This window comes from Sorex araneus, chromosome 4 (assembly GCF_027595985.1).
Source record: "Sorex araneus isolate mSorAra2 chromosome 4, mSorAra2.pri, whole genome shotgun sequence".
NCBI classification, from domain to species: Eukaryota; Metazoa; Chordata; class Mammalia; order Eulipotyphla; family Soricidae; genus Sorex; species Sorex araneus.
In genome coordinates this window covers 85183902-85328080 of record NC_073305.1, presented here as the reverse complement: position 1 = coordinate 85328080, position 144179 = coordinate 85183902, and the positions used below count along the sequence as shown (strand labels likewise).

At 40.1% G+C, this 144179-nt stretch overlaps 1 protein-coding gene across 2 annotated transcripts; it reads right to left on the bottom strand.

Moving 5' to 3' along the window:
• Window positions 1-31497: 31497 nt before the first annotated feature.
• TFAP2D (transcription factor AP-2 delta) lies at window positions 31498-98859 on the bottom strand. 2 transcript variants are annotated; one of them, XM_004605850.2, is made up of 8 exons: window positions 98664-98859; window positions 97074-97571; window positions 93507-93567; window positions 82131-82296; window positions 81855-81973; window positions 62190-62331; window positions 51470-51583; window positions 31498-34198 (listed from the first exon to the last, which is right to left on the bottom strand). In XM_004605850.2, the coding sequence occupies exons 1-8, from the start codon at window positions 98700-98702 to the stop codon at window positions 33979-33981; spliced, it is 1359 nt and encodes a 452-aa protein (XP_004605907.1). In that variant the 5' UTR covers window positions 98703-98859; the 3' UTR covers window positions 31498-33978. The 2 variants fall into 2 exon arrangements, with proteins under 2 accessions (XP_004605907.1, XP_054991902.1); XM_055135927.1 differs by lacking the exon at window positions 98664-98859 and having other exon boundaries at window positions 97074-97629.
• Window positions 98860-144179: the final 45320 nt, after the last annotated feature.

Here is a 144179-nt window from a genome sequence, read left to right as displayed (position 1 = left end):
GGACTCCATTTTCCAGCAGAGGGCAGTAGAATACACTCTCTAACTTACCAAAGTCTTGGAAACCACCGCTGTTATTTTGTAAGGAAGCGCTGGATATGTTTGATGAAGGAGTTAAGTGAGAGTTTTTGGTGAAAACATTTAGAAGAAAGCTGGGAGAAGCATAAATTTTTCTCGTAAATCAGAAAAGAATATTTTTGTTCTGGGAAATTAGTAATTGATAAGTTACTCAAAAGAATTATTCACCACAAGCTCTGTAGTTTCCAACTATCTCCTTAATTATCCCTATATTTAAACAACATTCCATGTGTAGTTTATTTATTTGTGAAATAACATGTAAGAAATGTGTATCTGCCCTTATAGTTGCTAGTTTGTTTGGTAAAGTAAACATGTTCCTTATAGTTAGTAAAACATTTAGTAAGCAGATTAATTCATACCTTATAATTATCAGTCTGTTTATTACTCAAGAAGTAGTTAAAAATAGCATTAAAAAGTTTTAATGGCAGGGCTGGAGCGATAGCACAGCAGGTAGGGCATTTGCCTTGCGGCCCACCCGGGTTCAATTCCCAGCATCCTATATGGTCCCCTGAGCACTGCCAGGAGTGATTCCTCAGTGCAGAGCCAGGAGTAACCCTTGAGCATGGCCGGGTGTGACCCAAAAAGAAAAAAAAAATTTAATGGCAGAGATCTTTTTCAGAGTTTCACCTGTATGGACAATGTTTTTCCAAACCTTGATTGCTCATGCCTTATCTACAAATTTGTTAGAACATGCAGGCAGTTTTCTTAGTCCTCACCCTTTGGTTTTATTTGCAAGCACAGTTACTCATAGTACTGGTCTCTATCATTCACAAACATCCACACCACCTTTATCTCTCTATTGTGATTATCACAGTCTTTGCCAAATTTCAGTTAGGAAGACGAAGAATGAAGACAAGAAAACCCAAAATTCCTAATCACAGCTCCTTAAAGTATGTTGGTTCTTCAGTTAGGATAAAGGTGGCAGTAAAATGGGAAGAAACAGTAATTATGGAAGAAGAATGGGTCAGATAAAGAAAGAAAGAGGGATTTTCTGTGCAAAGTTATATACACAGGTATGTATGTGTGTATGTGTGTGTTTTGTGTGTGTGTTTGCATGTGTGTGTTTGTGTGTGGTATGCTGGAACTTGAACCCAGGCTCCCATGTACTCTAACACTGAGTTACATTCCCAGCCCAAACTTTGAGGTTGTCAATAGTAAACCCGGATAAGATTTAAAGACATAGGCTGGAGAGAGAGTACAGGGATAAGACATATGCCTTGTGTGTGGTCAGTGCTACTTCAGTCCTGGGCACAGCATATGGTCCCCTGAGAACCCCAAGGAGTGATTCCTGAGCACAGAAAGAGGAGCAAGCCCTGAGCACTGTTAGACATGGCCTCTAAACCAAAATAAAATTTAAAAGACTCTATTGTCTCAAGTAGTATATTAATTCACTATTTTATATGATTAAAAGACTAGGTTCTTTCCCATCAATCGTTCAATCCAAGTCCAAGTTCCTAAATAGAGATTGCTTGTCTGAGTGGTTGGATGTAATAGCTTGATCAACAACTCTTTCTGTTATCTCTGGCATGGTCAACAGAGATAAGATTGATGAGGCCTTTGATCTCATGGGTTTTATAGTCCAGTAAGCAGGACTCCTAAATGATTAGAGAAATATAACAAGGAATTATATTGTTCTGCCATTTAGACTTTGTTTATTTGTTTGACTAAAATTTATAGATAACAAATCTGTCAAGTATCCGACTACTACAGAAAGATGAATGAATTAGTAAACAAATAAACGGTAAGTTTCAGGCTGTTGTGTTATAAAAAAAAAAAGCAAACAGCAATTCAATGCAGAGTGGGAAAAGGAATGCTCTGATGCTATATAACCTTGATAATGTGGAAACTGAGACCCAAAGGAGAAGTGAAGAGAACTGATGGGTGGAGAGCATTTCAGAATGTGAAGACTATGACTTGTCCCTTCAGGTTGCTGAAATCTTACTCAGAATCTTCCCAGGAACTCGGTGAGTGTGATGGACAGTGAAGTGATGACGACTGGCAGGAAAAAAATGACTAAAGCCTATCTTTTATTGTTATCAGACTACCACAAGAGTGCATGTGTTTACTAGAGAAACTAATGCTCATTTATATGGAATCATATAATAATGTCAGAAACAGTTTTGTTTTTAAAATAAGATTCTTGTACTAAAAAAAAGATTGTTTTTTCTTTTTGGGTCACACCCAGCGATGCTCAGGAGTTACTCAACGATGCTCAGGGGTTATATGGGATGCTGGGAATCGAACTCAGGTTGGCCAAGTGCAAGGCAAATGCCCTACCCACTGCACTATCGCTCCAGCCCCCAAAAGATGTGTTTTTAAAAATCACTTTTTGATATTTATTTCTTTATTTGGGGTTGGGTATCACACTCAGTGGTGCTTAGGTTTATTCCTGGCTCTGTTGGGGGTGAGGGGGTGGGAGTGGGGAATTACTCTTGGTCCTGCTCTCAGGATCTTATGAAGAATCATGAATTCAAGCACCTAAATTCTAGTACTATTGTCCTCACTATCAAAGAACTGTTTTAATTCTACCCATTTGTTTAACAATACTTTTAAGTCAGCATATTAGGTCATGGTTTTAGGTGATGGGGATACATCAGTGAACAAAGCAGATGAAATTTACCCAAGTACGAAGGTTAATGTGAAGGCATAATTTAGAAAAGAACTGATTAAAAATCATTTTGTTAAGTACAATGAAGGCATAGGCTGGAGTGATCCGAGCAGTGGTTAGAGGGTTTGCTTTGCACCCAGCCGACTCGGGTTCAATTTCTCTGCCCCTCTCAAAGAGCCCGGCAAGCTACCGAGAGTATCTCACCCACTTGGCAGAGCCTGGCAAGCTACCCATGTTGTATTCAATATGCCAAAAACAGTAACAACAAGTCTCACACTGTAGACATTACTGGTTCCCGCTCAAGCAAATTGATGAGCAATGGGATGACAGTGACAGTGACAATGAAGGCATCAGAGTTTCACTGAATTTGCAAGCTAATACATTAGTCTGTTATAGGTTTATACAAGCTGGAAGAACACAGGGAAATCCTAGGACAGAGGCAAAGGTACTTATTACTTAGGGTAATGGAGTGAAATTGTTATCAGTTCCCACAGGACAATATGGAAAGGGTGTATTTAATACCTATATGTGCAGCGGGTTAGGTTAGAAAAGAAGAAAACTGAGTTTATGGAACAGAAACTTTTCAGAACGGGCAATAAATAGAAGCCTGATGCTTTAGAGTAAGTTATTTCTACCTACCTAGATCTCCTTACAATACAGACAACCTTAAAGTGATAGTTTAGCTTGCCTTTAGCTCTCCTTGTTATTATGGTTGTGATGTCCAGGTCATACACTTGGATGCATTATTTGCACACTTGGTCATGCAAATGTGCAAATCTCTGGTTGAGCCAGAGATTTGTGCATTTGTGTGGCTCCATTCATCACAATGGCAGCTCCTCTGGAGATCATACTCACCAATGTTGAGTAGGACCACATTTTTTTCTTTTAGTGGAGGAAAATTATGGGACTTCATCCCCCTAGACCTTGCCTCCCCCCCCAAAAGAAGCCCAAAGGATATTCCCTTAGTTGAGAGAATTTAGGTATTCAGAATGCGAAGAGTTTGCAAAAACGCACCCAGGAAAGATTAATAAAGCAGGAAAGAATAGAACAGATGACAAATATCTGCAGGCTGCAAAATGTGTCAGTCAAGTATAGAATATGACTGTTTAGAAGTATAAAAAAAAGTATAAAATTTACTTCAAAACACACGACTATAGAATAAGAGTCTTTTATATGTAGGGACTAGATGGGCAAAGATTGAATAGGAAGCTATCAGGCCTTTATTTTAAGGGTGCTTTATGATAGGTATTTAAGATACCCAGTCTCTGGTCTCCACCTACCTATTGAATTTGACGTGCTTTCTAACTGCCCTAATGTCTCTGTCAACAATGGCTCATTGTTGGGGACAATGATGGCGGGGAGAAAGATTGTATTAAATAAATGGCCGGCCATGGGACCACTCATGGCTGCCCAGCAGACCTAAAGCTAGAGCAGTTGGTGTGCTTGTCTCATTCTCTGCAACCAGCCTCTGAGAGATGGGTGTTGAAGGTGCCAATTTGATTGACTTTAGACAGAAAATGGTTTTTATGGACAAAAATTTAGTAAGATGTAGGGGAGAAAAAGAGAGTTCTGAATTCAAGAGAGAATAAGGGCTTCTCTCGAGGGTATTAAAGGCTGGCCTCATTTTTTTAGCAGATAGTTAACATTGGCAAACTTTTTTGGTAAATATTTGCCCAAATTTTTAAATGACTTTCAATCATAGAATGTTAAACATTATTTTTTAGATTTTAATGAAAGTATTTCAATGAACTCCAGAAGTCAAATGTGAAATTTGTTGTTTAAACATTTGACACTTTTTTTGAGATAACATGGTTTACACAAGTATTAATACATTTTAGTCACACAATGTAATTGCTCCACACCCACCACCAAAGAACCAATATACTTCCATCACTGTTTTCAGTTTCCTTCTTATCAGTCTCACCCACATAGGTTTTCCCACCCTCACTTACATCCCTTTACTTGGTTAACTAAGTTCTATTGACGGTCTTAGGACTTTTCATTGGCCATTGACTAGAACCTTGCTTTGTTTCTTTATAGTCCATATAAGTGAAGTAATCTGCCATTTGTCTTTCTCCTGCTGACTAACTTCACTTTAAATGACACCCTCTAGTTATTTCTAAGATGTAGTGAGATACAATACCTAGGCAGTATTTCATTATATATATATACATACATATATATATATATATATATATATATATATACCACAATTTCTTTATCCATTCACCTGTTGCTGATTATTTCTAGATAATGGCTATTGTAAATAGTGCTATAATGAACATAGGTGTGCACACATTTTGAATAATGTTTTTGTAAGGGATGGAGAGATAGTAAAGAGATTAAGGAGCTTGCCTTGCATGCAGCCAACTCTAATTGTATCCCTGACACTACCAGAACGGATCCCTGAGCAAGAGTGAGGAGGAGGAGGCCCCGAGGAACACTGGGAGTGGTGCCCAAACTCAAAATAAATAAATGAAATGAATGAATTAATTAATTGTTGTATACTTGGAATAGATGCCAAGAAGTAGAAATACTGGATTGCTTGGTAGTTCTTCAGTTTTCTGAGAAGCCTTCTCCCTGTCATTTTCCAAGAAAGTTGAGCCAGATTACGTTTCCACCTCAGGGTGAATAAGGACTTCCTTTTCACCACATCTCTGCCAGTATTGATTATTTCCAGATTTTTAACTACATCCATTCTCACTGGTTTGAGGTGATATTTCATCGTCACTTTAACTTGAACTACCCTAGCAATGGTGATTATGAACTCGTTTCCATATGCTTTTTGCCATTTCTATGTCTTCTTCGATGAAGTGGATTTTCAGCACTTGTCTGTTTCTTGATGGTGTTGTTTGGCCTTTTGTTCTTTCTTTTTCTTTTTTTTTTTGGATCACACCCTGTGATGCTCAGGGGTTACTCCTGTCTCTGCACTCAGGAGTTACTCCTGGCAGTGCTCAGGGGGACCATATGGGATGCTGGGAATCAAACCCAGGTGGGACACAGGGCATACTCCTAAGCACTGCGCTCAAGGGTCATTCCCAGCAGTGTTCAAAAAACCACATGACATAAGGTAAATGCTCTAACCCATGTCCTATCTTTTTTGTCAGGGAGAGGAGTGAGGAGAGATTAAGCCCAGCTGTGCTCAAGGCTTACTAGTGGCTCTATACTCAAAGATCATTCCTGGTGGGCTCAGGGGATCATATAGGGTTTTGGGGATTGAACCTGGGTCACCTGCATGCAAGACAGGTGCCTTGCCCAGTGTACTATCTGTCTGGCTTAACCCTTTTACTCTTTGTCCAGTCCTTAACACCACTTGGTAAGGAGGCTTTGCTTCCTCCATTTTATGCCTTTGGCTCTTTTGTCATAAATTAACTGTAGATGTGTCTGAGGTTTACTTATGGTTTACAATTCTATTTCATTGGTCAGAGATTCTGCTTCAGTCTAGTATCACATGTTTTTAATCACTATAGTTTCATATTAGAATCTAAAGCCAGGGAATGCATGTCTCCTATATTCTTTTTTTTTTCCTCAAAAGTGTCTTGACTGAGGAATTGTGTGGTTCCATACCACAAATTTTTGTAATATTTGTTCTATTTCTAGGTTCTTGAAGAATGCCATGGGAATTTTGTTAGGGATTAAATTGGGGATGTGTATGTGTGAGTGTGTGTGTGTATATATATATACACATATATAATGTATAATAGTATATATATGTACAATACATATATAGTGTATATATGTATATATACATAATATTACACACATATATAGTATCTTATACCTTCAATTTTTTCTCTTTCTTTAATAGTGGTTTATAATTTTCAATAAACAAGTTTTTCACCTTTGTTAAGTTGATTCCTAGGCTCATACTTTTTTTGGACACAATTATAAATGAAATTTTAAAAACTTTCTCTTCTATATCACTATATATTAAAACACAACAGACTTTCGTGTATTGATTTTGCAGCTGCCACTTTACTGTAAATATAGTTTCTAGGAGGATTACTTACAATGCCATTTGTAAGTAATGATTGGCATCTTTTCTTATTGTAACACATGATTTATTTTCATTACCCATTGCTGTGGTTAGGACACCCAATAATACTTTTAAAATAATAGTGGTGAGAGTAGATCTCCTTTTCTTCTGGCCTTAGAGGAAATCTTTCACTACTTCACCATTGAATATGCTATTATTATAATTTTATCATAAATAGCCTTTACTATATTGATTTTTATATCATGAATGCACTTCAAATCTATTCAAAGGCTTTGTCTACCTCTGTTGATAACAGCACTGTAGCACTGTTGTCCTACTGTTCATCAGTTTGCTTGAGTGGGCACCAGTAACGCCTCCATTGTGAGACTTGTTATGTGATTTCAATTTTTTCTTTATTTATTTGGCTTTTGGGCCACACCAGGCAGTGCTCAGGGGTTACTCCTTGCTCTGCACTCAGGAATCACTTCTGACAGCGCTTGGGGAACCACTGGGGATGCTGGGGATTGAACCCAAGTTGGCTGTATGCAAGGCAAGCATCTTACTTACTGTACTACCTCTCTGGCCCTCTTTGCTTTTATTGATATGTTACATTAATTTATTTGCATAGAATAAATTATCCTTATGGTGTATGATATTATTAATGTATTGCTAAATTGGATTAAGAACCATTCCTGAAAGTTCTCAGGGGATCACATGAAATGGCAGGAACTGAATCAGGGTTGACAGCATTGTAAATTAACTCTTGTAATCTCTCTGCCCCAATGGTCAATAGTATGTTTTTTTAAGTTTCCAAACTTGTCCCAATTTTTTTTTTAATGGTTTATTTCCACCTCCATAGTAATCTGAAAGAGACGTGACATGAATGCTATCTCTATGATTTTATAGACACTTGCTTTGTGTCCCAGTAAGAAGTTTCTCCTGGAGAATGTCCTATGTAAACTGAAGGAGAACTTGCACTTATTTGTGGTGGGTTGGAGACCTGAGTGGTGAGTGGAGAGCCCTTTACATAGCTGTCACTGTCACTGTCATCCCATCGCTCATCGATTTGCTCGAGCAGGCACCAGTAATATCTCCATTGTAAGACTTTTTTTTTTTTGGCATAATGAATATGCCAGGGGTAGCTTGCCAGGCTCTGCTGTGTGGCCAGGATACTCTCGGTAGCTTGCTGGGCTCTCCGAGAGGGGCGAAGGAATTGAACCCAGGTCAGCCGCGTGCAAAGCAAATGCCCTACCGCTGTGCTATCGCTCCAGCCCCTTTACATAGCTAATAATCTCAACTCTTTTATTTCTTCATTTAAGGGTTTTGCTGTGGCAGTAGCATCCTGAATAATCAAAGCATGCTATACCTCAGAGTTCACACTGCATGCCTGGGAGTGGAATTAACATCCATATCTAATAGTGTTAGGTAATGAAACAAGCAGCAAAAGTCTTGGGTTTATAGTCAGGCATGCTGTAACACCAAGCAAGGCTGTTATCTATTATGATATTTGAGTTTTCCAGGACCTGACAATCTGTACTGCCAGTCTCAGGTTGCCGGGGAGCACCCTGTGGTCTAACCATAAATTGGAGCAGGCATGGACTCCAGCCAAATCTTCAGGTTTTCAAACAAAGGCTAAAATGTGGGCCTTGCAGGCAATATAAGATCTGTTGTCTTTAATCTCTGCAAAGTCTTTTCAGACTAGCTATCCATTCCTTTCCTTGAACCATTTAAATGTAGATTGGGAAGGTGTGGTTTTGTTTAGATCAGCAATCAGTTTTTTGCCACTGTTTTACCCTGGGCCTTGAAAGGTGGAATTTGCCTTCAGGTTGCTAATGCTTCAGCAAAGGTTCTGGGGACTGGAGAGACAGTACCTGGGTAAGGTGCTTGCCTTGATCCCTGTTCAAAGCTGTGCCTCATCTGGTTTCCTGAGCATCTCCATGTGTGACCCCTGAGCACTGACCAAAAGTAAGCTCTGAGCTTCCCTGGATGTGCTCTTACAACCACAAAAAAATGAACTATTGGCTGACTCCGTGGCAACTAGCAATGGATTTACTCCTGGCTCTGAGCTCAGGGATCACTCCTAGAGAGACCCAATGGACCACTTGGTACTCAAGGAACCGCAGGGGTGCTGGAGATGGAACCTGGGTCAGATGCATGCAAGGCAAACATCTTGCTAGCTTAACTCTCCTGCCTCTCTGGTTGAATTTTGTAAGTTTTTTTTTATATCTTGGATATTAGCCATTTGTCAGATATTTGTGTGCAAACATTTTTTTCTCATCAGTAAGATATCTTTTTTGTTTTAATGACATTTCCTTTCAGTTGTGCAGAAACTTCTTAGCTTAGTAAGTTCCATTTGTTTTTTCCTCATTTCCCTTGACATTGAGGTTGAATCTCTTAAGACATTCCAGAAACCAATACCATGGAGTGATTTGTCTATGTTTTCTTCAATTTTGTTGTTCATCTTTGGAATAAATTTAGTGGTTGTTTGGGTGATACTTCCTATGAGGTTTACTGGATCATATAGTATCAGGGATTGAATCTGAGCAATCCCTCATGCAAAATATGCATGCTATCTTTCGAACCATCTCTCATATCCTCTTCAATGTATTTTTATTTGGTTTTAAAAAGAATTACTTTTCCCCTTTGATTAAAATGTTTTATTTTTTAAATTTAATTACTATCAAATTACAAAGTTATTCACAACTGGGTTTCAGGCTTACAATGTTTCAATACAAATCCCCTAGCTTCTGTCACCAATCCCTCCTTTCCCTCCCCCGCCACAGACACACATTTGCTCCCAGTCTGCTTCCAGAGAGTTGCTTTTTCTTTTTTCTTTTTTTTCCCCTGCTTTTTGGGTCACACCTGGCGATGCTCAGGGGTTACTCCTGGCTCATGCACTCAGAAATTACTCCTGGTAGTGCTGGGGGACCATATGGGATGCTGGGAATTGAACCCAGGTCGGCCACGTGTAAGGCAAACACCCTACCTGCTGTACTATTGCTCCAGCCCCCTATTTAAGTTTTGGTACTGTGGTTTGTAAAACAGTTGCTAATAGAGATTCAAGCAGAACCAGAAAGAATTTTAACCAAAAATTTCCAATCTAAACTTTAAATCTTTAATTCATAATGAATTAACTTTCAAGCATGGTGTGAGATAGTAATCCAGTTTTATTCTTTTACATTTGGTTATCTGACATTTGCTTATCCAGTTCTTCTGACATAATTTATTCATTGTAGAGACTTGATTTTATGCTCTTAGCTTCTTTTTCACAAATTAAATTTCCATATGTGTGAGGAATTAATTCTGGGCTCTCAATTCTATTCCATTGATCTATGTGTCAATTTTTATTTAAATTCCATAAGGAAGAAATGTTTAATTTTGGAGCTGTGGGGATAAAATTATTTTTTTCAACAATATGGGAAATAAGACAGTTAGACAGGCATAAGTTCTAGAAAAAAAAATCACACTTCAAAGATTAAGTTTGTTTAAAAACCCCTGATACATTCTAAGCAAATACATTGATTTCTTTTTTCTTTTTTGTGTTTGTGATGTTAGTGGACCCCATGGATGGCTTATGTGAAGCAGGGAGGAGAAATATAGTCACTTTTTCCCCATCCGCCTCTGCCATCCGGGACCCAGGGTTGCTGAGTTCTTTCTTGTCTCACCTCGCAGAAAAGAATTTCAGGAGTAGACAAGCATTAAAGTAAAACAGATTTTATTTGGAGATTTTGAAGGGAAGGAGGAAAAGAAAGTGGGAGACAGGGGAGAGTCACGTGCTCAAGAGAGAACTCGGGCTTCTCCAAGGGCAGAAAGAGCGCCTACAGAACATCCCAGCATTAATCGTGAAAGTACACATCTCAAGAAGAGAGATGCAGACAACACACATGCTCAGGCACCGCATGTGCTAGGCCATATGGGGCAAGCAGCACATGGGCTCAGGCAGCATATGCATGCCCTTTCTTTTTTCAAGGTGGCTTTTATAGGGATTTTCCAAACTGCCTCAACATGGGGCTAGGTAATAATAGCCTCTTGCTAAAAGGTTACCAAGAAGGAGCGGTGATGGTCCTCTTTGAAATTCCTTTGTTTCTGCTGGAGCTTCTCTGGGTCTGTTGCTGGTAGGTGAGGGTCTTAGCAGGTCTTAGTTCCTGTTTTCTGCAAGGTTGCCTTTTGCAACCAACTTCAGGGCTATTACTTCCCAGGAAATTTACTGTCATTGCCTTGGGAGGGAACCTTCCATATCTGCCAGCCTGCCCTACTTCATTTGGACCTCATCAGGCAGTGCTCCGGGCTTACTCCAGTCTCTGCACTTGGTGTCCTTGGGAACATATGGCGTGACAGGAATTTCACCTGTGTCAGCCACATGCAAGGCAAACACACTACCTGCTTTACTATCACGCCAACTCTGCAAACACATTGAGTCTTATTCAAATGCTGAGGTCTTTCTTTTTTCCCTTTCTGGTTAAACAATGGTGATGAATTGCTTTCATCATCTGATTTACAGATGATGTTTATTAATGGTAATGGATCCAGATCACTTTACCTGAAAGATTTAAATGAGAACAGCTTTTTCATTTTTCTTTTAAAGATACATGGTCTCAAGGGCCAGGAATACTGCTCCATCGTTGGAAGCCTGACTCTTGAGCTGGGGGAAAAAGGCAGCTGGAATAGAGAAGGGATCACTAAGTCAATGATGGTTGGAGGAATCATTAGGGATGGGAGATGTGTGCTGAAAGTAGATAAAGAACCAAACGTGATGACCTCTCAGTGTCTGTATTGCAAACCATAATGCCTAAACGTAGAGAGAGAGAGTATGGGGGACATTGTATGCCACAGAGGCAGGGGGAGAGTTGGAAATGGGGGGTGTATGCTGGGGTTGGTGGTGAAGAATGTGCACTAGTGGAGGGATGGGTCATTGTATATGACTGAAACTCAAACACGAAAGCTTTGTATCTCATGGTGATTCAATAATAAATATATAAATAAACAAATAAAAGATACATGGTCTGAGATGATAACTCAGGGACAGGGCACTTGCATTGAGTATGTGAGATCTTGAGTTTGACCCTTGGCATCAAATATCAATTGTCAAAAAAGATAAAGTTTGCATTTATTTTTCATACTGATAACATCAATGTTCTTATTTCTTGGCATCATAGGAATAGTTGTCCCTTTAAAATGAATGCATCAGGGACAGGAGTTCCATTGGTTAATTGAGCTTTACTGCTTACTCGGAGTTTCAATTTTAGTAACACATGTACCCAGGTGATAATTTTTTTCTTAGTATTAATTTTTATTTTTTTGGAATCACCGTGAGATAGACCATTGCAAAACTGTTCATGATTCCTGTGATAATGTTTCATTTTGTACAGAACAACCCTGCATTTTGGGAATAGCAATCAGCAAAGAAACTGTTTCTTCCTAAGACTCAGCTCAGATTCAGATGCTGCCTTGCTGACCTACAACCAATGCCAGACATGCACCCTCCAAATTCCTTTCCTAGTCTCAGAAATAACTAGTTGAACTCCTTCTACCCACCGATTAATCTGAACAAAACACTCGATTTGGCAAACTTTAATCAAGCCTCTCTCTTTCTCCTAAACCTCTGAACTTTGACTCATTTTGATCCTGGGCCAGTCTGCAATCCCTCTGAGGAGAAATAGCTGACCAAAGGAAAGCCATTTCTGGATCAACTGTCCCCTCCGGACACGCCCACTGCCCTCCCCAGGCCCCTTACCGGATTCCTTCTAGGTTTGTTCTCTCTTCAGGAGAAAAAAAGCTTTGGGGGCTTGATCTTTGAGACATTGCAGCTCTTATAGATGGAGTACTCTCTCTTGTTAGACCCCCTTCCATTGCAATGATTCTTTTAAATGAAGTTTCTCTTTAACTGAATTAAATTTTATTTAACACATATTGAGCCTCTAGTAATGTGCTTTTGCCACTACCCCATGAGGAAATTATGAACCTTGTTTATATGGGAAATTGAATTCATTGAACAGACATGTTCTAAACACTTGACTATGTGGCTAATAGGTGCTTACTAGATTTATTGCGATGCTGATTGTTATGCAAAGTGTACAAATATTCCATTAGATTGTATACCTGAAACAAATATAATGTTATGTTTCAATTGCAGCTCAATAAAAACAACTTTAAAATGCCTGACTATTGTTTACGTACATGCTTGCAAGGCATCTCAAATGTCAATTCACTTTCTAGGGGTCCACACTGAAGTGAAAGTATCACATAGTTAATGTCTGTGGATTGGCTGGTTGTCAGACCCTCCATCAACATTCCTTTTCTGGTACATTAAGGAGAGGCTCCGTGATGACCTTTGTTTGGTGACTACATAGAGGCTTATAGCAGCCCTGGAGTTTGAAACTGAGGATTATCTTGCTCAGATCTGTGTGTGACTCAGGGCTGGCATTAAGGGATCAACATGTAATTAATAAATAAAGCCTCCTCCTGGGAACTCAACAATGCTTCTTGTCTACCTCGTCCCTCTCTATTGCACACATTCCTAGAAAAGCTTTTAAAATATTTTCCTGGGGCTGTAGTGATAGTAAAATGGTGGGGTGTTTGCCTTGCACACTACCCACCCAGGTTCCATCCTCCATCCCTGAGCCTGCCAGGAGTGATCCCTGAGCACAGAGCCAGAAGTAAACTCTCAGTACTGCCAGCTGTGGCCAAAACAAACAAAAAATAAATAAACAAAGGAAGTCACACAGGTAAGTCCAGAGTTGGTTCAATGAAAGGCTTCAGGTATCTGGAGGTGAAATAGGACCATTTGTGCAAAATAAATAAATAAATAAATAAAGTAACATACGATTCTATTTACATAAAAGGAATGAATCTAGGTAACTGCAGCCCTTTATCTACCCTTGTTCAATGAAGAGGAATACTTTTCTTTTTTTGTTTTGTTTTGTTTTGTTTTGGGAAAACATCCAGCAGTACCTAGGAGTTACTCTTGACTGAGCTCAGGAATTATTCCTGATGGTGCAGTGGGGACCATACAGATGTCAGGCATCAAATCTGCATCAGCCACATGCAAGGCAAGCTCCCTTTGTGTTGTACTAGACTCCAGCTTGAGAAGAATCGTTGGTTTTTTTTTTTTTGTAACATTCTGACTAACAATTATCAATTCCTCTAAATATAACCCAAGATTAATTCAACTCAATGGATCGTGGACTGAATCATTATTCTGACCAGAAGTGTCCTTGTTTTAATGAACTGTTTTGATATAATGGTGTTTGTGAAAGAACTAGTCTATCTCTTTTCAGATCTACTGCCTTGGTTCTTAATGGATAGAGTTTAGAGAGGTGGGATTTAGGGCCCGAGGGGACAGTTAGCATTAACTGGAGACTTTTTTTCCCCCTTAGAGAATGGAGAGGGAGGCTCCTGTCAACCAGAGGCCAGGAATTGTTGGTAAATGCCCTATTATGCATAGGACACTCCCCACAGTAGAGAATTATACAGCTAAAATGTCAAAGTGCAGAGGTTAAGCATCTCTAATCTGATTAAAGAATGTTGTTCACATGTTTCTTTTTCCAGGATTCTTTGAAAACTTTTGCTTCCTCAATATAAGTGCCAGAAAGCTGTATTTCTATTGAGTAATTGTTTTGGCTTAGTTTTAAAGCACAGTGAATTAAATGAACAATCAATTTTGTAATGGGTATTAGCTCAGAGCCTAACTTTTAATTACCTATTACAAGGGCTATTTTTTAATAGCCTTATTTCCGATTCTACTTTGAATCTACCATTATTCGCTGTTTTCTTTATCTAAAGGCTATTTCTAATTTAAACTATTTTATTATTTGTATAAGTCTCTAAAGACTATACTAAAAACCATATTAAATTATTTTTAAAGTCTCCAAGAGCCTAAGTAATCGTATAAAATAAAATGTTTCTCATTTCTACAACTCACTTTTAAAAAAATCACATAATAAGAATTGCTATTTATAGCCAGTGGGAGTGTGAATGAGCACTCAGATCTAGGACTCAATTTATTTAAATCTTAACAGGACTGGAGCAATAGCACAGAGGGTAGGGCGTTTGCCTTGCATACGGCTGAGCGGATTCTATTTCTCCTTCCCTCTCCGAGAGCCCAGCAAGCTACCAAGAGTATTCTGCCCACTCGGCAGAGCCTGGCAAGCTCCCCATGGCATATTCGATATGCCAAAAATAGTAACAATAAGTCTCACATGGAGACGTTACTGGTGCTCGCTTGAGCAAATCAATGAACAATGGGATGACAGTGCTTAATTGTACATGGACAATTTCATTAGAATTTCATTGCATCTTAATGATGCAAATGCTAGAATTATTATTTTACAGTGTGAAATAAAATAATCTAGAGAAAAGATATTTAAAAGATTAAAGATGTAATATTTGACATGAAGTTGGTAAATAATGCCATGAGAGTACAAAGGTGAAAAGAGAAACTGGTTTAGGAAACTAGAAAAGGACGATCACCTCTGAGGTAGGCAGAATTCCAAATGTGAATTTTCAACATTTTCTGCCTTAAAGAATCTCACTGTGAATATAGTGTCACATCACATTCATAATTCTGTTACCTTAGTAAATAAAAAAAATGGAGACTGGAGTGATAGTACAGCGGGTAAGTCACTTGGTTTGCATACATTCCAGAGGGTTTGATCCCTGCCTCCCATGTGGTCTTCTGAGCACTGCCAGGAGTGATTCCTGAGCACAGAGCCAGGAGTAACCCTGGATCATGACTGGGTGTGACCACAAACAAACATATGTTAAAAAAAAAACCAAATACAAATAAAAGCAAGCATATATAAAAACCAAATCCAAACCTATCTGAAATTAAAACAAACATAAAAACCCAAACATATATTTAAAAATAAATAAATACATTTTGCTATGTAACGATTGCTACCACTTAACCAACTGAGTTAATCAAAAGGGAGATGCCATGGGCTCAATCTAATTTTGTGAATCTTTTAAAATAAAAATTCTTCCAACTGGCAGCAGAGAGGACAATCAGAGATACTTGCCAATTCCGTGCACTTGTTACTTTTCAAAAGGTGTATTTTAAAATTTGTATTAAAATACATGACTTTTTTTTTTGCTTTTTTGGGTCACACCCGGAGATGCTCAGGGGTTACTCCTGGCTCTGCACTCAAGAATTACTCCTGGTGGTGCTCAGGGGACCATATGGGATGCTGGGAATTGAACCTGGGTCGGCCACGTGCAAGGCAAATGCCCTACCCGCTGTGCTATCACTCCAGCCCCAACGTGACTATTTTTTTAAGAGTACAGTTTCATGCCACTTCAAAAAATATATTACCACGCGAGAACCGCTACCAAAGACCCAGAACATTCCTCTGCCAAGTCCACTGGGCCTTCTTTCCCCTTGACTTCCCCTGCTCCCTCTGGTAACTGCAGCTCTTCAGCCTGAGTCCAATCTGCTGGTTTTATCCACTATGTTGGTCTGTTTCTGTATTTTGCTTTTCTATATAATGCATAGTGTGAGAATGGCCTACATAAAAAATTCCAGAAACAAGGGCTGGCAGGGTGTGGAGAAGAACGTTCCTTCACACACTACTTCTGGGAACAAAAATTGGTCCAACTTCTATGAGAAATGGTATGGGCAACTCTCAAAATATTAAAAATCTGAGTCAGCAATGCCACTACTAAGAGTCTAACTGAAGATTAAAAGCACTAATTCAAGGACTGTGGAGGTTAATAGAACTGGTAGTTAGAACTCATAGAACTGACTTGATATTTTATCTTTGTAAGGACCTGTATTCAATCTATCTCTGCATGCCCTCCATCACTGTCTCTACATCTGTCCCTGAACCAACAGGTGTAACCCTTGTGGCCTCTTAGAACCATTGAGTCTGAGTATGAACAGTCAGGCTATGGGTTGAATATCCCCGAGACTGTCCTCCAATCTCCAATCACAACTTGGAGGTCCCCACCTTTCAAAAGCAAAACAAAACAAAATCACCATCACTCTCATCCCGTTGCTCATTGATTTGCTCGAGCGGGCACCAGTAATGTCTCCATTGTGAGACTTGTTACTGTTTTTGGCCTATTGAATATGCTACTGGTAGCTTGCCAGGCTCTGCCATGCGGGTGAGATACTCTCCGTAGCTTGCTGGGATCTCTGGCTCTCTGAGAGGGGTGAAGGAATCAAAGCTGGGTTGGCTTCATGCAAAGCAAACGCCCTACCTGCTGTGTTATTGCTCCAGGCCCAAAACAAAATAGAAAGCATGAAACCAAAAGATATTTGTAAGCCTGTGTTCCTTGCAACATTACTTACTATAGCTAAGGTACATTATTGCCTCTGAATATGAGGAGCATCACATTATAAAGATCTGAGAGTAGGTAGACCTTGGGAGTTCTGAGGAATTTCTGGTTGGCAATTAAGGAAACAGGACCAGAATTGTTCAGACTTGATGCAATAAACATCACTACTCTCCTAAATGAGGTATTTTCTCTCCTAGACTCTTTGAGAGTCTAGACTGGGTTCAAGCTATATGCAAGTCTGAACTGAAACTTTTATTTTTTTGGCTTTTTGGGTCACACCCGGCAATGCTCAAGGCTGACTCCTGGCTCTGCACTCAGGAATCACTCCTTGCGGTCCTTGGGGGACCATATGGGATACTGGGAATCAAACCCGGGTTGACCGCATGCCCTACCCACTGTACTATCACTCCAGCCCCTAAACAGAAACTTTTGACCTATCAAAAGATGCTAATTTAAGCCTCTAAGTTTGCTGCAATATGTAATATAGTACAGAAAATTCACTTGTTGTGACCTTTAAGCGGATTTGTAGAGGAAAAGTGGAGGTAGTTTGATGAAAGAGCTTAGGAAGAACATGATGTTCCAAGTTAAAGGACTAGGTAGGCAAAGTTGAGTTTTGTGTTCAGAGAAGGGACTTGGCAAAGGACTCACTGGCCTAAGCTGTTTGACTGGCAAGTGCAAGATCAGAAGTTCAAATCCTCGTACTGACATAGATGCTGAGGTGATCAGATCAGTTCTGCTGTTTGTGATTCCTCGTGAGAAGGGTCTAGAAGATGACTTAGTGACTTAAAGCACTTGCCTGGAAACCAGGTTCTAACCCTGATGTTACTCTCACAAGCTGAGGTCAACTTGATAGCTCTGCTGTTAGTGAATTCCCAAAGATCCCCAAAGTTGGCTCAGTGGCTTAGAAGCACCCAGGACAAGTGTAAGGTCCTGAGCACATTTATTGTTCAGAATGATTCTCAGCAGGGTGTTGAGTAGGACAGCAGGTCTGGAGGCAGGAAGGCCTAGAAGGAGTTTCAGTAATGCACTTATGAGTTGCTGATTCCAGGGTCTCTATTGAGGGAAATGGTTATTTCCTACATTCAAAAAATTAGGCGATATAATGCACAAGTCAATTTATTTATTTTTTTTAAATTAATAGTTTATTTTTAATTAGTGAGTCAATGTGAGGGTACAGTTACAGATTTATACATTTCTGTGCTCATGTTTCTCCCTTACAAAGTTCGATAACCCATCCCTTCACCAGTGCCCATTCTCCACCACCAGTAAACCCAACATCCCTTCCCCCCGCCCAGTCCCGTCTCCCCCCACCCCACCCTGCCACTATGGCAGGGAATTCCCTTTTGTTCTCTCTCTCTGATTAGGTGTTGTGGTTTGCAATAAAGGTGTTGAGTGGCCATTGTGTTCAGTCTCTAGTCTATATTCGGCCCGCATCATCTTTCCCCCACATGACCTCCAGCACAAGTCAATTTATTATGATAGTTTGATGTCAATCTGTTAGACCAAGTTCAACTATGGGAAAGGGCAGAGAGAAAAACCCCTCAGATGACTATCAGATTTCTGTTGTTGACAATTCAACAAAAATATCAATAAAAGAAACAAAATTCAGGAAAGAAAAAAAGGGTTGATTTGTGGAGAGGACTGATCAGAAATCCAAATGTTTATGTCTGTGCATTTGAAAATGTTTTTGATGAGGAAATATCAACTGGATGCTTCTTATGTGGGTCAGAAGTGCTGGAGGGTAGTGTGGGATGTAAGTATGTCAGCATGGTATTAGGGTAAGTTAAAACAACAGGAACAAATGGCCTCTCTGCCTGCCTCCCTGATGACACACAACATAACAAATACTTAGGAATAAAGTATACGACTTTTCCATGTGGTCATCCACGGACCTAGTTATTCATATGTGGTATTTCTGGCATATATAGGTCTATAACTTTTGTCCTCATGAAGTAGTTTGCAAAGTTTGGACACAAATTTGGTTGTCACAATTATGAAGGAAGCCACTGGCAGCTAGTATGTAGAAGTCAAAGTCTGCTAAAAATTCTACAACACACAGGGCAGGCCCTGATAATAAAGAATTATGTAGCACAAAATTTCAACAGTGCCAGGATTGAGAATCCTTGCCTCAAGCCTTTTAATTTCATGCAGCTGGTAGAAAACATAGTTGTTTTTATTGGTAAAATCTAGAAGCAGCAAATATCACTTCCTCTCCCCTACTATAGAGGACTTAATCACATAGCTACAAGCAGCAAGAAATGCTGAGAACTTTCGTCTGGATCAGGGGTCAACAACTAGAGCCCTAAGGAAAGGACAAATTCAGGCCAGTGCCTACCTTTGTAAAGAAATATTTATTGGAGCAGGACTGGGATAGAGCACAGGGGTCAAAGTGCATTATTTTCATGCTCAAAGACTGTATTGACCCAGAATATCTCATGACCCCTGAACACTGTTGGGTTTATTCCTGGAGGGCCCCTGGTCTCAAGCAGTACGGGGGTGGCCCTCCCTATGTGTGGTACCACAGAGCTCAAGTACCACCTCCTCTTAGACCCTTATGTTTAACTGTTTAGGTTAATTGGTGGAATATGTTGGGACGTGGTCTCTGGACCTTCTAAACACTGCTTAAGAGAACCTCATTCCAAAGAAAGATTTATTGAAACAGTATTACCCATTGGTTGATTTACTCCTATGGCATTTTTTTCCCCTACAATGACAGAGTTGAGGAGTTGTGACAGAGATCATATTGTCTGATACAGTCTCAAACATTTACCCACTATTCTGTTGCAGAAAAATTTTGCCCCTCTCTGGTATAAGTATACCCAGAAAAAAAGACAAAATGAACTTTGTTAGATAGCTATTGGAGAGTTTTACAAGAAAAGACATGATGACTAAAAATACAAATGAAAATATTGTTTAGGGTGAATGTATTTGAAGAATGGATATAAGATGATAAGATTCTTAGTCCTTCCTATCTGTACATTCTATAGTTACAGATTCAATTATGTACTATGTAGTTAAGTCTATTGATGGCTATGTCTGTACTGAACATGTAAAGACCTTTGTGTCATTATTCCATAAACTTTACAGTATAGTAACTATTCACATAGAATGTATGCAATAATTGACATAAGCAATCTAGAGCTTTTAAAAGATGTTTAAAATTTACAGGAGAATATGTGTAGATATTTCCAAGTAATAATGTTTATAAGAGAAACTTGGGCATCATCAGATTTTTATATTCCTCATAGATTCTGAAGCCAATCAGCCATGTGTACTGGGGTATACTTTTATTTATACACTGACAACTTTTATGGTTTGTAAGAAACATCACTGGACATGGAAGTAATAATAAATATAAACCTAATTAGTTTCATATCACTCTCTCCAACTAGCTCTTGACACGAAAGAAATAATTGATGAATTACAAAGTTAAAGGAAGACTAGCTTAGAAAACTTATATTAGACTTAGATTAGCAATTACTACGTTCATGTTTAGTTATTTTTATTCTATTCTGCCTTTTATGGAGGAGTATTGAGTGATTTTAGCTTTTTTTACAATTTCATTTAATCACCATGATATAGTTACAAGCTTTCATGTTTGGGTTACAATCACACAATGATCAAACACTCATCCCTGCACCAGAGCACATTCTCCACCACTAATATCCCCAGTATTACCCCCACTTTCCCACCCTTCCCCTGCCTCCATGGCAGACAATATTCCCCATACTCTCTCTCAACTTTTAGGCATTATGGCTTGCAACACAGACACTGAGAGGTCATCATGTTTGGTCCCTTATCTACTCTTGACAGACAACTCCCATCTCAACCAATTCCTCCAGCCATCATTTTCTTAGTGATCCCTTCTCTATTCCATCTGTCTTCTCCCTCCATTCATGAAGCAGGCTTCAAGCTATGGGGTAATACTCCTGGCCCTTGTATCTACTGTCCTTGGGTGTCAGCCTGATGTGACGTTATTCTATACTCCACAAATGAGTGCAGTCCATCTATGTCTGTCCCTCTCTTTCTGACTCATTTCACTTAGCATGATACTCTCCATGTCTATCCATTTATAAGCAAATTTCATGACTTCATCTCTCCTAATAGCTGCATAGTATTCCATTGTGTACACGTACTAAAGTTTATTTAACCAGTCATCTGTTTTAGGGCACTTGGGTTGATTTCAGATTTTGACTATTATGAACAGTGCTGCAATGAATATATAGGTATGGATGTAATTTCTAATGTGCTTTTTTGCATCCTCGGGATATATTCCCAAAAGTGGTATTGTGGGGTCATATGGAAGCTCAATTTACAGTTTCTTGAGGTCTGTCCATATTGTTTTCCAGAAAGGCTGGACCCTTCGGCATTCCCACCAATAGTGAAAGAGTGTCCTTTTCTCCCCACATCCTTTCCAACAGTGGCTGCTTTTGTTCTTTTGAATGTGTACCAGTCTCTGTGGTGTGAGATGATATCTCATTGTTGTTTTGATTTGCATCTCCCTGATGACTAGCGATGTGGAGCATTTTTTCATGTGCCTTTTGGCCATTTGTATTTTTTTTTTTTTTTTTTTGCTTTTTGGGTCACACCCAGCGATGCTCAGGGGTTACTCCTGGCTTTGCACTCAAGAATTACTCCTGGCGGTGCTTGGGGGACCATATGGGATGCCGGGGATCGAACCTGGGTCGGCCGTGTGCAAGGCAAACGTCCTACCCGCTGTGCTATCGCTCCGGCCCCTGTATTTCTTTTTTTTGAGGAAATTTCTGTTCATTTCTTCTCCCCATTTTTTGATGGGGTTAGAGGTTTTTTTCTTTTCTTTTCTTTTCTTTTTTTTTAATTTTGGGTCACACCCGGCAGTGCTCAGGGATTACTCCTGGTTCATTCACTCAGGAATTACTCCTGGCAGTGCTCTGGGGACCATATGGGATGTTAGGGTAGGCCGCGTGCAAGACAAATGCCCTACCCGCAGTGCTATCGCTCCAGCCCCTGGAGTTTTTTTCCTTGTATAATTCTACTAGTGTCTTATATATATCCTGAATATTAATCCCTTATCAGATGGATATTGGGTAAATATTCTTTCCCATTCTGTATTTTTTTCACTGTTTCTTTTGAAGTGCAGAAGCTTCTTAGTTTGATGTAGTCCCATTTGTTTATGTTTGCTTCCACTTGCATGGTCAGTGCTGTTTTATCCTTAAAACGTTTAGCTTCAATGTCATGGAGAGTTCTGCCTACATTTACCTCTATGTACCTTATAGATTCAAGTCTGATATTGAGGTCTTTAATCCACTTTGATCTGACATTTGTGCCTGGCATTAGACAGAGGTCAGAGTTCATTTTTTTGCAGGTAGCTATCCAGTTTTCCCAGCACCACTTGTTGAAGAGGCTTTCCTTGTTCCACTTCACATTTCTTGCTTCTTTGTCAAAGATTAAGTGGCCATATATTTGGGGGTCTGTGACAGAAAATTCAACTCTGTTCCATTGGTCTGCATGTCTGTTTCTAGCCCAATACCATGCTGTTTTAATTACTACTGCTTTGTAGTAGAGATTGAAGTTGGGAAAGTTGATGCCACCCATCTTCTTTTTCCCAAGGATTTCTTTAGCTATTCATGGGGATTTATTGTTCCATATGAATTTCAGGAGTGTTTTTTCTATTTCTTTGAAAAATGTCATGGGTATCCTGATAGAGGCCACATTAAATTTGTATAGTGCTTTGGGCAGTATTGCCATTTTGATAATGTTAATTCTCCCTATCCATGAGCAGGGGATGTGTCTCCATTTCCTAAAATCCTCTTTTATTTTTTGAAGTAGTGTTTTGTGATTTTCCTTGTATAGGTCCTTCACCTCTTCGGTTAAGCTGATTCCAAGGTACTTGATTTTCTGAGGTACTATTTTGAACGGGATTGCTTTTTTGATGTGTCTTTCTTCTCTTTCATTATTTGTATATAAGCAAGCCATGGACTTTTGGGTGTTGATTTTGTAGCCTGCCACTTTACTATATTGACCGCTTTATCACCTCTTCATAAGTCACCCAGACTCAAACTTAGCAAGGACATACTTCATCTGAGGAAAGAAATGGAAAAAAGGGACTTAGTCGATATATACAGGACACTTCATCCTCAAAAAGATGAATACATTCTTCTCAAGTGTGCATGGAACATTCTCTAAGATAGACCCATGCTAAGCCACAAAACACAACTCCATAAAATTAAGAAGATAGAGATTGTATCAACAATCTTCTCAGACCACAATGCGCGTAAATTAGAAATAAATTACACACACAAACAGAAAACGAAATGAAACACTTGGAAATTAAACAGCTCACTATTGGACAATGAATGACTTAGAAAGGAAATCAAAAAGGAAATCAAAAGATTCCTGGAAACAAATGAAAATGAGGACACGAGTTACCAAAACTTATGGGACACAGCAAAAGCTGTGTTAAGAGGAAAGTTTATAGCTTTGCAAGCATTCCTCAGGAAGGAGGAGAGAGACCACATAAATAACCTAACCAGCAGCTTAAGAGCTTGAAGAATGACCAACAAAAGGAGCCTAATCCAAACAGGAGGAAAGGAAATAATAAAACTCAGAGCAGAAATTAACGAGATGGAAACCCGGAAAAAAAAAAAAACGAAAGATCAATGAAACCAAGAGTTGGGTCTTTGAGAAAATAAAGAAGATCGATAAACCTCAAGCAAGACTCACAAAAAGAAAAAAGGGAGAGAGGAAACCCTAATAAACCAAATCAGAAATGAAAAGGAGGACATTAAAACAAACTACAGAAATTCAAAGGATCCTCAGAGATTACTTTGAGAATCTTTATGCCACAAAACACGAAAACCTCAAGGAAATGGATAAATTCCTAGATTCCTATAGCCTCCCAAGGCTGAACCAAGAAGACCTGGAATACCTGAACAGACCTATCACCATCAAGGAAATTGAAATGGTAATAAAAAGTCTCCCCAAGCACAAAAGTCCCGGCCCAGATGAATTCACTAGTGAATTCCTCCAAATCTTTAAAGAGGACTTACTCCCAATCCTCTTTAAGCTTTTCCAGGAAATTGAAGTATCAAAAACACTTCCAAACAGTTTCTATGAAGCAAATATCACCCTAATACCAAAAGCAGACAGAGATACCACAAAGAAAGTGAAGATCTTTCAGACCCATATACCTAATGAACACAGATGCAAAGATTCTCAACAAAATATTAGCAAATTGAATCCAATGACTCATCGAGACGATCATACACCATTGTAGGATGACATTACTTTGTCCTCTCCCCCCCATGCCATGAGTAGCTTGTCCCGTTTTTTCCCGGAGTTTAGGCTTACCCCAGTCTCACCCATCAAGGTGTTCCCCAATCTCTCCCATCCCTTTGTTTAGCTGTAATCACTTCTCTATGCTCTCTTCCCCAAAAAGAGTTAATCAGCTTCTCCCTCTAATCTGACTCTGCTAATTTGTAAGGTCAGACCTTCCTAGGATACTGAATTTATATTATAAGTTAATATTGCCTTTCTCCTTCCCTTATGCCTTTTGAATGATTTACTTTAAAGCAATGTCCTTTTTGTATAGACACGAGAAGACAATATTATGCTTTTGTAACTTGGGACTTAATTGGCTTTGAATATTATTCATTCCCAGGCAACTGCTTTCTCCACTTAAGCCTCAGTTTCTCTCAGTTCCTAGCACCCCAAAAGCAGGGTCCCCACGGGGGTGGAGCAATAGCACAGTGGGTAGGGCGTTTGCCTTGCACGCGGCTGATCCGGGTTCGATTCCCAGCATCCCATATGGTCCCCTGAGTACTGCCAGGAGTAATTCCTGAGTGCAGAGCCAGGAGTAACCCCTGTGCATTGCCGGGTGTGACCCCCCCCCAAAAAAAAGCAAAAAAAAAAAAGCAGTATCCCGACAAGGGATGGATCCAGGGCAAGCGGTGAGTTATGTGCTACCCTGGCATCGAGATGGGCCTGGCCAAAGTGCCTAATTCTTAACTATAAGTTAAGAGCTTGATCATAGACAAATGCTGTCATGATCCAAAAGTAATGACGAGACTAGGACTCTGCTAGGGATAGGAAAGACTGATCCGGCCTGAGCACTGTAGTCTGAGATCGAGATGGCCCCAGGAGAGCAATTCTATAAGCTTTAATGCATTTCTTATTGTGTCCATACAAAATGATTAATATTATGAATTCTTATATGTTTTCTGGATGAGGAGAGGAGAAACACACTCATGGGACTCCACCCTTGGGTGGATCCTCCTGCTGAAAGAGAGTCAATCCTAGGAGAAGCATCCCCTGAGGGAAAGGAACCTTACCCTATTGATTGTGACCACACCTCTGTGTATGCCCCAAATCCCTCATGCTGGGGGTATTTAACTAGGCTGTAAGATGGGTTGGGGGGCCAGATCCAGAGATCCCTAGAGAGATCCAGAGCAGGGAGAGAAGCAGAGAGAGAGAATGAAATAAACTGATCGAGCAACCAGTTTGGCCTTCTTCCTTCCGTTGCCTGCCCTTGATGGACAGCACACACAGCGGTTCCAGGGCACTGAACGCAGGCGGTGAGATAGAGCCACCCGGAGAGCCCACGAGTGCACACGCCCGTCGGCGTGCCTTAGTTTTTCACTCACCATGATCAAGTAGGACTCATCCCAGGGAAACAAGGATGGTTTAACATTCGCAAATCAATGAACATAATTCATCATATCAATAAAAGAAATAATAAAAACTGTATGATCATGTCGATAGATGCAGAGAAAGCATTTGGGAAGATTTAGCACCCGCTTATGATGAAAACTCAGAAAAATGGGCATTGAAGGAACTTTCCTCAATATAGTCAAAGCCATCTACCACAAGCCCATGGCAAGTATCATTCTCAATAGGGAAAAACTAAAAGTCTTCCCACTAAGATTGGGCACAAAACAAGGTAGCCTGCTTTCACCACTCCTATTCAATAAAGCATTAGAAGTCCTTGCCATAGCAGTTAGACAAGAAAGAGATATCAAGGGCAAACTTTGTTCTTTTAAAACTCTCTATGATGCAGGTGAAAATGCAGTTTCTGATATGCAGTTTGAGTTATAATTTTCTTAGGGGAGGGAAGTTTTGGGGACCATACTTTGCAGTGTTTAGAAATAATTTCTGACTTTCCTTTCAGACTCAGGCATCCCACATACAAGCATATACTCCAACCCTTTCTCAAACATAGTAGATATGAATATTAGCAAACTTGGATATGTGAAAAATGTCACTATTTTTTATGGGAAGTCATTATTTCTATATTTGAGCTTTCATATTAAACATGGCAGGAATCTCAGCTCTTTCAGGGTCTTCTTGGGTTGCATCTTTGCCCAGGTGGGTAGTGCTTATGGAACACTTAATTTGAGAGAAAATATATGATTTGGTTTTGCAAAGAGCTGTGCACTCCTCTTTCTTATAACGCCGAGCCTAGAATTCTGCTATTTATATCAGAGCCCTTTGCCAACAAACATCTCAACCCAAACATTGGGTTTCAAAAAGGGGAGATACATGGAGGTATTTAAAGGAAGGAGAAAGGAATATTCCATAAAATTCCAGTTCTTGTCACAAGAAGAAAATTAGAAATTAAATCTTCAATTTATTTGCTACTTTGAGAATATTCTAGCCTTCAGGGGTACCACCAGTATTAATCTCTGAGGTTCAAACATGGTTGGGAAGATGAGTAACCTCCCTGGCCTCTCAGACTCAGGTAGCTTTATCTCTTTCCTTTGGGTTTGTTGGTTGATAGCCATGCTTACAAATGAACTAATATTTGGAGCAGGAGTGTTAGTACAGTGGAGAGGGCACTTAACCTTGCTTGGGGCCAACTTGGGTTCAATCTCTGGCATACTGTATGGTCTCCTGGACTCTACCAGGAGTGATCCTTGATTGTAGAGCCAGGAATCAGCCCTGGACATTGGTGGGTGTGTCCAAAAAAAAAAAAGAAACCCATCCAAATCATACATAATCTTAAATTTGGGTAGCTCAACCCCTAATTTTTTCTTTTTTATCTTTCTCACATCTGGTTAACTATTCTCTTGCTCAAGCTCTCTCATTGGAACCCCTCGAGGGAATTTCTATTGCATTGATCTCTAATTAATCAGCCTATGCTTGAATTCCACCCGGTCTTTGATGAGCAGCTCTCTCAGATTTCTCCAATGTGCCCATTCTGCAAAGACGTGTACTTGCCAGTTGCCTGGGTGACTCCCGGGTGAAACTAAAATAGCCTTTTGTTTCTGCATGTTGCAGGAATTGCTGCTTTATTTTCTGCCTTCACCCACATCATCCTGGCCTGACCATGCTATGTGGAAAGAAATTCCTTGGGAGAAACCTGTGAGGCTTGGAACCTTCTGCTAGACAGATGGCATAGACAGCTCTTCAGTTTCTGCCTTTGCTGGGAATTCTTCTCCACTCCCACCTCAGCCTCACCTCCAGGACATCTCCATCAGAGATGGGATCATAGTTCCAATAAGACTTATTTAAAAAAGAAAGTTGGAGGGGGGGCTGGAGCAACAGCACAGTGGGTAGAGCATCTGCCTTGTATGCGGCCGACCTGGGTTTGATTCCCAGCATCCCACATGGTCCCCTGGGCACCCCAGTAGTAACCCCTGTGCAACGTCGGGTGTGACCCAAAAAAAAAAAAGCTGGAGGTGGGGTGGCACATCTGGCAGTGTTCAGGGCTTTCTCCTGACTCTGCACTCAGAAATTACTCCTGGCAGTGCACAGGGATGCCAGGAATCAAACCCAGGTCAGCCATGTGCAAGTCACACACCCTACCTGCTGTACTATTGCTCTGACCCACCCCTCAATAAGTCCTTTAAAGTCAGAAGCATAGTTGAAAAGGCTAGAGTGCAAATCTGATATGTGAGGTGGCAGGGGCAGGTTCCCCATGCCACATAATCCTTCAACACTATCACCCAGATGAGCAGTACTGGGCTGACCCCACAACTCTCTGAGCACTGCTTGGGAGATATCTCTAGCTCCCCACCCACCTTCCTGGCATGGCCCCACAAAAGATCTTTTTTGTTTTTTTTTTCTTTTTTGGGTCATACCTGGTGTTGTGTAGGGGTTACTTTTGGCTCATGCACTCAGGAATTACTCCTGGCAGTGTTCGGGGGACCATTTTTTTTCTCTCTCTTTCCAACTTGGGCAATTTTTTGTAGTTTCCTGGGGTGTGTGTGTGTGTGTGTGTGTGTGTGTGTGTGTGTGTGTGTGTGTGTGTGTTGGTTGGCTAGTGGGTGGGGGGCAGGAGGGTGCAGAAGGGAAGGACAAATTTGATATGCCTTTAAACCTCCAATCTTAGGGCCTAGGGTTTAGGAACTGAAAATTAAACAGAAATACTAAGTATGTTTATTAATTTTCAAAACGGTATCATGCCTTCAAATGTTTGATTTCCACAGAGACATTCTTCCCATTACTCACCTTTCCCTGATCTCACAAGCTCTTCCTTCATCTATCACCCTTCTGCGGTGCTTTACCTTCCATCTGGCAATTCCTTGAGTCCTGGTTTAGTCTTGTACTGAGTCAAACTTTTATACATTTTCATCATGTCTTCCAATGACTGTGATCTTTATGGGAGACTGATTAACTTGCAAGAGACTTGATTCTTACAGAGATTCTTTAAGTAAGTATCTCTAATTATTCTCTCTTTGCAGATAATGTGATGAAGACACATGGAGTGTCAGTCATCTGCCAAAGGTCATACTTTAGCAATTGTGGGAGGGAAACTTTGGTGGTAGTATATATTCACTGGTGAAGGGACCTGTGTTGGAGCATGATATGACTGAAACCCAATCTTGAACAATGTTGTAATTGTGAATCTCACTGTGATTCAACAACAACAAAATAAATTTTAAAAAAGACAAAAACTAGTAATTGAAAGAACCGTGATTTGAATCCCAGTAGACTGACTTTAGAGTTTATGCTTTTAGTTACTACGACAAAGCATCTCCTGAATATCCCTTGGGTTTTTGTAAAGAGGTGGTACACTGTTGTGTAAAGGATTTTGATACGTTAAAAAAAATTGAACCCATTTCTTGTAGGAGGTCTTAATGGTCCCTGTTGGAATAGAACAATCTTCACACTCTTTCCTCTAAGAATATTTTTTTTGTAGCATCTTCAGTGTTTTTTCATAACAAACAATACAAAATACATTTTTTGGGTTCTGTTTTGGGACAGGAATTAGGGTTTGGGATGAAAACATCTGAAATATGGTGGTGGGAAGGTGTAATGGCAGTGGGATTGGTGTTTGAATATTAAATGTAATAGAATATTGTGAATTACCTTATAAAACTAAAAAAATAAAAAAAATTGAATGGATCAAAGAAATAAGAAATAATAAAACAATTAAAGGCACTTGCCCTCCCCACTCCACCAACTGGGCTCCCGGGACCAAAGCCAGAGGTAAGCCCTGAAAACCACCAATGTGACCCCAAAACTGAAAAAAATTAAATTAGTTGAAAATATTTCCAAAGAAGGGTAGGAAGAAAATACAGGAGAATACAATTACAGTGTTCAATTCTTTATAATCAAGGTAACCTAGTCACTCAATATCTATTGAGGAGGGGGATTGGGCCATATCTAGAGGTGCTCAGTGACTATTCCTGGCTTGGTACTCAGGGTGATCCTTGGTGGTGCTCTGGGGGACCGTATCTGGTGCTGGGGAGTTGAACTGGGGTTGCTGGAATGCAAGGCAAATGCCTTAACCCCAGCTTCACTATCTCTCCAGACCTATGACAGAATATCCTTGAAGTGTCATGACAGAGGTGAAATTCTTGTCTTACAGTCTTATCACCAACACGTGGTCAGGATGTTCAGTACTCTGTCCCTGGACATTGAAGAGAACACCTACAACCCTCTCCCACCAACTTCACCCCGACCCCTCCACATATAGCAAGGGAAAGTGAAAAAGGAACTGCAAAGTTAGGAAGAACTATCCTGCTTTAAAACTTCTGAAAAGAACAGAGCAGAAGGGCAACAAATGTTGATCAGTGGTCAAGGGCCTGCCTTACAGCATTTCAATCCATAGAAATACAATCAAGAGTGTGTTTAACCTAGTCTTGCAACATCAAAGAAACCTCTGGGGGGAGGAAAAATTCTGCCTTAAAGAATAAATTAAAAATATGGGTCCAGAGATAGAGTAAAGGGTATGCCTTGCATGAAGTTCGCTCTGATTAGATGCCTAGCACCAAGTGGGTTGACCCATGTAATCCCTGGCCACGCATGATCAGAGCAACACCTTGTGGTTGGGATTAGCACTGTACCCCCTGCACAGTTGACAGGGGCTAGCTGACTATCCTCAGTTGATTGAGAAGGCCACAGGGCCTACTGACACCATTTGTGAGACCACCTCCCCTAAGAGAGCAGAATGGACTATTACTTTTCTGGTGCTTGGAACTTTCAAGAGAAGAAAATAAACATAATTCACCTTTTGTCTAATTCCTTATTATTCTAGAACTACCAAATTTAAATTTGACAATAACTCTTGATGAAGTGTCCATTAAGTCATCCAATAACTTAAATTGGTCATTGAAATAGCCCTAAACATTTCTATTTGTAAGATTTTTGACTCAGTATTTCTTTTTCTTTCTTTCTTTCTTTCTTTCTTTCTTTCTTTCTTTCTTTCTTTCTTTCTTTCTTTCTTTCTTTCTTTCTTTCTTTCTTTCTTTCTTTCTTTCTTTCTTTCTTTCTTTCTTTCTTTCCGGGTCACACCCGGTGATACACAGGGGTTACTCCTAGCTCTGCACTCAGGAATTACTACTCCTGGTGCTCAGGGGGCTATATGGGATGCTAAGAATCGGACCCGGGTCAGCCTAGTGCAAGGCAAATGCCCTACCCGTTGTGCTATCGCTCCAGCCCCTCAGTATTTCTTAAGTATAAAACTATGTTAATAGTTAATGTCACATAAGACTGAGAGATTACAGTAGAGAATCTGCAGTGCTGTTTGGTCGTTTTACCACTTAAACACTGAAAAATCAGAATTTTGTGCGCTGCCCACTGTTACTATGATTTATTACTGATTATAACTTCAACTTTATTGACATTCTGAGGCCTAAGGCTAGAGAAATAGCACAGAGGCTAAGGTACATGCCTTGTATACAACCAACCAAGCTCAAACTTCAATCTATGCACCACATGGCCCCTATAGCACTGCTGGCTTGGCCAAGAAGTCCCTGGCATCTTAGGATCTGAGCAGCAATGCATCCTTAGGTCTTCACATTGAACCACTGACCTGGATGGTCAAGACTCACTGGGAGGAGGTTCCAGGACCCCCTGAAGACCACAGGGAGACACCTAACCTCATAAAGAGAAGTTCTGGGACCTACCTAGTTTTCTTTATTATTCCATAGTGAATATATGTACTTGTAAATTGATATGCAATGGTGAAAATAGTTCACCATTGAACCATTGAAAATAGTTCCTTATTCAAAGAAAAATAATTATTCACAAATTACCATGGAAGAAGCAAATCTTATTGAATCATTGAGTACTGAAAAAGATCAAAAGTTAAAGGTCCTTTGGCCCATTTTGGACAAAGAACACACACACATTTATTTACTCATTTATTTAAAAAGTGTTGAGTATCTATTATATACAAGGCAAAAGTTGGTATGTTAACAATGTCTATTAGAATATGGTAATAAATAATGACTTTAAACATGACCAGCCCATCAAATCATTTATGTCCTATGACTGGTTAAGTTAAATGAAGGGTGCTGTCCATTTGAAGTTTTTAAAACACCCTAAATCTTGGTAATTAATACGCATTGCAATTAGAGTGATACTTTTTGTTCCCAAGGTTAATAAATAACAATACCCCATTGAAGTGTAAGAACCCCAACTGGTCACAACCATGGGTAGAAAAGTAAGCTGGAACAATAAATCAGATCTAATTTTTTATCTGATTAATGGTGAATATTTCACATGGTATGTAACTACATTAAGTACCTTGTAGATATGTATATCATAAATGTCATATTAAATACATGTGTATTGTTAATAATTAAAGGAAAAAAGAAAGCTAATGTGGAAATTTCATTTAGGAAATATTTGTAGCCCACATTATTTGTATATAGCTTTCCTACTACTTATTAAACTGAAATATTCATATTTTTCAAGTGTATATTTTACAATATGCAAAATTTCATGTAAAATGGAAACTGATTTGTGATGAAATCCAGACCTAAAGCAGAAGCTCAGCTTTTCTATTTATTTTAAAAGATTTTAAAGTCACAAATAATGGTAAAAAATTTTAAGAAGAGCTAGATAAACACATGAAATCACAATTTGTTACTTTTACATTTCTTTATTTTAAACTCTTCTACTGTGTAACTATAAATCCCCTTTATTATAGAGTTCCTTAGTAGTGTCTTCTGTTAAATTTAGCCAGTAATTTTAATTTTCATTGTTTATGGTTCCTATTTTCTGTGCCAAATTGAAGATAAAGGTAAAAAATTGAAGAAATAATGTTGGATAAACATAATTTTGTGATTGTTACATGAGAAACATACTCTCAATTAAGAACAATGTTAATAGCCCCCTTGGAGTTATTCGACTTTTGGAAGTGGTTAAACTGTGTTAATCAGAGAATATTTTCATGAAAACTTAGTTTGGAAATCCATATACATTAAAATTTTTCATAGACAATGACCTATATCTTTATTTGCCTAGAAGTTTGAAATTTGTTGACAGTAGAAAGGTTAGAACAATGTGGTACCAGTCAGGTTTCTTGACACATTCTAGGTTAAATGGACCTAACTTTCCCTTTAATTAGCCCCGGGTCTTTGCGACCATAAGTGGTCTAGTTTTCAGTGTCTTAACTAAAGGAGAACAAAGCTAGGAGTCCAGTATAAAAAAGGGAAGCATCTTAAAAGGAAAAGTCTCTGATCATTCTGTTTTTGTTTTCTTTATTGAACACAGACCTGAATATTTCTGTGCCTCTAAAGGTTTAGAACACAGCTATTGAAAAGGTAGGAGAAGCACAAAGGTAGAAAAAGAACAACTCTCATTTTTAACCATAAAATCATCGGCCACCATGATTCAAGGGGCCTCCACTGACTCCCTGGGTGCTTCTGTCTCTGAGATGCATGCTTTCCTGGAAAGGCCACTGTCCCTAGTCCCCAGTTTTTCCAGGCAAGACAATATCACTGTTTTCCCCTGGGATCCCCAAAGTGGCAAAGATACCCTTCCTGTGTCCACCCTGCCTGTCCCATTCAGGGCAGTTTGTTTCCTTGAAATGCTGGGATATGAGGAGAGTGGATAAAAGAGTTCATCTCTTATCTCTTCCATCTTACGCTGGCTGAGTCTTTTCTTAGCTATTGGGGAAAACAAAATGAACTTAGGATGGGATAAGAATAGCAATATCATAGAAGGGACAGTTTTCTGGATTTTTAAAAATACCACCAAGGCACTGGTAGTTCAGTGGGCCAGGGGTGACCAAAATTTTAGAATTGCTGATGATTCACAGGACAAAGATTTACAACTGCTATTTTTTTCAGTTCCTGAAGCATTGATTGGTGAATAGATGGCCAAATTGATCTACTTATTGAAAGAGGCACTCTTTTCTCTTCTCTTTTCTTTCTTTTTCTTTACAAGGTGTTAAGAAAGACTTGTGCTGTAAGCCCCCATGATGTATTCCAGTTTGGGCATGCTTTCTGATTCCTAACTATACAGCTGGATAAGAAAGTGCATCGGTTAGGTGTGAAAAGCCATGTGCTGACTCTCCCAAGTCCAGAAGTGCTGGAAAACTGTGATGTAGATAATTCAGGACAATAAATTACGTGCACAAAAAGGTTATCATAACATAAAAATTAAAAAGTGACAATTTCATCACATGGTTACACTGCTGTTTTCCTTTTTTTTCTATTTTTTCTGGTTTTGTCTTTTTTATTTAATTTTTCATTTCCATTTTTGCTTTTAATGGAAGATTGGGGGAGGGCAGAGATTGGTCCACTGAAGATTAATCACCCTCAATGACATATATATATTAGAAAAAATATCAGCAGCAAGACTCTCTGGAAATGGATTCTGTTTGATGTAGCTAGTCTGTCTTTTCTGTTTTGCCTTCTTTCACAGCAGCCTCTGAAGTTTTCCGCAGGGGGGCTTTCTCCGAGTTGGCATGTCCTTGGCCAGAATCTGCCGCTCCGCCATTTTTGTGAGTAGTATGTTTTTCCAAGTAGTTCAGCATTTCACTGAGGACTGTTTGGAACGTGCTTAGGGCTGCGCATATTGCTGGAGTCCCAAAGCCATGAGTGATCAAACTGGGAATGAGAAAAGGGAGGGGGAAAAGAAATGAGAAAATAGCAGCATTATTTAAGGCAACAAATGCCCCCTCTTCACTGAGAACAGCTCTATAAGACTTTTTCTGACTCTGTTTCAATTCATTATTATTAATGCTCATGGTGTTCTTCTTAAAACCAAGGACCTGGAAGAAAGATTACGGAAGTTGAAAACTAAAACTAATTTGGGATATTCAGCTAAGAAAAATAACTCCCGGGGCTGGAGCCATAGCACAGCGGGTAGGGTGTTTGCCTTGCACGCGGCCAACCCGGGTTTGAATCCCAGCATCCCATATGGTCCCCTGAGCACCGCCAGGAGTAATTCCTGAGTGCAGAGCCAGGAGTAACTCCTGTGCATCGCTGGGTGTGACCCAAAAAGCAAAAAAAAAAGAAAAAAAGAAAAAATAATAACTCCTTGAGAGAGCAAAAGGGAATGCCCTGCCACAGAGACGGGGGGGGGGGGGGGCGGAGGGGGGGCTGGAGGCTGGGGGGAGAGATGCAGGGACCATTGGTGGTGGAAATGGGGACTGGTGGAGGGATGGATATTCATCATTGTATGACTGAGACGCAAGCACGAATGTTTGGAAGTCTGTAATGGTACCCCAAAGGTGATTCTCTAATAAAAATTCTTTTTTTTTTTTGCTTTTTGGGTCACACCCGGCGATGCACAGGGGTTACTCCTGGCTCTACACTCAGGAATTATCCCTGGCAGTGCTCAGGGGACCATATGGGATGCTGGGAATCGAACCCAGGTCGGCTGCGTGCAAGGCAAACGCCCTACCCGCTGTGCTATCGCTCCAGTCCCTCTAATAAAAAAAAAATTAAAAATAAAGAAAAATAACTCCTTGAAATGCTACATTATAATGTGAAAAACATTATGCAAATTTTATAAATTAATAAATAACTCCACATTAAAAAAATATATCCACAGTCTACCATGTAGGATGATTGCAAAATGAGGGCCTAAATAGTCTCTGTTCTAGCAAAGACTCAATTTTCAGTAAGATTTATGCATGCAAATAATTAACCTAATATCTATTAAAATGACACAGGAAAGGCATAAAATTATAGAATAATTTAAAAAGACTTTCTGAGAACACCGTGCTATTCTGTAAGCTCCAATTGTTCTAGAATAGATATATCTTATTTACAGAGACATGCAAAAAGAGAGAAAAGAGAGAGAGGCATTAATTTAGTCTATAGAAAAGTAAGAAGAAAAAACAGAACTTTAGGAAAACCAGAAATCTAAGACTTTCAATCCTAGATAGAAAATAATAAACTATTATCTTATATGAAATAAAACTTTGAGACAAATCTTCAAAATGGTTGATAATGGTGATTATTTTTGCCTCTAGAAAACATTTTCAGCCTCAGATTTAATACTGAAATTATATTTTACATTTGTATAAATTTTCATCAGCTAAATATCACTCCTCAGATAAACATGCTTTTCATAAGCAAATATTATCTAGGTCAAATGGATATGATGGTTTGAAACTGGTTCAAAATTTAAAAGTTCTTTAAAACTAAAATTCATTCAAAAGTTTATCCTTGGGGGCCAGAGACATAGTATACCAGGTAGGGCATTTGCCTTTCACGTGACCAATGGGGATTGAATTCCCAGCATTCCTTTATGATCCCCAAGCCCTCCGAGAGTGACCGTTGAGCACAGAGCCAAGAGTAAGCTGAGAGTGGGTCTGGTCCCCCAAAATAAAGAAACAAACAAACAGACAAGAAAACCCTTTTATCCTCAAGAAGACAAGCCAAAAGAAAACTAGCAATGTCCTAAATGCATCATTTCTATACCATATTTAAGTTTTTTGCAATTGTTGAACAGTGGCAGAAGATAAAAATGTTATATCAGATGTTGTTTTCCTAGATTCATTCCCTCAATTCCATTTGTGGTTATTTGCTAATCACACACTCTGTTGTATACATAACCAAATTTTTATTGCTTGAATTTTTTTAAGCTCATCTCTGGCTTATCTCTTTTCTGAAGTAGTTATGTACTTCTCATCTCTAAAAGTATGATGGCTATTCTGATTTCCACATTTGCTTGTACTCCCTATTTTTTCATCTAATCTAAATTCTTCTCACCCTTCAAAGCACCTTGAATGATAATAAAACAAACAAGCCAAAGAGTTATTTTCTTAGTTCATCGAGTAGGAAGTATAATTATAAAAATGAGCTTCTGTCAAAAGATAGAACTTGTCAAAGTGATGAGAAAACTTAAGAGTCGTAAGTCAGATAATGTTCAAATCAAGATTGGACTGCATCTATACAGAGTTCCCAACAGAGCTTAAATATATAACAGATTATATTAGATGATAAAAATCCCCTAAAAATAAATTTCTTAGAATGTCCCCCCTGTTGCTTAGTAATGATATATGACCATAGAATTATAGTAAGAAAGGAGCAACATTATTTCATCATCTCCACCAAAAACAAAGGAAATCAACTTGTGAAGTTTGAGCCTGAGAAAAAAACAATGGGAAGAAATTAGTCAGGTAACTGTAAGTTCTCTGTACCTAATAAAAGAAGAAGGGAAGTGAGATGGTCTCAGAGAATAAACTCCATCTTAAGTAACAAAAATATGTTATATTTATCTCCAAAAATTTGTGCTTTGTACTCTTGTTTTTGTTTTTAGCTTTTTGGGTCACACACACCCGGCGATGCTCAGGGTTCACTCTTGGCTCTGCATTCAGGAATCGTCCCTGGTGGTGCTGGGGGACCATATGGAATGCTGGGAATTGAACCCGGGTTGGCCGTGTGCAAGGCAAATGCCCTACCCGCTGTGCCACCACTCCAGCCCTATGCTTTGTACTCATTGTAAATTGGCAGTCAACTTTACAGATTGGTCTTAAAAAGAAAAAAATAAATAATTCTAAAAGCCAATAAAAGTAAACCACAGGTCCACAGCAACAATAACAAAATAAATAGGTCCGGCATGGAACACTACCACCATCACCCTACTCTACTCAATCTTGCCTGCTGTCAGCTGTGGAGTATTACTCACCACCAAGAGGCACCTGGGCAAAGGGGAGAGCATTCCAGTTTGGGTAACTATTAACCTGACAAAAGACTCCTTGATTTTATTTTGGGGGTCTAATGACTAGGCTTGCAGAATTGTCTAAAGTCAGATTCCAAATATGTGGAAGAGAAATAAGCAGAAACAAATATAGGGTTTAGAGATAGGGTGGAGAAAGGAAGGGAAGGGTCTTATGTTAGCATATTAAATCATGTTTAAGACAATCTGATTTCTTCTCGGGCTGGAGCAATAGCACAGCGGGTAGGGCATTTGCCTTGCACTCGGCCAACCTGGGTTTGATTCCTCTGTCCCTCTTGGAGAGCCTGGCAAGCTATTGAGAATATCTCGCCTGCGCAGCAGAGCCTGGCAAGCTACCTGTGGCGTATTGGCTATGCCAAAAACAGTAACAACAAGTCTCACAATGGAGATGTTACTGGTGCCCGCTCGAGCAAATCTATGAACAACAGGACAACAGTGCTACAGTGCTACAGTGATTTCTTCTCAAGAAGTTTAGTCTTTAAAACTGTGAAGGGGGAAGGTGGCTGGAGTGATAGCACAGCGGGTAGGGCCTTTGCCTTGCAAGCTGCTGACCCGGATTTGATTCCCAGCATCCCATATGGTCCCGTGAGCACCGCCAGGAATAATTCCTGAGTGAAGATCCAGGAGTCACCACTGCACATCATTGGATGTGATGCAAAAAGGAAAAAATAAGCTGACTATGACTGAGATTGAGAAAAGGGCTCAAAGGGTGGGAGGGCATGACTGGTAAGCGCTGAGTTTCAGGTTTCATCTCTAGCAATACTGTGTGAAGCCCAGGTGACCCCCAGCACCACTGAAGAGGTCCTAATAATAATAATAACATAGTAATAATAACAACAAATCAAGCTGACAATACCACAATTAATTGAATTGGGACTTTTCTAGTCTAGGCAACTGGTAACTCCTATTTTAGAGAAAAGTACAGGCATTGGGGCATTGGGGAGACAGTACAGAAGACAGGACACTTTCCTTGCATCTGACTGATCCTGTTCCATCCCATATGATCCCTTCAGCATCCCATATGATCATCCCATATGATCCCTTCAGCATCCCATATGATCATCCCATATGATCCCTTCAGGAATGGTGCTGAGCACAGAGGCAGAAGTAAGCCCTGAGTACAACTAGGTGTGGTCCCCAAAACAACCACCACCACAAAACCCTCAGGCATATACACTGAAGTTGCTAGGTAATTTTTAAAAATTTACAAATGATGGGAGAAGACCTAGTAAACAGGACTTCATAATCAAATTCAGTAGGGGATGGGGTACACCTATGGTGCTCAGGGGCTATTCCTAATTTTGTGCTCAGGAGCAACTGCTGGTGCTCTGAGGACCAGATATGGTGCTAGGCATGGAACCAGAGTCTGCCAAAGATGTCACACGCAAAATATGTCTTACCTCCATAGTATCTCACTGGCCCCATAATGCAGTGAGTTGGTTTATTGGTTTGGACCACACCTTGTAGTGCTCAGGACTTATTCCTGATCCTGTGTCCAGGGATCACTTCTGGAATTGCTCAGGGGACTCTATGTGATGGTCAGGGACCAAATGGGGGTGAATAGCATTCAAGGCAGGCCCTTAATCCCTGTACTATTTCTCTAGCCCCTATAACGGAATGTTCCCTTAAAATTAGGCTGCTCAAATTTGAATTTGCATGCAGTAATCATTATCCTTCTTTTACATACAGTTTGTTGTATTTTGAGAAACCTGATACCATTATCCAAAAAGTTTCCTTAATTTCTATTTCAGTCACTTCACTCTCCCCATCTTCAGTTTACCGAAGTAAATACTCTGATTTCTACTTCCATAGCTTTTGCTTCCCTCTCAACAATGTCATCCAAACTGATTTATATCTGCAGAATTTTGTCACTGTCTTTTTTCATTTTATGTACAAATTTTCAAACTTCTCCATTCTGTGTGCTTATTCATTAATCCTTTTAGATTACCACCAGATTCCTTATTTTTTTATTGATGGTATTTCCTTGACTGGATAGGTCTACCTATTATGCAATGGATCATCATAAATTTGAAATGTTAGTAATTCAAAGCTAGAAGTGATCACTGATCACTGAAGTTCTTGCTGCTTGTAGATCAGAAAGGAATCTAATCAAATCACTATCTTCATTCGAATGATGGGTCTCATTCTTCTAACCCTGAAAGAGCCTCCAATGTGGCATCATTGGGAAGGACGAGTAAAGAGAGGCTTCTAAAATTTCAGGGCTAGGACGATTGGAGATGTTACTGAGACCACTCGAGACATTTGAGATCAACGGGATGATGATGATGATGATGATTTTCATTCAAAAAACTTTTAACTGAGCAATGACAATGTAATTTACAACAAAACTTCGCAAGGAAACTGACAAAACTTCTCAAAATTGCCTAGTCATAAATTGGGAAGAAAAGTGAGCTAGATATCAGTAGATTAGAGATGTTAAGAGGGTGCAGAGTTGGTTGAACAAGAAAACCCTAATTTGTGAACTAAAAGACAGTTTGAAGGGTGTCTACATAAGGCTCTTTTAATCCACTCTGCTCAACAAGTTCATTGACAACATGGCTGAATGCATCATGGATTTGTAACTTCATGGCTGAGAGAAAAGTTCGTTTATTTTGTCATTTGGGCCACACCTGCTGGTGCCCAAGGCTTAATCCTGCTCTGTGCTCAGGGATCACTACTGGTGAGGCTTGGCAGACTGTATGGCGTGCAAGGCAAGCGCTCTACCCACTGTACTATTGCTAAGCCCCAAGAGAGGAAAATTCTTACATTGGGTAGAAATATCAAAGTTCTCTTTGCAAAAGAGAGTCTCTTGCCCGCATGTCTGGCTGTCTTCCCCGGGGCCCCTCAGAGGGGATGGGCTCCAGCCTCCCTCCCACCCCAAGCAGAGCTCCCGGTGGCTGAAGACCACCGGAACCTAGCCACAGCCATGCTCAAGGCCCCTCTCCACACGTTCAGACAGGCCTCACACATGAAGGTACCGGCAGAGGAACCCAGGTGTGTATAATCCCATCAACGGCTAACATCCAGAGACTTAAAAGCCCTCTCCCAGAAACGATATCTTGTAGCCTACTTCTCCCTCTGGGAGAAACTGGCAAGCTTCTGAGAGTTTCCTGCCCACATGGGACAGCCTTGCAAGCTCCCCATGGTGTATTCATATGCTAAATCCAGTAACAAGCTGGATCTCATTTCCCTGACCCTGAAAGAGCCTCCAGTGCGGCATCACTGGGAAGGCAGAGTCGAGAGAGACTTCTAAGATCTGAGGGAAAGGACGAATTGAGAGGTTACTGAGCCTGCTCGAGAAATCGATGATTAACGGGATTTCGTGATCGTGATTGTGATCAAAGTTCTGAAATATTTTAAAATCAAAGCTTTGAAACATTAAGAAGAATTAAGAAAAAAAGCCACTTGTACACACACATATGCATACACATGTGTGCATGCACACACTGTTATATGAATGTAAACATATATACACAAACATATAGATCTGATGATGAGCAATTCTTAGGGGAAAGGCTTACCAAATCTGCTTGTCTAAACAAAAAAGATACAGGATCAAAATTTTAAGATGGAATCATAGTTAGTTGGACTTAGAAACTATATTTACCTTAGACTATGCTCTCAATCCTTCTCTAATTATATTCCAGCTCATTGATTTCATTTTCCTATTACTAATTTCACACCGAGGAGCAGGCAGGTTCTAACAATTGAGCAATTTAATCGCCTGCTGAGAAAACCCAGATTGCTATAGTTTATGGTACCTGATGTTAGAGAAAATGTAACTTATACTTAACAGGCATCTTCTTAATTTTATTCATGATTTAAAAACCTCTTATTTTACTAGACCTTTCAATTAACATTCTCTCAAGCATCTTTTAGCAGCATAAACTATCTCTTCAAATTGGCTCATTTCAGGAAGGTAGGAAACAGCTGAATTCAGAGGTGAAGCTCTACTCTTTGCTTTCTAAATCTTAGGGCAAGTTAATGTTTGAACAGTTAGAGAGATACATAGCAATGCTACCTTTTCTAGGGAGATTTTGTGTATGTGTGTGTGTATGCACGCGCACGAGTGCGAGCACTTGTGTACATGCATGAGTGCGCCCATGGATTTAAACTGATTTAGACTTTTTATACAGTATTATCCTAACCTCCTCTTGATCAGTGAACTTGACCTGAATAAGTTCTACTGATATATGCCTTTTAAAATGAAAATACATTGCAAGGTTTCAAACCGGTCCTTTTATCAATGGGGTTACCGATGAAGAAACTGAAGGCTGAAGAGAGAGTTCAAATAGCCAGTGAATTTCACTTGTGGCAGGCCCCCATTTATTCCTGGCAATTCTGATCTCCCCAGTTTAGAGAGTCTGGAGTGATTCCCTGAGCCATAGACAGGTATAGGGCACAAATGCAAAAGAAGAAGAAACTGAGCATAAGAATAATGTTTTTCTTCTTCTCTGTGTAGTTTTGCTAATACAATATTAGTAATAGCATCTTTTTTTCAGACAATATCTAGATGTAAATAATTGACATTAATGATGAGCATCTATCAGGAAATTTCTAAATAATGGAAATTATACAATTTTAAAAATATTTATTTATTTATTTATTTATTTATTGTCACACCCAGTGATGCTTAGGGGTTACTCCTGGTCTGCACTCAAGAATTACTCCTGGCGGTGCTCAGAGGACCATATGGGATGCTGGGGACGGAACCTGGGTCAGCTGCATGCAAGGCTGATGCCCTCTCTGTTGTACTATTGCTCCAGCCCCGGAAAATATACAATTTTTTGGTCACGCTTTATAGTACCTTACTAAGTGCTTTTCCTTGTTGCCAAGGCTGTATATGTTTGTCTTTAAAAATCTCCAAAGCAGAGTGGCATTGCTATATACTCAAAACATAAACACAGCAACCTGACAACATGAGAAAACTGCAAATCCACTAGGTGTGATGTCCCTGTCAAGGTGGCAGCGGAGGCAGGGAAAGGAGTATGGAAACACTGGAGGGAACTGAAACTGGTGATGGATTGCTGTTGAAATATAGGCCCCAAACTCAACGGTCAGCAAATCACAGTTCTTTCATTAAATCAAAATTATACATTTTTAAAAAAATTTTAAAATTCTCCAAATTTTAGACAAATCAATACAGAAACCTATTTTGGGGGCTGGAGCAGTAGCACAGCACGTAGGGCATTTGCCTTGCATGCAGCCGACCTGGGTTCGATTCCTCCGTCCCTCTTGGAGAACCTGGCAAGCTACCGAGAGTATCTGCTCCAGCAAATCGACGAGCAATGGGATGACAGTGATACAGTGATTTTTGGGGCTGGGTTTTTTTTGTTTGGAGGCTCTGTGTTCAGGTATCATTCCTGGCACTGTTTGGGGAACCATATGGGGTTCCGGTCATATAAAAGGTAATCATTATCACTCTGCATTATCACTCTGGCCCAGATATAGGAATCTGAATCTACAACTACCAGAAGAACAAGAGCTATTTTACTTTCCTTTTCTAAGTAAATATGGCTTCCATTTCACTAGGTTTGATGTATACTAAAGAAATATTACAAAACTGGGGCTAGAGCAATGGCACAGCGGGTAGGGCGTTTGCCTTGCACGCGGCTGACCCGGGTTTGATTCCCAGCATCCCATATGGTCCCCTCAGCACCGCCGGGAGTAACTCCTGAGTGCAAAGCCAGGAGGTAACCCCTGTGCATTGTGCATTGCCAGGTGTGACCCAAAAAGCAAAAAAAAAAAAAAAAAAAGAAATATTACAAAACTATTTCAACATTGCTCTAATTATACCTTAGAAATACTTTATCATTTACTTTAATTGATTTCTCTAAATTAATTTAAGTTAAACCACTAAAGCAAGTTTTGAAAACAGTTTAGCAAAGAACATTTATGGAATCTTTCTTTCAATCTTTCACTTGAGATTTCTAAGCAAACTCTGATTAACTATAAATTGAAAACAGAATCCTTACTAGTCTTTGCCACTGAAGATGAGATGTGGAGTGTCTGGTAACAATGGGTGGACTTTTATAGCCTCCTTTTGGTAAAAGGCTGGAAGTAACAAATATTATTACAATACAAGTGGAAAATCAAGAAAAAAAAGTAATTGTCATTTAGGTAATAGAGTAAAGGAAATTTGGTTTGTCAAATTTCAACTGCCTGCCTGAGAAATGCTTGACAATTTAACTTTTATTTCCTCCATTTTTTTAGTGCGTGTGAATTTTGATAGTCCCAGGTATAATACCTTTTACTTTGTTGATTGCACCATCCCCAGGTAAGCTTGCCACCATGTTTCTTTGTCCAATTGCTTAGTAGACCTACACTGTCACTAACAATTCTGCTTTTTTTGACCACAGACAGGCATGAAGAGAGCAAAAGACAAGCCTCCCTTCACTTCTTCCTGGATTACTTTTCTCTTGCAGGCTTAGGTCCAACTGTAGCTCCAGGCTTTTTATTCCCCCAGCACCATTTTAGCTAGCAGCCAGGGGTGGGGGGGAAGCCTTTAAAATTTTTTTTTCAAACACAGAAACAGCTGCCAAGGCTGGAGGTTAGGGAACAGAACACTAGCAAAGAATTGTGCAGCTTCTCTGCAAAACCTTGTCTTCCCTTTTGATGAGAATGAGGAATTTCATCTCTAAAGCAGCAACACTCCTGAGGAAAGAATGAAAGAAATACGAGGGAGAGAGAGAGAGAGAGAGGGAGGGCGGTGGCAGAGAGAGAGAGAGAGAGAGAGAGAGAGAGAGAGAGAGAGAGAGAGAGAAAATTGACCCTAAGTAAAGTAGCTAGGGCTTATAGTTCAAGTCCTAGACTGTATCTACCCCTTGAAGCCTAACAGAAGTAGAGGAAAAGGAGAATTTGATAATATAAGTGTGTATATATATATTTTTTTTCTACATAGATTATTTTATCCCATTGCCCCAAGTGATTTTAAAGTTGGAGCTTAATTAAGGTACATAATTAAGGTATATCATCTACTGGTGGTAAGGAATCATTGAAACCTGCTCATTAGCCAGACCTTGGCAGCACTCACAAATATTGCATGGTTCCTTAGCCATAAATACATATAGGAATCAAGGGGGAGATTATTTAAAAAAAAAGTCTATGTGTGGGTTCCATCCTTGAGATACTGATTCAGTTGGTTTGGGACAGGTCTAAAATGTCAGTGTCTTTAACGCAGTGCCTAGTCCGTTTAAATGTAACTAAGAAGTTGGGTATGTTCCCCTGGGATCAAGAAATAAAGTCTAACCACCATGTCTGTTATTTTTCTTGGAAAAAAGAGATGAACTTTTCAAGCATTTTCCCCAAGAACTTCTGTAGAACCTTTATTCCATGGGATGTGATTAGGTATTCTGAGAAGAAAAATAAAAGTTTCTGTGATCAAATTTTGGAAACATGAAGCTAAGGATTCCTTCCCTTCTTAAAGGGTCCTGGGAACCTTTGATATGCTAATGTTCACCAGCTCACTTGAAGAGAAGTATAATAGGGTTTCTTGAACCAAAAGGCACTTGACCGTCCTTTCAAGGAGCACCTCAGGGGACTAGTAATCTCAGACATTCACCTAGGAGAATTGTGTTTAGGAGCAATTTATTGTTCATTCAAGACCCTAAGGTGACATTCCTCTGGCTCTTCCCTGCCATTGTGAAGTCCCAAAGGGGAGTGGGTCCTTGTGATTCCATTTTACTTGAAGACAGCTCATTAGCAAAAGAGGCTGAGGGTATAATCATTGCATACACATTAGAGGAGACGAAAGTCAGTCACATCCAAATCAATTTTTTGAAATGTAAGACATTTATTTTTGACATCTGTGCCCTAATATTTTTTAATAAATGGGAATAGGGTTTTTAGAGATAAACGAATTATCTTCCTCCTAATGTGTAATCAATATTTTCTATTTAGAATAGAGGCACTAAAATACTAAATTTAGGACTTGTGCATTTTTTAGATAAATTTCCTTCAAACTGGACATTTTTTTTTTTTTTCTTTTTGGGTCACACCTGGCGATGCACAGGGGTCACTCCTGGCTCTGCACTCAGGAATTACCCCTGGCGGTACTCAGGGGACCATATGGGATGCTGGGAATCGAACCCGGGTCGGCCGCGTGCAAGGCAAGCGCCCTACCCGCTGTGCTATCACTCCAGCCCCCAAACTGGACATTTTTGAATGGACAAGTGGTACAGAGAGAAAAATGAAGATCATATAAATTATAAAATAAGAGTAAATTGAAAATGAAGTAAAACATTGTTGATCTAGAAGGAGCCTTGGAGATCATGCTGACTGAGATGTCTTTAATATTTTCTGCCTGCTTTTCACCTGAAAAATGCAACATGAGCTGCCAGAAACACCTCAGATTCATTGCACAGTTGATTTTATATTAATTTTTGGTTGTTGCATGTTCACAAATCTTTCACTTTTGCCAAATTTGGGGGTAGAGTGACATTTAATTTCATGACACCAAGGGGGTTGCATGAAGAATCTATGATCTATGTCAATTTACAGACCATAATGCAGTAAGACCTTACAGGTGAAATGTTGCATTAAAACGATATATCTAACTCATAACCAAGAGGAGATTGAGGTAGGCTCCTCATTACCCATCCCGAGTATCTCCTAAGACTCCCTGAGGATTCTCCCCTAAGCTCAACAAAATTAAAATTATTTAAATGAGGTCAACCAAATTCCTTCCACAACACATGCATTCTCCAGTCAATATTTCATACATGCATTTATTACATCCTTTCAACCTATGGTTTCTGCTCTTTGAATTATGACAGGCTCTTTAGCTAAATGTTATTTCATGACAGTATAGATGAGAAAAAAAGATTCTGGGATCACTGTCTGCATGCAGTTTGCACATTCTCTCCATGTCTGTATGGATTTCCTCCAGATACATCTGTTTTCCTCACATCCCAAAGATTGGCAGATTAAGTTAATAGGCACGTCTCGGTGTTTTAGTTTGGGTAGTTTGGCTATGTGTGTAAATGCATGCTGAGATGGAGAGATGAACTGGCTCTGGTCTTTGTGTCTAGAGCTGTTGGGGTAAACTCTGATTAAAAAATAGATTAGAAAACAAAAATAAACCAAGATTTAGGGTGTTTTGGTTTTTGTTTTGTTTTGTTTTTGGGTCACACCCAGCGATTACACAGGGGTTACTCCTGGCTCATGTACTCAGGAATTACTCCTGGTGGTGCTTGGGGAACCATATGGGATGCTGGGAATCGAACCCTGGTCGGCCGTGTGCAAGGCAAACGCCCTACCTGCTATGCTATCGCTCCAGCCCCAAGATTTAGTTTATAATATAAGGAATGCTTTGAGTCTTTAATAGAATTTAGGGTAACCAGACATATGCCAGAGGAAATTAATTCTTATTTTTAATTATCAATCTAAGATAAAGTTGGTTTTTATTATATGTCCTTTAACTTAATGTTGAAAATTCTAAGAATCAATTGATGACATTAAGTGATGACTTACTATATAAGTTTTGTGCATACTAAATGTAAAATATTTATAAAATGTCTTCAAATGATTTGTACTACACACACATATATATGCATGTATGTATATTAACACCTTCCCAAATATATGCATTATTACATATATGTATATGTCTATATATATCTATATACTCATGAAGTTTTGGTTTTGGTGCAATATAACTTGTGAAGTACAATAAATATTAACAAGTTATTTAGTTCTTTAAATTCCTATTTAATGGTAAAAGGATATAAGTAATTTAATGTAGGTTCAGACAGGAAGTTCATTTATAACATATGCAAACTGTTGCTTATTTTTTAAATCTATACTTTTGCAATTAAAAGTTTTATTTTAAAGGAAACTGTTTTCAACCTTCATGTAAACAGATGTACATTTTTAGATAATTATTAAATAAGACCCGAGAATTTTTAAGTATATTATAAGTATATTAAGTAAGTATATTATAAGTATATTAAGTATAAGTATAATATTCTAGGATGTTTTCGAATGTTACTGAGAGTCCGCAGCCATACATCATCTTAAAAGTTTTATTTTTCAGTTTGGGGGACTCCCAAAGGGTGTTCAAGAGGTTCCAGACCACATTAGTTAGAGATTCATGGCCAACCCTCCTGAAGGTTCCACATAAGAACTGGAGGATGCAGTGCTGCTCAGGCCCTCACTGATGGGGATATGTGGGTCACACAGGCAGTGCTGGGGGCCTCCAAGGCTGCACCTGGTGATGTTCTAGGGACCATGTGACTCTAGAAAACAAAGCTGTGTTGGACCCTATTTATCTTCTTGCCCAATCTTAATTTTTTTAATTGAATCACTGTGAGATTGACCTTTACAAAGCTGTTCATGATTAGGTTTCAGTCATACATTGTTCCAACATCCATCCCTCCACCAGTGTACCTTTCCCACCACCAGACCAGTGTCCCCAGTTTCCTGCCCCCACCTCCCCACCTGCCTGCCTCTATGGCAGGCACTTTTGTTTTCCCTCCCTCTTTCTCTTTCTCTCTCTCCCCCCACCTTCCTTTCACTGGCCCCAGTCTTGAAAGTTTTATTTATTTATTTATTTTATTTATTTTTTTTGCTTTTTTTTTTTAAATTTTATTAGTTCACCATGTGGAAAGTTACAAAGCTTTCAGGTTTAAGTCTCAGTTATACAATGCTCAAACACCCGTCCCTTCACCAGTGCACATATTCCACCACCAAGAATCATAATATACCTCCCCCCTTCACCCCACCTCCCCAGCCCCCCACCCCCCATGTGTAACTGGTAAATTTCACTTTACTTTCACTTTACTTTGATTACATTCAATATTTCAATAAAAAAATTTCACTATTATTGATTTGGAGTTTCTCCCCCCTAAAGTCGATCTGCTGAAAAGAAAGCATTTGGTAATTTGTTTTCCATTGCTGAGAATGAAGAGATATGAGGTCCGGAGGCCGCACTAGCAGCAGCATAGTTTTGGATTTCTGTATTTTAGTAACTAAGTCTAGTGAGATGTCTGCCAGGAATCACAACATTGTAAGCTTGTACCTTTCAGCTACTTTATATTCCACATATGAGTGCAATCTTTCTATGTCTGTCTCTTTCTAGTCTTGAAAGTTTTATAACCAAAATAGAATCTTTCTTTCTTTCTTTCTTTCTTTCTTTCTTCCTTCCTTCCTTCCTTCCTTCCTTCCTTCCTTCCTTCCTTCCTTCCTTTCTTCCTTTCTTTCTTTCTTTCTTTCATTTTCTATTAAGATAGGTGAAGCAATTTATTCTTTATGGTAGCTTTTTCCTCTGGATAATATTATACTAGCTAGCTATCATATTTTGTATGGGAATATAAATAAGATAAAGCCTCTGTAGGCAATGTTAAGCTCAAATTTAGAAATGAAAGTTTTCTCTGAAGAGTTCTATGGCATTAAGTTGGCAACTATCTAGAGAATCAACAAATTAGCAGATTGTGCCTATGATGAGCAAACATATGTTTTGCCTATTTATTTCACACAGTAGCTGATAACCACTTATATCCCTGTGCTATATTATTTTTGAGTCTAGAAAATCTCACTGTCCAATGGAAGCTACACCTGTAACTAGTTTTCTAGTTAGTTTCCCAACGTATTCTAGTGGACATAACAATCTCTGTATTTTAACAGGTTTTTTAGAATAAATGTCTAAGTTAATAAACTTCCTTAAATTCAGAATTGAATTTACATTTAAAAGTTAAGATCTGAAGTGAAGTTTGTAAAAATTAACTCTTTATACGTTAAAAATGTGGGAAGATATATGGATGCAATAGTAAAGGGCATATCATTTATTAAATGCTTACTTTATATTCATAATTTCATTTTAGTTCACCACCACTTAATAATGGAGGAAGCTTGAGAGAATGAGAGAGAGCTAGAAGAAAAGTGCCTGCATAGAGGCGGGCTGAAGGGAGGGGTGCAGGAGGGAACCTGGGGACTTTGGTGGTGAGAAATGAGCACTGGTGAAGGGATGGGTGATGAAATATTGTATGACTTAAAACCAATCAGAAACAACTTAATAACTGTGTACTTCACAGTGATTCAATTAAAAAAAAAGGTTTGAAGTTCACAAAGAAGTAAAAAAATAATGAAGGGGGTTCTGGTTTTTTTTTTTTTTTTGGCTTTTGGGATCCACCCAGTGATGCACAGGGGTTACTCCTGGCAGTGCTCAGGGGACCATATGGGATGCTGAGAATCAGACCTGAGTTGGCTGTGTGAAAGGCAAACACCCTACCTGATGTACTATAACTCCAGCCCCTGGAGGGGTTTCTGATTCTATTTAAAGTCAGTGAAAGAGAGGCTTTGAAACTGTGTAAGTTATAGAAACTACCCAAATCACGTGAAGGGTCTGAATGTGAAGATAGTCTTTTGAATCCTAAGCTTTTTGTTCTTAAATATTTTTCCAGATTTATTAGACTCATCATTGCTCACCCAGTAGAGTACTAAAGTGTAGGATTATTTAGACTATAAACTAAAATGTATAATCTGAATTATAAATGTAGATTAAATGTAGGATTAAAATATAGATTTAAAAAATAAGTACAATTTTTGGTCTTCCTAAATTATATCTATTATGTTTTGAGGAGATTCAACATTATGGAAAATAAAATTTCCTATTAAAAGTTTCTAATATTACTGAAAAAGTTCAACACATTTAAATATCATTAGTTTATGATGTATTATCACCATCAAAAGGTTAAAATTAATGACTTTTTTCTTTAGTATTATTTTATTTATTAACATTTATTTTTGTTTAGGCCATAGCTGGTGATGTTCAGGGGTAATTCCTAGCTCTGCACTCAGGAATTACTCCTATTGGTGTTTGGAGGACCCTATGGGATGCTGGGGATCTAACTCTAGATTGACTGTGTACAAGGCAAGCACCCTACCCACTTTACTATCTCTCCACCCCCTTTTTCTTTAGTATCATTTTAAAACAAAACAATAAGGTATTTTTTACCATCATGCAGGATTCTAGATTTTAAAAAGTAAAACTGAGAGAGAGGAATAGTTCCTGCCATAGAGGCTGGGGCTGGGGGTGGAAGGTGGAAGGAGGGAAACTGAGGACATTGGTGGTGGGAAATGTACACTGGCAAAGGGATGGGTGTTGAAATATCATATGACTGAAATCCACTCATGAACAACTTTCTAACTGCATATCACTGTGATTCAATATAAAAAAATGAAATCAAAATTGAAAAGAAAACAAAGGGTAAAAAATTAAAAAAAAAGTAAAACTGAGCAATTATCATTTTATTTTCTGAGTAATTACTGAATTATTTTCTAAGTTGTGTTCATGGCATATAACCAGAAAAAAGTCTATTGTCTTCCAAACCATTTCAGGCAATAAAAATTTCAATATTCTTTCAACTCTTTCAATATTCTGAGTTTAGTGAAATATTATTTGTATCACTTAACTTCAGAATTATCTGTGGCTTCTAATTGGGTAGAAATTGTTTTCATACTACTGGAAAGTTGGCTTATAAAATCTATTGATTTTAATCATTATTTTTGTGATATTCAACAATTTGCCTCACCAAATTAAAAAACTGTTCAAGGACTTCAGAATACCTCTTTACTCTTACTGGAAACAACAGTGTTCACTTTCTTTTTTTTTCTTTTTTGCTTTTTGGGTCACACCTGGCTTTGCACTCAGGAATTACTCCTGGCGGTGCTTGGGAACCATATGGGATGCTGGGAATCAAACCCTGGTCAGCCGTGTCCAAGGCAAACGCACTAACTGCTGTGTTATCGCTCCAGCCCCTAGTGTTCACTTGTAAGAATTTCTGGGCTGAAGAGACAGTACAGGGTTAAGGCTTTTGTCTTCCATGCAGCTAACCCCAGTTCTTCAGTACTGCAAAAGGTGCGTAAGCCCCTCCAGGAATGATCCCTGAACACAGAGCCAGGAATAAACCCTGAGTACTTCTGAGTGTGGCCACAAACAAAAAAAATCAAAAGTCACAAGTTTCTGATAATTACACAGAACACTTAACTATGATTTAAATCCTTCATGCAATATCTATATTTACAATAATTTTATCTTAGATGCCTGCAATTTTGAAAAATCCAACCAGTCATCACATGAATATATAAATGACATCTCTAAAGGGAAATGTGAAAAGAATACAAAAATATCTTGGTTAGTAAAAGCAGTCAAACAGAAAGCAAAGAGAAAATAGAAACATCAGTCTTACCTGAAATGTGTTAAGTGTCTCTGGATATCAAGGTCGAGAATTGGAGTGGGTCTAGAGGATCCCAGTGGTGATCTATCTTGGCTCAAAAGGTCTTGGAACTCTTTACAAATTTGTCTAAAATATGGGATTAAAAAATTGAAGTTATATTCTATTTCCTTTCTTTCTCTCTTTCTCTCTCTCTTTCTCTTTCTCTCTTTCTTGTTCTACTGAAGTTATATTAAGTTATATTAAGTAGTAGCTGGGTCCTCATTTTGTTTCAGGGCATTTTATTTTACTACATTATGATAACGCATCGGGTAGGGTGTTCAATTCCAAGTTTGATTCCTCCGCCCCTCTCAGAGAGCCCCGCAAGCTACCAAGAGTATCTCGCCCTCAGGGCAGAGTCTGTCAAGCTGTCACTGTCACAGTCATCCCATAGTTCATCGATTTGTTTGAGTGGGCACCAGTAACGTCTCTCATTGAGAAACTTATTGTTACTGTTTTTGGCATATCCAATACACCACGGGTAGCTTGCCAGGCTGTGCCATGCGGGCGAGATACTCCCGGTAGCATGCCAGGCTCTCCGGGAGGGGCAGAGGAATCGAACACGGGTAGGCCATGTGAAAGGTGAACGCCCTACCGCTGTGCTATCACTCCAGCCCCCTGGCAAGCTACCCGTGGCTTATTCGTATGCCAAAAACAGTAACAACAAGTCTCACAATGGAGACATTACCAGTGTCCTCTCGAGCAAATTGATGAGCAATGGGATGACAGTGATACAGTGACAGTGATGTATGTATGTATGTATGTATGTATGTATGTATGTATGGATGGATGTGTTTGTGTTTGGGGTGTGGGTGGGGGCACACTCACGATGCTCAAGAGTTATTCCTGGCTCTGCACTCAGGAATTACTTCTGGCAGTGTTTAGGGAAATTGTATGGAATGTCCAGGATCTAATGTATGCAAGGTAAGTGCCCTATCCACTGTACTATCACTGCAGCCTCACTCCAGATTTTTTTTTTTCTTTTTGGGTCACACCTGGCAATGCACAGGGATTACTCCTGGCTCTTCGATCAGGGATCACCCCTGGTGGTGCTCAGGGGACCATATGAGATGCTGGGAATTGAACCCAGGTCGGCTGCGTGCAAGGCAAACTTTCTACCTGCTGTGCTATTGCTCCAGCCACCCCATTCCAGATTATATAAACAAAAGTTTCTCTCCCTTTGAAACTTCCATCAGACAAAGTTCACAGTGGGAATTTTGCTCTTTAGTTTTATACAACATGGGCAAACTTTTCCAATGAAAAATAGAAACTGTCAAACGCAATGTATGTTTTTTTAGATAAATATTCACAGGTTAGCAGCAAAATAAGAGGAAAGTTACAGAAAAGGATCATAATATTTTTTAAAAAGTTAATTAGATTTTTTGAAGAGGGGCTATCATATTTGTTAAAATTTTTAAAGTATAGGCTTACTCAGAGCCATGATCCCAGTAGAAAATTCTTTATCTCAATATTTTATTATAATCCAAACTCTTATGATTAAATCTGCATTTAAATATTTAAGGTTGTATGTAAAAAATCACAACTTAGCCCCCTACAGTCACAAAAACGGGTCTCATTTATCTTGTGATAGTTTCTTTCAGAATACCTTTAAGAATTTTTTCCTGAGGAAGGCAACCAATTTCAGCAAACAAAATACAAATACAGAAGATTTAACCTGTAACAATCTCTTATACAATGGCTTAGGGGTGCCATTGTGAGATACAACAACAATCTTCACTAACTTTCTTCTAAGAAAATATTTTTTGATCATCCTTTTAGCAAATGACTTATAACAAGCAATATAAAATAAATTATTGAGAGCCTGCTATGGGGTCAGGCTCAAAGGGTGGTGGGAAAATTGGAAGTAATGGTGGAAGGTGCAATGGTGGTGGAATTGTTGATGGAATATTAAATGTCTGTAACTAAACTGATCACTTAATAAAGTTATAAAATTAAAAAAAATTTTTTTTCCAGAGGGCCCATGCAAAAGTACAGAAGAAAGGGTGTTTGCCTTACACCTGGCCAACCCAGGTTTGATCCCTCAGCACCCCATATGGTCCCTGGAGTACCCTTGAGAGCAGAGCCAGGAATAAGCCCGGAACACGCTGGGGTGTGGCCCTCAAAATAAAACAACACCAAAACAAACAAATATTTTTCCCTGAAACTTTTCTTATATTAAATAGCCATGATTTCTGATCACTAGTTTCAATTTTAACAACTGTATTACTGCACATATTAAATAACAGTAAAGCTTTTTTTTTTTCTTTTTGGGTCACACCTGGAGATGCACAGGGGTCACTCCTGGCTCTGCACTAAGGAATTACCCCTGGCAGTGCTCAAGGAACCATATGGGATGTTGGGAATCGAACCCAGATTGGCCGCGTGCAAGGCAAACTTTCTACCTGCTGTACTATTGCTCCAGCCCCAAGTAAAGCTTTTATAATACATTTTACGAGTAGTATAATTTTAAAGAAGTTCACATAAATAAAACAGCTTTGTTTATTTTTATAATTAATTATCTTTTGCTTTCTGGGTTACACCCGGGAATGTTCAGACATTACTCCGGGCTCTGCACTCAAGAATTACTCCTGGCCCCAGCTCCACAAGCCGAAAACCTCCAACAACCCAACTGCCGCCATGCTCAAGGCCCTCCACACATGCTCGGGCCAAGCCTCACGCATGAGTGAAGTCCTACAGAACCCAGGTAATGCAGAACTTTGTGACCTTGGACTCTGGGCTCAATGGGACAGATCCTCTGCCCACTTCCCCCAGTCTCTAGCAACCCAGGGGTCACACCCATAAGCCACCTCCTGTCGGTACCAGATAATCTTGTCATTGGCCACCATCCAGATAACACAGCTACTTCTCCTGGAAGGGAGCATAACATGAGGTCTCCATAACCATGCCACTGGACTCCGCTCCAGGCTGCTTCACACAGGGCGCCCCAGAGGGGGGTGGGTGAGAGCCCTTCCCACCCCAAGGGACCTAGCTCTAGCAGCCAAAATCTTCCACAACCAAGCTCAAGGCCACTCCCCACACACTCGGGCTAAGCTTCGCATATAGGTGAACATATTCCTGAACTGCGTGGCCACTCTCATAGCCACATGACACATAAAACACCCTCCACTCATTCTCCATAATTACTACACCATATTTGATGGGGTTCAGATAGTAGGCAACAAATCATAGGGGGAGATATATATATATATGCATATGTACATATTTTCAGATATATATACCAAAGCTCACATCACCCAAACTTTAACACCATGTTAGTGATATCCTGTAGAATGTCTTAATGGCTCCTGCCAAAATAGAACAACCTTCACACTGTTTCCTATATGAACACTTTTTTGTAAGCATGTTCAGCAGTTCTTCATAACACTCAATATGAAATATATTATCTCAGTTTTGTTTTGGGACAGGGAGTGGAGTTTGGGATGGAAACATCCCAAATTTGGTGGTTGGAAGGTGTAATGGTGGTGGAATTAGTGTTTAAATATTAAATGTAATCAAATATTGCAAACTGACTTATAAAATAAAAAACTTTAAAAAAAAACAAGAATTACTCCTGACAGTGCTCAAGGGAACAGATGGGATGCCTGTTATCAAACTGGGGTTGGCCACATGTAAGGCAAATGCCTTATCCTCTGTACTATGGCTCCACCCCAACTTTATTTTTTTAAAAAAAATAAGTAAATTCTTTAAATAAAAATAACATTGCTCTCTCTCTACATATATTAGCAAAATATTGAGGTAGAAGATGTAGCAGCTAAAGAATGAAGTCAAGGAAATCTGACACTGTCACTGTCATCCCGTTGCTCATCAGTTTGCTTGAGCAGACACCATTAACGTCTCCATTGTGAGACTTGTTGTTACTGTTTTTGGCATATCGAATATGCCATGGGGAGCTTGCAAGGCTCTGCTGTGCAGGCGAGATACTCTAGGTTGCTTGCAGGGCTCTCCCGGAGAGGGGCGGAGGAATCGAACTCGGGTTGGCTGCGTGCAAAGCAAATGCCCTACTGAAAAGAATTCAAAGGCTAAAGTGAGGTCACACTACAGTCAAATGATAATGTGTAAGTGTTTGGAATTTTGGATTTGGATTTATAATGGCAATATGAAATACAGTCATGAAACATCATTGTAGTCAAAGGCAAGTATAGAACTGTCAAATTATTCCATGTGGATATCACTTTGTGGACATCAGTGCGATCATTGTTACAAAGGAATATTGGAATATTGGACATGTTCACTGGGCAGTGTTTAAATTTTCTATCAGATTAATGTGTGATAGAAATTAAAATGATGCTTGAAACATTACTATGCTGCTGTGGCAAGATAGAAAATTATTTGGATAAATAAATACATAATGGGGGCTGGAGAGATGGCACAGCGGGTAGGGCGTTTGCCTTGCACGCGGCCGACCCGGGTTCAAATCCCAGCATCCCATATGGTCCCCTGAGCACCGCCAGGGGTAATTCCTGAGTGCAGAGCCAGGAGTAACCCCTGTGCATCGCCAGGTGTGACCCAAAAAGCAAAAAAAAAAAAAAAAAAAAAAAATTAAAAAAAAATAAATAAATACATAATATCTAAGTTTCCAAATCAACCTTTCTATATAAACAACTTATCAAGTTATCAAAAACTTCACATTGATGAAATGAGAAAAAAAAGTGTGAAAATAACTCACATTAAACAAGTTAACATTGGCACACATAAAGATACACAGGAAAAGTTTTAGAATTCTCAACCTCTAATATTTGATTCTGAGCTTAAGTCATTAGGTTAAGATTACTTTTAGATGTAATAAACTGATGACAATGTTGCATATTCATCTTGAACATTTAGCATCACCTGGTTCTGACAGCTACAAGGTAAGTATTTTGATAAAAAGTTTCACTCTTATTTAAAATTGTTATTTGTCAAACAATAAGAAGTACTCACTGCTCAAAACAAAATGTCATGTTATGAATTATGAATTATGTAACAGAAGACAACCTTCAAACTTTCGTGACTATGTTTCAGTCAGACAACCTTCAGTGAATCACAAATTCTAGCTTTGTTACTTAAATCATTGTCCTTAAGTGGATAATTTTGAAATTATGTCTGAATTTAAAGTTTTATATTTTCCCTTTTGATGATTCATGTGATGAGAGCAATTAAAACGTGTTAACTGTGCTGTTTCACTTAATAGAAATCAAATGTTTAACAAATTTAGTTTTAAATTCAGTGAAGAGGTTTAAACATGTTTCCTACAAATCAAAACATCTTATTTGGAACATAATTTTTTGATTCTCTATTTGGAACATATTTAGAATAAAAAAATTGTCTAATTTTCTATCCCTCCTTCTAAATAATAGCAGAAAAATCTATTTTTTTTTTTTTACTAAAATAAAATAATTCTTTTTTTGAAGGAATTAGGAGGCGCTTAAACAATTGGGCCCTTTATACAATTGTATGTGTGGCAGTATGTTAAATAGAACTAAATCTGTTATTCACAGTTATAAAGGAAAAGAAAACATAAATTAAAAGAAACGTGTAAGTCACTCTGACAATATGGATCAGCAATTTGGTTTCTCATCCAAAGAATTTTGGATTAGAGATGCAATTTTAATATAATTGCTACAGTCTTTTAAACAAAATTTGAATGAGTGGTAAAATGGAATACCTATCCAAGACTATTATTTAATTCTAATTCTGCACTTGATCTTAGCCAAAAGGCCGAGAATCGATTAATTAATTCTAATTCTGAACCAATTTCTGTCAACTCTGAGCACTTTGGGGTTGGGGAGCTGGGGCCCCACCCAGTTTTACCCAGTCTTACTCAGTATACTCAATAATACTCAGTATTACTCCTGGCTCTGTGCTGAGGGACCACTCCAGTCCAGTCGGTGCAGTGCCAGTGAGCAAATCAAAGTTGACCACTTGTAAGGCAAGTACTATAAGTCCAACCCTCAATTCTGAGCATTTTAATTGAAAAAAAATTAATGCTTTACCATTTGAAAACTGGAAACTACTCAGAACATGTGTTGGATCCATTAGTATATTTCACATATTAATTTATCTATATGTATTGATTTGTATTGGCAGAATTTATCTACGTGTATTGACATGTATTGGCATATAGAATATGTGGTATATTTGATATGCCAAAACAGTAACAATAATGGGCCTCATTCCCCTGAGCCTGAAAGCGACAGGGACAAATGAGATATTACTGGCACCCACTCGAGCAAATTGATGAGCAATGGGACAACAGTGATACAGTGATACAGTGATTGATTTGTATTATATATTTTCAATATAAGATTCTTTATATCTTATTAAACATTTTCTAATAAAATTGGATGGATATAGAGATAAAAAAGAAATAACTAATAAGAGCTGCTTCCAATTTCTAGCTTTTATGGTGTGTTTACCCTTATAAAGTCACTGAAATGTACCCTGTTCTTACTCTGTAGAAAAAATGGATATTTTCTTGAAATAATTTATGAATTCAAAGTTTAACTTCAAATAATATACATTACTTCTAATAGAAGAGATTATTAAAAGATTAAAAGAAAACACTACTCAATAGTTGAAGCCATTGATTCTAAAATAGAGAGAGCTTTCACGAGTAAGGCAGTATTCTCAAACTGTGCTAACTCTTTTTTTTTTTTTTTTTGCTGTGAGAACAAACCCTCAGCATTATGTGAATGCATTTGGGTTTCAAATCACTTAAAACAGAGATATGGTAGCTTTCAAGAAATTGGAATCCTGTGTTTCAAATATTTATGGTGACTTGTGCATGGCAATGGTGAAATTATAGAACTAGTGAAATACAGAACCATTCCAGAAGCAAGAGAAGGATTTCTCTGGCACAGAGGGTGAAAGTGAAAAGTTCACACAAAACCACAACTACAAGGAATTTTGAGGTAGAAAACAGAGAGGTATTTTCTCTTGGGTAATTTATCTTGTAATGTCATTAGGTAGGCACGGAGCCTCTGAGCATGCTTCTTTGATCCTATCAGTTGGAAAGACTATGAACTTCAGGAACATCTGCAGGATGACACCTGTTTCTGATGCTATACCGTCAGTTGATCTGTATCGCTATTTTGTATTTCTCTTGAGATTTTATGAGAGGTTCAAACTAATTATGTGTACTTTCAATCCCCTCTAGAGAAAGTTAAATATGACTGATAGACTGATTCGGGGGGTCAGAGAGATTCTACAGGGGTTAAGGGGCTTGCATCACACGTAGCCAATCTAGGTTTGCTCCTCAGCACCATGGGGTCCCCCAAGTACCGCCTGGAGTAATCCTCGAGCACAAAAAATTTGGAGTAGCCCAATGAGCACCTCTGGGTATGGCTTCTCTGCGCCCCCTACCCCCCAAAACCCAATAGAAGATGGAAAGAATATATATATATATATATTTTAAAAAAAGGACAGGAGTTGAAGCAATAGCACAGCGGCTAAGGAGCTTGTCTTGAGGCAGCTGACTCAAGTTTGATCTCTGGTGCCCCATAGAATTCCTTCTGCCCCCAGCTCGTCAGGAGTGATTTCTGAGTGCAGAGCTGGGAGTAAACCCTGAGCATTGCTGGGTGTGGCCCTAAACAAACAAAAAATAGGCAAAAAAAAGAGGCATACTCCCTCTCTGCACTGGTGAGGGAGAGTCATCCCCCCCCCGCAAAAAAAAAAAAAACAAAACTGTATATTAAAGTCTTTCTGCAAATGAATGTTCAGGAACTTGCACAGAAAAATGTATCTGAAAAATTTAAGCCCAAATTTTATATTCCTTTACTTTATTTTTTTTTAAAATTTTTATTAAATCACCATGTGGAAAGTTACAAAGTTCTCAGGTTTATATGTCAGTTATACAATATTCAAACACCCATCCCTTCACCAGTGCCCATATTCCACCACCAGAAACCCCAGTATACCCCCCGCCCTATATTCCTTTACTTTAATTTTCTTTCTCTAACTCTTAGTTTTTATTCTCTCTTTCTGCTGTACCTCTCTCCCTTTTCTCTGTTTTGCCTTTTTTCATTTCCTTCTGCCACTACCTTTGATTTTCCGTTAGAGCAGGATGAACAAATCACCTGGGATTTTCAGGAGAGCAATGAATAAATACACCCTAAAATCAGATGGTGACAGTTCCCTACAGGCAGCAAAAATGACAGAGAAACGATGGTAGGTGTTCTATATAAATCCTTAAATTTGTAAAAATTTATTACATGTGACAAAAGTTGGTGGAAGAATGAATACATAGCTTTAGTTTCATTTGTTTTGAACAGATTTAAATTTGAACACAAAGATTATAAAGTAAATTTTTAAATATTTATTTAAAAAGCAATGGCATTAATGTTATATGCCTTTTGTTCTTTTTAAACGTTTTCCCCTTGGGGCTGGAGCGATAACACAGCAGGTAGGGCGTTCGCCTTGCACGAGGCCAACCCGGGTTCGATTCCCAGCATCCCATATGGTCCCCTGAGCACCACCAGGGGTGATTCCTGAGTGCAGAGCCAAGAGTAACCCCTGTGCATCGCCAGGTGTGACCCAAAAACCAAAAAAATAAAAAAATAAAAATAAATAAATAAAAGTTTTCCCCAAAGTGTGCAGGGGATATAACCCCAGTGGGAGGGTGTTTGCCTGGCACAGCACTCCTCAAATAAAACAAATGTAAAACAAAAGAACCCCAAACTAAAAGCTTTCCCCAAATTAAAAAAATATTAATTATATTTATCATCCTGAAACTACTTGTTATAAAATATGAATGTGGAGCTAGGAAGTTAGGTAAGATTACTACTGCCCTATACATTGTGCTGGTCTATTTTACTAAGAAAAGAGAAAGAATTCTTTACCACCTGAAAGGAATTTCTGTAATATTTTTACAGGTCCGGCAGCAGTATGATTCTGCTGGGTTTTTACATGCTACAATGTAATTTTTCTAATTTATTACCTTCAAAACTGGGAGATTTTAAAATAATTTCTTTGAGTTTTTTTCTCTTGAATTTTATTTTTTTCTTAAGATACATTGATTTACAAAGCCGTTTATAATAGAATTGTTTCAGGCACAGTTTCCCCAGGGTCTCTGCTAACCCTCAACCTGCCCTGTCGGCAGGCAGATACCAAATTTATTTCATATCGCTTGCTCCAACACAAACCTAAAGAAATGATAAATGGAATGATCAGAAGATAAATAAACAAGGTTGATTTATAGTAATTGCTATATGATTTTAATCTATGTAAATAAGGAAATTCAAATGATTTACTATAATACAGTATACTCTGTTTTCATTTCCATAAAAAAGTTTTCAACTCTGGCATCTAAAACATATTGCATTAAATTTTATTTTGCACTTGAACCTTACTGTGGTAATCATGCTACCTTTCCTCTCATAAATAAGGCTTCTTTTTTTTTTTGCCCTGTAGGCAGGCATATAACAAATTTATTTCATTTTACTTGATCCAAAAACATAAAAGAATGTCAAACAAAATTATTAGAAAATAAAACAATAAAGGTCAATTTGTGGTGATGAGTTGTTATACGTCTTTAACCTTCCTTAATCTAGTAGAGGACAACTCTATACATCATTGTGAGAGCAATACGCAATACCACATGATGGGAAACTTCTCCTGTGTTTTAAAGGGGCTCTCTTCGAGGGGCTGGGGCGATAGTACAGCAGGTAGAGTGTTTGCTTTGTACTCGGCAAACCAGGGTTCAATTCCCAGCATCCCAAATGGTCCCCTGAGCATCACCAGGAGTAATTCCTGAGTGCAGAGTCAGGAATAACCCCTGTGCATCGCCGGGTGTGACCCAAAAGGCAAAAATAAATAAATAAATAAATAAATAAAATAAAAATAAAGGAGCTCTTCAAACCCTTCTTGCAAAAACTGGTTTCAAGGCTAAGAATTCATTCTCTAAGCTGTTGCCTATCCATGAAGCTCTGTATAATTCCTTCAAATCTAAATGATAATCTAGTTGGATAGATTACTCTTTGTGAGATTGTATTCAGTTCATTGAGTTTTTGTACTATATTTTTCTGTATTCTTCTGGCTTGCAGAGTCTCATTTGATAAATCTTTTTTGATAAATCCTTTTATGTTAGAGTTCCAACATAATTTTCTTTATTAATTTAATTTATATTTTATGTTTTCAGAAACTTTCTCCTATCTTTTCTTCTCAACATTATCACCACAAAAGCTGAAGCAGCACAGGGATTATTTGCTTATGAATATACAAGAACAGATGGGTACAGAAAAGGAGTGCATGGTGGTTCCACAAGTTTCCTGTCATCTTTCATGGGTCTGGGTCCTGTCTTTTATTACATTCCTTTAGCACAGAGATTGTTTTGAGGTCATTAGCTTAATTTATTAATGCATAGAACAAATCACAAAGCAACAGATGACTTATTGACCTGGAATCTACATCCCTCAAACATGCTTTTCTGCTAAGAATTCATGCATATTCTGGGGAGAGTTTTCTGAGAACTTCTCATCCATGTCAAAGATAACTCCATAGCTATTAGAGGGAAGTTTATAAACCTTGACATGGGCACAAGGTAGTGAAAGGATCATATTTAAAACATCGAGATCTGGAATGTGGGGTGCATAAGAACCCCACCTTCGAGAGAACAATTGGTTTCCAGATTGTTACACCTCATCTAGAGAAAATGGAAAAACAGGCTAAAGGCACATAGAGCCTTTCGCATTCTGCTTACTTGGTGGCTAGGATCATCTTTTTTCTTGCTGTCTGTTCTTTCTGTTCCATATGTTGTCTGGCAAGATGTTCTCCTACTGCTTTGGCTGGAAACTCTGTCTCACAAGTGTAGCCAAAATCCCGAGCCAAGTGTAAAGCTTCCCCTGTTGGCAGACAAAAAAAAAATCAGTTTTTCACCAATTTCCAAACTCAGTAAGACTAACACCTCATATTTCCCTCCAGTCTTACTCCTAGTTGTGGTCAGATGGATAATTCTTCTTCCTCTAAATCATCCAAGAGAAATCTGACTTTATCAGAGACAAGATGGGGAAGCATAAGAAAAACAGAAACAGAAGTAATTTACCATGCACTGAGTAGATAGAAAATTGAAGGAGAAAACAAGAGCCACAATCTGGGCGTCTGACTACCCTCAGTGCTGGGCCATTGGGCCAACACGTTTATGGGGGGAAAGCTCACTGGGCATGTCATTTTGTTGCTGCTCAGTCTATTCTGTTTATCCCAAAATAATCAGTTGTCTTTCCCATGACTCCTATCAAAATATCAGCGAAGGGGCCAAATAACATTTCGAAGAAGTTGGACCACTTTGAAAGAGAGATAATTTTTTTTAAATCAATTTCACAATAATGCATTGCTAAAGAGTATATTAGTGTACGTAGAGCAATATTGTCCAGCTTTGTGGTCGGCTTTAGTACAGTTTGGTACTATGTTTAATGTTTCCTAACTATATAATAACAGTCACTGTCACTGTCACTGTCATCCTGTTGCTCATCGATTTATTTGAGCGGGCATCAGTAACGTCTCTCATTGAGAGACTTATTGTTACTGTTTTTGGCAGTGTTTTTGAATTTTATTCTTTGGCCAACTCTTAAACCTAAGTTTAAAAGTTTTTGGGGGTTTGGGGTGGTTCCCAAGTAGTGCTTGATAATTCTTAGTCAAAAGAGCTTGTGGGTCAGCATGAAGGTCCAAGGGTGCAGAGCTGTTTCAGGGGTATCCTGGAACCCCTAACAGTGCTCAGGAGCCTCTGCGCCAATACCCAGAAGTGTTTAGGAATAAATTCCCAAGGCTAGAACTGGTGTCATCTGCATGCTAGGCATGCACGTAACCTCCTGTACTAGCTCTCTTGCCCTAAGAGTCAGGCTAAAATGTTTTGCTGGCAAAGTAAAATAGGGTGATGAGTTTCAGCTTAGCAAACAATAGTATAGTAAAACTCAGCCAAGCAATATTTTACTTTAGCATTAGTGAAACTTATAATGAGAGCTGGAGAGGTAGTATAAGGATTAAGCTTGCGTTACATGTGTCTGACCCCAGTTTGATCCAGACACTGCATATGGTGCCCAGAGCACTGACAATAGTGATCCCTCAGCACAGAACTAAGAGTCATCCCTCAGTACCACCTGCTGTGGCCTCAAAACAACAAAATAAATAAAATGAATTGTCTAAAACAATCAAGTTATATTTAGCACCTACGTTGTTCATGGCATAGTGCTGCATGGGAACAGCACCAAAGATTGTCTTTATCCCTATGAAGATGACAATCATACTCATAGTAGCACAATAAAAAAAAGCACTATAGTAGTAATAATAATTTATATAATCTATATAAGCATTACCTACAATCTGTACTTACCTATTGACATTTTGTTGATATCGCATATAAAACAAACTGATGCATTGCTAGTGATAAAAGAGTGTCAGAAATAAAACATATTTTGGGGTTTGGGGTGGTTCCCAAGTAGTGCTTGATAATTCTTAGCCAAAAGAGCTTGTAGGTCAGCATGAAGGTCCAAGGGTGCAGAGCTATGTCAGGGGTATCCTGGGACCCCTAAAACAATCAAGTTATATTATAGAAAGAATAATGGTTGAGGGGCTTGCATATGGGCCTTTGAGCACCACCAGGATTGATGACTGCATGCAGAGATAGGAGTAAGTTCTGAATACTGCTGGTATGACCCCCAAACCAAAGTAATAAAATAACAGTAAAGCATTTTGCATGAATTAAAGGAGGAGAAAGTGGGAATAAATCCAAAACCCAAATGGTCAACCAAATTTTATCATGAAAAAAAATATAACTGGGCTTGATGATGAAATCATATGAGATAATGAAATCATATGAGCCTTGTTTATTTATTAACCAAAGTAACAGGCTAAGACATAGTGGATTCAGTCTTCCTTTACACGCAAGAGATAAAAGAGTAGTCAGGGATGGAGAGATAGTCCAGTGCCTTGCATGCACCATGGTCTCTGAGCACTGATAGAAGTGATTCCTGAGTGCAGAGACAAGAGGAATCCTTAAGCCCCACTGAGTGTGACCCAAAACCACAGTTTTTTTTCCAAAAAAATAAATAAATAAGAGGGTAATCAATTAATTAAATCTAGAAAGTAAACTGAATATTATATAAAAGAATAAAATAATGTGTGTATATATGCAAATTAGGTAAGTGATAGCAGTGAAAGCCTCAGTAAAATTCCTATCATCTTCCTTGCCAAAAAAAATATTAATATTATCCTTCAGATTATAAATTCACATTTCTTTATAATTATCCAAGAAAATTATCAATAATAGGAAAAAGAACATACTTTAGGATAGTCTAGAGATAAAAAGTAGAACCCTAATCTTGAAGAATTTACATTTCCTACAACCTAAAGAAACATAGATCATGTTGCAAGGATTTTTCCCAATACTTAATTATAAAAATTTTGCATATACATCAAGTTGGAAACCTTTAACAGTGAACCTTTATATTCCCAACTGGATTGTTATACCAATTTTCTTTATTACCTATTCACATTATCCTTTTTAGATTTATCATTATTCAATTTATATCATTTATGCATTTTGGAGTAAATTAATTTATGTGATGCTGTGTTTAATTTTTATCTTACCAATAGACGTTAGTGTTGTCACTGTCGTTATTTTCCTCTTTGCTTGTAACCATTTATTTTACTCAGTTTATAACCATTCTCACAACTGAGAAATCCCATTTTACGTCTTAGAGGAGTTAGTTCAATATAAGAATGTATTTAGGGGCTAGAGTGATAGTGCAGAGGGTAGGGCATTTGCCTTCCACTCGGGCGACCTGGATTCGATTCCTCCGCCCCTTTCGGAGAGCCCGGCAAGCTACCGAGAATATCTCGCCCGCACGGCAGAGCCTGGCAAGCTACCCGTGGGGTATTCAATATGCCAAAAACAGTAACAACAAGTCTCACAATGGAGACGTTACTGGTGCCTGCTCAAGCAAATCGATGAGCAACGGGATGACAGTGATACAGTGACCTTCAGGTACATTGTTCCTGACACATTGGAGTCAATGACTTAGGGCTTGGAGTGATAGTACAGCGGGTAGGGCGTTGTCTTGCACGCGGCCGACCGGGGTTCAATTCCCAGCATCCCATATGGTCCCCTTAGCACCACTAGGAGCATTTCCTGAGTGCGGAGCTAGGAGTAACTCCTGTGCATCGCTGGGTGTGACCCAAAAAGCAATATAAATATATACATATTTAAGTGAGTTTAATTCAATATAAGAAGACTGCAAATGGGCTAGAGCAATAGTACAGTGGGTATTGCATTTACCTCCGACCCAGGTTCCAACCCCAGCATCCCCTATGGTCTCCTGGTTCCTAGCACTGCTTTACGAACTCTCCAGTCATAATTCAGACATTGTTTGCCATGATTCAAGGCAGCTCTCTGATTCAAAGTGTCTTCCTGTCCTGTGGTGGTGGTGAGGTGAGGTAACTGTATACCACAAGGTCATAATGTCATTGTAAATAAACTACCTAAACTGTAAGAAATTATTTTTCAAAAAATGGAAAGAGGGGTCAGAGTGATACAACAGCAGGTGGTGCATTTCTCTTGCATGTAGCCGACATGGGTTCAATTCCCAGCTCAGCTTTGGACCCTGTGCGTGCCTGGAGAGATTCCCAAGTGCAGAGCCAAGTACTAAAAACAAAGTGTGTATCCAAAACAAACAAACAAACAAACAAAAAACGAAACAGTAACAGTTTTTAAAAAGGGAAAGATTTTTGTATTCATATAAAAGAAAAAAAATTATCTTCCTCCATTTAAAATAGAATGATAACATACTAAATAGAGATTTTTCTATCTTATTTTCAGTAGTGCTACAATTACTAGAAGTTCAGTTTTGAGTAAGGCTTTAGTTGGATAAGTTCTATTTTAAAGTATTTATTGCCTGAAATTTGTCCCCCTAACCTGTAAGGAAAGAAAATGCATGCACACTTGGTAGCATAAGTGGCATGGAGATTTTTTAATTTTTGTTTTTAGGTGGGAGCACACCCAGCAGTTCTCAGGGAGCTTCCTGGCTCTACACTCAGAGATCACTCCTGGTAGGGCTCAGGGGACCACAGTTGGTGCCAGCTGGATTCTGTAGAATCCAGGTTACCTGCGTGCATGTTTTACCCACTGTACTATCTCTCGAGACCTGACATGAAGATTTTTTGGAGTTTTTTTTTTTTTTTCAGTAAGAGGTTTCTTTGGAGAATGTTGGAAATGTTCTAAAATGAAGGGGAAGAACATTGTACTGCAATATAGGTTGGTGACTTTAATGAGAAAAATCAAAGAGGGAGATCATCTGAGAGCTGTCAAATTTTAATCTAAAATCACCTAATAGTGGTGATTTTAGGACTAATTATCTTGCAACTAATAAGTTTATTGTGCCATCTTTGTATAGTAAGTAGTCATGTATATAAATAGGTCAATGCATTGCAAAACCCAGAGAAATATGTATTTAGATACAATTTTAACAAAGATACACACATATAATATTATATATGTATATGTATATGTATATATACTTTTTTGTCCCTCTGCTGTTTGGGCAATAGTGGGAGAAGTGAAATAGTATAAATAGGAGGACAGCAGAAGCCTTTTAAATTTTGTGCTGAAACCCGATTCTTGTGGATCTGGCCCGTTTTTTGCAAAGCTCCCCTCTTGTACTAGTTTTAAGCACAATTTGAATGGAACAGCTGCTATTTACATTTACACTGACAACCAGATCCTTCCTTCCCTTGGTGCTGTTTACTGCTTTCTCCTGCTTGCAATGTAACATTGTTATTGGATGTATAGCAATGCTACATCAAAAGAAGTGGCAAGTGAAGACACTCTGATATGTAGTTAAAATGTGTATATCATATCACAAAAGCTCTGTGTGTGAGGACAGACGTGAGAATGAATAAATGGATCCATGAATTCAAATGCACATGATATTCAATTTTAAAAAATGGCAAATGTATACTTAAACCTTTCTAGCAGATACCTTAGGGCAACAAGTTTAGAGAAAAACACATTTGTAAGGATTATTTTTTTAAAATGCATATAAATAAGACTAAGTGATTTGACTGATTGGTGTAAATGAGCTGTTCTATCTGGTGGAACAAAATATCCACATGAACAAAACACAGGTACAATAACATGCAGTGCAAAGGTTGATTCAGGAGAACTGAGAAACTGAGAAACGTTTCCTTTTAGTTTCTATTTACCAGATATGGCTTGTCCTCTTCCCTCTGGAGTGGGATAGTAGGTCCTCAAAGTTTTTAATTACAAAAGGGACTTAACTCTTTCAGTTTTCCAATTGTATTGAACCACCTGGAAAAAAAGGACTTGTTCCATGCTTCCTTTTTTACACAATCAAGGAACACATGAACACAGATGCGTATCCATTTTATCTCATGCATTTTCAAGAATTAATATTTTAGAATGGAATCCAGGGATCTTTGGTGAATAGGTTTAGTGCTTGGAAAAGAATCTTGTAAATAAAAAACCTTGGATTCTATAATTATTTTTTCCCTCTGCTTTTTAGGTCACACCCAGCGATACACAGGGGTTACTGCTGTCTCCTGCACTCAGGAATTACTTCTGGCAGTGCTTGGGGGACCAGATGGGATGCTGGGAATCGAACCCAGATCAGATGCATGCAAGGCAAATGCCCTATCTGCTGTGCTATTGCTTTTTAAAATGCACTTTATTTACAGAAATAAATAAACCTGATTTTCAGCAATTTCAATAACATCAAAAATATTCTTTTTTTTTTTTTTTGCTTTTTGGGTCACACCCAGCGATGCACAGGGGTCACTCCTGGCTCTGCACTCAGGAATTACCCCTGGTGGTACTCAGGAGACCATATGGGATGCTGGGAATTGAACCCGGGTCGGCCGCGTGCAAGGCAAGCGCCCTACCCGCTGTGCTATCACTCCAGCCCAAAGATATTCTTTCCCTAAATTGAAAATAAGTGTTCTGGGACCAGAGCAATAGTACAGTGGGTAGGGCATTTGTCTTACATGTGGTCAACCCAGATAAGATCCCTGCATCCCCAGGGTTCAAAAGGTTTGCCAGGAGTGATCCCTAAGCACAGCGCTAGAAGTAAGCTGTGAGCTTCATCTGGTGTAGTAAAAAAAAAAAAAAAATGGGGAAAAAAAGTGTGTGCATTAGGGAACAAAGTGATATTTCAGTGGGTTGGGCACCTGACTTGCACCTGGGGTCCAATCTCTGGTACCCTGTATGGCTCCTGGAGCCTCTCCAGGAAAGACCCTAAGCCAGAGTAAAGAGTAAGCCCTGAGCACCTCCAGGGTACGGCAAAAAATAAAGAAATAAATTAATTAAATAAATGTGCTTTAGGGGAAATGCACTTCAGATCAGTATAAAAATCAATATTAGCACTAATTTGTGCTAAAGATACTTTTACACTGCTGTTCATTAGATAATTATTACTAATTTTCACCATGATAATCATTTAAAACAATCTAGGTATAATTTAGCATTGTAATACTTGATGTTATTAAATTGAAAACAATAATTTCTATAAATATTCCAGTCACATAGCTATGCTTTTAATTTTGTTTACATGTATGGGGAAATAGCACAGTCAAATATATCTCTGGAGTTATTCCCCGAAGTACCCATTAGAAAGCACATTTGTCAACAATCTCAATCCTGGATAAAATATTATGTTAAATATTCTTACAATATCAGGCTAAAATAAATTCCAGAATTGAAATATCATGAGAATATATATTACATATTTTCCTAACTATTCTGCGAAAAATGAATACCACAGCAAATTATGCACCTAATACAGATAGGGTCCTCAGAGTGGGGCACTTTTCCAGTTTAATAATATTTATACCTTGCACACAGCATAGTACTTGATTCATAATGTACACTCAGTAAACATTAGTTAGATGAAGAGCTTTCAAAATATGTTATAACAATGCACCTGTGAGCCCCCCTCCCCCCATCCAAAGAATATAGTGTTTAGAGCAAACAAATTGCTGGAGGGCTGGAGCAGTAGGATAGCAGGTATAGCCTTGACCAGGTTCAATCCCCAGCACCCCATATGGCCCCCTGGGCCCCATTGGAGTGATCCCTGAGTGCAGAGCCAGGAAAGAGCTCTTAGCACTGCAGGTGTGGCCCAAACACAAAAATGGGTGGGGAGGGAGAAGCTGCTAAAAAGAATGCATTTTTAAAAGTACTTACAAAAGTGTATTATTACATCTATGGGGTCATTTCATAAAATAGTCTATAATTGAAGGTAATACTTTTAAATATTACCTTCAAATATTATATTCTAATATAATTCTTAGAAATCATTAATAGCAATTATTAATTATTGTTATTATTAATTATTGTTTATTATTATTTAAATTCTTGAAATTATTATTATAATATTTTGAATATTTCATTGTTAAACCTATCTTTTGCTATTTTATTTTAAATGTTTTGATTCTACCCCACATCAACTAATCTCTAGAGCTAGTACATCTGAGACTTTGAAAACTCCTGAAGTAATGTCAAGCCAGGGTTGAGAACCACTGTCCTAAGGAAAAGGAAAATCATTCTAAGACATATCAAGTCTGTCCCAAAAGATAGGATGTACTTAGCCTTATTCAAGGGGAAGGCAGTCACCAGAGAATAAATACTTGACTGAAATAGGCCTTTGACAATCTAGGATTTTGAATAGTGAATTCTGTTTTATTGAGTTAATATAATAGAAACTCTAGCAACAACAAAATATGAAGAGAGGAAGGGTTGGCCCTGGAGAGATACTACAAAGGGTAGAGTGTTTACCTTGCACAAGACCAACCTTAGTTCCATCCCTGGCACCACATATGGTTCTCTGAACTCCACGAGGTGATCCGGAATATAGAGCCAGGAATAAACCGAGGTGTGGCCCCCAAAACAAAACAATCAAAAAATGTTGTGGTAGCAGAAGTCGAGACAGCATTATAGAAAAAACATTAGCCTATTAAAAAGAAAAGCATGGTGGGCTGGAAGGATAACACAGCGGGTAGGGCGTTTGCCTTGCATGCTGCCGACCCCTGGTTCTATTCCCGGCATCCCATATGGTTCCCTGAGCACCACCAGGAGTAATTCCTGATTGCATGAGCCAGGAGTAACCCCTATGCATTACGGGGTGTGACCCCAAAAGCAAGATAAATAAATAAATAAACATTTAAAAAGCATGGCTAACTACCCAGAGTATCCCGCCCACATGGCAGAGCCTGGCAAGCTACCTGTGGTGTATTTGATATGCCAAACACAGTAACAACAAGTCTCACAATGGATACATTACTGGTGCCCGCTTGAGCAAATTGATGAACAATGGGAGGACAGTGCTACAGTGCAGTACATGTTTGTATAGGGAGATTTTATGAAAGGTGAAACTCGACTTTTATATTACTTAAGAAAAAAAAAAAGAAAATGTGGACTATGAGTGAAAGTGTTGAGAGAATAGGAGGGCATAAGGAAAATAAACACAGTTAGATCTGTATCATACATCCAACAACAAAACAAAGTGCAATGGATCAAAGATTTAAACATCAAAACACAAACAAACCAGGAGCCAGAAAAATAGTGCAGTGGGTAAGGACTTGCAATTGGCTGGCCCAGGTTTGATTCCTAGCATCTCATATGGTCCTGAGCCTGCCAGGAGTAACTCCTGAGCAAAGAGCCAGGAGTAACCCGTGAACACTGCTGGGTGTGGCCCCCAAAAATCCAAAAAGAAAAAAATCTGAAGATTAAAATGGAAGAAATATTGTACAATCTTGGAATAAGGATAACCGCTTAAAAGTACTTTTTAAAAAGCCATGATAGAGGCTGGAATGATAGCACAGTGGGTAGGGCATTTGCCTTGCACACGGCTGACCCAGGTTCAATTCCCAGCATCCTGTATGGTTCCCTGAGCATCACCAGGGGTAATTCCTGAATGCAGAGCCAGGAGTAACCCCTGTGCATCACCAGATGTGATCCAATAAGAAAAAAAAGTCATGATAAAAATATGTGCGAGAATGTTTATATCACTATAAAAAAATTCTGTATTATGTAGACAAAATAAATTAAAATGCTAACAAAACTTTGTATTCAGCAAATAAACAAACTAAAGTCAAGAGAACTCAAGATGAAGCAGATACAATGAATTTTCAAAACACTTATAATCAATGAGAATGATTTCAAGAAGATATTAAGATTATTCCACAAGTACAAAATAATAAAACAGAAAAACAAGCACAAAATTCCCTTAATAAGAAGATAATATCCTATAAGATAATATTTTATTAACCAGTTGTTAGTAATGATAAAAATGTAATAGCACTCTACTTGGGCTGATGTGTAAAGACAGACTGCTACATTAATGCTTCTTAATACTATTGTAAATATGTTTAGAAGTCTATAAGTACAATAGAAAACAATATGGCAATATTATGGTAAAACTGTAAGTGAAAATATCTCTGGAATTACAAAAAATTTTCCTACAAATTTACTGAATGAAGGTAATTGTGTGTATAAGACTCCTTTATGTAAAGGTGAGGTTACCTTTTGCAGCACCATTTATAATTATATACATAATTTTAATTAGGGAAATGGTTAAATAAATTATAATACACTAAAACAATGAATACTATACTTATAAGCTCTGGGAAAAAAATAAAATGTAAAGACTAGTGTGTATATAATCCTATAATTCCTTTTAAATAAAAACTGTGTATGCTTACATATATATTTATGTATTCTTTCTGGAAATAGATAAATCGGTAGCTTTTTTAAAGAAGAGGAAGTGACTGGAAAATAAAAGAGGAAGGAATTATTTCACTGTGTATCCTTATAACTATATTTTTTGTATAAAGTATCAATTTATGGGTCTCAAGAGGTAATATAGTGAGTAGGATGCTGCTGAACTGGGTTCAATTCTTGGTACCCCCATATGGTCCCTCAAGTTTTGCCAGGTGTATTATCTGAGCATAGAGCCTGGAATAAGCCCTGAGCACTGCCAGGTGTAGCCCAAACACACAACACACACGTGCGCGCACACACACACACACCACACACACACACACACACACTTAAATTAAAAGCAAAATAACAATTTGCAATTTTACTAACTGTAGCACTGTAGTCCCGTCCAGTTGTTCATCAATTTGCTCAAGCGGGTACCAGTAACGTCTCCATTGTGAGACTTGTTACTGTTTTTGGCATATCGAATATGCCACAGGTAGCTTGCCAGGCTCTGCTGTTCAGGCGAGATACTCTTGGTAGCTTGCTGGGCTCTCAGAGAGGGACAAAGGAATCGAACCCGCGTCGGCGACGTGCAAGGCAAACAGCCTACCTGCTCAAACTATGTCAAAGAATTTACAAAGCTCTGAAAACTTGTTTCTTGCTTTTCATATATGGATCAAAGAATATCTAAACCTTGGCTAGCAGGCACACCGTTTATGGAGAGATTGTCACGGCCCTGCTTCACAGTTCTTTTTCTTCTATTTAAACGTCTGTGAACAAGAAAGGGGAGCAACACTGAAACACAGGCACACTCAGGGGGAGCTGAACTGGGCAGTTTAGTGATAAGCCAATTTAATATTGGGAATCCCACACCTTCCATTTGTTTTACCTTAGTATAGCACAGTGGTTGGGCGTTCGCCTTTCATGAGGCCAACCCGTGTTCGATTCCTCCGCCCCTCTCGGAGAGCCCGGCAAGCTACTGAGAGTATGGAGCCCGAACGGCAGAGCCTGGCAAGCTGCCCATGCCTATTGGATATGCCAAAAACAGTAACAATAAGTCTCTCAATGAGAGACGTTACTGGTGCCCGCTCTAACAAATCGATGAGCAAGGGGATGACAGTGACAGATAGTATAATTTTGATATGCCTTATGCGCTAAAGAAATTCCCAAAGAAAAACATAATAAACTTCTTTACATCCAAGATGATGTATTATTAAAAGATATCTGAAAAATTCTCAAAATTTCAAGATAATTTCGGAGGGGGCAAGGAGGAGGTAATTTATAAGGTTAGTCCAGTTCTGGTGCCTCCTTTAAATATCCAATTTTACAAACATGAAGGCCAGGGGAGTAGCCTGAGGGGCTGGAGCCAGAGGCAGGCGTGGGGTAGCTCAACACTGCTTGGCCCTAGTGGCCCCTGACGTCACTGGGCCTGAACACTGGAGCCAGGAAGTCTCACCCAGAGAAACCCAGGATCCTGAGCTGGGAAGTCTCCTCAGCTTCCCAGGATCAAACGTTTTCGAAAATATGAGTTTTAATGAACCAAGTTTGAAATCTATCCTAATGTACTCATGTCATACAACAGCCTTGAAGAGATTTGGGGAGGGGCATGGCCAGCAGTGCTAGGGTTATTCCTGGCTCTACACTCAGATCACAGTGCTCTGAGCCAGAGGACAGTATGAGAAGGGGGCTGAACCTGGCTGCACTATGGCTCCAGCCCAAGTAAAGAAATTATTTGTTGATTGTCAGTACCAAAATTCCTGAATATGGTGAAACTCCAAGATACTTCCACCAAAAAAAAAAAAAAAATCTGTACAAAATGGTAGTAAAACAATTATTGACCGGAATACACAATATCAAGTTAGTCTGAATAACAATCACACTTTTTCTACTTTAAAGCTAAGTGACTCAGGTAACCTAAATTGCTGAGTCCGAGAAAGGCAGCAACCACTGTATCCACATCTGGATTTTACAAACTAAAAAAGTAAAATTTGCCTCTGATTCCATTTTTGAAAATGTTTACTTCTAAACTCAAACATTTGCTGCAAGAAAAACATGAACAGGGGCTGGAGCAGCAGCACAGTGGGTAGGGCATTTGCCTTGCACGCGGCCAACCTGGGTTTGATTCCCAGCATCCCATATGGTTACCTGAGCACTGCCAGGAGTAATTCCTGAGTGCAGAGCCAGGAGTAACCCCTGTGCATTGCCAGGTGTGACCCAAAAAACTAAAAAAATGAAGAAAAAAAAGAAAAACATGAACAATTCCCAAATTACTATTGCTATTTAGTAGGAAATACCAATAGCGTAATTATAGTTCATAATTTTCTTTAAATACTGTTATAGCTTTTACTGCCAGGAGTAATTCCTGAGTGCATGAGCCAGGAGCAACCACTGTGTATCGCTGGGTGTGACCCCAAAAGCAAAAAAAAAAAAAAAGCAAAAAAAACTATTAGCGCTTTAGATAAATGTAAACAACGGAAAAGGCAGAAATTGTGCTTGAAAATCACATGAATTGAGGTATAAACCTTGAAAAAGAGAATATGAGTAAGAAGCAACAATCACCACAAAGTTACCACCGAGACATGCCTTTAAAGTGAGCAGAACCATTTAGAAGAATGAGCAATAAATCCAAAGAAGTTAGCTAGAGTTAGCCAGATACTTGGATGCATGAGTCTTTCTGAGGCACAGGCACCAATAGAAGGAGCAGGACTCGAACCCCAACACATCACCACACACAAAGGCATATTGGTAGCAGCCTGTTTTCTCTGCCCTGACATAAAAAAAACACGTCTAGGAGTGAAGCAGGTCAAGAGAGACACTGACAAATAAGTGAATGATTTAAGAAGATGCTGTCTCAGATGGTGTCAAATTGTTCATAAAGTATGACATAATATCTGGTTAAAAGAGACAAATTATTTAGCATTTAGCGGGTATTCCCAGGGAGTATTTAAGGGACCCAAGGCTCCTCTTGGAATTATTCAACCTAGTGCTGCTGTGTCAGGTTCTTACAAGGTTCAGTGGTGGTGGGGGCGTTGGGCTCACCGGTAATGTCCGGGAGTGATGCAATGCAGTGCATCAGCCACATGCCAGTCCTGAGTCTGATAAGCACAAGTTCTTCAGTATTATACAATAATGTCTAGGTGTTATTTAACTCTTCAAGTATTCTGTGACTTAGTGTTGGGAGAAGAACTGAACAGAGGCCGGGAGAAGACCCCAGCAACTTAGAATTTAGAAACTTATAGATAATGACCAGGGAGTTTGGTCAAAGCACTGGAATACACATGGGACCCCTGGTAAAATTCCTGGTACTTTCTGGTCCCCCAAGCATTGTCCGTGAATAGTACCCAAGCACTGAGCAAGGAATATGCCCTGAGCACTGCTGGGTATAACCTTGCCCAAAGCAAACAGACAGACTCAAATAACAGAAACACAACTTGCACAGCTATCTTAATTTTTAAAAAGCAAGTGTATAGATAGTACAATAGTTAATTTATTGTGGGGAGGGCCATTTTCCAAGAGAAATTTTACTGTTTTCTTTCTTTTTTTTTAATTTTCCAAGAGAAACTTCAAAATGAATAACTAGGGTAAGCTCTGCTAGCATTTACTTTCATGAGCCCAGTTCTATAACCTGAAAAGCAAAACATATGCCCAATATTCCAGAAATTTTGTGTGCTAAAAAGGAAACCAGAGTCCTCTATTGATTGAGTTTTTAATTAAATTAAATTAAATTACATTTAAATTAATTAAGATGGAATGGGATAGCCAAATAATTGATACCTTTTTTAAAGAACAGAAATACAACTGACAATTATTTTGGAAAAGAATGAACCAAGACTTACTATTATAATAACTTTGAGGATTAAGTAATGACAGAGGGTTCATCAGGATTTAAAAAACTTATATTGGATGCAAGAAACCTCAGTAAACTTATCCAAATTTTCTAGAAGGAAGAGACGTCCTATTCATGGTAATAAAGAGGCTTAAGAAATGACCATCTCAGGACTGGGGCTACAGTACCTCAGGTAGGGTGCTTGCTTTGCACATGGCCAACCTGGGTTGGATCCTGGCATCCTATAAGTTCCCCTGAGCACCACCAGGAGTAATTCCTGAGTGCAGAGCCAGCAGTAAGCCCTAAGGAGCATCACTAGGTATGGCCCCAAAACAAAGCAAAAAGATTATCTTTTTCTACACCCCAATTAAACATTAGTAAAATTTGTAAGTAGCTAATTCGCTAATAAGTGTAATTCTTTATAATCTATGTCAGACACACCGAGTCAAATGGGAAATATAAAGTGGTACAGTGAATCAAAAGATTTGGTTTTCTATTTTTGCTACTCTCAATTTTAGGATCCTGCTCAGAATAGTTCATATCATCATATCTTTTCCATATTCTTTTCCTGAACAACAGCAATGGAGCTGGAGAGATAGGATGGGGATTAAAACTCTTGCCTTGAATTCATGACCTTGTTTTGATCCCCAGCATTGCAGATTGTCATCCAAGAGCAAACCACCAGGAGCAAACCCCGATACAGTGTCAGTGTCACCCCAAACACCACCAGCTATAGTCCAAACTCCTCTTCCTCCTCTCCCAAAAGAATAATAACAAAAGGGGCTGGAGAGATAGCACAGCGGTAGGGCGTTTGCCTTGCACGCGGCTGACCCGGGTTCAAATCCCAGCATCCCATATAGGTCCCCTGAGCACAGCCAGGGGTAATTCCTGAGTGCAGAGCTAGAAGTAACCCCTATGCGTTGCCAGGTGTGACCCAAAAAAAAAAAAGAAAAAAAAAAGAATAATAACAAAAAATATGTTAAGCACCAACGTTTAGCAAGCACTATCTTAAGTGCTTTGCAAACAGTCGGATGTAAGTCTCGTGACAAATTTAGGAGGTTACTGTTCTTAAGACCACTTTGTAGACAAGGGCACTGATGCTCAGAGATGTTCTGGCTTTTCTTATGTCACACAGCCAGGAAGGGATAGAAATGAGTTTTAAAAAATTATTTGATTTCAGAAATGCATAACCAGCTGTTATGACCTGGTGCCATACATTATTCAAGTTACCATCTTCCTCCAGGGCTAATGGATGCTGTGAAATTTTTTCTATACAGAAACACTTATTTGGGGAAAAAGACATTTAATTTTCTCTACTGTGTCAGCTCTGAGTATCAGTATACATAGAAAAAATTAGTAAAACATACAACCAACATATAACCTTTCTTTTAATGTGTATGTGTGAGTACATTTCAGATGTCAGAATATTGCATATGGCAAGTTGAGGTAATTCAAAAATATGCCTTTGCTTTAAATTTCTTTTTCTTTGTTCCATTCAAAGTGCCTGCATTCAAAAATAAAAGAATTCTTTCTCTATACCATGAAGATTGAGGGCATTTCAAAAGCATCCAAACTAAGATACCTGAGAAGAAAATCTTGGGTGTTAGCAGCCAAGACTGATGCAACTGCTCTGTGAGTCGAGACCAAATAAAGCATGAGTTGGTCACAGTAGAGATAGGGGGGCCCCATGCTGCAAGACAGGCAGTTGAAGGACTCACCCTGATAGCTCCTACATAGGATGCTCTGGGTTGTGTGGCTCATGTCAGACTCAACAAGAAAAATTATGAAAATACTCTTTAGGGGCTCTTGGGTTTGTACTGGCATTTAGTATGGTACAGGTATCGTTTGAAAGCTCTTAATAGATTCTACTGTAGGGATGGACTTTAGAACAAATCAAGGTCTCCCATCCATATGATTCTTGAATTCATTTCTTTTTTTTTCTTTTTGGGTCACACTCGGCTATGTACAGAGGTTATTCCTGGCTTTGCACTCAGGAATTACTCCTGGTTGTGCTCGGGGGACCATATGGGACGCTGGGAATCGAACCCGGGTCAGCCGCATGCAAGGCAAATGCCCTACCCGCTGTGCTATCGCTCCAGCCCCGGTTCTTGAATTCATTTCATTATATTCCTGAACAAGTACTCTGTTCAATTTTAGATAGCTTTGATTTTCATGATATTTTTATTTAAATTGAAGAGGAACCTCTCTCCCTTTGTAATCTTTCCAATATAATCTCCATTTGTAAATTAGTCCTTTTTAAGTATCATGTTAAGTGAAATGAGTCAGAAGGAGAGGGACAGATATAGAAAGATTGCACTCATTTGTGGAATATAAAGTAACAGAATGGGAGACTTACACCCAAGAATATTAGAGATAAGTACCAGGAGGATTACTCCACAGCTTAGAAGCCAGCCTCACATGCTGGGGGAAAAGACAGCTCAGATAGAGAAGGGACCACCAAGTAAAGGGTGCTAGGAGGGCTCGCTTGGATGGGAGATGCAGGCTGAAAGTGGACTATCGATTAAACATGATGGCCACTTAATACCTCTATTGCAAACCACAACACCCAAAAAGAGAGAGAGAGAGCAAAACAAAAGGGAATTCCCTGCCACAGAGGCGGGTTAGGGTGGAGGAGGTGGGATGGGAGTGGTGGGAGGGATTCTGGGACCACTGGTGGTGAAAAATGGGCACTGGTGGAGGGATGGGTACTTGATCATTGTATGACTGAAATGCAAGCATGAAAGTTTATGACTCTATCTACCTCACAGTGATTCACTAATAAATTTTTTTAAATAAATAAAAAAAAGAAGAAACAGCAAAAAGAAAAGAGAAATATTTAGAGTAAAATTATATTACAAATATAATTTATCTCTATTATCACTGTATCACTGTATCACTGTCATTCCATTGCTCATTGATTTGCCCGACAACAGTAATGTCTCCATTGTGAGATTTGTTGTTACTGTTTTTGGCATATCAATATGCCACGGGTAGCTTGCCAGGCTCTGCCATGTGGGCGAGGTACTCCCTATTATAGAAAAAAAAAATTAGTCCTTTCTACTTTTTCCTTCCCCTAGTACTCCCAGTTCCTGTAAGTGAGTGATAGGTCAATTTCCTCCACTGTGTCACCCTAAGTATTCATATACACAGGCGAACACAAAACAAATAAGCAAAACATATAGGTAAAATTCATTAAATGATATTGAATGATAAAATTGTTGTTGTAGTTGTTAACATTATTACAATTAGGGAATAAGCAAAGATAAAGCTGATTAGCAAAATCACCAAAGTAAGAATGATAAAGCTATTGTCAAAAGACTTTACCAAATGAAACAGAAAATTTAATTTTTTGTAACCTGGCAAAGATCAGATGCTTGTTCTTGGACTTCACCTACATTTTACCTCCTGTGGGATCTTATAAACAAAGAAAAAAACCAATGCAAGAAAATAGTCACTGTCATGTTCAGGTAAATTTTGGCAAAAATATCTCTGCCTTAATAGCTGAGTTACGGAAAAATCTCTCTTTTGACCTGCAGAGGCTCTCTCAGGAAGTTAAAAAATGTCTCTAATAATGATAATGCTTCATGTTCTCTCTCTCTCTCCCTTTCTCTCTCTCTCCCTTCCTTCCTTCCTTCCTTCCTTCCTTCCTTCCTTCCTTCCTTCCTTCCTTCCTTCCTTCCTTCCTTCCTTCCCTCCCTCCCTCCCTCTCTCCCTCCCTCCCTCCCTTCCTCCCTCTTTCTTTCTTTCTCTCTTTCTTTCTTTCTTTCTTTCTTTCTTTCTTTCTTTCTTTCTTTCTTTCTTTCTTTCTTTCTTTCTTTCTTTCTTTCTTTCTTTCTTTCTTTCTTTCTTTCTTTCTTTCTTTCTCCCTCTCCCTCCCTCATTCTCTGTCTCTGTCTCTCTCACTCCCACCTTCTCTCCCTCTTGTGCTTGGGATTGAACCCAGACCTCATGCTGTGTAAGATCATACTTTGTTGCTGAGTCCATGCCCAGACCATATTAATTATTCTTCAAATAAGACTGAATTAAGAACATGCAGTTCCAACAATTGACCAGTCCTCCTAACTCCTGTTTTCCTGACCAGGTGGGGCTGAGGGTAGGTTAGATAGAGAAGAGACCAGTATGACAATAATAGCTGGGAATGATCACGCTGGACAAGATCTGAGGGTTAAAAATAGGTAAAGGGATATTCTGAATAACCTTTCAGTATCAATATTGCAAACCATAATGCCCAATAGGACAGAGAGAGAGAGAGAGAAAGAGAGAGAGAAAGAGAGAGAGAGGAAAAGTGTCTGCCATAGAGACAGACAGGGGGTTCGGGGTAATGGGAGGGAAACTGGGGACACTGGTGCTGGAAAATGTACACTGGTGGAGGGATGGGTGTTGGAATTGTTAGAATCCAATCATGAACAACTTTGTAAGGGTCTATCTCACAGTGATTCAATAAAGAAGTTTAAAAAAAAAGAATGAAAAGAGAATGTGCAGTTTGAGTCAGAGAGATAATACAGTTAAGTTGGACACTTGTCTTGCATGCAACTGACCCGGATTTAATCCCCAGAATCCTATATGGTCTCTTGATTGCACAGGCAGGAATTATCACTGAGCAATTCCGGGTGTGGCCCCAAACTAAAATTCAATCAAACAAAAAATGTGTGATTTTTAAAGAAGAATCAGAAAAAGATATATTGGAAAAGAAACAACTTCATGGAATGTTATTCCACTTTTCTCTGTAAACCACTGGATAATCGTAACATTTGGGTGACTGAACTGATTCAATGATAATACTGTGAAACTTCACCATGCTTAACTGCAATCTAAGCAATGTCTCTAGGATTTATATATTGTGCTCATTGGTTTGGCATCATACCTAGCCTCCTGTGAATTTTTTATAAAGGGTTGATTATATATGCGCAGTTTATATTGTACTGAATTAAAACGAATTATCAAATTTACTTGAACACTTTAAAAAATAATAATCAAAATGACACTGGTAAGTGTTTTGCTGTTGCTGGTGTTGTTTAGTGAATATTTTGGGAAGTACCTAAATTTCCACTTGCTTTTTCTTCCCTTAATATTGTCAAGATTTCATGAAATTTGCTTATAAGTGGATGGACATGGAGAGTATCATGCTATGTGAAACGAGTCAGAAATAGAGGGGCAAATATAGAAGGACTACACTCATTTGTGGTGTGTAAAATAACATAACATAAGACTGACACCCAAGGACAGTAGATAGAAGGATCAGGAAGATTGCTCCATAGTTGGAAGCCTGTCTCATGAGAGGGCGAGGAGAGGACAGCTGGAATAGAGAAAGGATCACCAAGAAAATGATGGCTGGATGAATCCGTTGAGATGGGAGATGTGTACCGAAAGTAGATAAAGGACTAAACATAATGGCCTCTCAGAATCTGCATTGCAAACCATAATGCCCAAAAGTAGAGAGAGAGTATGGGGAATATTGTCTGCCATGAAGGCATTGGGTGGGTGGGAAAGGTGGGGGTATATGGGGATATTGATGGTGGGGAATGTTCACTGGTGGAGGGATGGGTATTTGATCATTGTGTGATTGTAACTCAGACATGAAAGCTTGTAATTGTACCTCATGGTGAATCAATAATTTTTTTTAAATATTGCCAAGATTAGTACATTAGTATTTTATGTATCCTCTAAACCTTACTGTTTAGTCTAATTGAATCATTACTGTAATTATTGGGAAAGTCATTTGTAACTACTGTCATGCTTAATTGCTGAGCAAAAATGAAACAGCACAATCAGAAACATGCAAGTTTCAAAGACTTGTTATCCTTCCACCTTGACCTTGCAGAACTGAGAAGTCTTACCTTCAACTAGCGAAGTGAGGAGAGTGACATTGGCAGCCTTCCGTCTTCCTGCTGGCAAGTTCAGGCCAAGCCTATCCAGTTTCTCTCTGAGGCAGCGGCCTCCATTCTTGGATTTTGCTCTGTCCCAAAACAAATAAAAACTAAGTTTTGAAATTTTACATCCTGTAGAAAATGATGATTAGATGACCACATGGGATATCACCTTCAGACAGTGACTATGTAGGACTTGATATCACGATAATAAAGACCCACAGTGTCAGAAACCAACTGCCTTACCTTCTCAAAATGCCTCCCAAGAGTGAAGCGTTTAGGCATTCAGGTGGTGAGAGACGCCTCTTCACCTCAGCAATGGTCACCTTGTACTTAGAAGTAGAACTGAGAAGGGACAAACGGCCAGGCACGGAGCAAAACAAATCTGTGGGGTTGACCACACAGGTGCCACCTTTGAAAGAAAAAAATATATTACATATTAGTGATGATAAGAAAATATTTTGTACAACACAAAGGTAGTACTTGGGATTGGGCAATATTGTGTGTGTATGTGCATGTGTGTGTAAAACCTGGATCATCTCTGCATGGGTATGAGAGAGAGAGAAAAAGAGAGAGAGAGAGAGAGAGAGAGAGAGAGAGAGAGAGGGACATCTACCCCTTGTATGGGGTTAATTGGTAGAGGTAGTTTGGGGGTTAGCTGAGTTTTTTTTATGTGGTTGATATCAACGCCGTATAACACTGGTGCACCAGCAAACTCTCTCTCTCCTCTCTCTCTCTCTCTCTTCCTCTCTTCCTCTCTCCCTTCCTCTCTATCACTTCCTCTCTTTCTTTCTCTTTCATATCTATGCACTGGTATTTTGAAATCAATGGTATTTATGTAGACAAAAGTTTTAAAAACACTTTTCCAGAATATTTGAGAAATTCACAAACTATAGGTAACACAGCTAGTGTATCTCCAGGTACCACTAAAACTAATTTTCCAATTACCAGAAATTTCAGACCCCATGTGGTGGATGATAGGTCCTATCCTTCACTATCTGCTTCAGACCCAGCATGCACAATTAACACAATACAAGACAGAATACAATAAGAGTAACACATTGCATGTTAGTGACCTATTGTGAAGTCTATCATTATTGTTACTATGATTAGGAACAAAGGAATAGTAATTACTAATTCCCCAACTTTGCCATTTCCTAGCTCAGAAGATTTTGCCTCCAGTGTCTAGAAGAACTTTGGTCTAGCTCTTCTCCAGAAACAACTACGTATTCTTTCAGCTCAGGAAACTAAAGTAGACATATGACACCAGCATGAAAGCGAGAGTTTTATTGCATCCCAATTTCTCTCTAAAGCCATTGTCTACAATTGCTAACATGTAGCTGCATAGCTCCAGGATACCAGGCTGCCTCCCATGCATTGATAAATCTAAGAGGAGACCCTTTGAAACTCGGTGGCAAGTTCAAATTCCCAGTTTACTTCAGTAGGCACACAGTTGATTTCTTCAGTAATGGGTAATCTCCTGAAAAAAAAGTAAGTTCTATGAAGGGAATGAGGGCAAAAAGTAGTTGGGGAGGCTGGAGAGATAGCTCAATGGTCAGCGGTGTGTGCTTTGCCTGCACTAGGACCAGAATTGGAAAACTGGTACCATATGGCATCCCAAGCATCACCTGAGTGGCCCTGGTTTTTCCTGGCACTGCATAAAGTATTCCATATCCTCCTACCTTAGCATTAAACCATTGGGCTAGGTTGGCTGAGTATTATCAGAGTAGTTTCCAGGCCTTGTAAGTACTTTTGGAAACCCAGATTCCCCTAATAAAAGTAGTTGCAGGAAGAAAAGCAGGCAAATTTGTTTACTCAGAGGTGATCCTTAGTTGGCAGTGTGGCATCTCATAGAAACCCATTAGAAATGCAGACTCTCAGAATCTTCTGAGCCAGAATTCAGCTTAACAAGATATTTAGTAGGCTCACAAGAGAATTGAAGATTGGACATCCCTGGTCTAGGAGTCATAATATCTCCTCCCTCTTTTACTATATTCCGAAAATAGGAGGTTGGAGGCTGGAGAGATACCATAGCAGTTAATGCTCTTATTCTTGCTTGCGGAAGGCCCTGACTCCACCCTTGGCACTGCATGGACCCCTGAGCAGAATACAGCCAGAGTAGTTATCTTGAGCACCTCTGTATGTGACTTTCCCCAATACCCTCCCCAATGTTGGTGGAGTTTCTGGTATTTAGAATTGGCTATGCTTTCTGGGTGGGATTTTTCAGGAACCTGAAAGAGTGTTTTGAAAGGCAAAAGGTTCCTGGACTTGGATGGAGGGAAGAACAGGCAACTAGCTATGATCTCCATGTATTTCTGCCTCTTGCCCTTGGAATTCTTTCTGACTCCCTCACACTTATCTTTTCTTACCTTGGAGGTCTTGATACCAAAGCTGTCTCCACCAAGAGTTATGAAGCTGATAATGACCCTGAATATCATCTCCTTCCGAAAAAACAAAACAAGGGGACCAGAACAATAGTACAGCAGGTAAGACATTTGTCTTGCATGTGGCCAACCTGAGTCCAATCCCTGGCATCCCATATGTCCCCCTGAGCCCACCAGGAGTGATCCCTAAGTGCAGAGTCAGGAGTAATCCCTGACCCCTGTAAACCTTACTAAATTTCTTTTTCTGCAGGAGATTAATGAGACAAATCAAAGACAGCTATGCTCAGAACTTACTACCAATTCTGCTCAAGGTCACGGATAATTTCTGGCAGTCCCGGAGAACTATATTTCATGTCAGGGATCAAACTGAGGTTGACTGCAAGCAAGGTAAGCAAGGAAAGGCAGGAGTTACTGTGTACTTATTCTCTGGTCCTTCAACTAAATTTCTAAAGCTTGTTCCTGGAGACTTGTCACCAGTTTGAAATATGAGAAGTTTGCAACTTCAAAAGTGATGTTGAAATTTATTTCTTGTCATTAAACTTAGGCCAACATAGTAGACACCCATGCTAACTCCCTCAGGAGAGAGAAACATGACTTTCCTGTGCTTTCCACTTGCATCATCATCATCATCATCATCATCATCATCATCATCATCATCATGATGTAGCACTGTAGCACTGTAGTCCCATTGTTCATCAATTTGCTCGGGCACCAGTAACGTCTCCATTGTTACTCTGCCGTGCGGGCGGGATACTCTCAGTAGCTTGCCGGGCTCTCTGAGAGGGATAGAGGAATTGAATCTGGGTGGGCCATGTGCAAGGCAAATGCTCTACCTGCTGTTCTATCACTCCAGCCCAATAATAATAATAATAATAATTAATAATAATATCCCCATATTTCTGGGCTTAAAACTACCATCTCATTTTGGTCCTATAGATGTAAAATCATTTAAAAATTAAACTTTTACATGACTTCTCAAAGGTTGAGACAAACAGGACAGGAAATTATACTGAACATCAATGAAACTAAGCTTTAATATCATGCAAAGTGAATCATCACCTGGTCCAGAGAGATAGTACAGCAGGTAAGAAGCTTGTTTTGCATACAGATGATTCTGGTTGAGGGGGATCACACACATGCTCATGCACAGTCACAAACACACACACACACAGAGCACCATTCAGTAGTTACCCCTTGCAAGATCAGAGATTCATATGGTGTGCAATGGGTCTGTCGTGTGCAAATCAAACACCTGACCTACCAGCTGTAATATTGCTCCAGTCCCTGACCGGGTTTTAACCCCCAGCACCCCATCTGATCCTCTGAGCCTGGTCAGAAGTGATCTCTGAGCAAGAGCCAGAAGTAAGCTCTGAGCACTGGTGGATGATTGTCAAAAAAATAAAACAGAAAGAATCATCACTCTGATAACTTCAGAATTTAAAACCTCTGAAGCGGGGGCTGGAGTGATAGCACAGCGGGTAGGGCGTTTGCCTTGCACGCGGCCGACCCGGGTTCGATTCCCAGCATCCCATATGGTCCCCTGAGCACCGCCAGGGGTAATTCCTGAGTGCAGAGCCAGGAGTGACCCTTGTGCATCGCCAGGTGTGACCCAAAAAGCAAAAAAAAAAATAAAAATAAAAATAAAAAAAAAATAAAACCTCTGAAGCAAAACTATTAAATAAAAGAAATCATAACAGATTCAAAGTTCACTCAACTTTCTTCTGGAAATAAGCCCTCACCCACAATTACTATGAAACTGACTCCACTTTATATTGTCACAACAACCTCTCTGCACAGCAGGCAGTATACAAGGGAAACACAAGGTTTTTCACGCACTAAGTTGAAAATTTAAGGGAGTGAGAGAGGAGTGTGTATGTGTTGATTGTCAAAGCAGGAGGAAGGCACAGCCTTAAACCATTGTTATTTTTAAGGTGAGATAACTTAGGGAAATGCAGATTATCATTTTTTAATTTTAAATTGAACTTTTATCTAATGGGCAATTGGTCCTCTCTTGGCAAACCAAACTCCAGGTGATGAAAGCCAGATGCTTCCAGGAAAGTCACTGGTCCGCTACCTAGCCAAATGCAAACTCCCTGGGCCCTGGGTCTTTTCTTACCATCAGTTTGGGCTTTTGGCTTCTGCTCAAATAAGCATTTATTGGGTATTTTACAGAGGCTGCATATTAAGAGTATGCTTTTTGCACACACAAATTGCCTGGAGGATTTAGTTTGTATTCAGGATTAGCCATCAACTCTAGAGTCTTTTATTTTTTATGTCACAGCAACTTTAAAGGGAATTTCTGTTGCTTTGATACTTGGCATTGCTGCAGCCTTGGGGAACTCTCTCTCTCTCTCTTGTCCTGGCTAAAGATTTGGCAACTTGTAGAGTTTACAGCAGCATGGGGAACTTGACATCTTTCTTCCCAGTGGTTTGTTTTGGGGGGAGGAAAAAAAGAGTCATAGGTCAATGTAACCAGTTTCGCTTTTGGAATAAAGATTCCAAGAAGTGGGGACTTCTTTAAGGGTATCAAGGCCATAGGTGGCAATGGCGAGAGCTTTCAGAGAAGGAAAGTCATCTAAGAACAAGGAGGCCAAACCATTGACTGCTGACACTTTATCCCCAGTGTTAGCAGTTAAAATTCTTTATGGTTCCTGCGTTGCATGTGAAGTCTTCTTAGTTATGCAACATTTGTTTCAGATCCAGCACCCTAGTTAGGGATGTCTCTGGTGACACAACGGATTCATCGTGCTGTTTCTCGCTAGTACAGCTCCTTTCCATTTACAATGTGCAGAAGCAATACCTCCATGGAGATCACCATTTTGGAAATGGAAAAATGAAGAAAGGGTTTCATATTTTCAGTGATGTTGTTATGGTAGCAGAACAAAAGCTAAGAACTAATTACTGGAGGTAGTTGCGAAAGCCCTAGGAGATGGCCATCACAAGTGTCACAGCTACAGGGAAAAGTAAGCCCAAGACTAAGAGGATAGGAAATAAACAGGCACAAAATGCAAAGATACAGATCCTTGCAGCCAGCAGAGCTTTGTTAGATCAAGTTCATCTTCCTGGGAGTCTGACGACACTTTGCTGGTCCTGTGTCTGTCGTATCAATGGGGGCACTAGAAGGTGCACAGCCAGTAAGGGGCTAGTGGGATCTCACGTCTTTAGATTCCAGGTCTCAATCTAACCATCTGAGAAATGGGGGTGCTCAAGTCTGCTCTTAAAAGCATGCAACAGGAAATGTATGCATGGGCTGCAAGGCTAATTGAATAAAGGGCACCACTCTCAGACCAAGTTTCAGGGTGCGGGCCATGGAACTCACTCAGCAAGACCCCAGTCCCCGGTTTGAGCTACAAGCTAATGCGAAAGCCAAGACCCCGGACGCCGGGCCTTGCTTTTCCTCCTCTCATCGCAGGCAATTAGGGCAGGGGAAACCTTTAGGGCCGTCTCAAAGGTACTGAGGTTCCCCTGCCCCTCCTCCCTAAAGCTGCCTGTAAGCCATCAGCCCCACTGGGTACCAAGGAGGTGCGGCTGAGGGCTAGAGATCGCGCGCTCGCCAGGTGCGATCAATACTTCCTGCCGAGACGCGGGCGCTCGCCTCTCCAAAGCCGCGGCACCACCCCTCTCGCCGCCGCTTTGGTGTTGACATAATTAGACCAAATCTTGAGAGCAAAATAAATGTTCTGTTCGCCTTAGAGCCAAACAGATGTTTACAACTCAAATGAAAGAAAGGAAAACGGCAGGGATTTCCCCCCTCCCGGTTCTTCATCTCCAGTGATCACTCGTCTTTTTTTTTTTTCGGTTGTTTTTTTTTTCCCTTTGCTTTACCTTGACACATTTAAAATGTGTAAGCTATTACAGAAGTTTCCTGTCCCTGTTTGTTCAGTGGTTGCATTGAGGTGCTCTAGGAAACTGGGTGGGGTAGGCTTATTCTGCTCTGCTTCCTCTCTAGCCTCTGGCCCTTCCCAATTGCAATCCAATGCAGCATATATTACTTGTCGTCAAATAGAAAAGACCTGGGAGCTTAGTTGCAATCAAATAAGCCGCGCTGATGCACCAGCATCGAATGGTGGAAAAACGACAGAGCATTACAGGTATAACTGGATTATCAGGTCTGAATGCCTTCCTCCCAGTCCAGGCTGAACAAAAGGAGGGGATTCTGCATTCTGCATTGGGAAGTTTACTGGTTTAACGCGTAGCTGTGTGTGTGTGTGTGTGTGTGTGTGTGTGTGTGTGTGTGTGTGTGCTGAGAATCCTCATTTCCCAATGCAGAAATCACTTTATGTTTGAAGCAATAAAGAAATTAGAGAGAAGGCAGTAGGCTATGGTGGGGAAAGCCCTTGGCCCCACTTTCTCTTAAAAAAAATATTTCTCAATAAATCATGCCTCTAGATTCTTTGGCATATGGATTTTAGACTTCATACAAAGTGGACTGGAATATGAATCTGCAGAATTTATATTTGGGGATTAATGAGGCCAGAGAAGCTCCGGATGTGTATTTTCTGGCGCTGTTTTCACAATGGATGAGCCACAAAGATGAATTTTTAGCCTTCTAGTTCAGAGAGATTTATGCGAGACCTCTCTAATAAAGAGAGATTCCAGGTACCCTGATAGAGGAGGAACAAGGCTCTTGCTTCGCTCCCCACTCCCCTTTCCCACACCATTACTCTTTCCAGAAGATTCTGAGAGCCAGGGGGTTTCTCTTAACTATTCCTCAAGGCTCAGGGCCGCAGCAGTGAAACCCGCTGAAGCAGGGGAACGGAACGCACGTCCTCCTGCTCCAGCAGCTGGCGGGCAGCCGTCAGGGCTGCAGCCGGGCAGAGAGGTCCACTGCACCCTGTTATTGGCCGACTGGGCGATTGAAGCTAAACTCCGTTTCACGGAAGCTTTATCTAAAAATTAAATCAGATCTGACAATGTTTGTAGCGCCGCGTAAATGCCTCCGCCTTGGCGTGCCAGTCACCTCTAAGCGATCTGACAAACTCCAACCCTCTTAAAACGTGCGGAGTTCAGATCATATTAATTCCCCCAAAATGTTTTGATTCAAAGTAGTTTGTATTTTGTGTAGCCACGGGCAATCCGGAGAGCGCTCGCGCCTGCCAGTGGCCGGGTCTGCTCCCACTCCGCGTGGCCCAGAGGCTACGGCGGTATTTAAGCTTCTGAAATTAGCCTGGGGCTGCAAGGCAGAGTGATCACAAAGCGAAACAAGGGCGCTACCCACTCCTCACTTTTTTCATTTTTTTCCCTTTCTTCCTTCTTTTTTCTTTTTTTTTCTTTCCTTTTTTTTTTTTTTAATCTATCCCGATCTCACAAGAAAGACCAGGGCCAAAAAGTCACTTTCTACCCAAATAAGGAAAACTCTGGATCTTCTTATCTCACCTCCGTTCTCCTGCAGGCCACATGAGCCTCCTCCCCAATAACTGAACATCCTACCCCTGCAATGCCACAATTTCAATCTGGATCCACTCATTATTAGCTTCATCATCATCCTGGGCGTCATCAACAGTGTGTTGCTACTCTTAAATTCTCAGAGCGCCTGACTAAAGGGAGGGAGGGGGCCATGAGGGAGGCTCAGAAGATTCAGGGGGAAAAGAAGAGTGGGTTTTCCTTTTTTTTTTTCCCCTTTCTTTCTTTTTTTTTTTAGTGATTAAAACCACAGACGAATCCTGTAAATAGAAGTCTCATTTCTTCAAGAGACGCCTTTTGAAACTCAGTATCTGAATATTCAACGGAGGCAAAGCTCCACTCTGTACGTACAACATTAATATGATCTCTGCAGAATTTGCTACTCAGAAATATTAACATATCAAAGCCGGTGCCGGAGGCGAGAGAAGCTATCGATACGCGAGCACAGGGTAAAGTAAAGATTATTGGTTCTGATGGACGGAGCGGCGGAGCTGCGGGCAAAATAGCGCACACCATTAACCGAGAGTGAGCGCGCCGGGAGCTGCACCTCCGAGGCGTTGGCAAATATTTTATCTAGGTGGTAATTACCTCCTCGCCACCCCCACCGCCACGCTCCACCCCCCCCCTACACACACACACACCCTCGTGCTTTCTTTGGCTATCTCGCCTTCATTACGGGCAACCCCCCCCCCCCCCCACGAAAACCAATGTAACTGCCATTTGCCAAACCGAGTCAGGGAAATGCTATTTTGCTCTTCGCAAGAAAAAGCAGCCAAATTCACATAACGGAGAATGCCGAGGTCCGTCCCCATCCCCCTGCCCCCAGCCCAAAACCCAGAACAGCTAATCCCTGATGAATTCCTCATTGAGCATTTAGGGATCTTTTATCAGAAACCTAAAAGATCTTTAGATTTATTTATTTTGGAAGTGATGTGTATGTCTTTCCTCCCACAGTACCTTTGGGAAATCATTAAGAATGATAATAAACAAAATCTGTTTATTCCAGATTTTGGCCACAGAGCAAAAGTGCCTTAAAAAAAAAGTGTGTTCCTCAAGAAACTACATTTCCAGGGAAGTCACTGTAAAGTGTGGATTAGAAGAGAAACACAAGCCTATCCAAGTAGCTTGCCCACCTCATGACCATCAGACAGAGCTTTTGTGTTAACATGCTCCCAATTCTTATGAACAAAGGTGACTTGAGCTGATATTCCGAATACTGTACACTACCCTGACATTAGTAAGTTTCTTTGGCATTAGGTAAAAGAGACAAAAAAATCAACAACAAACCCCCAAATTTTGAAATGAGAGTTTGGGAAGTAGGACAGGATAAATACTGCTTTGTGATGCAAGCCTTCCTCGCTATCTATTTGTAAACTGTCCTGAACATTGATTGCTTCAGAGTAAACAGACACACATAGCCACACAGCCTGGTCTCTGGGGCCCAAGCAAGTTAATTGGCCTTTCTCTTAGACACGTGGAAATGAAATACACTTGGCAGCTAAATTCTGAATTCCTTTGCCAGGGGGGCGGAAAGGGAGGCAGTGGTGAGGATTCGGATTTCCTTCGTCAATTCAGAGTTAAACCTCAATGTTACCTTCCCGTATCTCTTTGGAACCACGGTGCTCTCCTAACAGTTCAACACTTGATTGAAAAAAAAAAAGGAGCGTCTGTGCTGATTTTCAGGTGAAACAAACTGGCACGGAATTCTACATGAACAATAAGGTAACAACGAAGGTATATTATTTCCTGCCATCCTGATAGAATAGGCCTGAGCTACCCAAGTAAGAGTTAACCTAGACCGTTGGCTTCTCTCAGGGAATGGTGAGGAGTAGCCCGCTCAACCTTTCTTCGAAAATTCAGGGGATTGACACAACCGTCTCCCTACCATCTCCGGCCTTTGGCCTCGGATAATTTCCATCCTCTGTCAGATATTGTACCGTGGGATGCAATTTCCAGTCTTTTGCCAAGGTGATCTTGGAGAGAATAAGCAGAACAGAACGCGAAGACCGAAGTGGCGCGGAGCAGGGCTATGGAGCTAATTAGTGGCGCTGTCCTTCAGCACCACCGCCATAGCTGTGCGCCCTGAGTGCTGGAATCACCTTTCCAAGGATCGCCCTAACAAACCCAGTTCAGCATTTCTCACCTGCCCCACCCGCTCGGTGAGAATTTTAAACCCCAACACCAGTGTCTGCATTTTCAGTATCAGTTTTAACTAATCTTGGCAGTATTTCATGCAATCTCAGTATAGCTGAATATCGGTTGACAAGGATGATTGTATTCTCTAAAAACTCTTCATTGCGACACAAATTTTGCAGCTTTGTAAGTTTTCAAATCTCCTTGGGATTGAACAAGGAGCTGAATAACTCTTTCACATTTAATGGAAGTTCCAAATATCAACAATGATAACCAGTAAAATTTTAAAAGGAAAATATACTTAGCTTTCTTTCCCCCTCAATTTAAGTAGAGTTACACATTGGGCATCTGGTGTAAAACTTAAGCAAAATAAAAAATACTACCGTGTTCTATCACTGCATTTATTTTGTGAAAAAAGCAGTGGAATCTTTCAACAAACTTTGAAAGGGATGAAGAGAGGAACTAAAGCTCTTTAATTTGGTGCCATCAAAAGTGACTCAGTCTTTAGTAGCTCAGTTACTAAAGATGACGATGGCCCTGGAGCTGGAATTAGTCCTATTCAATAGGGCACCTCTTATTAATTCATATGAAGTTGGGATAACAGCTGGTCTCCCTTGCCTTGTGTGTTCTTCAGCTTGCTAGAAAAATAAGCTTCAGAGGCTCTGAGTACAGTTAAATGGGGAAGGCAGCAAAATCTGCACTGCCTTGAGGCCTGAGAATGCCATAGTTCAAAACCTTTTGTCAAAATGGAACATCTGAGATGTAGCCCCCACCCCCATTTCAGTGTCTGAGCCAAAATCAACAGCTCTCAACTCTTTCCTTCCCCCACCCCTTCCAATTCCATGGGTAACTCTAGATTCAGATGTTTGCCTCAACAGATGGGAACAAGAAAGCTTTACCCAGTATAGTTAACACCACCACCTCCTCCCACCCTCCCTTAAAGAAAGAAATGTTCTGGACACCTAGAAAAATAAGGGCAGCTACTATATTGGTGTTTCATTAGTCCTCCCTAAAGCTTCAACGAATCTAGCCTTTCACAGTATCCCTCAAAGCCTCAAGCTAACACCATCACCTCAAACATGCAGGCTGTGGCTGGCACATTCAGTACTAAAAGAGAGCAGAAATTCTGCTTGAGGATGTGGTGATGGTGTGAGAAGGATTTCTTCCTTCCTTCCTTTCTTCCTTTCTTTCTTTCTTTCTTTCTTTCTTTCTTTCTTTCTTTCTTTCTTTCTTTCTTTCTTTCTTTCTTTCTTTCTTTCTTTCTTTCTTTCTTTCTTTCTTTCTTTCTCTTTCTCTCTCTCTCTCTCTCTTTCTTTCTTTCTTTCTTTCTTTCTTTCTTTCTTTCTTTCTTTCTTTCTTTCTTTCTTTCTTTCTTTCTTTCTCTTTTCTTTCTTTCTCTCTCTCTCTCAGTCTCTCTTTCCCAACTTTGATTTTGTCAATGTCCTATGAGGAGCAGAAAATCCCTAGTATAACAAGTATTTTGAGCACAAGCTGATCAAAAGCCTTCTCACTGGAAGATTGGAGACTCTTCAACGTGAATATGCTAGAGTGTATATGCAAGGGGGCAAAAGTAATGGCTTGGTGAGGCAAGAGTAAGTGCTTTCCTCATCGTCAAACAAGGAATATTTGAAAGTATCACCAGATTTTCAAAACAGAAGTAGCAGAAAGAAGAATGTTTAGGCTTAACAAAGTATCTACTTACCTCTCCTTATCACTCCACCTTGGCCATTGAGAACAAGCCCACACTGGGCTTCCACGGAGCCCTTAATAAAAGAAAAATATTATGTTAATAATTCAAATGGGAACTACTACATGGAACCGTAAGAGTTAAGTCTTTCAATCTGCTCTACTCCTGAACTCCAAATCCCTATTATTCATATAGGTATTTAAAAGCAACTACTGAGCCTGAATAAGTTTGGCAGCATATATATCTTAAGAGAAAAAAAACTGCCAGAAAAAAGCAGTCTGAAAGTTGCATAAATCTTAACGTATGTATTTTACAGTACCATAAAACATTACACTTCAAAGCCCCCGAGTGACTTTCATCTGAACATAAGAGAATGAAAACCCCTTTGAGTACCCATCCAGACAGATTCACTTTCCAGAGAACTTTCTGCATGGAGCAAATTACACCAGAAGTGGCCATTCTGGCACTACAGGTTTCTTGGGAGCTCAGAGGAGCCATCTCTTGTGCAATATCCAAGAAATAGCAGACGGAAGTTCTGCTTTATCCCAGATGGAGGAGCATACTCTAATGCTATCCAAAAATAGAGCTTATAGGTGACACACCTTCAGTTTGAGATCTACTCCCTTTCTACCTTCAGCATCCTAATGGGTTGAAGGATCATTTGAGCTGGGTAGGAGGGAAGGATTTTCTGATTTTTGATTAAGACAAATAAAAATTTCTCTCTCTGTCTCTTTTTTCCCTGAGTTGAAATGTGTTAAAGCCTCATTTTCCTTTACAAACAAACGAGGTATTGGACATGAAAGAGGCCTTGAAGGGTGTTAACCTACCCAACAGCCCGTGAAGAGTTAAGTAAATGCGAGAGAGTCGGTGCATAATAAAAACCCACTTTACAAAACAACCTTTACAGCCCTGGCTCCTTTTGCTCCCCCATTTTCACCATATTGAGGCAGGCCTGTAAGACCCCCCTTTTCAACTTACTCACAAGCTCTTTCTTATTTTAAATGTTCTGCCTTAAAGTGATTATCAAATCAATATGAAAAAAAACTTGGAGACTGAGCATAAATTAAAGCGGTGATGGGAAAAGGTGTGACAGTTCCCTTTGTTGGCCATAGCAAATCTTTTTAGGGGACTCAAAGATGGAACTGAAGCCACAAGACTGGTTGCATCTGTTAGGCAGACTTAGACTGCCCTCCAAACCATTGGACTTTCACTTAAAATTCTGTGCAGGCAAAAGTATATTTACATTTGTTGCATTTGAAATGAGGCATATGCTGATGAATGTTTTAAAAAGGAAGAAATAAAAGGAAAGAGACGGGTCTCTCCAACACATCCCCTCCCCAACCATTTCTCTTTTAAAAAGTAGCTTTGACTTTTTTCTCTTTCTCTTTTTTCATCTTGCTAACTAAGTCCAAGAAGAGCAGAAAAAAATAACTGGCCAGATTTTACAATTTGTTTCGTGTATATGGGTATATATATATAAAACCACACTCCTCACATAGATAGTTAGAGAGACCGTCGTGTATATAAAGTGCAGCGTATTCTATTTCTCCTTGAAATGTTTGTTTCAGTATGCCCATTCAGAAGCAATAAGTGGGGAAAAAAGATGCTAAGAATGTTTTTTAAAAGATAAGATGCATAAAGGTTTCAAATGTCTGAAGTGTAGAAGATAAAGTGATTTACAAACTCTTCCAGGGTATGAGCCACTTCCCTTCCCTTCACTGACGCACCATTAAGATGTTTATTTTCTTAGAAGAAATGAATCCTGCTCTCTTAACAAACTTCCCCCCTCATAAGTAAAACATGTTTGCTTGGATGACATTGCATAAATGACCAGTTGAATGGCACTAAGTTGAAAATTGGATAAACTACGGTGTTCTTTTGCATGGGATTCACTCTTTGTCTGGTGCTTGCAAATGTTCTAATCCCCTCTTTTGAAAAATGCCCGGCTTTGTGCCTAGCACAGAAAAAAAATTTGTACAGATACAAAAAAATCAGCAGCAGACGTGGCTATTAAAAGGAGTAAATAGGTTTTAGTTGAGCTAAGCACTGAATGGCAGATTTTTCCCCCCTTGAGACATAAGGGATCCTTGTGAAAAATGTAAACTGCCCTGAGCGTATAAAATTATTTCGTGAATCTAAGTGAGGAAAGTCAAGGTTTATGGAGCCAAATCTCTTTTCTCGTGTGCCGATCTTGCCACTATGGCTCTTTGCTGGGAATGTAAGGGCTTACACTGTAATTTAAAAACAATTTCTTGCTTGTAGGTAAATGAGGAAAAAAGATTTTCTGTGCGCAACGAGGGACCTCATATGTCTCCAATTCGTGCTTTTCAGTATCACCCCTTTCCTTGCAGACACTGGGAAGAGGTTGCAAGCTTTATGGGCTACTAAAGAGCAGAAACTTGCACATAGGGCTACACTTTTAACCAAAAGCACCACAAATTCATTTTGTCTAGTTTCCTTTTAGGACATTTACAGGCTAATTTGTGAAATGTGCCTGAGACAATATGTCTACATAATTATAAACCCTATTGTTGGCAAAGAATGCGCAAAACGGATTAAGAAGTTAGAAAAATCGTCTGATGCTCTTCACAGTGACTGAATTTCTTTCCTTCACCCTTCCTGCCTTCTTTCCATCATCCCTTCCTATCTCCCCCTTTTTTTCTCTCCCTTTTCTCCGTTTCTTTCCTCTCCCCTTTCTTTGTTTCTTCATTTCCTTCTTATAAAGTTGATCTCTATGTAAAAGGTAAATATAGTCGAGAGGAAAAACAAAGTCGTAATTCACCCAAAGGAGCATTCTTCAGGCAGAAAGAATTCCTATCTATCCCATACCCTAGTGAAGTGTATTCTGCAGATTCTTTTATTGGGGGCAATTTTCTTTTGAGGTTTCTACGTGCAGTTCTTTTTTTTATCATAGCTATTTAGTATTTTTGGAAAACCTTTGTTAATGGAGCTCAGAGTCTCCACAAGGTCTGTGGATCAAACCAACACGTAATAATAATAATAATAATAACAACAACAACAATAACAACCAGGAACTTGGTTTGTGACAACTCTGTCTGAGACTCACCGATAGACTGAGACCGAGGGTGCGATTGGTCATCAACTTATCGGGTCTTAGTCTGAGACCCGTTTGGCTCAACCCAAGGCTCTTGGAACTAACTCCTCCTCCGCACCCCCGTAGGGACACAAAAGTGGATTCACAGACGCCTGCTGGGCCGACCCTCGGAAAACGGGGATTCACAGATAGCGGACCCCCCAGCGTCCAGGTGAAATGCCTTGATCCAATGAGAGGGACAGAAAGGCACACGCCTCTCTAGCAGTTTTGGTAACTTTCCATAAGTGGTGTGTATACGTGTGTGTGCGCGCGTGCGCGCGCGCTAGCGTGTGTGTGTGTGTGTGTGTGTGTGTGTGTGTGTGTGTGTGTGTGAGAGAGAGAGAGAGAGAGAGAGAGAGAGAGAGAGAGAGAGAGAGAGAGAGAGAGAGAGAGAGAGAGAGAGAGAGGAGACGGTTTACAGTCAGCTTAGCGGGAGGGGGGAGGATAAGAGGGAAGCGCGCAGACAAATTCGCTGCGCTCTTATTTACCTGCAAGTCGTCTGCTCCCGCGGCGGCCAGCCCCAGGCTGGGCCCTGGCAGGAGCCTTTGATCTGGGTGCATTCCGTACTGAGAGCCATGGCTCATGAGGGACAGGTCGTGGCGGCGGTAGGCATCAAGGCAGCCCAGCTCCCGCCTCTGCTCGTCCAGGCAGGACGACTTGAGCGCCCGCGCATTGTGCAGGTTGATAAAGTCGGTGGGCTCCCCGTGGTGGATCTGCTGGTAGTACTGTTGCGAGTGGTGGAGCGAGTTCAGAGAGTAGGCGTCGGGGGTGACGGCCGGGTGGCTGTGCTGGAACTCATAATGGAAGGACTGGTGGTGGAGCGGGGTGTACTGGTGGTTAGTGGAGAAGTAGGGGGATGCGAACTCGGTGCCGGTGGTGGAGTAAGTTAAAGGAGAGGAGGAGGAATAGGCGACAGTGGAATTGGCTACGGACTCCAGACAGCCAAGCTGCATCAAACGGTAGCTGTTTGATCCGTCGTGACGTATCTGGAAGGAAGAGGGGGAAAAGGGAGAGCAGAAAAACTTGAGGTTTGTCATTTTTTCAACCGAGGCGCCGCTCTCCCGGAGCCGGGAGCGTTATCTCCCGCTCTCCCGAGCAGAGCGAGCGCGCAGGGTTCGGACCGAGCCCAAGCCCAGGCTCGGCGCCTTTGCCACCAAGTCTGCGATCGGGCGAACGGGGGGGTGGGGGGGTGGGCCGCCTCGTCCTCACCGTCGAGAGACGGGGGGGGGGGGGGGAGGGGGGAAAATCCCCTACCCTATATAGGTGCGGGTGACACCACACACACACACACACACACACACACACACACGCGAGCGCGCGCACACACACGCACACACACGCGCGCACACACACGCACACGCACAGCTCTTGCCCAGCTCGCTAAGTCGGGAGCTGGGAGCGGGGATCCAGGTTTGTGCCGACTCCCCGGCAGCCCCAAGCAAACGAGTGTCCGCACGCACGGGGCTCCAAGTCCCAGCCCCGAAATTCTTGCGGCTGTGCATTCTGAAAGGTTCCACCAAAGCGGCTCAAAATTACTGTTCATGCCTTGTTCATAGATTTAAAACAATAACAACAACAAACGAACAACGAAACAAGTCTGCGCAAAACGTTCAACTTGCTCAGTGCATTGATCATTTGGGGCAAGGAAATCGACTCCCCCTTTCCCCCCGTTTCCCTTTCCCCGAATAAACCCATTCCTAAAGGGGTGCGTTGTTCCCCACCCCCCCGTCCACCTACCGCCCCCCCATCAATCTCTTTACTTTGCCTTTCTATCTTTTTTCCATCCCTATCCCTTTCTCCTCACCCCTCCTCCCTTTCTTTATTATTAGGATTATGTTTCCCCCCTCATTGTGGCAAACGTTTCTTAACGTGGCAGAGTTGCCCTTCCTGGCGACAGATGTCATAACGAACTTTCTCCCCTTTCCTTCTTTAACTTCCCCCCGAAAGCCAGATTATAATTAAATGTAACGGTCCAATATAGATTAGAGAGAGGGGAAGCTGCCACTGCCGCCGCCACCGCCGCCGCCACACATACACACACACCACACGCGCGCACTCAAAAAAAAAAGTAATAATACCTCGGCATCGTGGACTAGTCCCGGAAAGGTAGTTGACATGTTGGGTTTCTCCAAAAGCTTACGATGCAATTTCCCCCTCCAAAAAAAGAATCGGGAAAAAATCCAAACTTCGTGTATTTTCCAATTTTTTTAAGGAGAAAAAAATGTTCTATAGATAGAGATCTAAATTGTAATGGCTTTGCCCGGATCAGATAGCTCCTTGCCTCGTACCCACTTAAAAACCTGTAGGAACAAAATTTTCCCTCTGCACAAAAGCAGCTCCCTGGAACAGATTTTGTACTTGCTGAGTATTTCTTTGGCTGATGTCGTAGGTCCCTTGGTAATATAGAAGTTTTGAAAATTAAGCATCAGCACTGAGAACTGGGAGGACAATAGGCAGAAGAGATTTATCCCAGGAGACAAGGAATAAATATTGTATCTTCGCCTAATAAGGAACTGGAGGTTCTTTCAACATTTTTATCCATTTTTCCAACCTTTATCATGCTTTTCTATACCGACTGAGGTGGGGACTCATCTCTGCAGAGAGCATTTGCACGCATTTTATTGTGAAGATAAAGATCTAGTCCCATATGTGTATATTAGAGATAGAAATGTATATTAATTAAAGCTTCCTTTTTACACGAGTAAGTGTTCATTCCTATTGGTTCCACTCCCTGGATGCTGAAAGCTGCTTTTTCCAACAAGCACCCAAATCCATTTTACTCAGATTGGGGTGTCTGCCTTTACCCAAGTGGAAACAATACTGCTCTTTCCATATTTACACTAAATTTGGGTTCTTTTCCCTTTTTGAAAGGCAACATGGGGAATGTGGGGGGGGGGGTTGCCCTTTCAGCAGCTTTTTAAAATAAATGGCCATGTTGGACAGTCTCAAGTTCCCATCATAAAGAGACGTTGTAACTGACAATATATTTAAGGAAAATGCAAGAGAATAAAGAATGTGAGACAAGATTCTACATTTAGGTAAAACGTTTCCTTCCACTCCCCAACCCAACCCGTTTCTCCCTCTTTTCTGTTGTCCTTCTTTCCTTTTGGAAACTACGCTGTGGGGTGGTAGTGGGGGGGTTGTGATTTAGCAGTGGCGCAGGTATCTGAACACCATTACCCCAAAATAACCCTTACATGTTTGAAAGTTATATTTTACAAAGAGGACAGGAAGGAGGTAGCGCACATCTGCACATCTCTCTATCTCCTGCGAAGCTGTTAGACTTTCAAACTATATTGGAGCTTGACTTCCTTCAAAATTCAGCTACTCACACCAAGTGGTCTGGTGCTTGAGTGGGTGCCAGTGGCTACATGCTGGCAAGACTGAGGCACTGCAATTTGGCGCTGCTCTCTGACCTTTTCTAGCTCCAAAGAGCTACCTGGTCCCACAGACTTATAGATAGAACGGGTAATTTAGTTTTAATTCTCATTTTATTTGGTTAGCTTTTAAGTATTTAAGCTGAGAAGTTGTCTTAATAATAAGCCGCAGGCAAATAGGCATGTGGCTTTTTTCCCCCCTTTCTTCTTCTTCTTCTTTTTTTTTTTTAGGTCGAGGTTTGGGAGGGTTTATTAGGATCTGCTCATGCAGGCTAACTGGGGCTGTCACTCAGTCTTTGCTTTATATAAATGGACAAAGACACATGACGAGAATTGAAATGCCCTCTCTGAAATGGAGATCCGTGATGCCTCAACCCAGCCCAAGGGTCAGCAGCTCACCATTTGCTCCCCTTTTCAAGGTGTGCCAGGGCCCTTGCCCCATCTTCTCGAAATTCTGTATTTGGGTTTAATGAAGTCCACAGACTGAATGCCCAAGGCTGTTGCAAAAGAAAGAACATCCAACTTGACCCTTGAGTAGGGGGTAAGATGATGCTGTTGGTACTAGAATCTTTGGTCTGCAAGGACTGAGTGGGGTTTGATACTCGACCCACTGAGAAAGAAGCTGACAGCTTGCTCTTAGGACCTAACCCCTGCACCCCCAACCCCTATAGAACAACAAACCCACCCACCTCCATACACCCAGGATGTCCTGTGCTAGGACTTTGTATGTATCTTGGGACTGGCCAGATGTGCTTTTCTGATGGAGGCAGTTGGTTTCCCACTCAGTCCAACTCCAGGGTCAAAGGGTGGCTCCTTCCTAGGTAGATTCCTTCTCCCCGCACCCCCCAAACCTCCCCTCTCCCAAGCCCCCCTGCAAACACATACAGTCAGATACATCTTCATTCATGGTCCTTTTGCTCAGGTCCAGGCAGCAGATTGCAAAGTCCTGCTCTCTCCTCCTGGAAGTACAACCAGGAGGCTCAAAATGTGTGGTTCTGCATGTCCTAGCATGTTTGGGCCATGTGTTTGGTACTAAATGGGACAGGAGATGATTCACTTAAAGCAAGCCCCCTCCAGCACACACTTGATAGTCTTTGGCATTAAGCTCTGCCCTGATGACTTCCAGCCATCCCACCTCAGTGAACACTCTAGGATGTTACCAAAGTACAGATAAATATAGCTCTCCATTCTTCTCCCCTTCCCTACCCCATTCACCTGAATGACTACAGTGAAAGATGAAAGACATCCAGGGCTTCAGTGATTGTGTTTCTTGAACCCAACCACACCCTCCCTCCCATTGTGAAGAAGTTAGTGGAAAGTAAACATCTTGCAAAATGAGAAACAAAGCTCCCACAGCTTCCAATTTTGTCTTTAAAGGAGATGAATGGGAGGGTAAAATGCCATTCTCTAAGCTTAGGGACCTGCATCACCAGGATGCCAAATCTCCTTTGGAAAGCTCTTCTCCATCCCACAGCACTGCAGTTCCCAGACCACCATTTGAACTGTACGGATGGAAACTCCATTTGGCCAACTAATCCCTTTCACTCCATCCCAACTTAAAAAATAAAATAAAATAAAAGCTATTTATTCCTGAGAGCAAAGTTGGGAAAATCATCCTTGCCATATGCACACACTGGTCAGCGCTCTCTTCCATCTGCTCTGAGGTGGCTCAGTGTGCCCCTTTTGTAAAGAAACACATCGAGGAAGGTGTGTGGTATGCTTGGTGTCTCTGTGTGGGAGAGAGATGTGCGCGCTGGAGCGGGATTTACTTCTGTCAGACAACCCCCCTCTCCCGCCCTAGCACACCATCTCCCTCTTCCCATCCAATTAATGGTCTTGAGCAATTAATAAGGTGCCATCCTGCTTGACCCAAAGACTGGGCTTTTCAGAAACGCTAATTCCTCTTTCTCCGCTTTGCTCCTTTCTTGGAGAGCAATTGGCCACACATTCTCTAGCAGGAGGCTGCATAATTGAATTAACTGGCCAAAAGGAGTGCAGACAGGATGACAATTGCCTGGGGCTCCCTCCCTTGGGGAACCAGCAGCGAGCATCCCAGCCCAAACCCGAGGCCAGCCTGCTCCCTCCTGCTAGAGGTGGTAACTCCAGAAAATGCTGGAGAAATCCCCTCCCCACTAAAAACTGCAATCTCCCTGGGCACCCAGCAGAGCTTCTGTTCTTCCTTCTGATTCCACACGCCATCCTCCAGAAAGGATTGTTCTACCACAGTCAATTTAGAAAGTGGCAAGAAATCCATCCATCTATCTACCTACCATTGTTATGATTAGAATCCAGAGCAAGGGAAGAAAACTTTTGAACCCTTTCTTATTGTTCAGACCCTTGGTGTGGGAAGTTCAGATCCATCCTTGAACTTCTAAGCTGGTATTATACAAGCCTCTGTAGTTTTGTCCAATCCCAAATATCTCCACTGAAGGGTCTACACCAACGGAGGAGGTTGATGGGCACTTACCATCAGATAAGTGCCTATTCCTAATTTATTTTAGACAACTATTTCTCTTTTAGTGCCTATTCTCTTCTTCTCTCTGCTATCCTTCCTCCTTCTGATCTCACATTGAATTTCCTCTGCTCCTCCAAATGAGTTTTGCTTTTCTGTTTCCTGAATATTTGATCCCACTAAAATGTCCCATTTATAACTCCATGATATGAAGTAGTTTAAGATAGAAATAATGGAATCTTTTTGTCCAAAAAAAATTTCCTTCTAGGTGTTCGCACACATGAATCAACAGTTTACTTTCCCTTCCTTTCTTCTTACCTTTCTTTATCCTCAGAGGGTTGGGAGTATAGCTGAACATGTTACACTTTGCCTTAGGAGAGCAATTGTAGGGCCAGAGAGATAAGATAGTGAGTAGGCATTTGCCTTCCATGTGGCTGATCTGGGTTCAATTCCCAGCATCCCATATGGTCTCCCAACCTCATAAGGAATGATACCTGAACACAGTCAGGAGTAAGCCCTAAGCATAGAGCTGGGTGTGGCTCAAAAAGAAAAAATGAGAGAGAGAGTGAGAGAGAGATGAGAGAGAGACAGAGAGAGAGGGAGAGAGAGAGAGACAGAGAGAGAGAGAGAGAGAGAGAGAGAGGAGAAGCACATGTGTGCACATTATTTAAGAATGAAATTCTACTATCTTGGGGACATGCTGTTTCATAACCCAGGCATAACTTTGTAAAGGAAGGTGTAATTTTTGTCATCATAAAGACCCTGGCTTTGAAAGGCTACGTTTATAGGGGAACAAATATGATCCCTTAACACTTAAGATCCATGTTCTTTATCCATATCAGGTGTTCTTTCCACAGAGCAAGATCAGAGATGCTGCTGTAAATATCACTAAACTCTCCCATCCCTTCCAAGTCCCTCTGAAACTTCCACTTCTTATTTTGGGTGCATAGACAAGGCAGAGAGAGGATCCAAAGAAACTCATGACTATTACATCATCCCCTTTTAGTGTTTTGGTTCTTCCTGCCCTCAGGCACCTTTCTATACATCTTTGTGACACTGGGAGAATCTTCACCCTAAGTTTCTAAGAACTCAAACCTGGGGCTTCCAAGCCTACCACAGAAGGAGCTCTCTGGACCCTCTCCCAGGAGATCCTGGACTCATCTTCACTCTGGATCTTAACCACATTGGAAGGTCTTCATACATAAAGACCTTTGCTGATGAGCTTCTCCCTCCTTACCTCTCCCTGTTACTGTGGTCATGTGGGTGGGGGCCATCTCTCCAATGGTGGCTAGGCAAACACAGTGGGCCTACCGTGCAATTCCATAATCCCATGGACATTCATTTTTCCTCTCAGCAAGGTAGAAAAAGAAGAATACACCCTGTGGTTAAAAAAAAAAAAATTAAGGGCCAGAGTGATAGCACAGCGGGTAGGGCGTTTGCCTTGCACGGGGCCGGGCCGACCTGGGTTCAATCCCTGGCATCCCATATGGTCCCATAAGCATTGCCAGGAGTAATTCCTGAGTGCAAAGTCAGAAGAAACCCCTGAGCATCTCTGGGTATGACCCAAAAAGAAAAAATAAATCTGGACAAGAGCCAAAAATCTAAAACTTAACCAGTCAGTTATCAGGACTGAGATATCGGCAGAAAAGATTTGGTAGCATGGATACTCATGCATAGGCTCACTCCAAGGTCAGACTTCATACATCCTGCCCCATCTCCCCAAAAATGAAAAAAAAATCCCAAACAACACTAGATTACTTGCTTTTACAGTCTCTAAGCCCTAGCTGACCCTCACTCTGGTTGTTTTTCTAGAAGTACCTCCTCTGCTCTTTTCAGTTGGGAGATGATAACTCTTCTGCCCTTCCTTAGTCTCCCCATCGCTGTCCACACTCAACACCAGAAGATCCCACTTTGCATAAAACGTTACCTCATCACAAACTAGGAAAGGCAGAATATCTTTGTAAAAGAGCTTTGGGATATTTAGGGGAAATTTACATTTCTGATACTTTCCAGTCATTCCAGTTTAAGAATTGTCATTGATTTTTTTTAAAAAAACTTTTTCTTCCTTCCCCCCCCCCAATTATTTATTTATTTATTTTTTAAAAAACCACCCTCCGTTCGATCCGATCCTAGTCCGCCCTCTGGGCTGATTGTCCAAAGGAGAAAAAAAAAAAACAAAACCTCTAACACCGATCTGTATTCCGCCTTAGCCTAGCAGCCGACGGGCAACACGGATTCCATAATCACACTGAGAAAATGCATTTGCAAGCAATTAAAAAACCCTCGCGAACGTATTAGTCGAAAATTAAATAGGAGAACTCTCTCGTCTGAAGTCTGCTCTTTGATAATAGTGAAACTTGGAGTTGAGTCGGAGAGGGCAGACTCTCCGCCCTTCTGTTTGCAACAGCTGCTGAGGGGGGACCAAGCCAGGGCGGACTCACCCAGCGGCTCCAGCTCGCGGCCCGGCGCCGACACCGGCTGCTTCGCCCGCCCTACGGCGTCGGGGGGCGCTCGCCCCTCGGCAGCTCCCAGCGCGCATTAGGGCAGGGCGCGCGGAAGGGGTGGGTGGGGGGGATGGGGAGGCGTGTTTTGGAGGCGGAAAACTCCCCCTTCGATTTAAGGCCTTGCACTGCGCTGCAGTTGTTGGAAATACCCCCTTTCTATCAAGGAAAGCGCGTGGTCCGAGAGGGTATTGGTTGGTCCCCGCCCTTGGGAGTGCAGGGGGTTGCGGGGTGGGGGCGGGATGTAGCCAATGTGCAGAGGCTTGGTTTAAAGAAACCTTGTATCCCTTGTATCAAGCATGGACTCCTTTGCTTCAGGAGAATAGCCCTCTTCGCCACAACTCAAGTTGGTAGGGCGCCTGAAATTCCACTTTTGCAGCGCCAAGAATGACAGCAAAGGGGCCGGAGTGATAGTCCAGTAGGTAGGGCGTTTGCCTTGCACGTGGCCAACCTGAGTTCCACCTCGCAGCATCCTATATGATCCCCTGAGTACCACTAGGAATAATTCTGAGCGCAGATCCAGGAGCCAGGAGTAACCCCTGAGCATGCCCGGTGTGACCTAAAACAAAGAGAGAGAGAGAGAGAGAGAGAGAGAGAGAGAGAGAGAGAGAGAGAGAGAGAGAGAGAGAGAGACAATGTCAGCAAAGTTACAGCAACAGCAGAACATGTATGAAACACTTGCGTGTGTTGGTGTAGCGCGTATTAGTAGCAACACACCAGGGTCGCTATTGCAGAGGGAAACTGAAGAAGTTGGTTAAGGCTCAGGATCCCCCTAAGCAAAGAGGCTCCCGGTGAAGGGAAGGCGCAACAGAGTTTAACAGCCAAGGTCACACCAGCTGTTGAACTCAGGGGTCTGGGCTTCAGACCCACTTCTCCCCCGACCCATCCCCACCCCCTTACCCCACACTCCTACTACATCTTCTCTGGGTTCTTGTTTTCTAAACTTTTCCAGGTTTTAAAATTTCTCCTTCATCTCCCACATTGTTCTTCCATTCCAGACTTCCAAGAGAAAAGACCTACAAGGACAACATATGGTCCAAGCAGGAAGGGATGTAACTTGGGACCACCTTCCCGCCAACGGAAGTTTTGCCGATTCCCTCGCTTGCACTTCCAGCCTCGCTCCTCTCTTCTCTGATGCCGGGCAGCGCGGGCGGCGACCAGAGCCAGTTTCTTCCGGGGATCGGTCAGTCTCCCGCGGTGTCCGGAGTAGGCAGTTGCCTTTGCGGCCCTGGCAGAATTGTCCGAGGTTGTAATTTGTAATGGGAGCGCGGCCGCAGGCGCTACCTGCTGGGTCTGCCAACCCCCTGCGGCGGCGGCTGCTTTGTGGTTCCAGCACGGGCTTCCGGGACCCCCACGGAGCAAGGTTGCTCAATGAACGTCAACAGGAAAGCTGGAGCTGGAACCCAAGAGCCTGAGCTTCAGTTGTTTCTCCTTGAGCAAGTTCCTTAATTTTCTCACCCAGAAAATGCGGAATAAAACAACAGGAACACTTAGCCAGTTGGCTGGTCTGGTCTGAAGCTTACAATTAACCTCTCATGTATGAATTTGCATTATGCATATATATCCCTTCCGAAGAGCGTGGGCCCAGGGAAGTGCCCCGATATGTTGACCACTGTTATTTGGAAGGAGAGGGATTGTTATCGGGTTGCTGAAGAGAAGGCATATTTCTATTGGTTGCGCATTCTTGCGTCCATTTTCTTGGCCCTTGGACAGAAGAGAGCTGCAGAAACCTGGCTACAGGACATGACATAGGTGATGAGAGTCTACTCTTGGTCTCAATGTAAGATATAAAGTCACAATGACTGGAGCTGGAGCTCAGATGCTTGCACCCCTCAGTTTAAAGCCTGTCACTCAGGACCCAAGGAGTGGAGTCCGCCACCCCAAGCCCCCTTTTCCTTACAGTTAGTTAAAATTCTTTCCTGGTAAAATTAACTTTTGGTCCTCAAAACTTTGGTTTTACATTTAATTTCTTTCCTTTTCATCTCCCCTCACCCCACTTGTTCTTTCCAGCTCCATCTCTCTCTACCTTGCTTCCTCCTGCTTTCTCCTAGGATCCCCATATGACTTTCTGGGATTCTGCTGTGATTTATTGCCTCCCTTTTAATCTCCAGAGATTTCTGTCTCAATACCCTAGTTATCTTCTCAGTGAAATGGGAGGATGTACACTTCTCTGTCTGCATTACTTCAAGTTTTGGACACTCTCGAACAAGTCTCCTCTTCCTAGCTTCTAACCAACTCCTGGAGATTTCTCTGGTTGCCGGTTGCTGACCCCAGGCCCCTGCCTCTTCTCCCTTTTATAGCCTTGGGGAGCTTTGAGGCAACCAAGACCTCCAGTTACTCTAGTTATTTATTTATATTTTACTAAAAGAGCTTTGTCTGCTTCTTCTGTCAATTACTCCAGCAGCCTCTCAGAGGTTCACTTTATTTTTCCATTGACCTTTTCTTCCTATGTACTGGAACAATGCCTTATTATTTTATTTATCTTAATCTCTGGTGCAATCGCCCTTTTATTCTTCAACTTGGCTGTGCTAGTGTTTGCTTTTACACTTTCTTGACTTCATTATGTAATCTTGACGAATCTCCACGCTCTGTGCATGCTGTTTAGACCTCACGTCTGTCTTTTACTTACCCTTGAATAGTTTTGTTTTGAAACTCCTGGTCCATCCATATTTACTCGATTCCTTTGTTTTTTTTTTTTTGTTTTTTTTTTTGCTATCTGCTTACTGTCTGGAATGCTCAGGGATATAGTGTCCAGAAACGTGTACTTCATCTGCTTTATGATACATATTACCAACTGGATGTTCCATTAAAATTTATTTTCTGGGGCCAAGCAGATAGTAAGATATTTGACTTGCATGTGACTGACTCCATGTGGTTCAAATCCCAGGTCCCACATATGTTCCCTCCGCATCACCAGGGACCACTCATAGCATAGAGCCAGGAATAGCCCCTGAGTACTACTGGGTGTGGCCCAAAATGCACAAAAGATATTTCTGATTTTCAAACCTGTCACTTTTTAGTGAACTGTGGCAATGCCCTTTTCCCAAGTCAGTTCTACTTATTGGTATCCTGTGGGTTTTAGACATCTATTAGAATAAGTTGTTCTTTTTTTTATTTCCCTTTGAACAAGTGGGGATAATGAAGAATGAACCAGTTCTGTCACTGATTGACTCTGTGACTCACACAACTCACAAAACTACTTAGGTCTCTCTCACAGACAGGTTGTATTAAATAAGTGCACATAAAAATATACACATATAGGTATTATATAACATATGCGTGTTTATATACATAAAATAGCTTTACAATCCACAATTTTTAATTTTTTTGTTTGTTTTTTGGCCACACCCAGTCATGCTCAGGGGCCATGTCGATGTCTGATTCTGCATTCAGGAATCATATCTGGTGGGTCTCAGGGGACCATATGAGATGCCAGGGATAGATTCTGGCATTGCCGGTTTTCAAGGCATATACCCTACCTGCTATACTATTGCTACCCCCTAGACAATGTGTTTTTATTATTATTTTTTTTGCTTTTTTTGTTTGTTTTTGGGTCACACCCGGCGATGCACAGAGGTTACTCCTGGCTCTTCACTCAGGAATTACTCCTGGTGGTGCTCAGGGGACCATATGGGATGCTGGGATTAGAACCTGGGTCGGGCCGCGTGCAAGGCAAACACTCTACCCGCTGTGCTATCGCTCCAGCCCGACAATGTGTATTTAAATGATTATATATAATATATTTTTGTAAGTGATCTTCCTATTGACAGGAAGCTTTTTCTTTGAGTTTGCATCAACTCTAATAATGATGAAATCGAGCAAATTGATGAACAACAGGATGACAAGTGATATAAGAATATTGCATCACATCCAATCTATTCTTTCTGACATGAAAGTCTGTTTTTATATTTTATCAAGGGTGTTGGTATTTGGGCCATACCAGGCAGTGCTCAGGGCTTACTCCTTATTCTGTGCTCAGGGATCACTCCTGGAAGAGTGGGAAGACCGTCTGGAGTACAAGAGATTAAATCCAAGTTGGCTGCATGCTAGGTCAGCATTCTACCATCTGTACTATCTCTCCCCACCACTTCCCACTTTTTTTTTGGTTTTTACTGTATACATTTCTACTGATTTTTTGTCAGAGCATTTTGTTCTGGAAGACTAGATTCAGAAAGGATGAGCACTTGTCCTGTTCTCTTGCCCTTTGTGATGCCATGAAAGTTCTCAAGGTCCCTACCAATGTTGTCTATGAAGGACAGAGGTTGCCCTCCAGCAGCCCTGTCAACCTATCACAACTCTTTTCCTTTGGTAACCCTCTCTCTGTTAACTTCCTTTTCCTGCTTTCCACTACTTACCTGTGTCTCCTTCCTCGTTAGGTATTCGCTACTGAGCAAATGACTGCAGAAAAGAAGCCAACCTGAATCTTGGAGTTTCTTCTCCTTGGGTTATTTTGCAAATTTGGCTGAAAATAGGTTATGCCAGTGAATGCTCATTTTCGGGCTGGGGGTATTTGTGCCACACATTATAAGCTAAGTGCTTACACATTGCTTTGTGTTCAGGGATCTTTCCTGAAGGTACTCAGGGGACCAAATGCAGTGCTATGAATTGAACCAGAAATGGCTGTGTACAAGGGAAGTGGTTTAACCCTTGTGCTATCGTGCCAGCCCCCATGGAATGCTCATATTAAGAAGTACAGTGAGGTGGTGAAGTATGGATTTAAACTTAGCTTTATTAAGATGTGAAAATGATACCTCCAAGCCTTCCCTTCTTTTTGGTGGATTTAGAGATTAAATCTAGCATTGAGACCTCTCTAGTTTAAGATATTGAAGCATGTATAGATTGTGGTGCATTAAATATATATTATATTTTAGAAGTATCTGTAATGAATGCAGACATTTTGATAAATAATATAGTGTGTAAAGTTCTTTGTATGATTGAACACTATCTACTTCTCATATATTCATGTGCCAGCAGTTAAGGAGGACAGGTTTCTTTTTTAGTTAAATACATTGAAACAGCATTAGTTTCTAAGAGTGTGTTTTAAGCTGAATGGTAAGACATAGATGGCGACAAAAGTAAGCACATACATATATGTACTCCCTGGTACATGCAATCCTGACAGAGGAGGAAGTGCTTCTATTAATTATCTATACTCTGACTGTGAGAAGGAGTGGTATTGCAGAATGTTAGACATAGTGGTAACATATTTTTCATTGACAAGGTCAAGTATGTTTAAAATAGGATTGACAATGAAATTCGAAATCTTTGAGAGATTGAAATTGTGTGCCACGGCAATGTCCTGATTTAGCATTGTTGCTTAGTTTTGGGGGCTTAAACAATCCTAACTTGGAGTAAAGGCTTTTCAGCTTGTTTCCTGTTTTCAAAATCTAAAAACTAAAGATCACTCCAAAGTAGCCCTGTATGTCCAGCTGTTGGAGTAGTATTATTGTGTATGGCCTCTCTGCTATTATTGGATCGTGGTGTTCGGTTGTACACAAACAAACCCAAAAAACATCAACATTATAAGGGGCCATCTGTAATCAGGATGGATTAAGGAAAAAAAAAACAAGACTACTTTGTTATCATGTCTGAATACACACAATGCAATGCCCCAACTGCTAAATACAAGTGGTATTTCTTTTCTGACCAATATGTTGGACCCCATTTTCCTTGACAATTAAAATTTGACTTTAATCTTCCCTCCCTATGAAATTTTTATTGAGATGCAAAATCAGAGTTTTTATTCTTTCTGTGATTACTCAGCTGTGAACTTCTGCTTCCTTGCACCATCCTTGAAATCACCCAAACAAAATATAAATCCTATAACAAGTCTTTCCTAACCCCCTTTATTGAATACTACAGGCTTCTCCAAGATGTTCATTCGTTCTTCAGACACAAGTGTATGTTTGGTGGCTAGAAGGTTTTATATTGGCAAAGTTAGTTCAAATTGGGATGTTTCATAAGTATACCAAGTACACCTGGCTCTCAAGTACTTAGTATGAAAAAAGATTATGCAAAATATGTCAATTTTTGTATTCATTATAATGATATTTTAGGTCTATTGATAATACGGGCTGGAGTGATAGCACAGCTGGTAGGGCATTTGTTTTACACAAGACTGACCCAGGTTTGATTCCTCCATCCCTCTTGGAAAGCCCGGCAAGCTATGGAGAGTATCCCACCCATATGACAAAGCCTGGCAAGCTACTTGTGGTGTATTTGATATGCCAAAAACAGTAGCAACAAGTCTCACAATGGAGATGTTACTGGTGCCCACTCTAGCAAATCGATGAGCAATGGGATGATGATGACAGTGATACAATTATTGGTAATACATTACTGAAAGTAAATCCACCTATTTATGATTTTCTCTTAAAAATGTGACTGCTAGAAAAAGTTGAATGACTATGTGGTTTGTGTTTTATTTCTGTTGATTAGCATTTGTTAATAGTGTCCTGGGAATGATGATGATGATGATTCTAGCCATGAGCTTCTTCTGTTTTTTCCATTTAAAGGATTTATTAGAACAAGACCAACTTCTCTGTGGTAACAAACAATTCTTACTATATGTAATTTAGTACAGAAGAAGAGCATATTCTTCTTATATTTTAAATACCTCTTAAATGTTTTGTTTTAGGCAGTTTAGGGATCTAGATCTAGGGATACTTATTTCTGCAATATTATAAAGTACATATTGGTGAGGGGGTCAGAGGGTCTTTATTATGTAAGTAAATCTTTTGTTCTAGAATAACATTACCAGATATTAACACATACATGGCCCTACTTAACCATATGGATGGGAGAAAATGTAATATTATCATGTGCCTTGAAGAAGGAAAAACTTAAAATAAAAAATAATAGTAACATTTACCATAAAAGGGAAAATATAAATAGAAATGCATGTTCTAGGTCTTAATTTAGCAGAAATATGACATATTTGTTTATGCCTGGTACATTTTATTCAGATACCCTGGACTCAAAGGACATTAGCACTGGTGCTGATCTCAGCATCAATCAAAACTGCCTAAAATCGTCTCACTCACTTTTGTCTTGTTTTTGTTTTGGAAAACCATCCAGTGGTGCTTAGGGATCATTCCTGGTAGACTCTGGTGATCATTTGGGTACTAGGAATCAAACTCAGGTCAGCCACATGCAAGGCAAGCAAATCACAGTTATTTGATAAAAATTTTAATGGTTCAGGGTATGTACCTTAATGTAAAATGTAGTCACCAACAGGTCACATTTTCTTATTTTTTTCTGATATCAAGTGAGTTTCAAAATAAAGTGCAAACAACTGGAAATTAGTAGATAATGAGATAAAATAGAAAATTAAATATTTTTCAAGATCATTAATACTTTCAAGTTTGTTGATCATACACTATATATTTGTATCTGTACTGTATGTATATTAATATCCACATCTATTTTAACCTCTTCTCCTTATCTACTACATATACATGTTCATATATATGCAAATATATGTGTGTACATTTACACCCACATATACATACACATGCATTGCTTTATTCAACAAGGTTTATAGCATTAAAAATAAGCTGGGATCTTGAATATTCCATTAGTTAGAATTATTGCATCTGCAGGAGGGATTCCTAAAATGTAGGCAAACTTGCCTTTCTTATCTTCAAAGGTCTTTTCCTAGCATCAGAAAAGTTGTTTGTAGTAAGCCCAGGGGAGGGAGGAGGGTCTGACAAGCTTTCTCCTCCCCTTTTGTGGCTGAATTGAGAAGACTAGAAAGTCTGACTAATTTTACCAATATAGATCAGTAGGTTAATTTCTGAGGAGCCAAAACTCTGTCTGTGTGGGGTATAAGAAAGAAAGAGAGTCAGCACTTGATCTCATTCTCCTGCTCCCATTTTCTCTCTGTTCAGGTCAGACACTGTCCTCTTAGCTAGCCCACAGCACACAGCCCAAGAGAAAGGAGCTGTCCGTTCAGTACCAGGACCACGTGCAACCTGCCTGCCAAAACACAAAGAACTGAAATATTAATTAAAAAAAGCCAATCTGCTCAATCCTCCGCCGCAGGCAGGCTCTAACGGAAAACCGCATATGCTTTCCTTTTCTCCTCAATAAATCTTCATGTGGGCATTAAAATACCTAAAAGGATTAGTCATTAAATGCTTGTACATTTGGCTTAATTCACAAGAAACTGTATGTCATAGGGTTACATCAGAACTGCAGTTTAATCTAATTTGCAGTATTTGCGTAAATGCTTTATTTCTTCTGCTGATTGCTACAGAGGATAATATTAATATCCCAAGTGTCCAGAGGGAGAAGGTTAACACACTAGCACGGAAATGAGCTGGATGCTGACTGATGTAGAAAAATATCAAAGCTTCTTTTAAGGCAAAACACGGAAAAGAATAAATGGGAGTCTGGCGGCTCCTCCTGAAGAGGCGTTTATTATTATTATTTATTATTTGATCCTGAGGTAATAAGGAAAATGTGTTTTTTGAAAAAGATTCTTGCTCTTCAGTTGAGATTGCTGTCCTACATATTGCATTCAAAAGCTCTCTATACAGAAAGAGTAAAACAGCCCATCAAAGAATTAAATTGCAAAATCATTCTTTTCTTTTGCGGGGTCTTCCTTGCAGCTATAGCATTCAGTCCAATGAGATGAGCCACACATTACTTACCCCTCCACCTCAAATATTGCTTCTTGCACTGAACTAAAGAAGCATGCACTATTTGTATTGTGCACCTATACCTGGCTTTCGTGATTCAGTTTTTTACATCATGACTTATTTTTGTACCGGTTTTAAAAATAATTTAGATGCATAGTAGGTTCCTACCCAAAAAGAGTTCAAAGTCCAATACCATGAAGTTTTTATCTCAAGTTTTATCATGACATCTTCCATTACCTTTTTTTCATTTTTCAAAGATTTTCATACCTTCCTTTCATTGTTGCTGATGTTGTGAAATTGGGAATTGCATGCAAGCCTGAGTGTTGTGCTTGCACATTTAACTGTGATGCATGCCTTGGGTCACACATTTGCTGTGGTGTTCCTTCACTTACTTAGTTTCTGTGCTCACTGGAGTTACCAGAGTTTACAGTTCCTAGCCATAAAACTTTTGCTTCTTTTTAAAAAAAATTAGTTGAAGTATTCTTGAAGTTAGTGTGTGTTATTCTTAGTGTGTGTGTATGTGTGTGTGTGTGCTTGCACACACTTTACTGTGGTGCAGTCCGAAATTGCTTATGATGTTGAGGATGGCAGATAGTAGAGCAGTTGGGCTCACATGGGATAGATGTGGGTTATTAGGAATTTTTCCTGGGAGGTCTCCCAAGCAGTATTCAGGAGACCTGAAAGTCCCTCCCAGCAATTTTTTTTTTTTGGCTTTTGTTTTTGAGGGCATACCTGGTGGTACTCAGGATCACTCCTCTCTCTTGAGATTATTCCTCTCTCCTGGGAATGCTCAGGGGACCATATGTATTGCCAGGATAGAACACCAGTTGGCTCCTTGCAAGGCAAGGGTCTCAGCCATGTACTCCAGGCTCTTCCCAGAAATTTTTTTTGGGGGGGTGGGAGGGGTCTCCCTGCCATCTTCCCAAAAATTCTTATCTAAATAGGCCATTCAATGAATGTGAGGGCCCAAAGATGTGGTACTGTGATGTTGCTAAGGTTCTGAGGTGCCAGTAATTTCTGATCACCCTGGCTTGGGGGACCTCTAAGGCCACACTGGTGTTGATCAGGAGATATGTTGTACTGTGTTGACCTGAAGCAAGGCATGGGTCTTAACTTTTGTACTATCTCTCAGGCCAAACACCATGGATTTACCGACCTGACCATATGCTTGCAAGGCAGATGCTCTAAGCTATTAGAATATCCCTACAGGTCCTGTCATGACTTGTTTATCTAAATTTAAAAGTACTCTGTGTTAATTGTTTCTACTCAGAGATAAATCATATAGAAATTTTAATTAACAAATAAGGATAAAATCAGAATTATTTCAGTTATACTATTTTTTTACAGTTTAATTTGCTTGTTTTTTTGCACTCTTATCTAGCTCATCCTTTCTGAATAATTAATTTTTGTATAATTTTGTCAAAAACTTTTAATTGTTGCTTTTTTTTTGCTTTTTTTTGGGGTCATACCCGGCAATTCTCAGGGGTTACTCCTGGCTCTTCACTCAGGAATTACCCCTGGTGGTGCTCAGGGGACCATATGGGATGCTGGGAATTGAACCTGGGTCAGCCGCACTGTGCTATCTCTCCAACCCCTAATTATTGCTTTTTTAACACTCAATCAGAGTCATGAGGGTTTATTGTGCAAGTTTTGTTTGAGCCAAACATTTCTTTGTTTGAATGTATTAATTCTAAAGAACCTAGGTTCAAATTAAGATAGTTAAGGATTAGCAAGCACTTAATATTAATTTTTTGCTTGCTTTGGCAAACAAAACAAAATCTGCCCATGTACAGGGACATAAGAGGATCATGTGGGGCTGAGGACCTAATTGGAACCTCACATGCAACACAAATGCTCTAGTTATTTGAACCATCTCCCCAGGCCCAGAATTTATTTTTTGCTAAGTCTTTTTTATTAGTGATAAAGACATTAAAAGATATATAAAGCACACACATTTTGATATTTGAGGAACTTACAATCTAGTTGGCAAGTCACTCATACATATGAAAAAAATTAAGTACTAAAACCAGTGATAATGAATGGCAAAATATGGCAACAATATGCGACACTACAATCATGAAGAGACAGTAGTATAGGTGAATTTTCTTGAATGTAGTGGGAAAGGACATATATTTAAACAGCATGTTTGTAGCTTTAGTATCAACATATAGTATTAAAATGTAAAGTTACATAATTATAAATAACATATTTAATTTCTAACTCTTTTTTCCCTCCCACTTTCCTACTAGAACACGGATATCATTTTTATCCTTCATAGAAAGCCTTTCTTCCCCCAGGAAACTCGAATGTTTTCTTTGCTCTAAGGAAGGAAATGCTACTCACATTCAAAGCATAAACCTGAATCTTCCCACGGGACTGCTTGGATGATAACTGGATAAGAGAATTACATTAGGGCAGAAGTGTGGGTCATATTATATCAAACCAGAAGTATGATTCTAGAGTCAAGTTTGGTGGATTTATTTGTAACTGATCATTTTCAGACTAACTGTACAATTTAAAAAGTCTTCCCTAAATAAAGGTAATATTCTTCTCACTGAGCCAAATATTGCATTTTTTAAATAATAAACTAGCAACAGAGTATAGATTCAGAAATATAACCTGATCTGAAACTAAGATGAATAAATCCTCATTAAAGTGATGATAAAATAGATAAACTTAGAATTGATCATATGAACTTTGAAGTTAAAGATACTGCTTTCACACAATTGAATCATTTCTATGCACTGGTAATTCTAGAGAGGGAATTTTTTGGGAAACTTATCTGTAAAACTATTTAATATCATCTGTTGCCTACAAAAATACATAACATTTACATCTAATTTGTATTTTTACAATTATTTTGGGAATGTTCTTATGATGACAAATGGTTTCTTTAGATAATATATTCTGTTTGTTATATCTGATACATATTTACACACTGAGAAGAAAATTAAGGGTAATGGATGCGGTAACAATTAAAATACATTGTGTGCCATATAGTCCTTTTATCTGAATGTCATTTAGGCTGTTGCATTGAATCTGTAACTATGTTATGTGTTTAATATCCTAGACATAGAATGCTTGTTTAAAAATGTAGAACCAAAATATATAGGAATTCTTCATATAGTATTAAATCTTTATAGGACTGGAGCGATAGCACAGCGAGTAGGGCATTTGCCTTGCATGCGGACCCGAGTTTGATTCCTCTGACCCTCTCAGAGAGCTCGGAAAGCTACCGAGAGTATCCTGCCCACACAGCAGAGCCTGGCAAGCGTATTCGATATGCCAAAACAGTAACAACAAGTCTCACAATGGAGACGTTACTGGTGCCCACTGAAGCAAATTAATGAACAAAGGAACGACAGTGCTATGTAAAATAGTTCATTATAAAGTGTATGCATATTTGTATGTATAAGTCTAGACTCTGGTGATTATTTTAAAATATTGGACTAAAGTGGTACTAAATTATAAGAAAGTGATACTAGATGACTTCTCAAACACAATTTTTCTACTCTGTGAACCAGGACACTTATTTCTGTGTTTCTTATTTTCTTGTTCAGTACAAGGAAGTTCCTACCATATTCTGAAAATTTTAAAGTAGAGAAAATTAAATTAATAATTATGAGAGTTTTGTACTAAGAGTTCTCCAGGGAAAATTTTAAAGTAGTCAATGATTTTCCTTGTTCTTATCTATCTATCTATCTATCTATCTATCTATCTATCTATCTATCTATCTATCTATTTTACTTTTTGGGTCACACCCGGCGATAAACAGGGTCACCCCTGGCTCTCCACTCAGGAATTACTTCTGGCAGTTCTCGGGGGATCATTTGGGATGCTGGGAATCGAACCCGGGTCAGCCCGCGTGCAAGGCAAAGGCCTCGTGCAAAGCATGCTGTGCTATCACTCCAGCCCCCCTTGTTCTTATTTTTTATATATTTATATGTTTGATACTCTTTCATTATTATTATTATTATTATTATTATTGAAGCACCATGTGAAAAGTTACAAAGTTTCCAGGCTTAAGTTTCAGTCATACAATGATCAAACACCCATCCCTTCACCAGTGCACATGTTCCACCCCCAAGACCCCAGTATACCTTCCATCCCACCCCCTCACCCCGCCTGTTTGGCTGATGATTTTCACTTTACTTTCTATTTACTTTGATTACATTCAATATTTCAACAGAAAACTCACTATTATTATTTGGAATTTCCCCCCAACAATCAGACCTGTTGAAAAGGCATCATTTGATAATTTGTTTTCCATTGCAAGAGCATATGAGGTCACGCTCTTTACCAGATACACTAGTCTTATTATTATTATTACTGGATTTTGGAACACATCTGGCTATGTGCTCAGCGCTTACTCCTGGTTTTTCCTTAGGGATCATTCCTGGCAGTGATCTGGGTACCATAAGTGGTGTCAGGGACTGAATCCAGCTCAGCACTGGGGAAGGCAAGTACTTTAACTATGGTAATCTCCGACCTTTTTCTAATAGCTGGTCATAGTGATGCCCACCATGGTAATCCACTTCAGCCTACCAGGCTTGAGAAGTGGGCAGACCTCCTACTGTCAATTCTGTTTTGTCCCACTCCCCCTATTCTGTGGTAATTTCAGTTTTGTGCTCCAAAGCCAAGATGTTGTCATCCATCAGTACTGTCAATTACTTTGTTTTGTTTCTCTGTACACTAAAGATGAATGAGATCATCCAGCATTTGATCTTCATAGTTCACTTAACGGTAATGCCCTCCAGTCAGTTCCATTCAAGTTTCAGCCATCACACAGCAAGAGTTAATCTTCTCTTACAGTTGAGCAATATTTTATTGTGCATAAATACCATAACTTCTTTATCCATTCATATCTTCTTAAACATTTATTTTGCTTTCATATCCCAGGTAGAGTCCTTAGCACTGCAACAAGCATCAATATATTTTTCAATATATTCAATAGCATTTTTGTGTCCTTGAGATAGCTGCTAAGATGTGAAATCTCTGAGTCATACACCATCTTTATTCATTTTTTGGAGAATTCTCCATACTGTATTATTTAGAGGCAGAATGAATAATATAAAGTAATCAATGAAGATTCTCTTTTCACCACATCCCACCAATATTGACTGATTCCAGACTTTTTGATTGATTCCAGGTTTTTTTAGTTTATCCCAGTCTTTTTGGCACATGCTACTTTCACAGGTGCTAAGTGATATTGCATTGTCATTTTTGATTTGCATTTCCTTAATAATAAGTGATTATAAACACTTTTTTCATATGCTTACCAGGTGTCCTTTTATTCCCCCATAGAAAGTGTATGTTCACTTCCTCCTTCAATTTTTTGGGGTGTGTGTGTGTGTCTGTGTTTCATGTACCTTGAATGTCAGTCTTTTATCTGGTATACAGTGTGTTAGTAGGGTGTCTTTAATTTTAATCTTACTTTCTCTTTCCATGCAAAAACCTTTTGCTTGATGTGTTCCCATTTGTTTATTTCTGATTTTGTTTTCTTTGTCAACAGAATTGAATCACTGAAAACACCTCTGAAGTCCATAACTGAAAGAATTCTGCTTGTTTTTCTGTGTATTTTATGGATTCGGGTCTAACTTGAAGTCTTCAAGGCATCTTGAGTTAACTTTTTTTATGTAGTATGATATTTGCATCAAATTTAATATTTTCACATGTGGCTACCTAATCTTCCAAACACCACATGTTAAAGAGACTTTCCTTGTTCTACTTCATGTATTCAGTTCCTTTAAGCTGATGTTGGTGCTGCAATTTGTGCTTCTCATCACCTGACCACTTCATTAAATAAATCCTACTTTCTTTCACTGTATCATTGTATCACTGTCATCCTGTTGTTCATCGATTTGCTCAAGCAGGCACGAGTAACTTCTCCATTGTGAGACTTGTTGTCGCTATTTTTGGCATATTGAATACGCCATGGGTAGCTTGCCAGGCTAGCCAACTCGTTCTTGAGTTCTCGACCCAAGTACACGTAGTTGCTGCATTCGGAGATGTTCATTCCATTGAGAGCAAATGAAACGTCAGGGACTAGTTCGTTTTTCATGAACATTGTCTTGGTGAGATCCAGCTGCAGTCTGAACTTTCTACACTCATGGTCAAAGTTGGCCAGCATTTGTGCCGCTTGGCTAATGTTTGGTGTTATTAGAACAATGTCATCAGTGAACCTGAGGTGGCGTAGTTGCCAACCGTCTAGCTTCACTCCCATTCCTTCCCATTCCAGTCTTCGCATGATGTTCTCAAGGGTAACACTGAAGAGTTTCGGTGAAATGATATCACCCTGTTGAAGCCCTCTCTTTACATCAATGATCACTTCCTTGTAGAATGGTGAGATCTTGGTGGTGAATCCGTAATCCAGCTCTCGGCGGATCTTGATGTACTGAGTTTGAATGCCCTGTTTGGCTAGGGCTTCGATGACTGCTTCAGTCTCAACAGAACCAAAGGTCTTCTTTAAATCAATTAATGTTGGACAGAGTAGCATCTTGAACTCTTGTGAAACTTCAGTGAGCTTGGTCACTGTGTGGATATGGTTGATCGTGCTGAATTTTTTTTTTAGAACCCAGCATGCTTGCATGGTTGTTCTTTGTCTAGTGTTCTGCCTATTTTATTCAGGATGACTCAAATGAACAACTTGTAGACGACAGACAACAGGCAGATAGTTGCCTATGTCGTGGATGTCTCCCTTGTACAACAAAACGGTCCTGCTGGTGAAACATAGGGACGGAATCTTGCATTCAGACAGGTAGCATGTGAAGAGTCGAGCCAGTGTATTGATAGTACTGGTGGCAGATTCTTCAGGTGTTCGGTTCTGATCTTGTCTGGACCGGGTGCTGTACGCATCTTTACCGACGAAATGACACGTCAGACTTTGGAAGGGAGGACGTTGGGAATGACACATCTATCCTTCAGAATTTGGTATGTGGGCAGGTAAACAAGACTGTCGAAGAGATCCGAGTAGAAGCCATGAATAATCCTCTACATTGTCCTTCTGGAAGATGTGATAGATCATCAGGATGTCGGAGGGCAGTCATCTTGGTCTTGTGGTTGACGAAGGACAGGCAAGTGTTTCGAATATTTTTCCCTGCTTCTGCCCCATTGGCCAACACTGCTGCTCTTCTCTCTTTGAGGTCTTTCATTATCACTTCTCTGCACAGCTTTGTGAGCTTGGACGTTAGCTTGTGATTGCCTGATGCTCGTGCCAAACAATGTTGGCGAATGAGCTCAAGAGTTTCTGAAGACAGGCGTATAGTCAGTGATAGTCATGAAGAAGGTAATTTGTTCTACCATAAGTGCTGCTAACAATAAATCATTTGTTAAGATTTGAATGGTATAATAAATACCATAACTATAATGCCTAAGCAAAATAAAATTTTATTTCTTTCCGATAGAATAAAATTTACAGTAAATTATCCAGGATAAATGTGGTGTCCTCATTCAGGGATGGTACAAACTCCTTGTCTCTAATTGCTTACAAAGAAAACTGAGCCAGACTCTAGGTAAAGGTGATAAAGACAGATTTATTTATTTATTTATTTATTTAATAAATTTTATTGAATCACCATGTGGAGGGTTACATAGTTCTCTCAGGATTATGTCAGTTATACAATACTTAAACACCCTTCCCTTCACCAGTGCCCATATTCCATCACCAACCACCCCATTATACCTCCCGCCCCCTCCCGCCTCCCCAGTCCCCGCCCTTGTAAGTGATAAGTTTCACTTCGTTTACACTTTATCTTGGTTACAGTCCATGTTTCAACACATAACTCACTATTGTTGCTAGGGTTTTCCCCCCAAAAAGAAAAGACAGTCCTACTGTCAAGGAAGCATTTGATAGCTCTCCATTGCTGAGAATGTAGAGATATTAAGTCCTGCTGTTTGTTACATAACTTTTCTATTCCCCCGCCCTGCCCCCCGCCTCGTCCCGCGCCACCGAGTTCACGCCTGTTTAGTAATCACCACGCTGCCTGACAAAGGGAAAAAAAAAATGAAAAAGATGGTTATTTCCCGTCATCAGCCGGCGTGGGGCTCAGGCTTAGTTGATAGTCTGGAAGAATGTCTGCTAGCAGTTTCTGGAACCAAAAGTAATACGCTGGTATCGGCCCCAGCTCAAGATTCCACCAGTGTCCCGCTGTTCCAAGTACATAATAATTTATTCCCTTGTATCCCATTCCCACGCCACCAGGTCCGTGTCAGCTTAATGGACATCATACTATGGTTAACGCCACGCCACGTTTCTTCCCGAGAAAGAAGGATATTTCTTCTCAGCCGGCATGGGGATATGGTTTAGTTCATTCTATAGAGATGGCTACCACTTTGATTGCCTTCAATATTTCAGCAAAATACTATTCTTGTTAGGATTTCCCACCAAAGTCCGACCAGTTAAGAAGAAACCATTTCATATTGGTTATGATTAAATGACATTAGGTCGCGCGGCCATGGCAGCAGCCTCGCAGCTTTGAATTTCTGTATAAAGTCCAGGGAAAGTACAGCCAGAAATTACACGTCACTACAAACTTTAACCCTATTATGGTCCCCCCAAAGTCCAACCTGTTACAAAGGAACCATTTCATATTGCTGATGATTAGATGACATTAGGCTGTCGCGGCCGCGTGGTTTTGGGTTTCTATATAAAGTCCAGGGAAAATTCTGCCTAAAATTATATCGCTACAATCTTTTACCCTTCAACAAAAAACTCAGTACTATTGTTTGGAGTTTCCCCCATGGTAAGCCCTGCCAAAAAGGAACATTTACACGTTGCTGACAATCAAGAGATATTAGGTTGTGCGGCTGCTATTGCAGCCGCGAGGTTTTGGATTTCTATATGAAGTCCAGGGAAAATTCTTTTGGTAATTGCATCACTCACTGGTGGTTCAGTTGCCTCCGGGGTCAATCTCATGTGGCGGCACAAAGGAGCGTCCCCACATGGCTCTGTGCTTAAATATCATTGGCACAGGTCGGATCCGGAAGTCCCGCCTCATCGGCTTTCCCGGACTTCCTGCATAGTCTAAAAACCAGCTGTTGCCTCGCTGCGTTCAAAAAGAAAGAGTTGAGAGAGAAAAGACCATACCCCGCTGGCAGCGCCTGGGCCAGTAGCTCCGAGCACACAGTTTGGAGGCATTTTGGGGGCGCCGCTCGTGTCCAAAGTGGTTCAGTTGCCTCCAGGGTCGATCTCGCGTGGCGGCACAAAGGAGCGTCCCCACACACATGGCTCTGTGTTTAAATCGATAAAGACGAATTTATATTGTGCTATTTACGTGGGACAGAATCTCAGTTACACTGAGTTTAATTTCAAATATCAGTACAGATAACTGGGGAATTATAGCCAGTTGAGCAGAGTGAGGGAATCAGTGGGTAAAAAATTACTTAGAGCAGACATTAAGGCTGGGAGAAATGAAGAAGTTAATTAATATAAGGGATGATCAATATTAAAGGTGAGAAGATATGAAGGGTAGATTCTTGCTAAATAGATTTTGAAGTATTATTGCTATAACGGAACTAGAAAACCATTGGCAGGATCAAAATGTGAGGCCAAATCAAAATAAAGGATTGAAGGATTCTGTCTATAGTTTGGCCAAAGAGAGAACAATCATCTTCGTGCTCAGCTGTCTTTTAAATGCCTCTCATCTTAAGCCATAACACACAGAAGGAGAGAGAGAGCAGAAGTGTATGTGTCTGCCACAGAGACAGGCAGGGGGAGTGGGGTCGGGGTGGTGGGAGGGATACTGGGAAAATTGGTGATGGAGAATGGACACTGGTGGAGGATGGGTACTCGGTCATTGTATGACTAAAATGTAATCACAAAAGTTTGTAAGTCTGTAACTGTATCTCACGATGATTCATTAAAAAAAGTTGTTCACTGTAAAAAGAAAATAAATACCTCTCATCTTAAATAAATGTTAGGTTACACCACATCTGTATTTAAGTCTCCTGAAAAAGGAAAGAACAAAACATGATTATAGCACACATTTTCAGAGCACCATCAGGGAGCTGCAAACAGTATTTCTGCTCATATATCATTGACAAACACATGGTTAATGGATAATTACATCTATTTTTAAGGAAGCTGGAAAATATAATATTGTATCTGGGAAGACTCTAGGGCAAGCTAAACATCTATTACAATTAAGAAGAGGAAAATGAATAATCACAAGACAATTCACCATCGGTACACTAATTGACATTTTCTGGTAAGTTCACCAAATTTCCAGAGTAAAAATTACAACAGAAATAAGTTCGGAGACTATATTTAAAACTCAGGTGTGGAGTTAAAATGTTGAGTTTCATAGAAATCTACACAGAGGAGATAGTATTTGAACTAGAACATAAGGATAAGAAGAGAATATGAACTAGAATTGTCTTAAGAGTTTACGTTAAGGGGGCTGGAGCAATAGCACAGCGGGTAGGGCATTTGCCTTGCACGTGGTCAACCCGGGTTCGAATCCCAGCACCCCATATGGTCCCCCGAGCACCGCCAGGAGTAATTCCTGAGTGCATGAACCAGGAGTGACCCCTGTGCATTGCCGGGTGTGACCCAAAACCCAAAAAAAAATGAGTTTAGTTTAAGAAATGCACATAAGAAGAACAAGAGATTGAAGATACAGTAGTTCTTAGCAGGCTAAGATTTGTCTAATGGAAAATGTTGTATAAGTATATACTGCACAAGCCTATGAGACTAAAAAATTTGGTTTTAAGTAGGTTGCAATTAAAAATATATCAAAATAATAAGTGTATTGCTAGTCTGGAGACACTAATACCAACTTTTAACATGTTTTCTTTTTCTTTTTCTCTTTAATGTTTTTTGTTTGTTTTGTTTTTTTTGGCCACACCCGATGGTGCTCTGGGGTTACACCTACTCCTGGCTCTGCTTTCAGGGATCATTTCTGGTGGGCTTGAGGAGACTGCCTGTAGATACCAGGGTTGAAAGCCGGGTTGATGATGTGCAAGGCAAACTCCTTCCCTGCTGTACTATCTCTCTGGTCTCATCAAACCAAGTTTAAAGCAGATAAACATTAGTTAATTGGGGGGTTGTCTCTTCTACACCTTTCTGTCATCTTGGAGCCTTTGGAGACCTATTTGACTTCTAAAACAATAGATACAGCAAGGAAGCAATGGGTCAGGGCCATTTTTGCTGACTATACAATGAAGTCTTTGGAAGCAGAGCAAACGCATAGCTCTTCTTAAAATTTAAGGCATTTATGCTTGAGATGCAACTGAATTCTCTCTAAGCAAGAGATATGCTTATACATACAAAGCAAAGAAAGACAGTAACTCCTGATGGCAAGACCAACAAAAAACAGTAATTTGGGGAAAGGTAACTTGTGTTCATGGAAACAGAGTTATGACTGGACCCAGATATGAAAGAATCTTTTTGTTAGGGTCACTGGGCACAAGGTCTGGGTAATATGGTATTCCCTCAAAGATTTAAATTTATTGAAAAATAAATACAGATAAAATATCTTAATATGGGGCTGGAGCTATAGCACAGCGGGTAGGGCGTTTGCCTTGCACGCGGCCGACCCGGGTTCAATTCCCAGCATCCCATATGGTCCCCTGAGCACCACCAGGATCGGTACCTGAGTGCAGAGCCAGGAGTAACCCCTGTGCATTGCCGGGTGTGACCCAAAAAGCAAAAAAAATAAATCCTTAATATTATCAGGTTTCCTTTGAGCTATTTATAATTTTGTAATTTTTATTATTATTGTTGGGCTGGAGCAATAGCACAGCGGGTAGGGCATTTGCCTTGCATGAGGTTGACCTGGGTTTGATTTCTCCGCCCCTCTCGGCGAGCCCGGCAATCTACCGAGAGTATCTTGCCTGCATGATGCCAGAACCTGGCAAGCTACCTGTGGTGTATTCGATATGTCAAAAACAGTAAAAAGTCTCATAATGGTGATGTTACTGGCGCCCACTTGAACAAGTCGATGAGCACCAGGATGACAGTGATATGGTAACAGTAATACAGTGATTATTATTGTTATTAATGTGTTTGGGGGCCATGCCCGATACTGCTCAGGGATTACTTTTAGCTCTGTTCTCAGGGATCATTCCTGGCAGGGCTCAGGGGACTATATGTCATGCCTGGGACCTAAGCCAGGTCAGTTGTATGAAATGTAAACAACTTACCCACTGTACTTTCTCTGGCCCCAACTCCCACTTTTACTTTGTGGGATAGCATCTCCAAATTTATATATACCTACTACTGAGAAGTATAGCTTCATACCAAATACTGTGGGTCTGGTAATAGCAATATAAAAGAAAAGGAAAGCCTCCTTTCCCATATTAGATGAAGAGCAAAGCAGGGACATTGCAATCCAGGAGGACTTTGCCATCTAGATGCAGATATTTTTCACTGCTTAGGGCTCTGACAGTGAGGCAGTTCCTCTGACATGTGCTGCATATCATCTGACACTTCCCTGTGCTGCTTCAAGAGAAAAGGTAGAACATGAGGAGAATGGGGTCTCCTTATGCCACCTGTTTGAATTAATTACATGTGAATAAATATTTGACTATACTTTAGTTTGGGGCTGGAGCGATAGCACAGTGGGTAGAGCATGCAGGCAACCTGGGTTTGATTCCTCTGCCCCTCTTGGAGACCCCGGCAAGCTACCAGGAGTATCTTTCCTGCATGGCAGAGCCTGGCAGGCTACCCATGGCGTATTCAATATGCCAAAAACAGTAACAACAGCAAGTCTCACAATAGAGAGGTTACTGGTGCCCGCTAGAGCATATCAAATGGATGACAGTAACAGTGACTTCTAGTTTGACATACTAATTGACCACCTCAACATATAGCATCTTGATACTTATAGACTGCCTTTCTCTTACTCATATTTTTGGGGGATGGGTGGAGAAAGGACACCTGAAATGCTCTGGGTTTACTCCTGGCTCTGAGCTCAGGGACCATTCTTGGTAGGCTTGAGGGACTGAGGAACGACATGGGGTGCTGGGGATTGAGCCCACATGAGCTGTGGGGAAATGCCTTACCATTCTACTATCTTTCTGGTCCCTACTTCTTAATATTTTTCTTTTTGGGTCACACCCAGTGATGCTCAGGGGTTACTCTTGGCTCTGCACTCAGGAATTACTCCTGGTGGTGCTCAGGGGACCTTATGGGATGCTGGGAATCGAACCTGGGTCAGCCACATGCAAGGCAAATGCCATACTCGCTGTGCTATCACTCCAGCCCCTATTTATTAATTTTAAAACAAATTTTAAAAAATTTTGTGAGTTGTTTTCTTCCTAAGCATTTATATATAACTATAATTTTGATATCCCAGTTATATTTCTCTAATTCACATATATACTTATTAACATAATAATATTGACATTTATTTGATTTTTTTGTGTTTGTGCGTGCTGGGCATCAAATCCAAACTTAATAACTTCTATTACTGAGCCACATCTCTGGCTCTTGATATTTATTTATAGAAGTCATTGACAGTTCATGTTGTGTTTGCTTTATCATACATTACCTTATTTAATGCTCATGAGAATACTATGAGCCAATTATTCATAGTATTTCTATTTTATTATGTATCTGATGGTGATTCAATTAAAAAATAAACTAACAAAAATAGAATAGATATAACAGTGAATAATTAAAATGTAATGTTTCATGAAAAAAATGCTGTGATCATTAAAAAAATCTCAAGTTAGGGCCAAGTTAGTAGAGTGAACATGAAGCTTGAGGCTGGATTGATAGTATAGTGGTGGGTAGCGTGTTTGCCTTGCGCGCAGCCGACTTGTGTTCAACCTCCAGCATCCCAGATGGTCCCCTGAGCACCACCAGGAGTAATTCCTGAGTGCAGAGCCAGGTGTAACCCCTGAGCATCACTGGGTGTGACCCAAAAAATCAAAAAACCAAAAACCACCAAATCATGAAACTTAAGAAATGTACAATATTTTGCTTCTTAATGAATATTAATTATAATAATAATGAAAGTAAGAAACCAATTATTTACATTCTCCTCTTATTCTTTAATAAAGGTGAAGCAAGAGATTGGGAACAGGTGCAATAGGGATTGTTGATTTAGTGATTCACATAAATTCAATTTGGTAACAATAATAAAAATTTTGTGCCACATAGAATCCATTGATTAAATTTCCAAGGAAGGAAATATTTTCTGAGTCTACTGGATGAAATGATAAGGGAAAGCAGGAAATCAATATTCATGTGATAGTCTCTCCCTGTTATCATTTTAAATTCTCATGAAAGTCTTTGTATCCAATGAGCAGTTTTCTTTTTCATATGCACTCTCCCTTTCTCCCATAGCTATTTTGATGTCATATGCAAAGTGACAGTTCAGTCGGAGATCTCATTAGCCAGTCTCTCTGTCAGGTAGGTATGTCCATGAGGTTAAGTTCTTCCCTATGGAATGTGCATAGAATTAGGATATGTAACTACTACTAGTCATGTAAAAAGAGATTACCCATTTTTTCCATAATCCTCCTAGAAAAACACATAGGAGGAAAGCTCCTTGACTTCAACCTTGAGTATTTTGGATCTGACATCGAAAGTACAGGTAGCAAAAAGAGCAATATGCTTGTGGAATTATACCCAACTAAATATTTTCAGGGTAGCAAGAAAAATATGAATGTGAGGGAATAAAAACCATTGTGAAAGTGGTCACATTAAGGGATCTCTGAGCAGGAGCGAAGGACAAGCTGCTTCTTAAGACATTGTGGCGGTGTTGCAATTCACTGACCATTTGAAATGAAAAAATAAATCAGTAGGCATTGACATAGTCTACAGTGTAAGCCTAATGATAGTGCCAGGACAGTGGAGAATAACATCAACTTCATAGGAAAATATTTGAGAATAACATTCATAAAATTTTGGGGTCTATTTGGTGAGTTGGAGTAGGGCAGTGATTGTATAGGTATGTGTGTGTGTGTTTGTGCATGTGTGCTTGTCTACAGAATATAATTTTAGGAATGAGTTTTAAGTCTTTAGCTTTACCTAAATTTCACTTGATATTTATATCTATTTTCATCCAAGCAAAGTGATTCTTACATGCCAAAATTTTATTTGCTTTCCAATTCAAAATAATTCATGACAATGTAGCTTTAAAATTTTGTTCTTGCTTTTGGGACACACCTTCATGTCCGTGGGGTTGCTCTTGGGAGGGCTTGAAGCTCAATCTCCAAAATCCCATATACAAGGCATGTGCTTGAGTCCTTTGAATGATCTCTGTGGTCCTGAAGATAAAGCTTTTCTTATGTTAGCCTCAGATTTGGGTCTGAAATTAGGACTTGAACTCCATTTCAATGTTTCCTTTTCTTTTGGTCTATTTGAGTATTTAACGGCATTGTTTCCTTTTATTTAAAGATAAAGAAAGAAAAACTTGAATTTGATCCCCCAGACCTTGTAATGTTGGATATAATCACCTAATAGTAAGAGAATCTGGTTTCTTTTGAATAGGAAAAGGTTTTTAAATTTTATGTTGAGCCAGAACTACATGACAAAAGAGAGAACAGCTTAGGTGTGGACATAATTTGTCAGAAAAAAAATTCACGTTTAATTTTTATGTGGTGTAACAAGGAATTCTTCTTTTAAATAATGATTCTGGAATGATTTGCTGGTTGGAGAGACAATATGCTTTAAACTTATGTTAGTTAAGATTGTAACAATTTTCAGAGTCGGGTCTTCAATTATTTCTGAGAATGTCCTCTTGAACAAGAATGAATTAGAAAGGATCTGATAAGAAAATTTATTTGCATCCGATTTACAGTAGAGAACCTGTTGAATTACATTTAAAAGTGGATTAAAGCTGATTTCTTACAAGCTGTAGGATAATCAGATTTCTAAGTTAAAGCTAAATTAGGACTTCCAATTCACTTACAAAGTAACTGATCTCACTGACCAGAGCCCTCACAATGCATTTGCTTTTGGACAAAGCATTCTGTTTCTCTAACCTTCCTCTGGACTTCATTTAAAAAAATGGTGTTTAAGTTACGTTGTTTTGTGTTATTGCTGTTATTGATATAATTCCTTTAGAATGTTATTTTATAGCTATCATTCTACAGGTTTGAAATATAACTACTCCAATAAAATAGATCTTTGCTCTAGTGAACATTACCTTTAAGACATCAGCACTGTTGTTGAATAGAACGTACTCCTTGAGTAAATAGCTATGTAATTATTTACCTGTTATCAGTGTAATGTTTACAGTATTCCTAGTTGGTGTGTCACACCTGGTGGTGTGACTCCCCAACCATGCAATTATGGGGTTGGAACTCAGCTTAAACATGCAAGTCCTGGCTTTACTATGTGAGCCACATCCCAGGTCAGTATTTTTGAGATCCTGTGAGTCTCCTTCAGGAACTCTAGATAGTGATGCATTCTATTAGATCTCATTGAAATAAGCTCAAGTTTTGGTTGTATTTTCCTTTCACATCTGTCCTACAGACTGTTTATTTTATTTTCCAACTGGAACTGTTAATTCCTATTTCTTTTTTTGAAATTGAGATAGCATTAGTTTACACAACCCTATGTGCTTTAAGGTGCAATGTCATGTCTTCACTATCATTGAAAATACAGGGGCCAGAGATATAGCAGTGGGTAGGATACTTGCCTTGCACACAGCCAACCCAGATTCAATCCCATATGGTTCCCCAAGCCTTCCGGAAATGATTCCTGAGTGCAAAATCAAGAGTAATCCCAGCACATCACTGGGTGTGGCTTCAAAACAAAACCAAGAAGATGAAAACATACCTCCATATTGAATGTGAGAAAATTTCTAACATCTGACCAATAATACTCAAGGTAGAAGAATAACTTACTGAACTCAACAAGAAATTAATATTCCCATTACATAATGGGCAGAAGAGCTAAACAGAGACTTCGTGGAGAAGCATTGGTGGCTTGCAGAACATGCTCATTGTCATTTATGATCAGAGAACTGCAAATCAAAATGACAGCAAAATGCCACTTTATACTATACTATCTGTACATTCTTTCAGGAAATGTCTGTGAAGTACCTTTGTCTCATTCAGTTGGGTGTCTTTATTTTAGTCATTGCTTCTTTTGCAGTGCAGAAGTTTTTAATCTGACGTGGTACCATTTATTTATTTTCATTCTTTTCACCCCCAGTGGCATCTAAAAATCATTAAATAATTCAAATTATCACTAGTAATAATTATTATTTTCTTCAATATTTCTTTAGCTTTTAGGGGTCTTTTGTAGTTCCATACAAATTTCAGTAACATTTCTTCTATTCATTTAAAAAATGTCATTGAGATTTTTTAGGAATTTTACTAAATTTATATAATGTTTGGTAGGATGATGAAGTTTTACTTTACTGTTAATACTTCTAGTCCATAAGAACACAATATGTCTTCCATCTATTTATACTTTCTATTATGTCTATCGACACTGACAATATTTTTGATGTAAAATTCTTTTAGATTCTTTATTAATTTGATTACTAGGTACTAAATTATTTTAGATCATAATCAAAAGCATTTCTTTCTCTTCTACTCTATTGCTTGAATATAAAATGCAACAGGGTTTTACATATTGATTTTATGTACTAGTTAATTTAAAGGTAAAATGGATATTTAATATTACTTTTGGATATTGTTCTAACCATACAATTCTTTCCTAACGCTCTTTTTAAGTTTTATTATTATTATTATTTTTAAGAGATATTGGGGCCCGAATTGGACGATTACGCTTGAATAGATGTGGCTCACTGCCTGCAGTTTCTATCTTCATCATCAACGCACCAACTTCCAACTAAGATGAAGAAGAAATTGAGAGGTTCTACATGGAACTGGAGAAGTTCTATAAAGAAGACCACACCTTCTACAAGATCATTGTTGGTGATTTTAATGCCAAGATAGGTCTGAGAAGGTCGCCCAAAGAACTCCACATTGGGACACATGGCCTAGAATGGAACGATCAGGGTGAGAGACTGTCTGAATTCATCATGTCGACCAAGACCACCCATGGTAACTCACAGTTCCAGAAGGCCGAATCTAAACGCTGGACATGGGAGTCTCCTGGTGGACAGTTACACAATGAAATTGACCACATCATATTCAATCGAAGGTTTTGCCTGACCCATGTCGCTCTTGTTCCAAAATTCCAAACGGGATCAGACCACCATCTCCTTCGTGCGAAATTCTACTTCACAGAGTGGGGAGAAAAGTCTGCAAATTTTAAGTCTAAGAAGACAACTCCCAGAATGACCACCAACTGGGAGCTCTTTGGCACTATTGCAGCAACGTGGGAAGATGCCGTCCTTGACAACATCGACGAGGAATACGATCGACTGGTTCAGCACTTCCATGTTTGTGCGAAGACTGCCGAGAGTGAGAAAACCACAAGCAGACGCCTGTCTTGGGACACTCTCGAGCTCATTCATCAATGTGATTTGGCACAAGCCTCAGGCAACCACAAGCTAACGTGTGAGCTAACAAAGCTGTGCAGATATTCGATAAAGGAAGACCTCAAAGAGAGAAGAGCAGCAGTGTTGGCCAGTGCAGCAGAAGCCAGGAAAAGTATTCGCAATGCTCGCCTGTCCTTCGCCAACTGCAAGAGACCAAGATGACTGCCCTCCAACGTCCCGATGGATCTATCACATCCTTGAGAAAGTCAATGGAGAAAATTATTCATGACTTCTATTCGGATCTCTTTGACAGCCATGTCAACCTGCCCACATACCAAATTCCGCAGGATGGATATGTCATTCCCAACGTTCTCCCTTCTAAAATCCGACACGCCATTTCACTGGTAAAGACGCGAACAGCACCTGGTCCGGACAAGGTCAGACCTGAACACCTGAAGAATCTGCCGCCAGTACTCATCAATACACTGGCCCGACTCTTCACACACTACCTGTCTGAATGCAAGGTTCCGTCCCAGTGTAAAACCAGTAGGACCGCTCTGCTGTACAAGAAGGGAGACATTCACGACATTGGCAACTATCGCCCGATCTGCCTGTTTTCTGTCGTCTACAAGTTGTTCACTAGTGTCATCCTGAATAGAATAGGCAGAACACTAGACGAAGGACAACCATGTGAACAAGCCAGGTTCCGAAGAGGATTCAGCACGATAGACCATATCCACACAGTGACCAAACTCATTGTAGTTTCGAGAGAGTTCAAGATGCCGCTCTGTCTAACATTCATCGACTTAAAGAAGGCGTTTGATTCTGTTGAGACTGAGGTGGTCGTCGAAGCCTTGGTCAAATAGGGCGTTCAAACTCAGTATATCAAAATCCTTTGCGAGCTGTATTGTGGATTCACCACCAGGATCTCACCATTCTACAAGGAAGTGATCATTGATGTAAAGAGGGGGGTGCGGCAAGGTGACACCATTTCACCGAAACACTTCAGTGCCGACCATGAGAACATCATGCGACAATTGGAATGGGAAGGAATGGGAGTGAAGATAGACGGTCGGCAATTACACCACCTCTGCTTTGCTGATGACATCGTTCTCATAACGCCAAACATTAGCCAAGCGGCACAAATGCTGGCCAACTTCGACCGCGAGTGTGGAAAGGTTGGATTGCAGCTGAATCTCAACAAGACGACGTTCATGAAAAACGAACTAGTCCCTGAAGCTCCATTTGCTCTCAATGGAATGAGAGCAAATCTCCGAATGCAGCAGCTATGTGTACCTGGGTCGAGAAATCAACATGAGGAATGACTTGGTGCCAGAACTGCGCAGGAGGAAGAGAGCAGCGTGGAATGCCTTCAAGAGCGTCGAAGAACGAAGAACCTCCAACTCCAGTCCCATTTTTTTGATTCCACTGTTCTTCCTGCACTAACATGTGCCTCAGAGACCTGGGCCCTACGCAAGCAGGATGAAAATGCTATTAGGGTATCCCAAAGAGGAATCAAAAGAGCTATGCTGGGAATATCATGTCTCACTCAAGTGCTAGAAGGAATCCGGAGTTCTGACCTCTGTCTAGGGTCAAAAATCAGGAATGCTGTCTCGTTTGCCAAGGCATCAAAAATCAGATGGGCCGGTCATGTAATGCAATTCAGAGACGACCATTGGACTAGAGCTGTTACAGACTGGATTCCATGGGACGTCAGAAGACCTCGTGGCCGCCCACCAACTGGATGGTCAGATTTATTTGTCAAATCTCTGAGTGAATGATTTGAGGCTCTTTCTGTTCCTGGAGCGAGCAGGTATCATTGGGCTACACTAGCTCGCAACAGGGACAAATGGAGATGTTACTGGCACCTGCTCCAGCAAATCGAAGATCAACGGGACTATAAGTGATACAAGTGATAGGAGAGATAGTACAGTAGGTGAGTATTTGCCTTGCATACTGCTGACCTGGGTTTTACCCTGAGCACTTTCAGGAATAATCCCTGATCTTAGAGCCAGGAATAAACCCTCAGGATAGCCAGGTGCAGCCCCCAAATCCAAAAATAAATAAAAAGAGGTATAATCTATATATTACATTGAATAAGCATAAGGTGTGCAGTCTATTCAATACACTTATGTTGTATTGTATACTTATGCTTATGAAAGGTGTGCAGTCTTTGAATAGAATAGACTGCACACCTTTCATAAGCATAAGTATACAATACAACATAAGTGTATTGAATAGAGTGCACATCTTATGCTTATTATATATATTTGACAATATACAAAAATATATTGTCATAGTATTATCTACTACTCCTGTCATATCACAGAGCTATCATTCTGTGTGGAGGAAACAAGATCTATTCTCTCCACAACTTTTATACTTAAAATATAGCCTTATAATCTATAATTACTATGTAGTGATCTACAAGACTTAATTTAGCCAGGAGCTGCACAACAATCTTTATGCATCATCTTTCTAGTTTCCTCATTTCTTTTTTTTTTCTTTTTGGGTCATATCTGGCGATGCACAGGGGTTACTCCTGGCTCTGCACTCAGGAATTACTCCTGGCGGTGCTCAGGGGACCATATGGGATGCTGGGAATCGAACCCGGGTCAGCTGCATGCAAGGCAAACGCCCTACCCGCTGTGCTATTGTTCCAGCCCCAAGTTTCCTCATCTCTTCATAAACATTCTACTCATTTTTCCTACTCTCTGTTACATTACGGTTTTATTTTATTTTTTAAAAAGATTCTATTTAGAAGAGTGTTTGGTACTTATATTCCTCTGCCTTATTCCTTATCTTACTGAACACAAAATTCCATCAGGTTGTTGTGCATGAGAAAACTTTTTTCTTATGCTCTTTTTTTCTTTTCAAAATTCATCTCATCTTTAGCATAAGCTGTTGTGATATAATTTTGGATTACTGTTCAACATATATCCACTTTCTTTTTCTCCTGGTTAGGGTAGAATATGTTTCACGGCCCCATTTATTGTTGGCTTTGGTTATAGGACTTGTTTTGGCCCCAGAATAGTATGAAACTCTAAAAAATGTTTTCATGGCTACTCATTGCTCTTGGATTTCTGTTATTGTTGTGAAACTGTGTCCTAGTGGTGATTTTCCCTCAAGCCAAGCTCAGGGTCTGCCTCAGGAAGAGGCCTGAACTTGCCTAGAGCCAAGACTGGTTGAATCTGGCTAAGATTAGCAAATCCTTAATCTCTATGACAAAATATTAATTGATGAAAGCTGCCAAGATTATGATATTATTTATTATGAAACATAATAGTATCCATAGCTAATTACACTTGAAGGTAAAGTTGTTGATGTAACATTTCATGACGAAGACATCAAACAAGAAGAAAAAATTCCAGAATCTGAATCATGTCATGAAAATAGACACTAGAGATAGTCTTGTCATCCATCGGCCACCGTCCAGACTATACAGCTGCTTCTCCTGAAGGGGATCATAACATGAGGCCACCTATCCATGCCACCAAACGTTGCGCCAGGCAGTTTCTCATGGGGCACCCCAGAGGGGGGCAGATGAGAGCCTTGCCCACCTCAAGGGACTCAGCTCTGGCAGCCAAAAACCTCTTCACAACCCAACTGCCACCATACTCGAGGCCGCTCCCCACATGCTCCAGCCGAGCCTCACGTATGAGTGAAGTCCAATGTAACCCAGGTAATGCGGAACTTTGTGACCTTGGACTCTGGGCTCAATGGGACCAGGAACAGAGATTCTCAGCCTGCATTCCCCAGTATCTGGCGACCCAGGAGTCATGCCCATTAGCCCATAAACCACCTTCTGCTGGTGCCAGATAATCTTGCCATTGGCCACTGTCCAGATCACACGGTTGCTTCTCCCGAAAGGGAACATAAATTGAGGACTCCATAACCATGTCACTGGACTTTGCGCCAGGCTGTTTCCCACGGAATGCCCCAGCGTGGTGTGAGTGAGAGCCCTCCCCACCCCCAGGGACCTAGCTCTAGCAGCCAAAAACCTTCACAATCTAATTGCCACTATGCTCAAGGTCGAGCCTCACATATGATTAAACATTCTCCTGGACCCCGCGGCTGCTTTTACGGCCGCGAAAGCGACACATCATAAGACACTTCCTACCCTTTCCCCATAATTACCACACCACATTTGATGGAATTCAGATAGTAGGCAATAAATCATAGAGGGAAATATATATATGTATATGCATATATACATATTTTCAGATATATATACCAGAGCTCATATCACCCAAACTTTAACAACATGTTAGTGATACCCTATAGAATGTCTTAATGGTTCCTGCCAAAATAGAACAATCTTCACACTGTTTCCTATCACGATCACGAAATCTCATTAATTATTGATTTCTCGAGCGGGTTCAGTAACCTCTCCATTTGTCCTTTCCCTGAGATCTTAGAAATCTCTCTCGACTTGGCCCTTCCAATGATGTCGCACTGGAGGCTCTTTCAGGGTCAGGGGAATGAGATCCAGCTTGTTACTGGATTTAGCATATGAATACACCATGGGAAGCTTGCAAGGCTGTCCCATGTGGGCAGGAAACTCTCAGAAGCTTGCCAGTTTCTCCCAGAGGGAGAAGTAGGCTACAAGAAGTAGACTTATCGGCCGCATGCTTCTGAGAGCTTGCTTTTAAGTCTGGATCTTGGCTGTTGATGGGATTACACACACCTGGGTTCCTCTGCCAGTACTTTCATGCGTGAGGCCCATTAGAACTTGTGGAGAGGGGCCTCAAGCATGGCTGTAGCTAGGTTCCAGTGGTCTTCAGCCACCGGGAGCTCTGCTTGGGGTGGGGAGGGAAGCTGGAGCCCATCCCCTCCGAGGGGCCCCGGAGAAGACAGCCAGGCATGTGGGCAAGAGACTCTCTGCATTGCTCTCTTCTGGGAGCTTGCTTTTAAGTCTCTGGATGTTGGCCGTTGATGGGATTACACACACCTGGGTTCCTCTGCCAGTACCTTCATGCGTGAGGCCCATTAGAACTTGTGGAGAGGGGCCTCAAGCATGGCTGTAGCTAGGTTCTGGTGGTCTTCAGCTTCTGGGAGTTCTGCTTGGGGTGGGGAGGGAAGCTGGAGCCCTTCTCCTCTGAGGGGCCCTGGGAAGACAGCGGGCAAGAGGTGTGCAGGCAAGAGACTCTTTGCCACTGTTTCCTATATGAACACTTTTTTGTAAGCATGTTCAGTAGTTCTCCTAACACTCAATACAAAATATGTTATTTCGGTTCAAGGCAAACGCCCTACCTGCTTTGCTATCGTTCCAGTTGTATCGCTCCTGGCTGGAGCGATAGCACAGTAGATAGGGTGTTTGCCTTGCACACAGCTAACCTGGGTTCAATTCCACTGTCCCTCTTGGAGAACCCCACAAGCTACGACAGTATTCCACCTGCATGGCAGAGCCTGGCAAGCTACCTGTGGCGTATTCGATATGCCAAAAACAGTAACAACAAGTCTCACAATGGAGATGTTACTGGTGCCTGCTTGAGCAAATCAATGAGCAATGGGATGACAAAAATCAAATCAACTTAAATAAATAAATTCATAAATAAAATGAGCTCTTAGTATGTATCTTGAGCTTTTTAAAATTTCTTACATGGCAGATCTGATTTAATCTTCACAGAAATTTTGAGGTAGGCCAAGTTAACACTATTGTGGAACTAAGGAATAGATTAAATATTTTTATCACCGGTAATGATGCAATATTCAAACAGGCGAGTGGATTTTGGTCTTGTCTCTCAATATTAAGATCATGAAAAAAGCCTTTGTGTGAGACCAACAGTGTATCATGCCCAGCCCTGACTCACTGAAAGAAAAACAAAATATTTTGTGTGAAAAACATCATCATCTTCATATACTTTTAGCTAAAAACAAACAAACAAACCCAAACGCCTAGAGATAGGGTTGGAGAAATAACATAGAGGTTGAGGCACCTACTTTGCTAGTCACTACACTGGTTCTATCGCTGTTACCACAAATGCCCCCCTGAGCACAGCTGGGAGTGTTCATTGAGCACAGAGCCAGGAGTAAGCTCTGAGCACTGCCAGATGTGACTCCAAAATCAAACCAAACCAAATCAACGCAAACAAACCAAAAAGAAGACATCAGAAATGAGAAAGATATATGTAGTTATAGGTTTATTATTTTGGTCTCATATATATGTGTATATGTATATATGTATGTGTGTATAGATATATATACACATATATATGTGACTCTTATATGCATATATACACATACACACATATACATATATATACATATATATATATGTCCCTCTCAGAGAGCCCGGCAATCTACTGAAAGTATTCTGCCCGCACAGCAGAACCTGGCAAGCTACCCGTGGCATATTCGATATGCCAAAAACAGATGGAGACGTTACTGGTGCCCCCTTGTGCAAAAGGATGAGCAATAGGATGACAGTGCTATATATATCTGTATCTATCTATATATATATATGTGTGTGTACACACATATATAAAATCTTATATGTATGTATATCTTTCATGTTATGTCCCGGTTGTGAAATCCTTGAATTTGATGAAAGAGTCTAATTTACCTTACTCATAACTTTGCATATAGATGAAGAATGATTGACACCAGCTTTAATTTTATTCTCCTAAGATACTCTCATCTCTCGTTACCTTAGTTATCTTCTGCTGAATTCCTCCAAATACTTTCTTTAGGAAGTTTATTTAATACAAACATTACAAAATGCTTTTTGGCACACTGGGTAATGCTCAGGGGTTACTCCTGACTCTGTGCTCAAAAACCACTCCAGGTGGTGCTCAAGGGACCGTATGGGATGCCAGAGAGTGAACTCAGATTGGCCATGTGTCAGGCAAGTATCCTACTCACCGTCTTATCTCTTTGGCCCCTCATGTTGATTTCTATCATTCTAAAGTACTACCAGAACTCTGTGTCCCAGGCTGTGGTCCTTACAATGTTTGAGGATGTACACTCTCCAGAGGTACTTCAGTTGACCTGAAATATTCAGCATACTCACACCACATATTACTAAATAATACTTTACTTATTTTTTTATTTAATGTTTGCGCCACACTTGGCAGTACTCAGGGTTTGCTCCTGACTCTGTGCTCAGGGCACATAGTGGGTACTAGGATAGAACCCAGGTTTGTCATGTGCAAGGCAAGCACCCTATCTCCTGTATTATCATTCTGGCCCATGCTTCACTTTTCTTAAAATAAGTTTCTTACCAAATTTTAGTGAAGCAATATCTTTTCTGGTAAAGATGCTCAGATTTCAAGATTCTTTAGTTTAATAAAGCAAATACTGAGGGAACATCTCTATTTTGGGAGGATGAGGGGGCACAGCTTGTGGTGCTCTGGGGTTATTCCCAGTCTGGTGCTTTGGGTTGCTTCCATTGGTGCCAGGAATGAACTTGGGTGGGCCACACTCAGGATAAGCACCTTAGCCTCTGAACTATATTTCTGCCCCCACATTCTTCTGCTTTATTGCTACCTTGGAAACATCCCTGACTAAATCATATTCAGTTACTTTCTTATTCGTGGGGGATACATGGCAAGATCCCAGCATACACCTGAAACCACAGATAGTGCTGGATTCCTTACATACTTCTGTTTACCTAGCCTAAACCTTTGGTTTAGAAATTAGGCACAGTAAGAGATTAACAACAGTAGCTAATAATGAAATGAAACAATCGTAATATTGTTTTAACACCAGAACCATGTAACAATTAGGATCATAAGATATAAAACCAATTATATGGGGTTTGGAGCCATAGTATAGCTGGTAAGGCATTTGCCTTGTATGCAACCCACCTCAGCTTGATCCTCTGCATTCCATGTGATCCCCTGAGCACAGCCAGGAGTAATTTATGAGCGCAGAGGCAGGAGTAACCCCTGAGCATCACCAAGTGTGTCCCAACACTCCCCTCCCAAAGAACCCCAAACCATTCATATGACTTTATTGTATAGCATGCATAGAAGTTCTCTATAAAATTCTCATATTGCTTAAATACTTGACAACTCAACTAGTAATAAGTTGATTGCTCGCTTAAATGAAAGTTTCTCTTTTTATGGTTGGTGTTGGAGAGCTCAATGCAATATGACTCTTGTAGACTTTATTTTCAGCTCTTTCTTGGCTTATCATAAATACAAATGGAGATGAGTTATTAGGCCAGAAAAATTTAAAAAATTTCTATAGCAAATCAAACTTCAGCGTTTTCTTTTGTATTCTATTTTTTCTCTTTGGAGGAAAATCTGGGTGAATTTAAGGATGAATTTTTTTCCCTATATTTTCTATTTATAGTTTAGGTAATATGATTATAATAAGTTAAAGTTTATGGTATTGATACACAAAGTTGCTGTACCCCAACACCACCATGACCCTCCATCATTGCCCTTAGGTCACCTCTTGTCTGGACTTCATTTTTAGGAAAGGTTTATAACTTTACATAAAAAATACAGAGGATGGGACTGATAGGGACATAGGGGAAAAGGCAGAACAAAATTAAGGATATGGCCTTAGGTTAAAAAATTCCCAGTATGAAATGTCAAGAGGATGGGACAATGGGTCTGAATGGGACCTGAATAATCTGGATGACCTAGACTCTTCTGGAGAATGCAATTGTCTCAGCATTCTCTCTTGTTTTGTTTTTTTTTTTTTTTGCTTTTTGGGTCATACCCATCGATGCTCAGGGGTTACTCCTGGCTTTGCACTTAGGAATTACTCCTGGCTGTGCTTGGGGGACCATATGGGATGCTGGGGATTGAACCCGGGTCGGCCGCCTGCAAGGCAAACGCCCTACCCGCTGTGCTATCGCTCTGGCCCCTCTCTCCTGTTTTTAATCGCCTACATCCCTAGAACAGACTAAAGAAATGCTCATCCTCCAACCCTTGTTAAAAAGGTATAAAAGTGGAAGGCTTCAGGGGCTGGAGCGATAGCACAGCGGGTAGGGCGTTTGCCTTGCACGTGGCCGAACCGGGTTCGAATCCCAGCATCCCATATGGTCCCCTGAGCACGGCCAGGGGTGATTCCTGAGTGCAGAGCCAGGAGTAACCCCTGTGCATCGCCAGGTGTGACCCAAAAAGCAAAAAAAAAAAAAAAAAAAAAAAAAAGTGGAAGGCTTCAGTCTTTCTCTGGAATCCTACTTTAAGAGTCCACTCTCGTGGGGCTGGAGTGATAGCATAGTGGGTAGAGCATTTGCCTTGCATGCCACAGACCTGGGTTCAGTTCCCAGCATCCCATGTGGTCCCCCAAGCACCGCCAAGAGTAATTCCTGAGTGCATGAGCCAGGAGTAACCCCTGTACATTGCCGGGTGTGACACACACTCTCACACACACACACACACACACACACACACACACACACACACACACACACACACACACACACACACACACACACACACAAGAGTCCCCTCTCCTTATCTGGAAGCTTCCCTGAGTTCCTTCTCCTTTCTTCCCATCTTCCTAAATAGTCTTTTACTGAATTAGGCCTTTTGCATGCCTGCCCCTTGCTTTCAATTTTGACTGCTTGAAGACAAGAACTTCAGTACAAGACGAAGGGTAAGATAATATGTTACGGGATAGAAGGCCATAACTTTTCCCACAGCTCCCCGCCCCCACTCCCCATTGGAGATGCATGGGGAGAGAAACAAATAAACAAAGAAACAGGGAGGTAGGAAATTCTCTTCCTTCTTTCCAGTGATGGGAATACTGCTGAAGTTGTGGAGATGACTGTCAGCGTGATTTTCAATCCTGATGTCACTTTAATTAGAGATTGGTTTTGGGTGAAACTGGCAGTTATGTGGGTATAATGAAGATTTTTGTGCAAGGTTATGTAAAACCATTCTTATACCAATTCTTTTTTTAGGAGCAGCAAGGGCCTTGGATCATCTTTTCTCTGTCACTTAGGTTTATGACTAACGAGAGGAAAAAACTGTAGGAGTTAAAGGGACATTCTCCCTTTCCTTTCTCTCCAGGGAGATCTTCAAAGGGTACAAAGCCAAAACCACTGGCTAGCTAACTACTTATTTTTGTTACTGTAGCTAATTTCTGCCTGTGACCATTGACCTTACATCCTTTCTTTTATCTTCCTGTATGCACCCCTGGACAATACTCTGAATAGAAGGAGAGAGGGTGCTTTGATGGGTGAATGAAAAAAGAACGGGTCCATTGAACAATAGATTCAGCTGCTTCTTTTGAAAGAAAGTAAGATAATGTCCGGAGGAAGGGTAAATCACTAGAACAAACAGAAGTAGCAAGTCACTTTCTGCTTTGCCCCAATTTCAATCAGCAACCCCCATTTTGAGCAACGTGACTGCAGTTCGTGAACAAGTTCATTTGAAACCAGGAGAGTTTGGCCCTCTGGATTAAGAACTAATTTCATATATATATATATATATATATATATATATATATATTTTAACTCTCCTTTGTTTTTCTAAATCTCCCCAGACTTTTGCAGAACTTCAGTTCTCCACTGTCATTCCAGCAGCTTCTATTCACAAGCTTCCCTCCAGGCTAAGAAATCATCAGAAGGTGGCCACATAGCTTCTTCCCTCAAAAACAAAGATTGCAATTCTTTTCATTTAACAATTTCTACATTATCTGATGAAAACTTGTTAACCAAGTTGCCACCATTTTCTTACTTTAATATCCAGAGTGTAGTTTTAAATTGATGTTCAACTATACTTTTTCAGGCCTTTGACTATTTCAAGTACAACCCTCTGTAATAGCAATTAAATGAGATAAATTATGAAAATGTAGCAAAAAGTTAAAAAAGGAAGAAAGAAAATCAAATCAAAGCAAAAATCTTCTTTCCCCAAACAATAACATAAGTGAAAAAGAAAGTCTTAAGTATCAAATTCAATTTACATCAAGACCAAATTTTTATATCTTTTGCAAAGTAATTTATTTGGAGGGAATATTAAAATTATTTAGAAAAACACTATGATTTTGATATGATAAATTATTTAGAAAGCAAACTGCACTTAAAAACTCTACCAAAAACTATAAAATGGGGCTGAGAAATAGTATAGTGCCTTGCATGTGGTTGACTGAGGTTCAATCCCTGGCATCTCCTATGGTCCCCTGAGCACTGCTAGGAGTGATTCCTGAGTGCAGAGCCAGGAGTAAACCCTGAGAATTGTTGGGTTTGACTCCCAAACAAACAAAACACTAAAATGTTATACACTAGAAGTTAGATTCTAATTATTATTTCCCTACTGAACATTGACTATATTGGTGCTATATGTTTTGATATGTTATGTAAAGTTATTTTCTTTAGTAGGTAAAACTTAAATTAAATCTCTTACCATTTTTCCTAAGTTCTTCTTCTTATAGAAAATAATTAATTTAACTTGAGTTTGTATAAAAGATTAACATTCACTCATACTTTGAAATTTTTATCTGTTGTTATTTCCTATTCTTACGGATAATATAAAAAACTCACTAAAATAGAGCCAGAGCAATAGTATAGCATATAGGGTGTTTGCCTTGCATGTGGCCAACCTGGGTTCAATTCTGGGCACCACATATGGTCCCATAAGCCCTGCCACGTGTGATCCCTGAGTACGTAGTTAGGATAAGCTCTGGACACCACCAAGTGTGACCCCTAAACAAAACAAAACAAAATAACTAAAATATGTTAATAGCATCTGACAGTTTCTTACAGGTTTATGTTCTATTTACAAATAATTCATCCATTAATTATAAAAGATTTTAAAGAACACTTCTTTTATGTAATGCTTCATGAATCTTTTTTGAGACATTTGTATTAAATTTCATATCTAGAAACATATTTTCATTGCAGAATTTGCTTTATTGTTAATTTACTTCTTTAAATCTAGTCACAAATTATACATTCATCATATTCTCATTACATTCCAGGACAGATCAGCGAAGGAGCCACAACCTGCTATGGTTGGCAGGAGGGGTTGAGCTTTTCTGTAGGGAGAACCAGGAAGACCTCATAGAACTGATATTTGAGTGAAGGCCTAAAGGAAACAAAGAATCAAGCCACCTTGGAAAGGGATGTGATTATAACAGTCAGAGCAGGGCTGGAGAGTTAGTGCAGAGAGATCATACAGAGCAAGAGGTTAAGGCTCTTGCTTCCATGCAAGACCTGGTACTTCCATGATCCTGGTACTTCTCCCTAACCCCTACCCCATTCTTTATTTATTTAATTAAATTATTTTTATTGAATCACTGGTGAGACACACAGTTCCAAAATGTTCATGGCTGGGTTTCAGTCATACTATGTTTCAACACCCATCTCC

Bases quoted from the DNA above. Each gene is read 5' to 3' on its own strand.
- TFAP2D (XM_055135927.1), bottom strand. From the start codon at position 97,622: ATGACAAACCTCAAGTTTTTCTGCTCTCCCTTTTCCCCCTCTTCCTTC. The intron at 82,297-93,506 runs GTAAGTAGATAC...TTTCTTTCAAAG, and splicing joins AGGTGGAGTGATAAGGAGAG to GTGGCACCTGTGTGGTCAAC. The intron at 62,332-81,854 runs GTAAGACTTCTC...GTCTGCCAACAG, and splicing joins CCTCACTTCGCTAGTTGAAG to GGGAAGCTTTACACTTGGCT.